At 45.5% G+C, this 144,179-nt stretch overlaps 1 pseudogene; it reads left to right on the forward strand.

Annotated features, from left to right (window-relative positions):
- The first annotated feature begins 136,796 nt into the window (after positions 1-136,796).
- On the forward strand, positions 136,797-136,914 carry LOC147710793 (5S ribosomal RNA; annotated as a pseudogene).
- The last annotated feature ends 7,265 nt before the right edge of the window (positions 136,915-144,179 follow it).

The raw sequence follows: 144,179 nt of genomic DNA on the forward strand, positions 1-144,179 counted from the left end.
ATTGAATGTTATGGGAGAGGCAGCTTGTCACATTTTCGGAAATGAAGAGTCCCACATTTTTGAAGCCTCCCTCAGCCATTGGGAGACTCACCGGTATGGACGCATGTCAACGTGGCCCGCCATCTGGTATAAGACCGACTTCCCCCAGTTAATCTTACATCCTACCTGCCTACCATATTCTTCGGTTACGATCGGAATAGTTGGGAGTGTCTTATCCGTGTTCGTTATCTACAACAGCATATCATATGCATAGAGTGAGATATATCCATCTAGCAGCTGACCCTCGGGATCCCAGAACCCTGCCAGGTCTGGGTGTGTCCTGATCAGACATGCTAGGGGTTCAAGAACAAGTGAAAGAAGGAGGGGGACAGCGGGCAACCCTGTCTAGTCCCCCGCAGAATGGGAAACAGCCGATTTAACGCCATTTACTCATACTCTAGCCCTGGGATTTGTGTACAGGAGACCGACCCAGGCCCGGAAGTTATGTCCAAAGCCCAATTTTAAGAGAAACCGTCTTATGAAGGGCCAGTGTACTGTATGAAATGCCTTTTCGGCGTCGAGTGATAATAGCAGATGGGGAGTTTCACTTCCCTTAGTTACATCTAGCCAGTTTGCCAATCTACGAAGGTTGAAGCGCATAGCACGTTTGGGCATGAAGCGCACCTGGTCCTTGTGTATCAGGGATGCTATGACTGTCAAAAGGCGTCTAGCTAGAATGGAGGCCAATATCTTGGTTTCGACATTAATGATCGAAATTGGGCGATAAGAACCACAGCAATCCGGGGGCTTACCCGGTTTTGGTATGACCCTAACCGTGGCTTGACAGAGGTCTGGGGGAGTGCACCCTCCTCTTTCACCGCTAGGAACAAATTTAGGAGGCGTGGGGCCAGGATACGACTATTTTGTTTGAAGAATTTCCCTGGGAGTCCATTCGGCCCCGGGGTTTTCCCCGACTTCTGCTTGGCAATGGCAGCAGTGACTTCTTCCAGAGTAAACTCCTCATCTAGGGCCTCCGTGTCTTCAGTTCGCAGGGTGGGCATGGCTATCACGGTGAGATAGTTGTACACGAGAGACGACCGCCGGGAACTAACAGAGGAGGGATTGCCTATAGCGGCACACCACCGCAGAGGATACATACTCGTTTCCTCAATTCGGCGCAAAGTAAGAATCCCCTCCCGGCTCCCCGCCTGACAGCATAGCGAGACACAGCGCTATACTTTTCTTGCAAGATTACCAATGGGATACGATAACTCTATTCCTATACTACTACCGATCACTTTATCAACCAGCCTCGTCTGTTCATGAACACACAGAATACCCATTGCTTGAAACTGAGCTTATAAAGACCCAGACTTACTCCAACCACACAGTGGATTGGGAGTGGAAGCCCTGAAGAGTCGTGTTGACTCAACCGCACACGACGAAACACGTGTCGGCGATTGATATCATTCTTAAGTCTGGAGAAAAGTAAACATCTTGCTGTAACAAGAAGTATTACACCAAAGAACCTGCGTCTGCGTTTCCTTTTTACTGTTGGTCATTGTACCTTGTTTGGATGAACACACATGTAGTTGCGAGAGCTTATTTTTTTTTTTTTTTTTTTTTTTATTTTTATTTTATTTTTATTTTTTTAGATAAGTCATTAGGATTTATATTTCGACAACTCTTTTTCCATTATTTTGTATTATTCAGTTGAGCTCTTTTCAGTATCCCCACCACATTGATGAGGAAGGTGATACAGTAATGGTCTGTTCAGTCACAGGGGATAACAGGCTCCAATGTAGTGTTGTCCATTTTAGCAATGATAAGGTGCAATTTCTCTCCTTTGTTGTGAGTAGGGCTGTCACGGATTTGGGGGGATCATTTAGACCGTAATCAACAAATCTGGTCTCTGCCGTCCCGGCAGAGGAAAGTCTGTCCCCTTGGGAATTCTCTCCCTGCCTGGTGTGGATCTCCATACTGTCAAGGTAACAGCTACTGAAGCAGCATCCTTCACAGCACTGAAGTTTTGCTGAGTGGGCCCTGTCAAACTTTTTTGTACTGAGAAAATAAAGTCCCACAATGGGCAGTGGTTTTCACAATAAAAAAATATTAAAGCCCCGATGTTTAAGAACTTTATTCCCTTGTTTGTTGTTTCTTGCCAGTGTCTGCCATGCCTCTCATAGTGGACATGGGCAGGAAAAATGAGCAGCAGTTGAACAGCTGCAATTTGTCCTTGCAGCCCTTTGGTGGACAGGCCGCTAGGTCAGAGGTTTACACTGGAGAAGCCATGAGAGGCTCTGCCAGAGTAACCTTGACACTTCTGCAACTCAAAAGTGAGCGGGGGAGCCTCATGCTTGAAGGGTCAGGAGGACCACAGATTTACAGCTTTTCTACCACTCTGCTAAATGCAAAATCAGGTTCTTAATTATCAGTCTTTCTCTTACAACCACTTACATCAACCCTAATGCTAACTCCAACCTAGTCCCTTTTATATGTTAACCCCATCACTTTTAGTAACACCTACCATGATTAGCACCTATAATCTTATCTTACACTGCTTTTTTGTTCCATATAATGACAAAAGTCATGCATTCAATGTTATTAATATATGTTCATCGTAGTGACCTTAAATAACTTTTGTTGGGTTCTTCATAGTGGTATTTCTTCATAAAAGTTTTTTCCTATTGTCCTATTGACAGAATAAATGGGATTGCACAGGCCAGTGTATGTTCTGGTGATACTTAGAAGTGCCTGTGCATAACCTGAGAGCTCGTGGTGTCAATTTCTCTTTTTGTAGGTAGCTGTAGGTAGCTTTGTGCCAGGCTATTATTGCTGTAAGTTGGTACAGAAATGTGATGTGCAGGTCGATTTTTTTAGTGTTATTAGTCTTTGATCTGATCTCGTCAGGTGGAAAGTACAATTGGGTTGTGCAGGATTCGTTGAATGGCCATCCACATATTTATGTGTTGCTGTAGTTGGTTTTTGCATTGGTGCTATTTTTGATCAGCTTAGTGCTTCTAAGAGGGGGTATTTGATTCGTTTGTTTAATTTAAAATTCTGTAATTTTAATTGGGATGCTTTGGGTGTGGTGCATAAAGCTTTGAAATACAATCTATGAGTGATAGGTAGCCAGTTAAGAGCATATGAGGCTGATAAGTTGTTATCTCTTGGAGGTTGGAAGTTAGGCAATATTCTTGTTGCAATTTTTTGGCATTTTCGAGTCTCCTTGGTCTGTATGATTTAAGTCCTCCGAGCATCTTATTTTTACCATTTATATATGCCCAGTGGCGGCTGCTCTAATTTGGAAGTGGATGAGCAGTGCAAACGCACTGGGTGTGCATAGGCTCTTCTCAGGCTGTGATTAGCCTGAGCGGGCTGACTTGACGATCGCTCAGGACAGGGAGCCTGTGCCATTTCTCCACCTTGCTGTGCAACACAGTGTAAGTGTGCCTATCAGTTTGGCCATCCTAAGACAGGCGGCCAAACCTATATGTGCACTTACAGTGCCCTCCCCGCTCCTCCTCTTTCCTGCTGACACAGTGACGTTCCCAGAATGGCCCCACCCCAAGACTCGGCTGGCAATGACATGGTAAGGAAAAATAAAATTATAATAAAATGGTTTTATTATCATTTTATTTTTCATGTTTGCCTCTGCTGTCTCTCAGCAGTGGGGTGACACTCCTCCGCCATAACGGAGGAGCCGCCCCTGTTTATGCCATTATTAGGTAGAGATTTTAGAAGTGGGTGAAATGGCAAAATAATTTCCATGCGTAATACGCATCATTTTCTTGAAAATTATGTGTATAATGTGCAATACATTTTGACAATCACCTCCCTGAAAAGCAGGTGAGATACTGACAGGAGACTGAAAAATATCTCATGCATGTAGCACATATCAGTTTCACACTCTGAGGCATTTTCAGCTTGAACATTACAGCATGTGGAATTTACGTGAAAAGTGTAACTAAATGGGAAACCCATTAGGCAAATTACGGGAAATCCAACAATAGGGAATTATGTGTGATTTCCTTTGCATAAAAAATTGATGTGCTCAGGTGTAGTTGAGAAACACTTTTGTGGAAATGCGAGGTAGGGAAATACACTCCTTAGTGTGCACAGGCAGAACAAACATGATTTAATCATTTAGCTGAGTTTTGTATCACAATTGGATCTGTGACACTATATGATTAGTGCTGGTAAAACAAGCTGCTTTACTCTCCTTCTGGACTAAGCCTGAAGGCTGCCGTCCACAGCTGCCACTTAGAAAGCTTTATATGGTCGTCTAAGACCACTAAAATCACCAAAAGAGTTGTCCGGATTAGTGCAGGGTGCTTCACTTAAATAAATGCACACCATATACAAAGCTAGCCTCCTACATTCAAGAAGGCAGGCCCACGGTGCAGAGGATGCAGTGAGGATGAAGACCTTGGTATCAAGAGATGCTGGAGCTTCTTGGAGCCCGAAGATCTCTGGAGAAGAAAATCAACAAGCCTTGGCAACAGCAAGTCAACGCGGTGCACAGGGGTACTGCTCCAGCAGTTCCGACGAGGGGTACTGACTTAAAACTTGCTAAGAAGACAGTGCAGGCCTCAAGGGTGCAGAACCACCATATGTGTTGCTGAGCCTTTTGGAGTCAGTGGGATGTCAGGAGCAGCAGACCGGTCAGCTTGGTTGAGGTGCCTGCAGGTGCAGAGGAGTGACTTCTTCAATTCAAAGGAAATTCCTTTAGGTGTCTAGGATGTCCAGAGGCCTGGAGAGTATCCCGAATGGAGCACAGACAGAGACAATGCAGAAGACTGCCAGGACTAAGAGACCAGAAGCAGCAGGAGTCTTCCCTTGTGCAGTCTCGGTAAAGTAAAGTTTAACAAGCTCCAAGGTGCCCAGACGGTTGAAGATGAAGTGGTTTTGAATCTGAATCTCGTCCCATGCTGAATCTGAAGAGCCACCCACAGCTACGCCCTTAAGTACTCTAGGGAAAGTGTTGGAACGATTCAGGGATCCGTCCCAGATGAGGGCTGGACAGAGGGGAGGATACTCCCATCTCCTTTGTCCAGTTTCACACCAGAGCGGGAGCCAGCGGCTTCCTGGACTAGTTAGAACTGGAGTATGCAAGGAGGGCACCAAATGCGCCCTTCAAAGCAGTCTGGTGGTGCTGGCAAGCATCCCGATCCCTGCCCAATACACTAAGTCCTTTCTGGGAGGTGGTTACACCTCCCTGTGACAGGAAAGCTATTGTTCTGCCTTCCTCTGCTCGAGCCTGGCTCAGCAGTAGGAGGGCAGACTTGTGTCTATGGTTGTCAGCAGCACTAGCTGGCTGTTAGACCCTGAAAGTCTGGTACCGGGATTACAGGGAGTACATGGGATCCTACATCCAACACTGGAATCAGTGTTGGGGTAGGAATCCAACATGTTTGATACCAAAAATAACAATTTTCGGTGCAGCCAATCTATAGTTAGACATCTCATAATTGACTTGATGTCCATTATATGTATAAAATGGCTGACCGCACTTACAAAGCCGGGAGAATTAACTCCAAGGTTTGTAGGGGGTGTCCTGCTCATGCAGGGCACATTCACACTTACGAACAAGTACCCTGCCTTCAGGATTCAAAGGCCTACATTAGGGGTGACTTATAGGTTTTAAGTGCAGTGACCTCAGATATAAAGAACCTTAGATCCGTTCTGAGTGGTGCTAGCAGCAGCGCACACAGGCTGCAATGTCAGACCTGCAGTCACGGTTTGAGTGGTCTCTAATGGGTGGAACAATACACGCTGCAGCCCTTGGAAGACCCCTGGTGCGCCTAAGCCCTGGGTTGCTTAGTACCATATCCCAGGGACTTAGAAGGGTACACCAGTAACCAATTAAGAAGGTACAAATAGTACTTATTAGGTCCAATTTAGGGAGGATGCACAGTGGCTAGGGCCCTGATTAACAGGATCCCAGCCAGACTAGTCAAAAAAACACTGACGCTAGGCAAAAAGTGGGGGTAGCCATGCTAGAAGGATCCTACCTTCCTACACAAGGTAAGAAAAAAGGAAATTATAATAGAATGGTTTTATTATCATTTTATTTTTTACGTTTGCCTTTGCTGTCTCTCAGCAGTGGGGCGATGCTCCCTTGCCATTATGGCCCTTGTATATGCCATTATTAGGTAGAGATTTTAGAAGTGGGCGAAATTGCACAAAATTTTCCATGCGTAATACGCATCATTTTCTTGAAAATGATGTGTATTATGTGAAATTCATTTTGACAGTCGGCTCCCTGAAAAGCAGGTTAGATACTGACAGGAGACTGAAAAATAGCGCATGCATGTAGCACACATCAGTTTCACACTCCTCTGAGACATTTTGGGCATTACAGCGTGCGGAAATTACGTGAAAAGTGTAACTAAATGGAAAGCCATTAGGCAAATTACGTGAAATCCAACAATTGGGAATTATGTATGCTTTCCCTGGCAAAAAAAAATGATTTGCTCAGGTGTAGTTGAGAATTACTTTTGTGGTATTGCTAGGTAGGGAAATACGCTACTTAGTGTGCATAGGCAGAACAACCATGGTTTAAACTTTCAGCTGAGTTAGGTATAACAGTTGGATAGTGACAAAAGGCATTGCAGAGTTTTTACTAAGCAGCTGGGAGTACAGGTTCTAAATACTGCAAGACTGCTTGTCACAACAGATGAATAGAATTAAGGGCTTTATTTAGAGTATGGCGGACAGGATACTCTGTCAAAATGTGACGGATATCCCGTTCACCACACTACAAGTTCCATAGGCTACAACGCACTTGTAAATCAGCGAACAGGAAATCCGACATCCGACATCCACCACATTCTAAATAAGGGCCAAAGTCGGGGAGGTGCTTGCTTCTGTCATATACTGATAAAAGAATATGCTTTTTTAAAAAAAAAAATTGTCCTCATTTGTCAACATGCAAAAACCATCAGGAAAAGAGTCCATTTCTACAAGGACAGGGCAACTCAGTCTCTCCGTAAGGAGGAGATGTCATAAGCATCCCGGGTAACTGAAGGGAGATATCCCCCCCCCCCCGCCCGGTCAAAAAGAACTGACTTCACTAAAACAGGCAAAGATTGTGGCACTGACACAGATAAGCCAGATCCTGTGAAGCATATTACTAATCAAAGGACCAGATGTTTAGAGAGAGGGAAGAAACAGAAAACTACAGAAAACATAAGAACCGAAGTCCAATACTGAATTCTAAATAATAGTGAACATGGCTAGGATTTATCTAATTTCTTTATGTTTCTAACCATTTATCTCATATTCCCAGAATCTTGTCTTCTTGCTTAACCTAATCGCTCGATCAAGAGTTGCCACCCTTTGTACTGAAAGGATCCATTCCACCTCTGTAGGGGAACATGGAAGAATCCATTTAATACACAGTTCCCTTCTTGCCAGCAATATTAAAACAAAAATGAGTTTTTGAATGTTAGTGAAATTACCATTATCTGCCGCTCCTGTTAAAACCCCAAAAATGACAATATCCAAGCTCACCTCTAGTTCTTGCTCTAGGACCTCTGATATAATGTTACCCACTTTCTCCCAGAATTAACTGGATCGAGGGACACTGCCAGAACATACGTGCTTCATTCACATTTTCTTCACCGCATTTAAGGCATTTTCTTACTGTCCGGCTTCCCATCTTCGATAACTTCCGGGGTGTCCAGTATGCCTTGTGGACAGTAAAGAGATGATTTTTTTCTTAGTGGGGCAGATCTCACGTAGAGCCATAAATAAGCCATAGATACTTGCCATAGTAATTCATGAACTTTGTCTGGCAGTTCCCTCTTCCAGCTTTCCATCAGTACATTCTGGACCACTTCTTTTGCCTGAATAAACAGCCAGTACCACTCTGCGATTTCGTTCTCTACCTTGGGTCGTAGTTTTATTCTTGATTCAACCTCAACGTTTCCCTTACCCTTTTCTTCTAATGTTTTTGCCCAGCTGGCTAATTGGTAGTATTTGAATTTAGAGACAGAGTTATTAGTTACCTCAGACAATCTCTGCCATGAAATTAAATTGGAGTTTTCCAGGAGTTGACTCCAGTAGTTAATCCCACTCTCTCGTAGCGGGATTGCTGGTGAGCCCAAAAGACAAGCCGGTGTACCCGGGGAGTCCCAAATAGGGGCAGAAACACTGTAGTATGGTATTTGTAGAGTAAGTCTTATGTAGTATCAAATCTTGGCTGCATTCTGAAGAATTTTTTGTTTAACTTTTATTTTTAATTTAGGGTAACCGAATTTAAAAAGGAAATATTCTGGTTGAACTTGGGAATCCTTTACTAGAGTGTTTAAATAGGGGGCTAAGCTGGAGCTATCCTTTAAGAGCTGAGGAAAGGTCTTTAAATGAAAGGCTCGATAGTATTGATATAGTTCAGGAGTGGCTATACCGCCTTGCTCTTTCTTCCTGCGCAGTTTTTTTAAGGCGATTCTGGGACATTTATTTCCCCAGATAAAACTGGTGAACTCTCCTTGTATTTTTTTAAACCATACTTTATTAAACTCTAGAGGGATAGCGTTGAAAAGAAAGGAGAACTTTGGAAGCGCCGACATCATAAAAGAATATGCTTGCTGCTTGTCAAGTTACACCAGTATGAAGCAGGAGCATTGTAATTCATGAAAAGGTGTGGGATGCTGTGAACCCATGGAGTGGAAATCTAGCATGCGGTCCATGGGAACATGGACATTGATATTGTAACTGCATTGATGAAGTGCGTTTATGGTTGCACTGCCACAGAGATTGGCTCTGAAGCAGTGAACAGTGACATACAAACAATGTCTTCTGTCATGTAAGTTGCTATAAAAATAATTACTTGCTCAAAAACAGCATGGTAGCTGTTTATTTTCTCTGTATGCTCAGTCTTTCAGAGCACCCTGGTTTTGAACTGCATAAACTACTTACAATGCTGTTGTTTCAATCAATCAATCAGTCTGGATTTCTGAAGCACGGCTAATCACCTGTGAGGGTACCCAGGTGCTGTGAGTCAAGCTGCTCAGGAGGAATACGTTGAACAACCAAGTCCTCGGCCCCTATCTGAATTCTTGAAGGGAGGGTGAGGTCTGGGGCAGAAGCTGTCCCAGGAATTCGCGGCAAGGTAAGAGAAGGAGCGTCCTTCACTTTTGTTTTGGTGGATTAGGAGGGTGTGAGCGAGGCAGATGGAAGAGGAGCACAGGTATTTGGAGGGTTGGTGGAAGTTCAGGCAGTGGTTGATGTATGCTGGTCCTTGATTGTACAGAGCCTTGTAGGCATGGGTCAGCATCTTGAATTGGCATAGTTTGTGGACAGTGAGCAAGTGAAGTTAGGTGACGGTGTTGTGGGTCCGTCTGGGGAGGTTGAGGATCAGTCTGGCTGCTGAGCTCTGTTAGGTCTGCAGTCTTTTCAATAGGTGTGTGTTGATTCTTGTGTAGAGTGAATTGCTGTATTCCAGGCTGCTAATGACGACGGCTCGAGCCTGGTGCTGACTGAGAGACATTTGAAGATCTTACGGAGCATGCGAAGTGTGAGGGAGCAGGCGGAGGAGACTATGCTGATTTGGTTTTTCATGATGAGCTTGCTGTCCAGGATGATGCTGAGGTTCTGGACATGGTCTGTCAGAGTGGGTGAGGGTCCTAGTTTGGCGGGTCATCAGGAGAAGTTCCATGGGTAGGTGTTGTTCCCGAAGTTCAGTATTTCTGTATTGTCTGTGTTTAGTTTGAGGCAGTTGTTTTGCATCCAGTTGGCGATGCTGGTCATGCACAGGTTGAAGTTGGTCCACATGTTGAATGGGTCTCCAGAAAGGGAGAGAATAAGCAGGGTGTCATCTGTGTAGGATATGATGTTCAGTCCCTGGGTTCTAATGATGTTTGCCAACGGGTCATATAGGAGTTGAACAAAGTCGGGCTGAGGAATGAACCTTGAGGGATGCCTCAGATGATGCTCTTGGGTTCAGAGGTGAAAGGTGGAAGGCAGATTTTCTAGGTTCTTCTGGTGGGAAAGGATGCAATCCATTTGCGGGTGTTCTCTTGGATTCCGATCTGATGAAGCCCCTTGATCTGGGTGTGGTGCATATGGTGTGGAATGCTGCTGAGAGGTCGTGGAGGATCTGGATGGCGTTTCTCCCAGGTCTAAGAGGGTCCTGATGTTATCGGTGGCTGCGATCAGGGCGGTTTTGGTGCTATGGTTTCTGCAGGATTCAGTTTGGGATGGGTCCAGAAGATTGTTGTTCTCAAGGTATTTCATGAGCTGGCAGTTGATGGGATTTTGAGGACCTTCCTGGGGAAGGGGAGCAGAGAGATCGGCCAGTAGTTCTTGAGCTCATTGTGGTTGGTAGACGGTTTCATGAGGAGGGTTTTGACCTCAGCACGTTTCCATTCTTCTGGGAAGTTGGCCGAGGTGATAGATGTGCTGAAGATGGTGGTGAGCTCACTGCTGATGGTCTTGTTTCTGAGGTTGAACATGTGGTGGGGGCAAGGGTCCATGCACGCTTCTGAGTGAACGGAGTGCATGATGGCTGTGGTGCTCTGTGTGGTGAGTTTATCTCAGGTGGTGATTTGAAGATTGGAGTTTGAGCAGGGAGGACGAGGAGGCAAAGGATGTAGGCGGCAGTGGGTTGGGGTTCGAAGTCTTTGTAGATTGTGAGGAGCTTGTCGGTGAAGAAGTTTGCCAATGTATCGCAGAGTTCTTGGGAGGGGTGAGACATTTTTGGTTGCTGAGTGGTGAGAGAATTCCTTGATTATACTGAAGAGTTCCTTGCTGTGGTTGGAAATGCCTTTGATGCGGCTGGCTTGGGAATTTCTTTTCATCTCTTTCAGGAGTTGTGGTAGTGGTTGCACAATGTCTTGAAGGTGGTGCAGTCTGTGGATTTCTTGCTGGAGTGCCATTTCCTTTCTAGTTGCTTGCAGTTACGTTTTGTGTTTCTTAGTTCCAAGGTGTACCAGCTGACATAGTTGATGAATCTCTTGGGCTTGGTGGGTTTGATGGGGCCGACTCTGTTTACGCAGTCCGTGATCCAGGTGGTAAAGTTTTTGACTGTTTGTTCAAGGTTGGTTGTGGTATCAAGGTGAGCGATGTTGAGGGCATCAATCAATTGGCTTTCATATAGTTTGTTTCTTTCTGTGACGGGGAACGGTACCACAACAGTCTATCATACAACATGGAAAGTACCTTCCTTATTACGTCCTGCCAATCTAGAGGTGGTGTAGCTTCTTGCTGTAGTTTGGACGGAAGCCTTGAAGCACCTAGGTTATTCTTTTTCTTGACTATAGCAGATCAATTATATGTTTGTATGGTGCTGATTCCAGATAGGAAATGTGGGTTTTTCTACCCCTTGACAAGGAACGATCCAGACTCCAGTGCCCCAGCGGCAGTGACACTAGCCAGGAGTCCAGTCAGTGAAGGGATCCCTTTTAGACTAGTGAGCCATCAGCTACTGTGTCATTCTGCATTTGACAGTTTTGGACTCCTTTCGCAGGTACTGGGCATAGTACCAATTTAGGTGGCCATTTTAGAGAGGTGCTGCATTGCATTGTTCCAGTTTCATCAGTGTGTTTATTCGGTAGATTGTGGTTCATCCAGATCTTTACTGCAACTAGGATTAAATTAAGCTGTTTTCTTGGTCTCGTTTACCATTTTTTGATGTTTGTGATGATCCGGATGTTATCACAGTAGTTGTAGTTATAAAAGATGAAAGTTCAGTTGGTTAGGGAAGATGGTATTAGAAATCAGGAGGGATGGTGCGCTTCCTGGTTTGACCTTTCATGAGGTTTGCTGTAATTGTTATTGAAGCGAGGAAACTGAAACAGTTTGCTATTTCTTGTTGTGGAAAAACGACCTATTTCAGTGCCACACCCGTCACGCCTTTATCGTGTGGTCTTTTTGTGTATATCAAGAAAGTTACCATGTTAAATGTTGAGGTGACGCTGAGGTGTATCTGAGGACGTTCTAATCCACAAGTAATCTTTCTTGTGGCTCTCCCAAAGTGAGAATAGTACATGTTTGCTTTGTCTCTCTGCTCTCAATCCGTATTTTTCTAGTCTGGCAGTACAATGGGTTCCTTGTAGTCTGATTGCTGGTGGTTGCTTCTTATTTTACTAGAAGTGAAGGATTTGGATAGATCTAATGATCTGGTGAGGGAAAACTGCTGTTATTCACGATTGCCTTTATATGGGCTATTGTGAAAAGTATCTCTTACGCTATTTATGGAATCGCAAAAAAGAAGAATGGCAGTGTGAGTGTTGCTGATGGACCTGAATTGAAAATTATTTTTTGAATTAGTGACACTGAGCATGAATCTTCTGTGGAGCCACTTTTTTCTGATAGGACTAGATTGTGGATTTTGGGGTGAACGAATATATTTTTTGAAGTCGCAAAATTTTAATTACTGTTACCTGATACCACCAGGAAAACTCTAGTTCAGTCGCTTGTGTTGAGCAGACTGGACTATTGTAATGGTTTGCTGTTAGCCGCCAATGAGGGCATCATTAACAAACTCCAAGTCGTGCAGAACACGGCAGCACGCTTGGTTTTGAATGCCCCAGCACGTACACCCTCAAAACCATTGCTGAATCAACTGCATTGGCTTACTGTGAAACAGAGGGTGTTGTTTAAAACATGCTGCATCATCCATAAATGCCTCACTGGTAAAGGTCCTGACTATTTAACTAAAAAATGTGTTCCTTACATCCCCTCGAGAACTCTGAGATCTGGTGATCTAGAGCGGTTATGTGTCCCCAGGTTCTGGAAGACCAGACAAGGAGGAAGGGCTCTGTCCGTAGCAGGACCAAAGCTCTGGAACGATCTTCCTTACGACATTAGAGTCTGTAAGGAACATTTTCCTTTTAGGAAAAAATTACAAACTTTTTTGTTCAACTACTAGTTCCGTTTAGGCATTACTTAACCCTAAGATAGAGCCTGCTTTGGTCTCAGATGCTGCTAAGGGCGCGGAGATACACCTCAGGGAGTCGATTCCCAGCGCGTTATAAGTATGCAAATAATAATACAAATAAATAATTGTAATGTTGTATTTGAAGCTTTGCTGTGTGACTGGCTGTTGTTATTTTCAAGTGTTGTGGTGGTTTTGGTGGTATTAGTGGTGTTGCTGCTTTCCATAGAGGAAAAATTAACTAGGACCAGGTGGTAAGCAAGTGACTCGAGGAAAGCAGTGTTTCCTCTGCACTCTCGAATGCTACCGCAGTTGTCTGGAGGTGCATTGAACTAGCACATAGCAACAGTGCTTCATATTCCCCTGGCAACAGCTGGAGTCTCTCTTCAGCAGCTAATCTCTTACCTTTACACCTTGCCAAATTTAATTAAAACCCCGTCCTTCCTTAAAAGGATTCCTGTTAGATAATGACTTTATGTGTATACAAGGAATGTGATTTTGACAGTATTAGACAGACAGCACAAGACACATTGTTCAAATATCAGTTCTTCATTCAGGACCAAACACGCATGGCCAGTCACAAAATAAACTGATAAGATACCCTTTGCATGTATCGATATTTAGAGTGAAGCGTTCTAATTGTAAAATTATTCAGCTAAAAAGGATTCAGTCATCATTCCAGATAAAATCTAAAATTTATTTGATATAAATTAAAATCCTCAAAATGATTTAGATTTTTCATTGGTTTTTTTGTAGCAGTCAGCACGAATTTTGCAAGAACAACTTGCTTCTACTGGGCAATGGCTTCAAAAAAATATATAGAGAAAGAAAATATAAGTTACAAAAAACATAATATCTTATGCATTATCAGCTATTGTTTATCATCCATGCCACATAAGGAATACACCTTTTTCAGTACTGCCTGGACACTGCTCTTTTCTACAAACTCTTTTTGTGCATACATATATCATGTCGTCATCTTGCAAAGACTGACCAAATCATCAATAAAGTCAAGCCTCGGGGCGAATATAATTATGGCAAATAGTATTATCAATTTGGTGGTTATATACTGCCAAGATGTAGTGCTGAGAAACAGCTCAGTATGTTGATATACTTGGCATGAGCAGCAGTCATATTTCAAGATATTTTGAGTACTCCTGTTTCACAGAGTACATCAAATGATGGTATGAAGTATTATCTACAGTTAACAGTTTTAATGTAGTACAGTTTTCTTTTCCAGCATAAATATATATTTTAGAAATGCCATAACCACCCAGTGTGTTATGGCAGAGACAAGGAAAGACCGTAAGCGGCACTCTTCACTTTCTTGACAACCCCTTGACTTATAAGAGAATCCTCTGGAAGTAGCACACTAGATAAAGGCTACCTTTTCCATCCTTCTCTAGAAAGGTGGAAGGTCTAGTGACTATTGCCATGTATGGAAACACTAGAACTGAGATGTAATGCTAGTTTCGTCCGTTGAGGACAGTCACACGTGGTCTCACTTGGTATAAGCAACCACAGCAACTTTATCAATGCTTGGAAAAACAGATGATGCAGTAAAATTGTCACAATACTTGATCTTTTGGTTCTGTCTTAAAGTACAGACAGAGATATAGATTTCTTAAAAAAGAGTCATCATAACGCACACTGTAGGATGGAGTTATTGAACAGGTCAATAACTCCATCCTACAGTGTGCGTTTTCCTGAAAGTGTGTCAGTGTTGGGAGATTTTGCCTCCGTTGCAAAACTCCCAGTGTGAACCTCACACAATGGTCAATATTGTAGACAGAGGTTCATCAATGTCACTGAACTGGGAAACTTTTGCTCTGGATCTAGAGCCATCTCCTATTTTGCATGATGCATCAAAACCCTCGTAATGAATGGAATTGTGTTTGCAGTTGCTTCAATTAGAACAGGATACAATGATGATTTTGACAAACATTAAACCACGGTGTTCCAGGTGACCATTGACTTTGTCCAGATGGTCATCAGCACATCTCCTCTAGCCTTGTGTCATTAGAATCATTGAGTGCCTACATACATGTCTTTGCCCGACACTTGACATGCGTGATGGCTTTAGTGAAGTTTATTTCCCCAAAACATGTGGTAGGTTGTTACCGCTAACGCTTATCTTGACTAAGGACACCACATGATATGGTTGGACATCCACTTAAGTACAACAAAAACAGGTGCATTCTAATAGGACGTGGACTTTCCATTTTACTGACACTTTAACAGGTGCTGAAACACGAGTGGTGTGCTTCGGAAGCAAATGTATGTAACAAGGGTGAAAGATAGGGAAAACAACTGGATCATGTAGGTTGAGAATTAAAATAATATAGTTTTGGGCGTCCACTTAACATCTCTGCAGCTGGTCTTAAACCTGGCATAATCCAGGTCTGATAGACCAATGAGGAACACTGTCAAATACAGGGGATCAGTCCACTTGCTCTAACACATAGGGGGCAATGTTGTCTCTATGGTGGTCATCCACACATCTCTATCCTGAATTTACAGAGCAACGATTGAGGTGGTTTTAAAACTCAATGCGACATTTCACCAGGACCAGCATAATTCAGCATATTTAGCCAGAATTTCAAATCTGCAATGCTTTCTCCTCTACCCACCACAAGGGCTCATACAGTACCCGGATACTGGTAAGGTCAAGATGCAAGCAGCCTTACACTGCAGACACAGGTGCATGTCATGTTAATGCCAGTGGAAACAGGATTATCGATTGGCAAGCGAGTGCTATATTTAAAGCTCTGCGGGTTTATAAGGTCACGAACCAGTGATGTCTCGTGGTGAAACTACTTATTTGAGGGATGAGCCAGCCAACATATTTTTGCAGCACACCCACATGGGACTCCTGAGAATTACAGTGCAGTGTTGACAGAGGAGCAGATTCCAAGCAGTTCTTAAATTGTGCCTGTGGGTGCCGGTAGTGGGCACCCACACTCACTTTTGGGAGCAGACACTTTTTCATCTTTAGACTTTGACCCAGAGAAAGAGAGGCAAGGGAGGAAGAGAAATATAGCAAGAGACAAAGGAAGAATCTAGAGACGAAAAATAACCTGCAAGAGTGGCATAAAGAGATAGGAAGGGTGGAACCAAAAGAAGTGGCATGAAGTGGAATCAAAACTAAGCAGCCTTTGCATTTGGCAAACCCGGCCTTTGAGGGAGCCTGCAGCAGGCTGCTAAGAAAAACCTTGGCCCTTGCACTGTGTTTTTTCTTACAAATTAAGCACTGGTTCCAGGTCTGTGTCTTGTGCAGAGGCAGAGCTCGGCACTGCTCGTTCAGAAATAAGTGGGGGCTTGGATTAAAAAACCGATCGTGGGTGGACGCGACATGTGGCTGATGGGGGCGCTGTGCCTGTAGTATTTTTACACGCCGTTGTCGGCGTTACGCACTCGGGTCAGAAATGGAAAAGTCGCACGAGCTGAGGGCCTCGGATCTCAGAACGAGGACTCGGATAATTCCCCGCGGTGGAAAAGCGAGTTAAGACAGCTGCACTAGCCCTGATCTAACCTCGGCCCGCAGCCCTTGCATGACGTCAGGAGCAGCTTTGATGGGCCATAAAAAGGGGTGTGTTGCTAGGGCGAGGCGTCGTATATACTATCATTCACACCTGCTAAAGCTGTAGCTTTGCTGCGCAAGTTTTAAGTCTTTCAATTGCATTTGACTTTTTTTTCTCTTTATTTTTAATTGTAAAGAACCGAAGAAAGCCGATGGGGGAGGGATTTTTCTTTTCGCTTTCTTTGCTTCCAACAAGCTCTTTTCAGAACCTGTTATATTTAAATGCAAATGAGATCTGGGACAAACTTAGAAAGCATGGATGAATTCCCTGGCGTTCTGCTGTCAGCCTGCAGCTATTATATCTGCTCGTACTGTATGCGACGGTAGTGTGTCGCCCCTCCAAGCCGGCTGCAGCGCGAGCGCGCTATGATGGCACCCAAGCCTCCGACGCAAAAGGTGCTGACGTCATTTGGCGTGGTAGAGTGAGCAACTGACTTAGCCGTGCTCCAGTTCTGCTGAATCGGAGAACGACACTGATCAATTCTAGGTCATTCTAATTTGCTGGCTGAACTCGGAACTGGACTCGGACAGAGATGACCAGCCTTGGTTCGGGAGGCCTTTGCGGTGTCAGATTTGTAGCACGTGCAGAAAAAAATACGTTAATAAGCAGCAATTCTAAACAGGGAACATTTGCATAATCGTGCTTATCCTGAATATCTAGTATGGATCCAGCCCTCAATAGCAACAGTGGTTACACCTGAATCTCTACCGAAAATTGTCGATTCACCCTCGCAGACACATTGTGTGAGGATTGCTGATTCTGAGGATGGAAGTCACACTTTAGCTTTGGAACTCCTTTCCCAAGGAACTGAGACGGCTAAGAGACGAACTCAGCTTCCGAAAAAAACGAGACATGACTTTTCCATCATGATCCATTTAACCCTTTGCACAATACCTCTTTCTACGCGGAGTTGGGAAGCCCTTGGGCAGCCATGCGCTTTATAAATCCCATAAACAGGACACTGCAGGATTGGACTGTAGTCTCCAGTGCGCTTCCAGTCTCCTAAGAGACTGGAAGCAAAAATACTTACTTTGCGGACTGTGGCACAGACTCTGCAGAAGCATTTCTCAAAATACAAGGGCACTTAATGCAGTGCTGCAGGTCAGTCGATGACCCATTGCCTCGATGGAATGGAATTGATGGTCCTCATCTGAAGACATGATGACAACGCTCGACTCAAGGGCCTCCGTTGAAGGGAGGAGCCCCTATCTTTGGCATTTATTCTGCAGGTTCGATTGCTATGGTACCTCATTTGTGTGCAGGCCTTCGATACCGGTTTGTGTTAGACCTAGCAGTCGCCAGTTTGAGGAGGGTTAACACAGCCTATAAGAATTCTCAGATCTATTGGGTTAGACCCATTGAGACTCACAAGATTCTGATCACCTGTAAATCCTTCTCCTGTCTGAATACTCTGGACCTCAGTGTATCTCTCTCTCCTCAAATACATCTCTCCACCAGTCAAGTTCCCAGCGAATTTTGCAGAATCTAGAGAACACTTTAAAATGAAAGTATTTCCTGGTATATTTCACAACTCAGTGACCTTTACTCACTGCTAAACAGCACAGGCCTTATGTAAGTCCAAGCTAAAAGAACTGACACAACAAGGTCTCACCTCTAGACTCACAAAGTTAGATGGGATACATAAAAGGACGGTATCTACCGAGGCTTGGTAAAAGGTCACAGCCCTTAGGGCACACATTAGGGCTTTAGATTATGACAAGACAGAGTACTCGCTACCCAATATTAGGCAGAAGTATTATGAAGCAGAAGACAAAGCGGGTGGTTTCTCGCATGAAAACTGAGAGCAAATGCAGTGAATGATAGAGTGAACAAAATCATAGACAATTCAGCAATGAAATGGAGAAAGGTTTAGGAGATAGCTCAGATATTTTGTAATCATTAGAAGAACCATTACCCAGCCGATGGGAATTCAGACGCCCAACTTGAATCATATGTGGAGGGATTGTGAATCCAGACCCTCACGCACACCTAGAAACACCAATCATAATCATTAAAGGTATGTTAAATATCTAAACAAATAATGCCCTCTGGACAGAGGTTTTTACAATTAAATTCTATAAATCTTTCTCAGAGATCCTTATCTGTTTCAAAATCAAATGTTGCAGCTCGTTTGCAGATATGGGATCAATTACCAAGCTAATGACTGACGCAATAATTGCTTTCATACATAAACTGGGAAAGGATCTTCAAGTATGGTTTCTACAGCCCCATATGCTTGTTGCATGTTATTGTAAAATGATGTGCTGGAATCCTAGTGGCAAGACAGGTCCTTGCTCTTCCTGGGCCTACAGAAGCCAGATCAATTCAGCTTAATTTCCAGCTGGAGCTTCAGACATAACACTAAAAAGATTCCCCATATTATATATGATGTGCACCGATCCCATAAAAATCAGTTATACTGTCCATAGATGAAGAAAAGGCATTTAACCACGTAGAACAGCAGTTCATGGTATGGACTGTTAGCAAAGTTGACTAGGCCCAGAGTTTGGGAAATGGTTTCTGGCTATGTAGAAGGACCCACACGCATCAGCAAGGGTTCATGGTTGCTCATCATATAGAGAGAAGGAACCCAAAGGAGTGGTCTCTTTCGCATCTCCTGTTCACACTCACTGTGGCGCTGTTCACAGGAGCGGTCTGAGGGAACACTGAGACAGAGGGAGTGCAAATAGGGCAAAACATACCCAAGCTGACTATGAATGTAGATGAAGTACTAATTTCCATTACTAACCTGGCAAAGTCTCTTTCACAGCTACTAGATACAATTCAATGTATTGGGCAGTTTCAGGGTTCAAGTTCAACATCCATAAATCCCAGTTGCTAAATATCACTCTACAAAAAGCAATTTTCCATACTCAGTGGGAGGCACACTCCTTGTAAAACATAAGGCGGGAGCGGTCTAGGCTAATTACTATCCCTTATTGAAAACAATGATCAAATACCTTCAGGATTGCACACATGGGTTTATGTTGGCTGGGACAGCTTAATGCTGTAAAGATGACAGGATTAACTATAATTAAAGTAAGCAAGTAAGTACTTTATAGAGAAAAAGTATATTGGTGCTAGTGGAATTCTCAGACAATTAAATTATTTAGAAGAGGTGACAAAAAGCCATATCTTTAGTGACCTTCTAAAGAGCAGATAGCTGGGTTGGGATCTTAGATACAGGGGCAAAGAGTTACAACGTTTGCTTGCTAGATAGGAGAAACTACTGTCACCCCATGTGACCTTTTCTACTTTTGGGATGACCACCAGTTTGAGTATAGCTGATCTTTGATCTCTCCACAGGAAGTACCATGTAAACATGTTTTGAACATATAAGGGGCCCGAGCCACGGAAGGTCTTGTGAACCATACAGAGCACCTTAAATTTCACTCGGTCCGCCACTGGAAGCGAATGTAGAAATCCTGGATCTTTTTTGAGACAGAATGGAATTTAGGCAGCTTCAGGAGTAACCGGGCTGCAGCGTTCTGCAAAGATTTTAATTGTAATTTAAGCCGTTTGTTCATCCCTAAAGGGCGTTACAGTAATCTATCCTTGACGGGATCAAAGCTACCACCACCATGTTTGCACCATGATCTTGTTGCTATTCTAGGCTCTGCCCTTCCTCATTCAACTGCCTCCACTTGCAAAACTTCAGAGAGCAATACATGACTTCTTAAGGGGAGATACATGCAGACAACTGGCTGAGCATATCAAGACAGCAACACTACAGAACAGAGGTCGTGGTCTCCCAGACTTGACTAAATAATACAAGATGTTCCATCTCACGTATGTGATAGAGTGAGGACAGCAAGATCCAGAGAAACATTGGAGTTTCATCAACCAAACCACTGCAGGGAAATACACACATAAAGAACTGTCCCTCATCAAAATTCACCACACTTGAGGCCTGTAGGTCAAAAGTGCTACACCTCTGTTATACGACAAGGTCACTTCCAAGCTGTGGCTTACCACATTTCCATCGCCCTTCAACTCAGTCATTGGTAACCCTGACTTCTTTCAAGACTTAGACAAAGGTCTATTCAGGGAGTGGACTGCTGGGGGACAAGTATGATTGGATGATCTCTTCACCACCACAGGCATCGAAACCTTTGATGTATTTAAAAAAGAGAATTCAGTCTCACTAAGAAAGCTACAAATAGTATTAAATCCAGTACAACACTGTGTCCTACACCCATCGATTAAGCCATGGATTGAGGTACCTCACGAAATTGGAGAGAAGGCTGTTGATAAAGTTGAAGGACAGGGATAAGAAACATGTCACTACACTCTTAGGTAAACAAGATCAACCCTGAGATTAGAGATGACTATATAGAATGGTAACAGCGCACAATGGAAACATTGACAATGTATAAAGAATGGAGGGGTAGGATCAGGCCCACTGGAATTATGCGGCAGGGGAGGGCCAAATTAGTCGGCAGGGTTGGTTAAATTATGTGGCAAGATAGGGCAAATTATGTTGAATTACCTGGCCCATTTTGTGATTGTATTACTTCATTATTTTGTTGTTTTTACACTTGTTATCACTATCTGCCCATTATTTGCACCTCATTAGTACCAGTTTAACACCCAAATATAGCAATAAGCTACAGACAGGTGACCACGTCAACCTTTCCAAAGGGTCTTTCATTGCGCGGCAACATGTTTTGTTGCTTTTTCACTAACTTTTGAACCGTTTGAGCTAGAAACACTTTCTTGGGTTAAAATTTGCAGTTTATGTGGCAGCGGGTGGATTATGTGGCAAATGTAGCAGCAAATCTCTAATTCTGCGAAAATCGCAGCGGCCACACAATCACATAATTCCAGTGGCTTCGGTATGATTAGGCATGCTATTTGTCTGTCCTTGCAATGGAATTTATAGAATTATCCAACCCTATAAAGTTGCAAGTTCTACACTTTATCCCAGACTGAATGTTCTAGATCCCACTGAAACTCGGAAACTCCAATTCGCCAATAATACTGGCCAAGCCGGAACATGCCGAGGTGACTTATTATGATAAACCAAGAAAAATACCAATATTGCCACGTTATTTGAATACTGGATCTCGAGTGATCTCTCGAATGACTGAATTAAGCAGTAATTCTCAATGAACCATGTTTCAGACTGAATCGGTTTTATTTAATTTTAAACTTAGATGCATGTATCAATTCAATATGCAATTTTTGTTTTTTGATTCAGGGAACATTTCTTCAGTTCCACAATGAGCACAGATTTGAAACAATTAACAATAAGTACAAACAATAATTAGACAGCAAAATCACAACTAACACTCGTCATTCATACCACACAAAACAATCAAGATATAATGCACTTATTTACAATCTATACAATATCACAATTGAAATACAGACACAGCATTGGAAATCAGTAAGTACACAACGTTATTAATTTCTGAAATAATCAAAGGTTCCTAATGCTGAATGGAAGAGGTCTACGCGTTTCGATAACCCCTGGTTATGGGGAAATCTCATCAGGACCGTGTGCCTGTGAATGGAGAACGAGATTCGATCAGAAGGGAGGACAAAAACCAACTTCCTCACAACGCTACAGTGGGAGAAGAGAAAACTAATCATACCTCTTAGTAGCTGGCTTTGCTTTTGTGGGTATCACTGTCGGATAAAAAATGAGGTGGATTTTAAACCTCTAAAGTGAAAATGCCAGAGAGGCAATTATTCAGTCTCAACAAGAACATTCACTCGTGTCTACTTACATCGTGTTACGCCTACTGTGGCCGTTTGTTGAACTGGAAAAGGTCGGGTTGATGGGGGTAGCTGGGGGGTAGAGGAAATGGCTTTAAAACTTTTGTTTAGGGGGGGCGAGCAACTCTGTTTCTTTTTGTTATTGTTTGAAAGGAGGAGACTTACTGTTGTTTGTTAAGCGCAGGGAGTTCATATGTATCACAATTTCAATTGAGCGAATCTTACTGATTCTTACTGATTCGCTCAATTGAAATTGTGATACATATGAACTCCCTGCGCTTAACAAACAACAGTAAGTCTCCTCCTTTCAAACAATAACAAAAAGAAACAGAGTTGCTCGCCCCCCCTAAACAAAAGTTTTAAAGCCATTTCCTCTACCCCCCAGCTACCCCCATCAACCCGACCTTTTCCAGTTCAACAAACGGCCACAGTAGGCGTAACACGATGTAAGTAGACACGAGTGAATGTTCTTGTTGAGACTGAATAATTGCCTCTCTGGCATTTTCACTTTAGAGGTTTAAAATCCACCTCATTTTTTATCCAACAGTGATACCCACAAAAGCAAAGCCAGCTACTAAGAGGTATGATTAGTTTTCTCTTCTCCCACTGTAGCGTTGTGAGGAAGTTGGTTTTTGTCCTCCCTTCTGATCGAATCTCGTTCTCCATTCACAGGCACACGGTCCTGATGAGATTTCCCCATAACCAGGGGTTATCGAAACGCGTAGACCTCTTCCATTCAGCATTAGGAACCTTTGATTATTTCAGAAATTAATAACGTTGTGTACTTACTGATTTCCAATGCTGTGTCTGTATTTCAATTGTGATATTGTATAGATTGTAAATAAGTGCATTATATCTTGATTGTTTTGTGTGGTATGAATGACGAGTGTTAGTTGTGATTTTGCTGTCTAATTATTGTTTGTACTTATTGTTAATTGTTTCAAATCTGTGCTCATTGTGGAACTGAAGAAATGTTCCCTGACTCAAAAAACAAAAATTGCATATTGAATTGATACATGCATCTAAGTTTAAAATTAAATAAAACCGATTCAGTCTGAAACATGGTTCATTGAGAATTACTGCTTAATTCAGTCATTCGAGAGATCACTCGAGATCCAGTATTCAAATAACGTGGCAATATTGGTATTTTTCTTGGTTTATCATTGTTCTGGTGAGGCTTGTCCTTATTGCCAGTAAGCCCAGACCCTGTGTATGGTGTTAGTGACTTATTATAGCATCACATTGCACTGTTTGTTCGGTGAGGTGTCGAATGATGGGATGAATGGCTAGTTGGATATATCATATTATTGTTAGCACGATAACTGATTATGGCTCATTCAGCAAATCATCAGCCATTGAATCGGGTGAACCGAAACTTTGTTTGCCTTGGATCCCAAAAAGCAGATTTCAACCACAAAATCATCATAATAAACCCAATATGCATAACAAAAGTTCTGCAGCTGTTGTACTAATCCATTCATCTATCCTGCAGACTGAAATAAGGTAGTTAGGGGGCTTAAACACATCATTCACAGATATGGTTTAGCAACTGAACATTTTGTATATGGTCCTGCAGGTAGGTAGTCAAGAGACATCTGTATGGCAATCTAATGCTTCATGCTCTGGCTGTAGGTTAGCGACAAAAGGTTTGTGAGGTACTTCTGTGATCGAGAATTGCGATTCTCCTATTAACATGACCAGAGAATATGGATTTCATTAAAGAAACAGAGGCTAACATTATGCATTCATCTTTTAATGCAGTCACAAGCAACCGCACTCACATCATAAATAGAAAGTTCTAGAATGCCGTGACAGCATATGTTCAATAAAAGGCATGAGCAACAACAGAGCTGCCTCTTTTAAATGGAACGAAGCAAGAAGAGAGTTTGTAAGGTCGAGGTGCAACACTGGTCTAGAGAGCGAAGGAAATACGGAATTCTGAAGAGAAGAGGAGTCCAGGAAATGAGGACGATGCATTAGGTTGAGTTATCTGAAAAGAAGAACGAAAAAATTAAAAAGGTTGAAAAACCTTGGCATCAAAGTCAAAATACATACTGTAAACAGTAAAGGAGCGAGAGCAATAATCAACAGCATATGAATGCAAATAACATATAAATAGATACTCCGTCCAAGGGAGGGACGGGTGGGATAATGTTAGCCGCCGTGTCTTTAATGAAATCCAGATTCACAATTTCATTACAAGACAGGAGGCTACATTATGCTTGTTGGTAGCCTTGAAGAACGACATCGGACATGTGTTCAATAGGTTTACAATAATGACAAGAAAAAGTGGAGGCATTGGATCAATCAGCAGCTTTAAGGATATCATCTAACTTACCACCAGGCCAGAAGGACTTGCTAGCCATAGCACCTCTGAGAGAGTGGGCTTGAAATTTAGAAAGGTCAATGCCAGCGAAATACATAGCTAATTTGACCCATCTAGCGATGGAACAGGAAGAGACTGGTTTAAAGGTTTAACAAATTAAATGAGAAGTTGATTAGCATCCTGAGGGCGAAGGTCCCTCATTCTGGAATTGTATTCTTTCATACAATCGGAAATACAAAGTTTTTTGCAGTAATCAAAACGAGGGTAAATGATAAAGTCTGACATGGTTTTAGTTCTCCTAAGGATTTCAAACTTAACTCCATACATGTCATAACATCTATTTGAAATATCAAGAGATTTAACATCAGATACCCTACGACAAGAAATCAAACATAAGAGAGTAACAATCAAGTACAAAAGAATGGTAGATTTGCTATTTTGACTCGCACATCAACAGTAGTTCTCATTAGTCAAACATCAATTCAATTTTACACACAATGAGCAATACGGAGTGCTACTTTGGCGTTGGATGCACATCCACCTAGGGCATCGAAAAATCACCACCTGCCCAAACCTCAATTCAGGCTGTAGGTCAACACAATGTTAATAGAACACCAGTGCACCTCCAAGATAGTCACTTTGATCCCTTCGCTATTATAGCGTCTAACAGATAGTCCATATCCTTGATCAGAAGCCACTTCCACAAAACCAGACGGTGTAGAAAATTCAAGCTTTTATTTTGTAAACGTTATGATCCACAGCCGACACGCGTTTCGCCCCCTTCGGGCTTTCTCAAGGCTGTGTGTCATACATGAAACAGAAAAGAAAAAGTACCTATACTAAATCCTAAATGTTCCAATGAGATTTTCTAAACATATACATTTAATTGATAACTTTTGCATCTTTATCATGCAAAGCAATTTTGAATAGTGACCATCTTAACCCTCACCATATGAATGAAAACATGCAGTTATCACCAATCCCATATTTCATTGGGATTGTCAAGACTGCATATGATGACCCCACGGGGGAAAACCGAGGAAAGCCACGCACTCCAAACAATCCAACCATAGTTGCTACATGACACCATGCTAATTCATCATGCATGATTTCACAAAGTGAGCCAGCCAATTAAAAACCGCGCAAAATCGCTACCACATAATTTAATAGATACCCAGTGTCAGAGAGAGGGGTGACTATCAATGACATGTGTACAATCTCGCACATGCATATAGCCAGAATAAAACATTTCAGCTCACCTTTTTATAGTGTAATCTCAAATCTCAATTCTTGTATCTATGTGAGGTTTATAAAGTCTACTTTTGTGTCTTTGTCCAGTTAATCTATAATGCAATTCACAAACAAGACACAATTTTCAGAAATATCATTTTATATTTTTAATTAAAAATGTAATTGATTTCTTTTTCTAAATTTTAAGACAAATTCATACCTTGGCCTGAACAATCGTTATATTATTGCAGGATCCCTTTATTCATTTCAAACGCGTAGTGTGGCGAATCATTCTTCCCAATAATAGTATTAGTGTGGAGCCATGTAAAGTTCCAAAACCTGTTGGTTAAATCATATGTCACTTCAAAAGAGTGCCTGATTTATACAAATTGTCTAGAAATGTCATATCTGTCAACCAATTAAAACCATTCGCTAGTATGTAGTTATCCCCTCTATAGGCCCTTAATTCACATTTCAGTATTCGTGATAATTCCTCGGTCAGCCTTATATTTAATTAAAGCTCAAGTATATCAGCCTTTATGCACTTGTACCTTGTCCATATTCGTAACCCATATCATCGACCTTAGTTGTTATGCTCCATTGCAACTCGGGTATATGTGCCGTCTTCGACTTAACACACCCGCATACTACCAAGTTAAACCATGAATCTTGTCCTTAGTATTTTAGCGTATTTTTTGATGCCTAACTTAACTTGCTTCATAACGGTCCCATTGTCGAGCAATCTTACCTCAGCGTTAGCAGAGGTCCGTAATGAACACCGACCCTGCAATCCGGCGGCATCAACTTCCGCATTTCCTATCGTGTGTTTTATTTTGCCTGCCACTACGTCCGCCGACATAAACAAAGGACACTTCCTCTTCTTGTCCTTCACAACCCGGCCTACCATGGCGGCCATCTTTCAATATTCAACTTCTAATGTATGTAACGTCATGCTCGCAGATGGCTGGAGCTCTATTTTTTTAGGTTGGACACATTTGGAAAATGCGCGGCGGTCATCGCGACCCCGCGTGTGTACCGTCATTCATCAATCAGTTAAAAAAAAATTATATATCACTTTCAAATACAAAATACTTATGTAGGCTCAATTCAATATTACTCACAATACCATCCATATGAGCCACATGTATACACACACCACATAATTGACTTTTTATTCTATAGTTTTGTATACTAATGTGCATGTATCCTATTCTCTAAAAATAACATTTTACAAACCAAATGCATATATATATATATAGTGTTATTCACATGTTTCCATGTGTATTGAATACATTTGAAAGAACTAGTATCGCATTTATTATAAAAAACGTCGCACACTACATCAATCCATAAAATCACAATGCTCTATCTTTTACACAATTCATTCAGTCATTCACAAACCCCTCATTTTCAGTGAATCGGAACTGCCTCAAACGTTCTTTCTCTTGATATGTCCTTTCTCTGTACCTTTTTAGACTTTTGCATTTAGAGTCTATCAAGGATAACCTTATTTAATTTTCACTTACGATCGTTTGTACAGCAATCAGAGGATACTAGAAAAGTATTTTGATGCTCTCATGGGCTACAGAAATTCCACTAGCTCTTTATCTACATTGATCCCCATTTCTACAGCTCGCAATAAAATGATCCATTTACTTTCCTTTTGTCGTAAGAGAGTAACAAGTTTAATGGAAAGACATTTCCTATTAAGAAGCGAATTATCAGGCCATGAAGAAAAAAGGTCTAGGATAAGTTTAACATCCCACAAGGATTGGTATTTGGGTCTAAGAGGCCTTCTTAGTCTAATACTTTTCAGTACTCTACAAATAATAACATTCTTACCTACCGTCTTACCGTTGACGAGAGAATGTCCGGCAGAGATAGCTGATCTGTAAGAATTAATGGATCTATAGGAGAGGCCATTGTTGAATAATTTGACGAGGAAATTAACAATGTTGACAATAGGAGCCTCCACTGGATCCAAGTTCCTCTCCATGCTCCAACAAAACCATTTTCTCCAAATGTTATTGTACCTGTAATGTGTCCCTGGTGCCCAGGACTCTCCGAGGAGAGTGAGAGCTGATTACGAAAGTCCAGACAACTCGTTAGATTGCCTGACACTTTCCAAGCAAGAAGGTTTAAATTCCCTGAAAGTATTAGGCGGTGATCTTCTCCGTTTGCGTTTGAAACCAGACCTTTCGTTGCAGGAATCAGGAAGGGGATGTCGCACGACAGTTCCAGTGTTGTCGGGAACCACGCTTAAGAAGGCCAGAAGGGAGTTATCAGAACCAGGAAGCACTGGTCTTGTCTCACTTTCTGAAGAACCCTCTGAATCATGGCAAAGAGAGGAAAGGCGTAAGTCCGAAGGTGAGACCAGGGCTGGAGAAAGCCGTTCACCGCAAGAGCGCCTAGGTCCGGCATCCAGCTGAATTATTTCGGCAGTTGGAAGGTCAATCCGCTCGCAAATAGGTCCACATCGAAAGGGCCCCAGAAATGAAAGAGGCTGTTGAAAACGTTCACATTGAGTTTCCAATTGCTGAAGTCTAAAAGGAACCTCGAATTCCAATCTGCAGAAAGATTCAACTTCCTCAGAGAAATTTTGTGTTCTAAACAAAACATCCAGAATTTCTTGGCTAAATCTGAGAGGTCTAATGATCTGGTCCCACCAAGGCGGTTGATATAGGAGTCTGCGGAGATGTTGTCCATTTTCAGGACAACAGATCTGCCCTGAAGTGAGTGTTTGAAGCTCATTAGGGCGTATAAACCGGCCGTCATTTCCAAAAAGTTTATATTTATTTATTTATTTATTTATTTATTTATTTTTAGAGTTTTCTATAGCGCGAACTTGAACCAATTAGGTTATCAGAGCGCTTTACATAGCACCAGTTCCGTTACATGTTATCACAGCAGTTTACATAGAATCAGTTACGTTGCACATTTCAGGATCTTGAACCGATTAGGTTATCAAAGCGCTTTACATAAGACAGCATTCGATGTCCAGTGCCCTCCTCCGCCGTGTAGCGGGGGACCACTTCCAGCCCTCCGAGGTCGTTGAGCTGTCGGGACTAGGCTCCTGGAATTTCAGCTGCCCCTTTACAACTAATTTGTTTGAAGTCATGACAGGAATCTCAATCCCAGCATCTCAATCGGTGCATTACAGGTAAAAACAGGATATAGGACCACTACGTAAGACCAGATAGTGTAAACTGTGGGCACCCCGGAATATATGAGGAAGCAGTCGGTGCGTTACAGGTAAGAAACAATTTCATAACAGGTTATAGGGCCAGTACATAGAGAAACAAATTGTTGTACATTGTAAGCATCCAAGAATATATGTTGTAGCAGTCGGTGCATTATAGGTAAGGACAGTTGCAAAAACAAGTAGATGTAGAAAAGCTGCAATAAAAGGCAGACACTATCACAAGATACAGGCAAGTAAGGAGCGTGGTAGTAGAACTTAGACTATGTGTCTGGTCTCAGCTCTTGCTCCAATAGTGAGATTGAACTAGTCCATGATGGCCGCCACTGCGAAGGAACAGTCTAAAATGGCCGCCAAGAAGGGGAATCATAGTCCTCTGTTTGTTGTTATTGCTTTGGACCTGTGTGGAGGAGATATGCCGAGGAGCCTCGTGGGCCTCTGGAGGTACCGGCAGAGATTTATGGTTTCAGTTAGTGACCCCTGCCCTTGTGAACAATGGCGGTTTAAAAATGTGAAATGAGTGGAGTAAATAAAGTACCTTATGGTTATTTTCAGCTCAGTGGCGCCTTAGAGCTTAGAATGCAGTATTGCCGATATCACATTTTGCAGGGTCTATTCAGGAGGTGAGGTAGGATGCGGTGAATTACTGGCAGGCTGCGTGCTAGCCCCCATGCCAGATCCTCGGTCCCCGCCAGCACCGCAAGAAGGCTGTTGTTCCGCAGGTCTGCTCCGCCGCACTGCTCCTAGAGCCCTTGCAGCAGCATGAGAGGGGGGGGGCGCCTGGAGTCATGCTCGCCGAATGAACCTCGCTGTTGCCTGCACATCGTCCAGAGCTCCTAAGCTGCACCCCCTCCCGTCTCGCTCGGTGATGTCGTGTGTCTCCCGCTATCCTCTCCCCCAGCCTCGGAACTCCCTCCTCACCGCATGCGCCTGGGTACAATCCCCCGAACAACATGAAGGCAGCTCCCCCGCGGATCCTCACGGTGGGCGTCTCTGCTCCCGGTCAGCGGGCAGGCATCCTCCACTGGCTCCGCTCAGCGCCACATCAGCCGGCTCCCGCCGTCCGTTGCAGACAACCCATTCAACCCCACAGACCCCACAGAGCCCATGCGCCTCCTCTCCCATGGGCGCCGCATGTGTCCGGGCAGAACCGCCACGCTGCAAGAGGGCAACTCGCCTGCAACCCCTCACCAGGGGCATCTCTGGTCCCAGCCTCGCAGCTCCCGCCGGCTCCGGTCAGCGCTCCAGCAGGCCCACCGCTGCCGTCACGATCCCGGGCGTCTCTATGGTGGGAGGACTCCGCTTGAGACCAAACACCACCCGTGTTTTGGTCGAGGAGGCCGGAGCCCCAACCATGAAGGCTGGCATCTGACTCCAAGATGAAATTCGGAGTTGAGCCGAAGATGGCGTTCCCCTTCCATGCATCCAAATTGTCCAGCCACCAAGAGAGTTCTGACTTGGCCTGCTGATCTAGTGTTAAAAGGTCTCCGTACCAAAGACCATACCTGAAGGCTTGGGCTTTTACTCTCTGTAGAGCACGGTAATTCAGTGGTCCCGGAAAGATGGCTTGAATAGAGGAAGAAAGTAAGCCCAGAAGTCTGGCTAATTCCCGTAGAGTAAGAGATTGTTGTTTTAGAACAAATCTGATCTCTTTCCGAATCTTGGCGATCTTCTTGTTGGGAAGAAGAAGGAGGCATTTTGAGGTATCAACGGTGAACCAGAGGAATTCTACAGATTTTGTGGGGGTAAGAACGGATTTTTCCCGGTTTATAATGAAACAGAGACTCTCTATGAGATTCATGGTGGTCTTGAGGTCTTCCAAAAGTTGAGAGTGAAATTGGGACAAGATAAGGATATCATCTAGAAAGATAATTAGACGAATGCCTTTTCCTCTCAGGGGAGAGACAATAGTTTTCATGATTTTGGTGAAGCACCAAGGGGCGGATGACAGGCCGAATGGGAGGGCCTGAAATTGAAAGAGGTGATGGTCCCAGATAAATTGAAGGAAGGGCTTATGCTCTTTGGCTCTCAGTCAGTAAACTATCCACACTTACCTTGAAGGCAATGCAAAGTGCCTTGAAGTCAATGCACCTCCTAACAGGAAGCCAATGAAGTTGTGCATTATGCCTTAATCTTTTAATGCAGTCACAAGCAGCCGCACTTACATCCTAAATAGAATGCAGTGACAACATATGTTCAATGAAAGGTATGAGCAACAACAGAGCTGCCTCTTTTAAATGCGGCTCGCAAGCAGATAAGTTACTCTTACTTGCTTTACTCAATCTATATATATTATGCTGAATGCTTTTTGAATGTTATCCATATTGATTCCTTATCATTGCCATTACCATTTATAATCTTGTTCGCCTACTTAACTGTACTTTATTTGCATAACTGCTTATTTTTCTATTTATTCTATGAGGTTTCTGATTCCCTCCTCCTTCCCCTCCCTGGACTTCCAATTTTCGGTTGTCGATCCCGCCCCTACTTCCTCTCCCCTTGACCGGAGATTTATCTCGGGCGGGCCCGCACTCGCTCTGAACCCCGCATTGGCTGCTCGACTTTTCTCCTTCTAGGGGACAAACTTTTTCACTTTCCCCCTTATTCCTACCTTCGTTGCCATTTTAGGGTTATTATTAGACGCGCTCGCTCCCCCGATCCTCTCGAGCGCGTCTTCTGTTGTACGACGAGGAATGGACCTTGGCAGCGATGGCGTTACGTCCAGCGCTAGCCAACGGTCATTCCTCTAATTCTTCGGCAGCGGCTGGCTCGAGCGCGTCAGTTACATCGCGCTGCCCTTCCGCTGCCGGAGATCACCCTTTCCTATCAGCTGTCCTCGCTCATTGAGAAAAATAACTCAATTTCTACATAGAAAGCAGCTCACTGGTGTTAGCAGCAAGCTACCCTCCCACACAATATTAAGACAGAACAACCTGCCTCCCGCTGTAAGGACCAGCTACCCCCCCCTAATTATGAATAAAAGCTAAAAAAAAAAGAAGGAAGAAAGAAATAAATACATTTTAATTGATTAAAAAAAAAATAATTAAGGGGAGCCTGATCATATATTTAATATTTAAATTCAATCAAATAGGATTATCAATACTTACCTACCTCACTCACTTGTTGTCCTGTACTCTGATACCTGTCATGTCTGACATAGAATCAGAAGATGCCATTGCCAGTTTCCCTAATCACAAAAATGTCTCTTTCAAAATCTTCCTACAAAAAGAAATGAGGTCCTGCATGATGGACACGCTCATGTCATCCAAGAGACCCTTTCTTCATGATGATGATGACAACCCTCCTCGTGATCCTCAACTCATACACTCTAAGAGCAAAAAGAAATCAAAACACTGTGAAGGCACTATCAGAGGTCGTGGAAACTCAATTGACATGGGAGGTCCCAGCACCTCATACTTGATGGAAGGCCCTTGAGCCTTAAATATACAGGTGTCCCTCGCGACACAAATAGGATGGGTGTCCGTAGCGGCACAAACTTGGCGGGTGTCACTAGTGACACACATTTTAATAGTGCCCATGATGACGCAGGTACCGATTCTGATGAAGAAGAAGTCTTCAACAAGAACCTTCCCAAAACCCCAGAGGCAGAATCTATAGGGAAGTATGTTTCCACCTTTACTGCCTTAGACAATGCCCAGAGCAATATGAGGCGCATCTTCAATAGTAATATTTTTGGACAGGCTGGAAGAAGGGGCCGTTCTTCCGGCCGTGGCTACTACCGGCTCTTCACCTCCTCCAGAGGCAGAGGACCTTCAGGCAGAGGTTTCTACCCTTCCAACTGCCAGTTCTATCCACAAAGAGGCAGAGGTTCCTGCAACAGAGGTTTCGCCTCCTGTGGAACTCCCGACAGCAACCCTTCAAGTAAGTCTTTCTCTCCCCGCTGCCCCTCCGAAGGTCGGGGGAAGACTCAAACACTTTTACCACGTTTGGAAATCATTAACTTAAGACCCTTGGGTTCTCAAGACTGTTCAGGGTTTCAAAATAGAATTTATAGATCTTCCCTATCAAACACACACACACACACACAAACCTTTGATTCTTTCAGTGAAAATCAAGAGATTGTCAAGGAGGAAATCTCCTGTATGCTTCAAAAAGGCGCTATTATCGAAGTTCCATGTTCTCTAAAGAAATTCGTCAACACTCTTCCTGGTTCAAAAGATGGAAAAAGGCCGGAGACCAGTTATAAACCTACAAGAACTAAACACATATCTGGTCTACAGGCACTTCAAAATGGAGGGCATTCACCTCCTCAGAGACCTACTTCTTCAAGGAGACTGGCTGGTCAAGTTAGATCTATTTTATCTATTTTATATTTTACCATCCCTATGGAGTGTCTTATGCAAGAGGCATAGTGTTGAAGGTCGCTCTTTACTGAGAGTCATGGATTTCGCTGCCAATGTGATGTGGTCTATTGTTTCACACCAAACAACAGGGCAGCTTTTTCATTTTGACCTCTCCTAAGCTTTGCAAGAGATACATTGAGGACCCCATGCGCATAAGCAATTGCAGTAATCCAAGCAAGACATGACCACAACGAGGAATAATGGGATTTTCTGATAGCATTTGAGCAACAACAGAGCCTCTCTTAAACGATGTAGCTAGCAGAGTACAATTTTGCAGTTCACATTAAAATGGAAGGGATAGTTCTCCATTAAAGCATTACTAGGTTGCAGATTTTGTAAATGGAAAGGTCATTGCATTGACAGTGTCTAGAAGCAGGATGTGAGATGAAAACTGTCTGGTGAAAGCATTTTCAAGTGTCGTTGGGACACCAGGTAGGCCAGAAATGGTCCTATATTTCAAAATAATAACTGGGTCCAATGTTATTTAGGATTGGTGTGATGATTTCATTTTTTAGTGCCTGGGGAATAACTCACGTGGAGCAGGAAGAATTCACTGGGCACGTAATGATCGGTGTCAGAGCTCTGAGGCCCAAGCTAATGAATTTGACATTACATATATCTATGGGAGGAAATAATTATTTGAACGAGGTCAGGATTTGCTGATATCGATTCTTTGTCAGGACTGGATGCTAGAATTATGCATTTCTTTCCTCACTTTACTAACCATATCAGCCATTAAAACTACTTTACCCAATAACAACAGGAAAAGAGTATGCACTAAGTTTCAACAGTCAAGAAAACCATGTTCAGTAGTCCCTAGAACGTCCCATGCAGACTGCTTGTCCTCCTCTTTCTTCGCTGCTTCAGCCGGGATACATTTTGTGCAAGCTTATTCTTTTTAGGTATTATTGTGATTATTGGCTACTTATGGTTAATTACTGTGACATTGGTGCAAGACATGAGCGGGATCTTCTGCAGGAAGGCCTTCGTATGTGCTGCGGTGCCTTCTAACTAATGAGCACAGGCTGTGAGAATCGGCATGGCTATGATAGTCCTTAGTTTGATATTGGACTCACTCCGCCTGCTCAGACGCTAAAATCAATGGTTGTCGCTCAAAGCTGGAGAAGTTGCTCTTTTTCCCCGGCTTTCAGGACACTATTCATGCTTTGATTTACCTTCCTTAGAACAAACAATTGCAGGCTTTCCCTCTCTGAATGTTTGGGGTGCATATTGAAATGTGCTACCTCCCCCAATATCCCAGGCGTTTTGGTGTGTCATCTTGATTTCAGTTATGGAGAGTGCACATTCTTCTTTTTGTCAGGTAGCAATGGAGGAGAAATGGCCCCTGAAGAGGACTCTCTCCCCAAAGAATTGGAGCAGTCCCTCTCCATTACATTTAATAAAGCACTGAAGCCCCTGAGTGACCAACTAGTCAAGCTAGTGACTAGATCTCTGGATCATGTGGAGTGGGAGGGCGTTGTTCATGGGCAACTTACGAGCATTGATAGGGAATATCAGGGCATTAGGTCTTCAAAAGACGCAGAAAAAGAGTGACACAGTGCACTTGGAGGAGTCTGACAGATGGAGATAATCCTTTCAGAGAATTGCATGCTAAAAATGCATCCTCCTCTTGGGGGGCTGATAGATCTGGGGAAAAGAACAACTTGGTTGTCCCGGAACCTGACCCAAGCAAGGATCCTCCACTGGAACATTGATTCAAGGATCTGTACCTTTCTGGCAAAGTATAGGAAAGATCTCAAACAGGGAACAGACAGTCATGGAAATCCTGCCATTTAAAGCTTCTAGACCTGAATGGACCAATTACTAAGAAGTGGCAGAAGAATCTAAGGCCTCAAGTTTCCCATGCTGGAAGATATTGTTTCCAGTTGAGAGCAGAGGGCCGTCTGTATGATTAGAAACACCAACTGTGCTGCTCTGACAGAAAGGAGATGTTTGCTCCTACAGAATGTGGACCCAGAGCGAATCAAATTGGCTACCTTGAAAGCTGGGCCTGTCATGCAAGAGTTGCTCTTTGGAGCTGGGGAAGCTTGTGACTACCTTTTCGGCCTTGGACATGCATTAAAATTCATAAAAATTATCTTTGGAGGAAAGGTTTTACCCGGTTGGGAAATGCAGGGGACGCTCCTCTCGCCACTCATTCCAGCAAGGTCCCTGGAGTGAACAAGGTAGAAGGCATAAAGACTGGCAAGACATGAGACAAGCTGGAACTTTCTTTCCGTCAAGAGGAAGAGCCAGAGGTAGAAGAGACAGTGGTTTAAGAGGTGAGGCTAAAGCTCCAGGAGGATCCTCTAGTTAGGATTACTCAGTCTTGCCTGCTAGAATTGGGAAGGCAGATTAAGATCATTTCTGGGACAATGGTTCAATGTCATGGAGGATCCAAGACTCATAGAGATGGCAAAAGGTTTTCATACAGATTTTTATGGGTCTCCTGTGCAGGTAATGGCACCTAAACTGTTGAGATATTCCAACCTGGAGTTCTCCCTGATAGACTCAGTTGTGGCAGAAATGGAATGGAAATGGAAAGGAGCCATTTTGCAGGTCAGTGTTCTACCCCAGAAAGGTTGGTTTAGGGGTGCGGTCTTGGTTTATGGGTGCGTACTATAGGACTTTCCCCTTAATCACCGGGACACCACTTGGAGTAGCTGTATGCTCTATAAATCTCCCAATCCTTCAAAGGCATTTAGCAATATATTTTTGGTCGATAAAAAAGACAAGACTTCAGACTACCTATAAATCTGAGAGAGTTCATCGAGTGGGTCAGTCTACTGCCACTGGAAAATGAATGATGTACATCTTCTGAGAACGTCCTTCTTCAGGGGAAATTGATGATGCATTTAGAACTTAAAGTTGCTTACCTGATGGTCCTTATTTTTGCTTCTCACTCGAGGTTTCTGTGTTCAGATGGAGGAACCGCATTGATGATTCAGTCGGCCTTTCCTTTGGTCTATCCTCTGTCCTGTGGTGCTTTACCAAGCTTCTGCAGCCAGTCTTTGAACCTTGAAAATGGGGTGATCAAGTTAATTGTATACCATATTCTAGTTTTGGGATCAATGCCCTCAGTGATTGAATTGCATTCTGCATTCAATCATTGACTTGCTTCAGGACTGGAAGTTTGTGATCAATGCGGAGGAGTCAGAACTGGTTTCAAAACAATCTGTAGTGTTTCTAGGGTTCATGATAGACTCTTTGACAACAATTTTGAGCCTCTCTGCATAGAAGATGCGACACAGCAAATAGCAACTGAGGAACGTTCTCAGGGGGGACAGGATTTCCCTACATAAGTTGGCCAGGATAGTCGAACTCCTTTTTGCGTCCATTCAAGCCTTCCTTCAAGGCCCCATTAAGGGCCCGTACAGGTTGAAAAAAATGAATGAAGTACTCAGAGTTGGTGGTCTTTCACAAGAGGCCAGGTCAGAGATTCCATGGTGGCCTGGAAGTGAATGACAATTTCCAGTTCTGCCCTGGATCTGGTGATTGAATCAGAAGCTAGTCTTTGGGGCACAGGAGCCAGATGTGGAGACATTTCCATGGGACAAAGGTGGTCAGAGCCAGAGCTTCATCTTCATACCAACTGTAGGATGTTTCTTAATGAAATATTTAACAAACATTTGAGTGTCCTGCTGTGCTGCTCAAGATGGACAATGTGATGGCAGGCATGTACATGAACCACCTAAAAGGAACGAGATTTAGGATAGTGGCGCCGTTGGCGAAGGACATTTGGAAATGGTGCCTAGAAGACAGATTTCAGTGATTGTGGATTACCTTCCAGTTAACTAGAAAGGGACAATAGAGTGTAATTCCAGGTTCATACAGGACTCAAGTGACTAGATAGAGACTGTGGAGTGTTTCTAGCATTGATGAACCATTGGAGCACAGATCCTATTGCATCCAGATTCGGATCTGGGAGGTGAGTGCAGTACAAGCATTTCTGCAGGATTGTGGAGGGGCTCAGGGGTAGGTGTTTCCTCCTTTCACCATGATTGCCACAGTGTCTGTTCAAACAAGTCATCACACCAGGGGTCGGATTGTTTTAACTTCAATCTAGAGGTCGCAGACATGGTTTCAGGCAATGTTGAAGCTGTGTGGGATTTCCCTTGACAACAACTCAATTTCAACCCATGCTGATAGACTGCCTATTTCTTTATCCCCTAATGCCATAAGGCTCTCTGAATCTTATGTCATAGAAGATTATGGGTTACATAGGATGCTCCAAGGCCTCTCAGTGTTCGCTTCAGTATTCATTCAGAAAGCATGGGCACAAGGTACCATCGAGAGGTCCATACTTGCTTGTAGAAGATGGCTGCTTTGGTGTGTGGTGAGACAGTTGGATGCAGTTGAGGCAGAACTTGTTCCTGCCCTGGAATGTTTGTAGGAGTTTGTAGAAATGGGTTTGGTGTAGAAAATAGTGAATTAATTTGGATCTACCAACTCTGTGGAACACACTCCAGTGGATGTTCATCTGTGGGGGAACATATTTGGACATGTAAACTGGTAAGGGGCTTCAGACTCTCCAGACCCCCTGTGCCACAATACTCTTCCTTCTAGGACGTGAATAAGGTTCTTCATCTTTTGATGGTATACCAGAATAAATAATTTCTGTCCAGAAAGGAGATATCAACAAAGTTAGCCGTACTTTTGTGTTCGGTTTTGTGCAGAAGTATGTCTGATCTTAGAGCATTTGATCCTTCTGGTGGGATGTTTTTTACCTGATGGGGGAATGTTTAAAATTACCAGGAAAACTAAGACCAACACAAGATCGATTTCCTAAGCCACTTTAGATGAAAAGCCTAAACTGTGTGTGGTTGGATGCATTAACATCCAAACCAGAAGGAGAAAGGCAGCTTCTAATAGCATGAAAGAAACCTTTCAAGGCAGTATCATCTTCTACTGATAGGAGGGTAAAATTGATTATACAGAAGAAAGGAGTGGGTGTCAATATGGTTGATATGCATTCAGCTAGAAGGGCTATGGAACCTAAGACTTTCTTATTGGGGGTAGATTGAAGGATTTAATGAATGCAGCAGACAGGTTTTCTGCATCATTGTTCAAAAAGTTCTGATTTGAATCAATTGGTAAAATTGCATCTTTGGTGATAAATACGCTTTGGACTCACATAATCCTCACCTCCAGTCCTAAAATACAATGTATCCACACAAGTGGGCTGCCCCTAGAATGTGTTCCTACGAGTATCTACAGAGTTAGGGAGAGATGCGGTACCATTAGGGGCATCTCATAAAAAGTTACGGACTGGCCTCACACACCACCCGGTGTCATGCTTCCTCATCGGCTGTCCTCGCCCTCTAAAAACTTGGTTTGATAGAGGGCGGGCATACACCTTGAGACAGGGATGCACTTCTAAAGCTAAGTGTTGGCCATAGGGGAGTGATAAGTAAATTAAAAACCATTACCTTTGCCCATATACTATGTTTATTCGGGGAGCAAAAGTATAGTGGTTAAAAGAAGTGACCGGTGATGTGGGGCGTTATTCTCCCTTCACTGTGTTATGTAAGGTCGACATATTTCTGCTTCTATGTACCCAAAGGGTACCTAGCATTCTTCAGGACCAAGGGGAGGTTACTATCTGGGGTTTCACCTTCTCACACCTAGTGTCAAAAGGATGAACCTGCCTCTAAAGTGGGAGGGGGCCGTGTATATATAGCTCCCCTCTTTGTGTAGTACCAATGTAAGTAACTCTGTAGAACAAGGAAACAAAAGAAAAAAGAGAAAAACATACAGACCAAAGCGTGTAAGTATGTATACAACTAGCACATTGAACCATCCATCCGGTGACAAACCTATTGCGCGCGTGGTGTGGTCTTTATGAGACACGTGACATGTGAACGTGTACTCATACAGTCAAATAAAAGAAATGGTGTCATACCAGCTCTTACCCTATATTTTATCCTACTTGCTCCTTGGGAGGGCGGAGGTGGAAGGACCTACTTTGACTTTCTGAAAATGAGAGGTACAAGGTGTCACCAATAGTGGACAACATGATTGCCAACACAAACTATACTCTACGACTGGACTTAAAGGGTTAAAGTTCCAGTAGGGTAGTACTCAAGCATACAGGTACCCCAGGGTGTGGAGTCCCCCTTAACTCTCACATTTACATCCATCCATACACACTCTTACTGTCTGACTTCAGTGCTTCCAGCCGTCCTTCTCAGAGGCGTCCTCTCGGTCTTCCCGTCGATGTGGAATGGTGAGAAACCAGAGGGTTTATGTACTCAGGTTAAGAGGCTAATTAGTGCAGTAACGAGTGTTAATTGTGCCCGTCAGGGGTGTTTCCTGTGTCCCTCTTGGGGGCGCCTGACCGCCTGAGTCGAGGCGTGTCTGTGTCTATTTGCATGTATTGGTTAAAAGGCGGCGTTTTATGAAAGTGAACTTTCCTTACGCCTATGGGGTCCGCTGTAGGCGGGAACCTTCAAATGGTTTGCTAAAGATGCTGCTATTGGCGAAGTACACGCCTGTCTATAGGTTAAAGGGCGGCGATTTCTAGAAGTGAATTTTCCTTGCGCCTGTGGGTTCCGCTGTAGGCGGAATCTTTCATATGTTTTGCTTAGTTGCTTTTATTGGTGAAGTACACGCTCCTGTGCGGGAAAAGGTGTCAAGATTATGCGCCTGTGCACTATTCGTTTAACCCTGCGTATACCGGGTACCGTTTTCTGTATTGTTGGTGTTTTGCACATGCGCAGTTATGTATATGTGAAAAAGTTCTGATTCAGGAGGATACCGGCATTTTCCCACTATGTTTTGTAGTGCTGAGTGTAATCTCCTTACGCTCTCAGTAGCAGCAGTGTAAGCTACATACACTGTCAGTAGAAGGACACTCACGGTTGAATATCTGTATTTGGAATGGGTCTGCATGGGAGAAACCAGGTGCTGAGATGCCCCTGTCTCAGTGTACTATCCACGTATGTTATGTTTCAGTGCTGCCCCCTTGGGACCCATCAGTGGCCGTACTGTAAACCCATGCTTCATACAGAGCGGGAGATACTTACTCTAAGGGGTTTCTAAGAAGTTCCTTTATTGTGGGTTTGACTTCCCCAAACGCCAGCAAAGTCACAAAGTCAGTGCTGAATTTAGCATGATCAGTGGTAGTATGTTACCCTCTACATGGTGGTGTTATTTCTGTACTTATGTAAACCTGCGCTACTCAATGTTCAACCTATTCGTAGGATGGTATATGGAAAGACCCCATATAGCAATTTGCAGATCCTCAGGGTGATATTGGTTTATACTGGTGTCGTTATTTTGCAAGTTGCAGCCTTGGTATTTCAATGTTGAGGCCTCTATCCCAGCTGCGGAGCCTGTATACCCAGCGTTGTTCTCGGATGTGTAGCTGTCTGGAAATGTTAGATTTCTGTTTGTTCATAACTTCTAGTACGACCCAGCTGAGATCCAGATCGCTGTGGCATTTGTCAGTGAAATGCTTCCTGAGCTTTGTGTTTGTTTTCTTACACCGGATTGTACTGCGGTGTTCACTGACCCGTCCGTATCTTCACCTTCCTTGTGGTCATGTCGACTGAAATACAATGTAACATTTCCTAACTATCTAGAAAGAAAGTTTAGATTGTGTCAAGGAAGCGGAGACTAGAGTTATCCCTACCAAAGATCTAGGGGAAGATCACCCCACCCAAATGAAGGAAATTGTTTCAGTAATTAATGTTGGTTTATTATTTGAGAAATGTGTAAGGACATGTTATTGTCCTGAAAGCTGGTTCATTTTAATATATGGCATAATTACAGAATATGATCATCATTGTAAGAACTTGCTATGTGGTTACTTGTCTCTTCTTAGGAATAAAACAGAAGAGGGATCAGTGAAGCAATAAGTGCAAATAGAACATGGATGTGTAGAAAGAGGAGGAGGAGGCGTCTGCCTGAGACATTATAGGGGCTGCTGTTCACGGATTAGTGGGCTGTTGAACATTTTGATGTACTTTTCTCTTTTTGTTATTAGGAAATGTGGTTTCTTTGGGCCCGATTCACAGAATGAACTTAAGATTCAATCCTAAACTTACTACTATTTTGGTATTCACAGAATGCACTTACTACTTTTGGCATTCACAGAATGAATTTACTACTTTTGGTATTCACAGAAGTTGGGATTTTGTCTTAAATTATCTTTAAGACAAATTTAAGATAAAATCCTAACTTCTGTGAATACCAGAAGTAGTAAGTTCATTCTGTGAATGCCAAAAGTAGTAAATGCATTCTGTGAATACCAAAATAGTAGTAAGTTTAGGATTGAGTCTTAAATTCATTCTGTGAATCGGGCCCATAGTGTTTAAGTAAGCTTGATATAGCTGCGGTGATTCATTAAGTGAGGAAATATATTCATAATACTCCCCGTTGTGCCCCAATAGGTAGGAGATTTTACATTTCAGAGCCTAATGCTAACTTGCAGAGTGGCCAGTTATAGGAGAGTGGGGGCGGCTACACACTCTGGGGGTGGCAGATGTTAAGCGAGCCCCCAGCGACGTTTTTTTAGTGCTTTAGAAAACACTTTAAATAAATAAATGTGTTGGAGCTGAAGGAAGGAAATCTGGAATTTATCATGTGAAGTCAGAAAAGCAGCCGTGTACAGAGCGCTCATGTTTCTCATATATGGGTGTAGTGCGTCAGTCCTGTTTCTTCTTCGTTGTTCTGTTTTTTTTTTTTTTTAACTTTCTGTGCTTATAGTAAGCTTTTTCCAGCCTAAATGCAGGACTGCAATGGTTATATTAGAAGAAATAAAATCTTGACTGGATGTTCTACTTACACACGACATAGTGGCACAACAGGAGTTCTCTGCAAGCAGGTGGCGTGTCGAGTACAGTATATAAAAGAGTCAAACACCCTATCACATCCAATACGCCGTGTATCCCTCCGCCTCTCCCTCGAGACTCTTAACCACTAATCACATTGGGCGCATTGATTTGTGAATCTGCTCCGGTCAGTCTCTCCAAACGCAGCTGGTGCCCTCCAGGGGCCAGACGTGTGCAGCGTTTAAAATAGATTGTCTCGGCCAATTTGGAGTTACAGCTTCCAGGTCTCACAGATTAACCGAGGGGAGCAGTTTGAAGTAACCTTTTCTTGACAGCGTATAACTCAAAACCACATGGGCAGATTCAGTGCAAATCCACCCTTTCCCCAAACCTCGCAATAACATGTTCTTGTATGGGCCCTGTGGCTAGGCAGGCCAACGGTGTCAGTGTGATATATTTTATTGCTTACAAAACTCAAGGGTGCGCTTTTTATCGACCTCCGACGAATAAAAGGTTGCACTCGCAGGAGTAGCAGGCAGGGGCCTACAAGTTTCACGTAGATTTCTGACCTGCATACCTCCCCCCCCCCCCCGAGCTTTATATAGCTCGACCTTGCTTCACATGAACACCAGTTGCATTACACAAGTACACATTCATTTTTGTTGGGCGCAGGCTGCTGAGCGTCACTGCTGAGACTCGAACCTGGTTCCCCAAATATGAGAGTGATCGCCCAAGCCATTAGGCCAAAGGTCCTCTACCCAAACTTAGTCCACTGAACCATTTTACCAGCATATAGTGCACAACTAGGCCCAGATTTACTAACATTTGATGCAAGGCAGTGCAACAAACAAAGCTGCAGTGCTGCCTTGTGTCAGAGTCAAAGGGAGGTAGAAAAAGGGTGTCATATCTACTAAGAAATGTAGTAATTTTTCTCTCACGCAGCACTGCTGACGCACTTTTTGGCTGCAAAGACCAATGCACATACCCTTGCGGCAACAGTGCAGTGGTATGTGCATTCTCTAAAGCATAGGTTTTGTACTGGAAACTGACTGGTTCAGTACAAAAACTATCCTTTAAGACTATGGTGACCAGATCGTGAGAACCAAAAACCGGGACATTTTGCAAAAAATAGAAGAAGGACTACAAGTTTACATCAATGGAGCGGGGCAGAATGACAGCTCTAATCAACACAGGAAAACAGAAGAGGCCCTAAGAAGAGAAAAAGAACAATTTCTAAAACCAGCATCATACCTGTTTATTACATTGCTTACTTACAACAGCTGCTAACTAGCACAGCTTTAGAAACCTAAAAGGTACCTTTCACTGTTTTCAGTTGACCCCCTCTAAAAACGGGGACATGAGTGAAAATTGCTGAAATCTGCCGCGACAGCTGGTGAAAACCCGGGACTGTCCTGGCAAATCCGGGATGCCTGGTCCCCTATTTAAGACTTTTCTCACTTTGTGTGTTTGCAAAGTAGGACAAATAAAGAGAAATGAAAACATTTCTCCTTGTTATGCCTACCGCTATGAGGTGTATGATTTTGACGCAAACTCCTTTCTATGAATGTTAGTAGATAGGGATTTGAGGAAAAATTCAAGGGTGAGTGTATGGGAATGCCATGTACCATCCAAGGAAAGGCCATTTCACACAAAGTAGCACTAGGTAGTGCATTTCTCAAATGTGCATTATTTTGGGGAACTTTCCAATGCAAACCTGGCTTTGCGTTGACTAGTAACACACAATGTGACCTTCCAAATTAATATTTGTTAGATCTGTCATTTTGCAAGCCCCTGAAAATTTACAATTTGCGCTGAAATCTTTTAGTACATAGCTTGCATCTTAAATTGAAATCCCATTCACAAGTTAGTCATTTCCGAGCAGCACATCAGGCCCCAGGATCACTAATTGCAAAGCCAATTGAGTTTTTATTAAAAACAAACACATAAAAAGCTAAGAATAAAGGATTCTGCTATGCAGCAGTAATCTTCCCAATGCCACAAAGAGCCTGGAACATTAGCCACTTACCTAGTTTTCAGCCAGTTGCGCTTCTTCGTTGCTCGAGTCCTAAATTCCTACCCTGGAATTTTATGGAAAAGGAAACAGATAGGGAAACATATCCCTGCAGCTTGATGTCACATCCTCCATGAGTGAAACAGGCTTGGGTCGAATTTTAACTGTGGCACCTCATTAGTGCTTAATTTGAGCCAGTGGTTTCCGGTACTCAGCACGCCACTTAAATGTAAACACCGAGATGTATGGCAGTCAGCCACATGGTGGCGCTGAATATCTAATTTAGATATGAGGACAACAACAGTTGTTATTTGTTCAGTATACAGTAAAAATAACAAATACCTGTTGTCCAAGCCATTCGAATAACATTGGTGGCATGGAATACACACTTGCAGGTGTGTGACGGTTAGCAGTTGTGTTAGTACAGTCATTGGCAGCGCTGGCAGGGGCAATAGGTGGCACAAGCTGCAGCTGCCTCCTGACGAGGGTCATGGCACTTATCTTTTTTACAAATTAAGCACTGCACCTCAAATGCAAATTCGGTTAGGGTCATACTCCTTTGTGAAGTAGAGAATTCCGTGAATATGCCCGATTACATGGGCATAATGAACAATTCCCTCAGCCCGCCTATGCGTACATGCATGATTGCAACAAACAGGCACAGGGATAGTGAAAGCCTCCAGTGAGAGATTAGGGATATCTGCCTCTGCTGCTTCTTTGCAAAAACTCACTATGTAGATGCCTTTGAACTGCTATTACAATAAATGAATATGTCAGTCAGGCATTCAGTGTTGCTAGTCTTTGTTGACCTCTGCTGATGCAGCTGTGACCTCAAGTCTACTATTTGTTTCTTTCTGATGCGTTTACATGCTTTCTATGCCTGGAAACCTAGGCCAAAATCCACAGATAATTAAAGAAAAAATGAAAGACTCATTTCATAAATGTTCCAAATGCACTGATTTGAGACATTTTCAATTATCCCAAGACAGACATGGGATACGGGCTCATACTGTGACAAACAGTCTTTTACCTCTGGGGTCTCTACTAGTGATTACTAGCAACTGCTGTTCCCTATGCTAAGGCACTTTACAATCTTCTCAGTACAAGCCTGAGCCTATGCTCCATGCAGGAACTGGTGGAGTCAGGCCTTCTGCTGATCCACTGTTTTTTTGTGCCCCAGTTACCCTTCCACTGAAAGATATGGAATTTACAGGCTTTCTAGTTTTTTCAGTTTCTATTTATTGCAACCGATGGTGGTGGTTTTCAGTGTTTTTCAATATATATATTTTTTAACTTATTTTATTAAGCAGTCGCTTGACACACCAATTCAATTTGATACAGATACAGAGGTGTAAAACGTCAATAAAAGGTGTGGATGATTACATAGTGAAGCGTCTTTCCCTGTGAAACATCCCTTCACCTGTTGCCCACTCCTATCCCCATGGTTTAGTCCCATCATAGCACCTGTACTCAGAAGTCTTCTAACTACGTCTATACTTACCCCAATATGCCCAGATCTTTTACCATTTTTTGGGCATCCTCTGCTTTGGTAAACAACCTTTTCTGCCAGCTGGCACCAGTCCATGTCACGCTCCTAGTCCCCCACTGTTGGTGGGGCCACTGCGCCCCATGCCTGAGCAATGTTTCTTTTCACTATCACCGAAGCCAGCATAAGCCAAATTCCGAAGTATTTGGGCCACTGCTCCTCCCCCGTTGTTCCCTGGATATGCCACCTTGGTTCAAGGGGGACCTGAAGAACAGGAGCAGGGTGTCGTCGGCATACGACACCGGGGTGAACCCGTGCGCTCTCACAATGTCAGCTAAGGGGGGCACATACACATTTGAAAGTGTGGGGCTTAGACATGAGCCTTGTGGCACCCCCTTCGTGAGCTCCCTAAAGATGGAGTAGTGGGAGCCCAATCTGACGCCTTGTGAGCGGCCCGAGAGAAAGCTCTCAAGCCAGGACAAAGCCAAACCTCCTATCCCCACCTTTCGCAGATGACCGAGAAGAATATCATGTGACACCATGTCAAAGGCAGCGGATAAATCTAACAGCACCAGAATCATAGAGCCCCCTCCTTCCAGTGCCATCCTGAAGTTATCGGTCACGGAGAGGAGGGCAGATTCTGTGCTGTAGTTCGGTCTAAACCCTGATTGAGTATAGTCTAGACCTTCCGTTGCCTTGATGTATTTAGACAAGTGGGTATTCACATGTTTCTCGGTCATCCTGCTTAAGTATGGCAGAAGAGAGATGGGGCGGAGGTTGGAGAGATCAGACCATGGCAGAGCTGTGTTTTTCCGAATAGGGTTCACCACAGCTTTCTTCCACTCTTGGGGCACTTGTCCCTCCTTAAGGGAAATATTTATTACTAGCTGAATCTCAGGCCAAAGTAAGGTGCATAGAGATGCAACCATTTTAAGGACTATATATGAGGACTGTCTGCGCAGATATTGTTGGGCTGTGGTATTCTTAATCTTATTACCAAGGTCATTGACATTCCACGTCGGGGTTGTTAGGGCCATCACTGGATCTACTGCCAAGTCCTATTTAAAGTGAATAGGGAGCCTTCTTCCCACATTCCCTCCCCGGACGCGGGCTGCCTGAAGTATGGCATCTCTGTTTCTGTAGTTAAGGATTCTGGCTATGATTGTCCGGGGGTGGGGGGGGGGGGGGGGGGGGGGGGGGTCGGTTGCTGCACCGATTTTTCCAATTAGTTTATCGTGGATTGAAGTGCACCAATATTCTTCTCTGCCTCTGAGACCTTCTCAGATATCTTATTTACATCCACGCAGAGGAGGTTGACTTCTACAGTTACCTTGTCCAACTTAAGCTCCAGGGTGTGTTTTTGATCTGTTATAGACGCCATGATGGCTGCTAATGAGGGCTCCGCCACCACCTGTCCTTCTGTGACTGCAACGCCTTCTACAGCCACCTGTCTGGGCACCGTGTACTTATCCATCCCTTTGGATTGGATTGGGGGAGCCCCCTCGGTCTCATCATCGTCCTGCCCAGGTCTCCGCTTTGTGGAGGTGACCGCTTACACCTGTGCCAACCTCCCACTCTTGTCACACCCCGATCTGAGCGCTGGCCACAATACAAGGCACTGTATGTCCACCACTCCTCAGCACCACCGCCATTGCCAGACTGCAAGGTCCGCTCCGTTCTCTTGCTTTTTCATCACCAAGTGGGAGGAGGTCCCTCACCAGCCCACTGAAGGCCCTGCAGAATGCCGGGTTTCAGGAGCATCCACCTGCCATCGTTACACAGTATTCTGTAGTGACTTCCAGTCCTCCACACTCGCCTCAGTCTATTCAGACCACCTTGTAACAGGCTGGGGCACCTCGCTTACTTCTGCAACACCTACAGCCACCGGTGGGAGGAGAAAGACAGAGAAGGGGCCATGCTCCAGGCTTGGTGCCTGTGTCTCCTCTAGGTCCACTGGCCAGATGGCCCTCCTCCTACTCCCCAGCACCTTCCACAATCACACACTTGCTCCCAGGTGCAGGACACTTTCCAAGCTCTCCTGTGGCTGGTCCATTGTGGTGATTTTCTGGGCCCTGGTATATGAAAGCAAAAGGGGGGGAGTTGTTCGACTCCTCCACCCCCTCCACTACTGCTTGCCACACGCTGTGTCACAGGCAGAGACTCTCTCACTGCCATCCCTATGCCCCTGTCTGTGAAACCTCTCAGATGGCAGGGATCTCACTGCCAGCCTGGGCTACCGTTGGATGTTTCTTCAGGATGGCCAGGGAGGCGCCACCAGGCCCCGCCCATCACCACATGTTGCCTCTCCTCCCGGCCAAGGCCGTTCTGCCCGATGTCAGGGGTGCTTCTACGCCCAGCCCTTCGCCTTTTCTCCCGGAGTCGGCCCTGCCTAAGGCCCATTCCGCACTCCCTCACCTGGACTGCGCCCACTCCAGCCGGTCTCCGCAGCCCAGTACTGGGCCGGCCATCACCTTCCTGGCCGGCCGCCTACTCCCACACGCCTCACTTAGCGTGGATGGGGTGGAGGGTCAGGACCCCCAACCAGGCACTCCAGAAGGCTCCTGCGCATCAGGCCTCAGACACCCCTACGATTTGGACGATGTGCAAGGCTTAGCTTCCACAAGTCCACCCTCAGTCAGGCCACACTCTTCCAGCAGACTTCTTTCAGGCAGGCCACCGATGTCGCTGTTGTCTCCATTTTGCCTCCCCTGGCTCCCAAACCACATCCGAGGGAGCAGTAGATAGTCACAAACTACCCGGTATGCTCTGTGACCAGTCAGGTGGATTAAATTCAGATTTACAGGGGCAGGGTTTCCGCCACTGGGCTTGCGCACCATGGCAGCTATGTCCCACACCACTGTTCCCGGAGCACCAGGGCCCGAGTCCTGGGTACACGCGGGTGGACGGCGTCCACCCACTTTTTTCACAGTGTGGACGCCGTCCACCCTGCCAAAAAGTTGGGCCCCACTGAACAAAATGCTGAATTCGTTCTTTTGTATTTTCCAAACACCGGAACACTTTCGGTAGCACCTGCATGTTGTTATCTGCAATGTGCAGGCGGGGACTGGGCACTCTCATTTCTAACTCCTGCTGGCTCTTAACAAAGGCCGAATCTCAGGGGTCATCAGGCCTTCTTTTGTTGAGTCTCTTGGCTGGGAGCAGTCAGGAGCCTCACACCTAGAAGCAAATGCAGCAAAGGGGAAGCAAAGGCTCTCATTTTGTTAGTACTTCACACATACTTAAGAGAGGCAGCTTTTCACTTTGTTCAGGCTCTGTTTAGGAGATATCACTGTAAGAACGTCAGATGTGTTGATCTTTCCCAGTATTTGCACAAAATAAATAGCATTTATATAGAGCTTACTACCCCTGAGGAGGCATTGTAATAATTTAAATAGTACTATTTCTTTTAAAGTACTATGGCTAGAGAAAGCTTAACGCTGACAAAATGGAACATTGCTTTATGTGTAGCGTATAAAAGTGTGAATCTTCTGCCTAAAGCGGGAGGGTTACACCTGATAAACATACATGTGAGGGCTTAAGATCTGATGACATTTCTTATGATGCCAGTTCCTGCGATGTCACGCACTGTGATGTCATATGCTGCGATGTCACTTGCATACTAATTAACTAGGTTAGTCCCGCCACTTCTTTTTTTAGGACTTGAGCCCTGTGCAGCACAATGGGTGGAGGGGTCCTTCTGGTTGGCTGTAGTGGCCAACTGTGCAAGACCACAGCTTTGCAGTGTGAGTTGATGCCACAACCCTGTTTGTTGATCAATATTGCTAGACCTAAGAAATGCAAGACGTCATATTGCTTTCTACAATTGGCTTTGTTACTGAATGGGAGTGGAAGTGCCTGGTGAGGCTCAGTGGGTCCGGTATGCCTCAAAGTATTCCCTGTCTGAGGAGGTGCCATCCCATATGGGTGAAAACTGATGACAAATTCTAGGCGGACCTGGAGGCTTGGGGGACAGCGCTTCATAGAGGATACGGGGAATGGGTCAGATGCAGCTGGTTCTGAGAGTGAGAGTGAGGCTTCTATATCGGACGGGGGAGTGGGGTGTAGTTGTATGGAGTGTGTACACAGCTTTGGGGGTCTCTGTTTAACGCTAAGTAAGGCATCACCATTATGGACTTCATTGTATGGCTCATATCTGGTATTAAGCCGTACACCTGGAGAGCGCCATATGTTTAAATGACCTAATATGGAATAATGTACACAGTTGTATGTTCTGTGTTGGGAGAAAATGATAAATAAAGATTTTTTAAAAAAGGATTTAATTGCAGCACATATAAGGTTAATGGTGAATTTTTAGTTTTTAATTTCAGACGACTGACTGAATGAAGATGTTCTAGTTAGGACATGGGATGGGTATAATGGGTGCTCTTTGCGCTGTCATTCCAATCCTGTATCATAGTACTGTATTCTTTGTCTTGAGAGACCAAGAAACAAGTGAGATAATAAATGTGATATTAGTGTCTATTCTGGGGATATTCCTGATCTACTTGGTCATAGAAGTGATATCAGCTAAGGAATGAATATGCATAATTTTAGCTATAGGGTCTTAGGTGCCAGCAAACTGAAGTAGTAAAGAGATTTCACTTGAGGGATAACATGTAACATAACATCACATAACATAATATAACATAACATAACATAATCCTTGGGTCATTTGCCAGTGCAGCTCATATACTCTCTTGTATATTGACTGACTTAATGTATGCTGTGTACATAGCACATTACAGTACAAACATCACCTGCACCATTTTTGGGGCTGTGAACTGTTGCTGAAGAGTTTCATGATGTGTTTCTTGCAGTGGCGTAGCAAGGAGGGAGGGGCCGGGGTGGTCTGCCCTGGGCAACACGAGTTTTGGGGATGAAGGCAGTCCCTTCCTCACCTGCGCCATCGCGGGCGGCAGAGGCGGGGACTTTTGCCACCCACCCTCCAGCCTCACCTGCGGCTGTCACAGGGCGGCAAACGCCCCGACCACCGCGGGCAGCAAAAAGGCTAGCTATGCCACTAGTTTCTTGCTTTCTGTATCAGGGGATGCGGGTCCTATGGGCATCCTTTTCAGATCACCAACATGTAAAACTAAGACCAGGGGTGTTGGGTACAACGCTAAATTAGGAGAATATGATCTAAGGGGCGTCCACAGGCAAAGCGATTTTTGCTGCCACAATTATGAACCATGAACTGTACAAAAATAGAGTTCAATCTCATTCTCAGTGAAGAAAAGTGACATCAAAGTGGTAAACTTTGCCCTGGACTGAGACCCTGCTCAAAGTTCAGCTACAAACCTGCTAGTCAATACACAGTAATGTGCAGTGATCAATGACCAGAATCAACACCAGGTGAGCCAGGCAGGAGTGGAAGTAGGTTCAATAATACAGGGGATCAAGGGACTTTGTAGATGGTCAAAGGGCCATATTAAGTGACTTACCATTGCCTGAGTGGGTCATAATAGAAGCATCACTAGCAGAAAAGTGTTGGAAGTCAGAGATAGCACTTATACAACTTTGACACCAGAGGAGACTAAAGCAGTAAAGGTGCAGCAAAATCCAGTTTTTTCCAGTTTATGCTTAAAAGGAAATATTCTTTTTGGTGGGGTTTTATCAGGGATAATCAATTTTAATTGAAATCCGGAAACCCTGTGTATGTATCAATTGCATTAATAAACACAACACAGTTCTCGTTAGGCTGTTCCCTTGCACTATGTCTTAGTCTCTGTCTCCCTCAGTGATTCAATTTGCTATGCAGGATGCAGAAGGAGCAGTTCCTAGTGGTGTGCAAGGCCTACCAAGTGCGAGTGTGCTGGCTCAGACACAGCCCAGCTGACACAGTTGAGGCCTCTAACTTTGTGACAAGGGTGCAGGTGTGTGCTCTGGAGAAGAATGTGGACCAGCATGCATCCAGACGAGATGAAGGTCATGTTCTCCTGAATTGCCCCTGTCCAAATTGGTCCTCGCTGATGGTTCTTCCTTTGGGCCAAACATGACCCCCCCCCCCTCACCACCAAAATAAAATGAAGAGCCCACACCTGTTGCAATGGTACTCCAACAGAGGTTGGTAGAAAACTGATTAATGCAGTATATGATCTGGCTGTAGCGCCCCCTTTCTAGAGGCGCTATGCTTCAATTGAGGTGACCATCGACCTGCTGTCTTAATTCTTCCGATGCCCCCACAGTCACAGGTGCTTTAGTTCTTGCCACACCACAGGGTCTCAAGGCATCACAATAGGCCTGGTAGTACAGACTCTTCTCAGGGTTGCAGGGAGCATTGTTCCACTCCCAGCACCTCAGCTCCTTACAGTGCTCCTTTCCAAGGCAGCGTCTTCCTTGTGTGCGGATTTGTCTTATATCAGTCCTCCGCAGGCAATCACTTCCTTCTCTTAAGGCAGGCCTCATGCAGTTCCTCCTGGCCAATGCGCAGAGCATTCAGGTTCCTTTTCCTGAACCTGAGGTGGGGAGATGGCAGCCAGTGACCACAAATCTGGCAGGCAAAGTGGTTCTCAGCCTCTACCGCTGTGGGACCCAACAAAACTGGTAGATACATTTTGATACCCAGGCTGGTAGTTTCTGGCCCATCTTCATACTAAGGTTGCAGACAGAGTTGGTGTATTCCAAAGGTCCAGGTCTGGGATCAGTTTCAGACAGTCCTTGCCCTATCCTTAATCCTTTCGGTCTGGTCCAGCATGAATGTGGGGTGGAGATGGAAGCCGCCCAGGGCTTTAAGTGGGCCGGGTCACGCTGGTGTTGAGCACCAGCACTTTTTTAAAGGGGGCCTTGAAACAGGTCTCTATTGGGCTCTGTTTTGTGCCCTGGGACAGGCGGTCCATGTTTTTTCCGGACTGCAGGGACAGCCGGCACATCAATGTGCGTGTACTCACACTGCTCACTTCTCACTAGTGGAGAAGTTGGCATGACGTCATGCCAGGTGAGCCTTGTAGGGGAATGGAAATCCTTTAAAGAGAGTCATTTTCTCTCTGGATTGCCCTTCTCTTTTTGAAACTCAGGAGCAGCAGCATTGTGGTGGTGTTAGCTGGGCTTTAAGTGGAAGCTTTTTCAATATTATATACAACAAGCCATAGTTGCTGCTTATTTATCTTATGCATCTAACAACCATTGGCAAAGCCAACAGTCCTGACTTGTTGTAGGTATGATGTTACTTGTTGTATCATATATCTGGATGCAATGACAGAAGCAGCAAAATACAAGTTGGGCGGCGCACTATGCTAAGCACAGGTGTTTAGCCTACGTGTTTTTAAGCCACACCCTTAATTACATTGGCCACACCCCTTTGAGAGACCCCCCCCAGTTTGGTTTTTTCATCCCACTTAAAGCCCTGGAGCCGCCTGTCAGAAAAGATCCAAAACAAGAGCGTAAAAGGCAGAGAGGCTGTTCCACGTAATTACCGGTGAACAGCTTAGGAGGAAAGGGATGGGGCATTAACCTGATCTTCAAATCAACCCTCTGTCTTCGCCGCTCCACATTCTAGCCTCTGCTCCACTACTAAGGACATCTGGAATGATCTGGAGGAGCCCTTCAGTTCACATTGTCTGAGACTGTCTCCACCATCCATCGTAGGGATCACATGGGTTCAGGAAATCAAAATAGATTCTGTTGTAGCCACAGCCATAAGTAACAGGTACACTGCATGCCCAGCCTCTCTCTACAGACAGAAGTAGCACTTACAAATGCATTATCCACACCCCCATGGATGAAGTAAAGGACTCGGTTCCAGGGGGCTAGTAGACCAATTAAAAAAAATAAAGCGGAGGCCAGTAGTAGTTGACCTTGGCAGAAGCTGGATAGAAGGTCCTATGCTTGCGCAATAATCTTATTGCCACCACCATCAGTCCTCAGCAGTAGTGCTGGCTGACGGTACTCATGCTCAGTTAAATGGAGGGCAAACATGGTGTGCCTCGCAATTCATAATAAAAGAAGCTCTCAGCGCACGATTGTTGTTTATTTTTTTGAGGCAAAAGTACAAAAACCTACAGAACTTGCTATGGAACTTGCTATTAAACCCAGATCTTTTGACTGGGTGTGAGTGTTTGATTGATTCAGATGCTCCGTCCATCACCACCCCCTTTTGTACCGCTTTTGGCCACCATAAGTGTGGCAGGGTATGCTCAGACGTGAGTCCCTTGCTCGCTTTGCCACTGGATTCAAACAAGCCGGGCTGAAGACGGCTGGAATGCCAGAAACCGGTCCTCGGAAACTTGTTTCCGGTCCAGGGAAGACATGGCTTGGCAGTTCGGGTTGGACTGTTCCCATGAGGCACAGGGTCAGACTGATTTGCATATAGCCATGTCTGAACTGGGGTGGCAGAGTGGGCTAAAGAACGGTGATAGATTAAACCCAGATCTTTTGACTGGGTGTGAGTGTTTGATTGATTCAGATGCTCCGTCCATCACCACCCCCTTTTGTACCGCTTTTGGCTGCCATAAGTGTGGCAGGGTATGCTCAGACGTGAGTCCCTTGCTCACTTTGCCACTGGATTCAAGGAAGCCGGGTTGAAGACGGCTGGAATGCCAGAAACCGGTCCTCGGAAGCTTGTTTCCGGTCCAGGGAAGACATGGCTTGGCAGTTCGGGCTGGACTGTTGCCATGAGGCACAGGGTCAGACTGATTTGCATATAGCCATGTCTGAACTGGGGTGGCAGAGTGGGCTAAAGAACGGTGATGGATTAAACCCAGATCTTTTGACTGGGTGTGAGTGTTTGATTGATTCAGATGCTCCGTCCATCACCACCCCCTTTTGTACCGCTTTTGGCCGCCATAAGTGTGGCAGGGTATGCTCAGACGTGAGTCCCTTGCTCACTTTGCCACTGGATTCAAGCAAGCCGGGCTGAAGACGGCTGGAATGCCAGAAACCGGTCCTCGGAAGCTTGTTTCCGGTCCAGGTAAGACATGGCTTGGCAGTTCGGGCTGGACTGTTCCCATGAGGCACAGGGTCAGACTGATTTGCATATAGCCATGTCTGAACTGGGGTGGCAGAGTGGGCTAACGAACGGTGATGGATTAAACCCAGATCTTTTGACTGGGTGTGAGTGTTTGATTGATTCAGATGCTCCGTCCATCACCACCCCCTTTTGCACCCCCTTTTGTACCGCTTTTGGCGCCATAAGTGTGGCAGGGTATGCTCAGACGTGAGTCCCTTGCTCACTTTGCCATTGGATTTAAGCAAGCCGGGCTGAAGACGGCTGGAATGCCAGAAACCGGTCCTCGGAAGCTTGTTTCCGGTCCAGGGAAAACATGGTTTGGCAGTTCGGGCTGGACTGTTCCCATGAGGCACAGGGTCAGACTGATTTGCATATAGCCATGTCTGAACTTGGGTGGCAGAGTGGGCTAAAGAACGGTGATGGATTAAACCCAGATCTTTTGACTGGGTGTGAGTGTTTGATTGATTCAGATACTCCGTCCATCACCACCCCCTTTTGTACCGCTTTTGGCCGCCATAAGTGTGGCAGGGTATGCTCAGACGTGAGTCCCTTGCTCACTTTGCCACTGGATTCAAGCAAGCCGGGCTGAAGACGGCTGGAATGCCAGAAACCTGTCCTCGGAAGCTTGTTTCCGGACCAGGGAAGACATGGCATGGCAGTTCGGGCTGGACTGTTCCCATGAGGCACAGGGTCAGACTGATTTGCATATAGCCATGTCTGAACTGGGGTGGCAGAGTGGGCTAAAGAACTGTGATGGATTAAACCCAGATCTTTTGACTGGATGTGAGTGTTTGATTGATTCAGATGCTCCGTCCATCACCACCCCCTTTTGTACCACTTTTGGCCGCCATAAGTGTGGCAGGGTATGCTCAGACGTGAGTCCCTTGCTCACTTTGCCACTGGATTCAAGCAAGCCGGGCTGAAGACGGCTGGAATGCCAGAAACCAGTCCTCGGAAGCTTGCTTCTGGTCCAGGGAAGACATGGCTTGGCAGTTCGGGCTGGACTGTTCCCATGAGGCACAGGGTCAGACTGATTTGCATATAGCCATGTCTGAACTGGGGTGGCAGAGTGGGCTAAAGAACGATGCTGGATTAAACCCAGATCTTTTGACTGGGTGTGAGTGCTTGATTGATTCAGATGCTCCGTCCATCACCACCCCCTTTTGTACCGCTTATGGAGAACCAAAGGCAGAGACACAGGGATCATGCATGGAAAACCTTTTCCGTCTCAACAATTTGTTAATGGTGTGTTGTAAAGGGTAGTACGCTGTTAAGTTGCCTGTGGGGCCATGTGCATGTTTCAGATGTTTTTCATCTTCTTGGAATGTCGTTTCCCATTGACTGCATCAGAGTACAGCATCATTACAGGTGTGTCTAGCTCCGAGTATTGGCTTCCAGGTGGGATGACAGCCAGACAAATACTTTCGACGTGTTAAAGCTAGCACCTGCCACCTACGCTATTATTCTCAGGTACTTTTCCACAGCTTGAGGCATGCCTGTAAGAACAGGAAATCCCCCTCCTGCCAAGGCATTCCCTCTAAACGTAACTGGCACTCCTGTGCCCTTTTCACCAGCAAGCCCTGTTTTTACACAGACAAGTCATCTCAGGTTAACACACAAAGGGAGCTGCACCCGTTTGACTGCAACGAACGGGGCCACTTCAACACATGGGTTTTGCGTGCCCTATCATTTCAAGACTGAAATGTACAGCACCTCGAAATGGCATAAGTGCGGTATGAAGCGCTATATCGAAACACGTTGTTAATGTTTGCTGTTTGCGTGCCATGTTTTGTTGTGGCATGTTGTGTAAGACTTGTCACGCGCCAAGCGGATATGGGAATACACACTGCCCACAGGACACATTCATGGAAACCATGGAATGAGTAAGTCGCCCAAAAACACTCATCCTGCCGTGCAGGTCAAGAGGATGTGGCTTAACGGCTAGAGCCATCGACCTCGGAACTGGGGAACCGGGTTTGAGTATCGGCAGGGACGCTCAACATCCTGTGATTCTGGGCAAATCACTAGGGGCCATATTATCAAGAAAGGGCGCTACATTATCACCGCTTTTATCGGCAGGAAACTGCCGCTAAAGCGGTGATAATGGGTTTGATAATATGCCCTTGTGAATTCCCATAGAATCCCAGGTTCTGGTGTTAACCTGGGCTTCTATGGGAATTCACAAGGGCATATTATCAATCCAATTATCGCCGCTTTAGCAGCAGTTTCCTGCCGATAAAAGCGGCGATAATGTAGCGCCTTTTCTTGATAATATGGCCCTTAATTCCCCCGTGCCTAACAAAAATGAATGTGTCTGCCTGTAACGCAACTGGTGCTCATGTAAAGCGCTCTGATGATACATTCGGGTCTAGTCCCCCCCAGCCCCCCCCCCCCCCCCTCCCCAGTAAAGACGTCGTGGTTCCAGTTGCCCAGCAGCAAAGGTTCGTCACAAATATCAGCTGCAGTTCTGTGAAATAAAACAAAGATGTTTCAAAAGTGGAGAGATTAATTCTGCAACTTCAAAGCCGCGCTGATGCAAAGCTTGGCTAAGGTTACTTTCTCAAGTAGCATCCCCCGGGGCCGCCATTTCATGAAAACGCCCTGTTTCAGAGTTGGCATATTACTGCAGCTGCAGATCGGCAAGGATTTCTCATCCTCTCTAATAACCCCTCCCCGCCCCCATCTTCACAGACCTACCCCACCTCCTTTGCTCCTCACCCCTCAATGATGGAAACCATATCCTACAATTAAACCACAAGCCCAGAAACAATGAAAACATCTGGTTTGCGGGCATCGCCCCGCTGACGTCAACCCTTTCAGTGCTGGAGGGCTTTTGATACATTTTGGTGCTCAGTGGAAGGTGAATACAAGAAAGGGGCGTCTTGTGCATGGTCTAAGATGTGTAACGTATATAGTCCTAATGCTCATTTTCGGTTAATTATAATATAAATGTTTATTTTGGGCCTGGCCTACAGACAACTGCAGTTGTTTTGCCTGTCTTGTTTACCCCCAACATTTATAATAAACTCACACACACATACCAATGTAATTCATATTTTTCTTCCGCCCACCACAGCATAAAGCATGGGGCTGGGGGTCAGCCCACTTCACTCATTGGCTCTCTTGCCCAATGAGCAGAGCACTGGAATTATTCGGCTGTGGTGTGATTTTCACATAATTATAGATTTGCCACATTTGCCACATAATCCATCATCTGCCACATAATCTGCAGATTTGAACAAAAAAAATAGTTTCTTGCTCGAGCGGTTCAAAAGTTACTAAAAATGCAGCAACTCGTGTTGCCATGCAGTGGAAAGCCTTTTGCAAAGCTGGACTGGTCACCTTTCTCTTGCTTATTGCTACATTTGGGTGTTAAACTGGTACTACTGAGGTACAACCAATGCCCATACAGCGTTATCAAGTTTAATAATGACAAAATAATGACGTAATATTATAAAAAAAATGTGCACATTATGCCGCAAAATTTACTTTTGTTGCCGCATGATTTACTTCACCCTGCCACATAATTTGGCCCTCTCTTGCTGCATCATTTCAGTGCCGCTGACTATATATGAGGTCAAACTTACTGAGTTTGTCATTGATTGCTTAACATTATTTTCAGTAGTAGTTGTATTATGATCTTTATATTTTATCATTATATTTCAATGCTAACTGTTACAGTTATTCTTATTCTTATTGTTCAGAAACGTATGAAGAGCATTGTGACTCCTTTGATTTCACATACTCCTCCACCCTGCATCCTACTCTCTCCGTCTGTTTTTAAGATGACTTCTAAAGGAACGAGAAGGAAGTGCATCAGTATACTGATACCTATCAGGCTGTTTAAGTTTTTCACGATCGCACAAATTATAGCGCTTTTCAGATGACTCATGTGGTGGAGATCCACCCGTATTTTGATTTTTTACTTTATTATTTTTATTATCCCAGCATTCTATAGAAGACTCAGGTGCCTGTTAGGAGTTATCCTTTTCAGAGTTACCTTTAATTTGTGGTTTATTAGGTTTAGCTCCCAAACTATCTTGACCTATAGATGTATAGGTTCTGCAGTAATCTTTGGTAGTTCCTGCTCCTGATCCACTACTGGAACTTGTGTGAGACATTGGCGTACTGCCGGTGCTGCTGCTTATTACTTCACCTATCTCCATTCCCCAAAAAAGGCTGAAAGGTCTTGATTTTCAATATTTCCAGAGCAGAACAATTTCTGAGTCAGCAGAGGTTACCAGTTGCAGATACCTCAAAAAAATCTTATGGATTCTTTACCTCATCGGGCCACTTCTTTATCCCCTTTATCTCATTTTTTTTTTTTGAAGACGTTTATTATTGTGAAAAAAGTGCAGTACATATAGCAAAGCCTACAACCCTGCGGGCCGGCTGCGAGAAGTCCGTGTATTGTTGGGACATAGGGTTACAGGGGAAGGCTTTATGCATCGTCTCGTTCGTTGTCTGGCGTGCCTTGTCACTAGTAAATTATGCATATTCTTCTCATTTTGCACACGATCATTTCTATAATTGACGTCTCATTTTACATTTTTCTATAATTCAACCATTAACTCTTCAACATAGAACAGGGCTGTTCACATCTGTATGTCCCAGTGTGTCCGTGGTGCCAGTGCTGCACCACGTACCATCGGTGCGCACGGCACCAATGTCCCATCAACTAGTTAGGCATGCGCTGGTGGCGCGTCAGTGAAATGTGGGATCTATGGCTCGCTTGTATGGTTAGCTGTAAAGCTGGTGGGGAACAGGTTCGGGGAGCGGTGGTGTCCCCCCTACTGTCGGTTCAGTGTACAGCGTGTGCGGCAGACATATGTGTCGCCCCTGTTGCACTTTCGGTGGGTGTCACCCGCTCCCGTGTTCCCTGCCGAGTATTCAGTCAGCGGCACCTGTCCGTCGCTGTGTGATGGTGGGTATACACGCAGCTAGTAAGAACAGGAGTGCGAAACCTTTAACAGGGGAGTGTGTAGGGGGCATCAGAAATAGGGGGGGGAGTGTACTCGTGAGGGCTGTGTCAAGGCTATGGTGCTAAGGGCAGTGGTCGGGCCATTGTGAGGTGGAGAGCCCTCGTGTGCGTGGCTGATTGTGGTCGCGGCTTTTGCGTCGGGGGTCGGTGTTGCTCTCGTGGAGGGAGGTGGGGGGGGTGAGCGCAGTGCGCAGCCCTGTCTACGGTGTCGCCGCCCGCGGGGCGCCTACTCTTCTCAGCTGTCTCTGCGTGAGCCCCCTGGCCTCGCCCTCCCCCCGCAGGGACCCCAGGATGTCATCCCAGACGTGTGCGATCGGGAACTGCCTCAGACCTGCTATCTCCTCTCCGCGTAGTGCCGTGACCTCCGCTCTGGCCCAGTTGATAAAGGATGTGTACCAGTGTGCGGGAGTTGGTGGTTCTCTTCTTTTCCAGTGCCTAGTAAGCAGGCGCTTGGCCGTGATAAGGCCTAGGTCCCAGAACCGGGCTTGTGTTTTATTCTGTTTAGTCCTCTTGTATAGCCCAAGAACGCATGCCTCCCACGTGTTAGGTAGCCCCGGGCCTGTGCTGTGTGTCAGGAGCGATGTCACCTCCCCCCAGTATGTGGACAGAGTCGGGCAGCTCCAGAGCATATGCAGGATGTCAGCATCCAGCAGGTCGCATCTGGGACAGGCTGCGGTATCAGTCGCGAAGTATTTATTTATTCTGTCTGGCGACAGATATGCCTGGTGTAGTATGTACAGCTGAATAGTGCGGAAGCGGGAGTTACGTGGGACGTTCACAGGGCTGGCTAGGACCAGTTTCCATTCTTTGTCTGTCCAATCCCTCCCTCGGTGGGTCGCCCATTTGTCCCTAATCGGTTGTGTGGTCCTCTGGGTGTATATGAGGAGCGCCTGTGCCAGCCAGTGTGTAATGTGTGAGCCTCTGCCCATAACATGTAGGTATTGGATCAAGTGATGGAGCGGTGGCTCCTCCCGGATATCCCCCCAGTGCTCCGTGTACGTCCTCACCACTGACGCGTGGAGCAGGAATTGCCCCGCCGGCAGGCCAGTGCTCTCCGATAGTTCCGCGAAAGGAAGCAGGCCCCCGTTCGTGTAGAGGTCTCCCATTGTCTCCACTCCGGCGGCAACCCAGGGTTCCATGTTGCGTAGCGACACCATCCCATTCCTCCGGGGGGTACCCAGCAGGGGAAGGGCGGTGGCATACGGCCTGACATTCTTTGTCAGCTTCAAGCAGCGAAGGAAGCATTTGCGGACTACGGCCATGTGCAGGGGCAGAGGACGAGGTCCCTTGGTCAGTGGGTGAAACAGGGCACACACCTGCGGGTGCGTCCATTGGTAGTCCGCGTTGGCGGTGTCGTTGAGGTGTGAGTCGCTGAGCCAGTACGTAACCCATTGCAGCTGTGCTGCCAGGTAGTACAACTCCATATTGGGGACCGCCAGCCCTCCCTCCGCCGTCGGGGAGTACAACTTCGCCAGGGCTACTCGTGGGCGCCCCGTGTTCCAGATTAAGCCGCGGAGCAACGACTCCAGTTCGCGGAAGATCCTCGTGGGGACATACAGTGGGACATTTGCAAAGTGGTAGAGTAGTCTCGGTAGCGCAATCATTTTGGACAGAGCGATCCGGCTGGGCACATTCAATGGCAAGGTCTTCCAGAAATTCATCTGGGCCCTCAGCGAGGACACGGCGCGCACCAAGTTGCCCTCCAGTATATTCTGTGGGTCTCTGTAAATGTGTAGCCCGAGGTACTTGAACGTAGTCGGGTACCAGGTAAGCCGGGCGCCACCAAGGTGGACCTCGCATTCCTCCAGGTCCGGGCTGAAGGCGTATACTCCGGACTTGGTCCAATTGACCCTGAGGCCCGACACCCCTTCAAAGGTCCGGAATATGTCCGACAGTGTTGCAGGCACTGCAGTGAGGTCTCGCACATAGAGTAATAGGTCGTCCGCGTATAGCGAGACCGTGTGCACCCCGTCAGCCAGCGGGATCCCCCATTCCACTCCCTTGTCCCGCAGTAGAGCTGCCAAGGGTTCGATGGCCAGGGAGAAGAGAAGGGGCGACAGGGGGCAGCCTTGTCTGGTACCCCTGCGTACCCGCACTGTCTCCGACAGCAGCTTGCCCGTCCGCACGCGGACGTTAGGTCTCTGGTATAGTAGCCCGACCATGTCCATGAAGGCATCCCCTACACCAAGTTTGTCCAGCACCGCTCCTAAGAACGGCCACTCCACCGAGTCGAAGGCCTTCTCCAGGTCTAAGACGTGGCATCCCGACCTCGGCCAGTGTATTGTAGCCGCTTCCTGGACTCGGAAGAGGCGTCGCAAGTTACGGGAAGTGCTCCTCGCCGGCATGAACCCGTTCTGGTCTGTATGTACCAGTGCCGGGACCTCCAGGGTCAGGCGGCGGGCCAGCAGGGAGGTGAATACTTTGTAGTCCGTGTTCAACATGGCCAAAGGCCTGTAGGACCCCATGCACGTGCCATCCCTACCTGGCTTCAACAGCGAAACCAGGTTCGCCTCGTTCAGTGAGTTTGGGAGCGCCGAGTCCTCGATCGCGTGTGTGTATAGCTTGAGCATCTCCGGGACCAGCACGTCCGAGCAGGCCTTGAAGAACTCGGCAGGCAGGCCATCGGGGCCGGGAGACTTGCCGTTGGACAATGCGAAGATGGCCTCTCGCATTTCCTCTTGGGTGAATGGGCCCCCTAAGTCTTCCTGTTGCGCGCTCGTCAGGGAAGGCAGTTGGATGTCAGCCAGGAAATCCGCAATGGCGACCGTGGAGACCCTCAGCTGTGACTTGTATAGGGCCTGGTAGTGCCCCACAAATGCCTGGTGTATCTTGCTTTGTGTGTACACGATCTCCCCTCCAGCTGTCCGAATAGCGGATACCGGTTCCGTGCGGGACTCCTGTTTGACCAGCCAAGCCAGCAATCTCCCCGGCTTGTCGCCATGTTGGTGAACCCGCGCGGAGTGGGCCGCGAAGTTGACGTGCCTCAGTCTTTCTAGTAGCGCCGCATGTTCCTCGCGGGCCTCCCGTAGCCGGTCACCCGCGCCTATCACCGCCTCCCGCTCCCAGCGGAGTAAGTCCGCCTCCACCCTGCATAGGTCCGCTTCTAACTTCTTCTGTATGCTCCCTTGTGTGCCCAGGCAGTGACCCCGTATCACCACTTTGAAGGCGTCCCATTCCACACTCGGGGAGGACGCCGTGCCCGAGTTGTCGGTGAAGTACTGTGCTACTCGGGCCTGTAGGGCATCTCTGAAGGGGGCGTCAAGTAGCAGAGCGGGTTGCAGCCGCCACGTGGGGATGGGTGGGTGTGGGCGTTCCCATGCTATTGCCATCGTGTGTGGGTTGTGGTCTGAATGTGTCCGGCCGAGGTATTGTGACTCAGTAATGTGCGGCAGCATTTCCGTTGTCACCATGAATCTGTCCAGGCGGACATGTAGCGTGTGTGCCCCCGAGTAATATGAGTATACCCTGGTGTCTGGGTTGTGCGCGCGCCATGCATCCTTGAGGTCCCACTGTGTCGCCCATCTTGTGAACGCCTTCGCAGCCCCTAAAGATGTAGCATCTGGTCTGGGCGGGGTCGAGCGGTCCAGTACAGGGTCTAGCACTGTGTTGTAGTCACCTCCCAGTACCCAGGGGACTCCATGCCAGGGCGCCAATTTTTCCGATAGGTGTGTCAGGAAGCTTCCCTGGTCTGTGTTCGGAGAGTAAACGGACGCCAGGACTACTGGCTGCCCGTCCATCCGACCCTTCACTAGTACATATCTCCCCCCCTGGTCCGTGAGCACTTCCGACATTGTGAAGGGGGTGCCCGGCCTAACCCACAGTAGTGTCCCACGGGCAAACGAGGAGTATTCTGTGGCGTACAATTGACCCCTCCAGCTGCGCCGTAGTGCAGCCACTTCCGCCCCGCATAGGTGTGTCTCCTGCAGGAGTGCGATCTGTACTTGCTGCCTTTTCAGGTAGGAATATATCTGGTATCTGCGCGCGGGTGTGTGCATTCCCCTAATGTTCCAGGTGCATATCTTGATCGAAGTCATATTAGTGGTGCGTACTCCTCCCCATCCCTCGTACAAACAGCAGCTCCACCAGGGGCTCTCCCATTGCCATCCTCAGCATGCCCATCTCCACCCCCCGTAGTACACTTGTCATTGTTCAGGTAGACATTAGGTAGGGGAAAAACAATAAACAACATTAACCAACTGTGGGTGAGACCCACTGAAATACCAAAGGGGCAGTGGCGAAACGGGCCACCGTCCATAATCTCAATTGAGAGGGACAACAGTTCCAGTCTAAGGGGCAGTGCGCATAAGCACGGTTGAGGCTAAGAGGAAGTTAAGTCAGTTAAAGGGATTCCAGTTCCATCCCCGAGCCTCAAGTTGCAGGCCGTTTGCTGGCCACCGGCTGTGGACTGGCACACGGCGTCGCTCTGGTCCCATGGGGCCCCGCTTGTGTGGACCCCGGCCATTGGGGGGGAAGGGTCGCGGTTCTGCACGAGCTTTCGGCCCCAGTCAGGGAGGGCACCCCTCCCCTTCTAGGCCGCATCCGCAGACATCCAAGGATGAGCACGGGTCAAGGGGCAACCCCACCATCACCAACCCCGTCAACCACCAACGCCATTTAGGCAGTACTCACTGTTTCTGTGGTCCGCTGTCCTTTCGGTAGGCAGGGGGGGAGAGGAGCGCACCCCCGGTTGCACCTGGCGCCGGCTGTGCCTCAGCATCCCGTCGGCCATTGCCGCTTCCCCCCCGCCTGGACGGCCATTTTCCAGACTTCTCCCGTGGGGCTAGTGGATCAGGTCTGAGGTTTGCGGCGTGACCACCGGCAATTCCACAGAGATCTGTGAGTTCGGGATCCCGTAGATGGCTTCGTCGTCGTCGCTGGGCGCTGTCTGCTGTCCGTCCTCGAGGTGTGATTCCTGGGAGGGTGGGTTGCTGAGCTGGGAAACTTTCTGCATCGCATCGCGTTGTTCCTGGAGCATCTGATCCAACGGGGGAGAGTGTCGCGACCCTTCCTCTGCCCGCTGGGACTGTTGAGTTCCGTGTCTCCGGCGGTGCCGTGGGCCGCGCCGCCTGGGCCTTGCCTCGCCCCCACGATGGTGCTTGGGTGCCGCATCTGTGCCTCCGTCCAGCCACTCGCTGACCTCCCCGGGGGTCCCGAAGAAGTACGTGTTGTCCCCCGCCACCACTCTCAACTTTGCGGGGAAGAGCAGGGAGTATTTGAGGCCTGCAGTGCGTAGCCTCCTCTTAACTTCCAGGAAGTCGTGTCTCTGGCGTTGCACCTGGATGGTGTAGTCGGGGAAAAACATGATCGACGCATTGTCTATGCGGATTTCACCCATTCGCCTCGTTTCCCGCAGCACTGTGTCCCGGTCCCTGTAGTTCAGTATCCTAAAGAGTAGTGGTCTTGGGTTGGCGCCGGTCCCATAGGGCCTGGTCGGTACTCGGTGCGCGCGTTCCACGACAAAGTGGGGCGATAGCGTGCCCTCAGGCAGCAGGGTCCGTAGCCAGTCTTCCACATGTTGTGCGGGGTGGTTCCCTTCCCATTTTTCCGGGACACCTACGAGCCTGATGTTGTTGCGTCTCGCCCTCCCTTCCGCATCTTCGGCCCTGTCTTCCAGGAACTCTACTCGGTTCAGGAGGTCCTGCACGTGCCTGTCCGTTTGAGTGACTTTGGGCTCGATCTCCTTCACCGCGCCCTCCAGGACCTTGGTTCGGTCGGACAATTTCCTGTGGTCGTCCCGCAGGAGGGTCAGGTCCACAGCCACGCCGTCAATCTTGGACTCTAGGGAGGTCCTGGTCTGCTGGAGCGATTGTTCCATTCGCTCGACGGCCGCCAGCACGCTGTCTAGTCTCGTGGCCAATTGTTCGGCAGCCATTTTGTCGAGCTGCTTGTTCGTTTTCCTTTTCTGCGGGGCCCCGCCAGTCCCGGTGCGGGTCTGCACCCCTCCTGACATGTGCGGGGGTGCACGTCTAGCAGAGTTGTTGTCTCCGCCACTCTGGTGGCACCTCTGGGATCACCCCCCGCCTGGGTTGGGGGTCCGTTGGTCCGAGGTTCCCCCCTCGACCGTGGCCGGCGCCTTCGCAGGGGGGGGTGTGGGGAGTCCGGCGGGTCTCCTCCCTTCCGCGGCCCAACTCCGCCACGCAGCCCCTAGTGCAGTGGATGTCCCAAGGGTCCGGGTGCCTCGTGTGTGGTCGGCCACTCCTTCCTGGCCATTTTTCCCCTGCACGTGTGCCTGTGCGGAGGGGGGGGGGATCCGCAAGTGTCTCTTCAGGCGTCCTCACTGCGGGGGGGGGGGGATGTCCGCTGTGCCACCAGCCGTTGATTGCAGGCCTGACCGGGGGCACCGGCCCGTGGTGGTGAGTTGTAGGTGGCCTCTCCGCCCCGGTCCCTCTGTATCTGCACTCGTGTCCGTGACTCCCCGGGTGGCGCCTGGTGTTGTGCGGCGCCCCAGGGGCCGCCCGACTCTCCCCCTCCTCACCGGGTCAGTTCGCGCTCCTTGGTCGCCTCAGGCGCGCCTGTGGCAGTCGTACTGGGGCTGCGACGTGGGTGCTGGGCCCTCGTCGTCCTCTGGTCAGGGCAGTAGTGGCAGGGCTGGGCCTCCGCCGAGCCCTTGGCGGTCGCCATCTGAGCGGTAGCAGTCTGCTGGCGGCCCTCAGGGAGTGCGGGCCGGGCGCGGTGGCGAGTTGTGGGCGGCCTCTCCGCCCCGGTCCCTCCGTGCCTGCCTGCGTGTCCGTGACTCCCCGGGTAGCGCCTGGTGTTGTGCGGTGCCCCAGGGGCCGCCCGACTCTCCCCCTCCTCACCGGTTCAGGTCGCGCTCCTAGGTTGCCTCAGGCTCGCCGGTAGCAGTCTTACAGGGGCTGCGGCGTGGATGCTGGGCCGTCGTGGTCCGCTGGTCGGGGCAGTGGTGGCGAGGCCGGCCTCCGCCGAATCCCCGGTGGTCGCTCCCAGTGTGGCAGCAGTCCGCTGGCGGCCCTCGGAGAGTGTGGGCCGGGGCCTATATGCTGGGCCCAAGCCCCGGTCTCTCGTGGCTGCACTGCCGGCCGGGAGGCCTCCGGGTCCGCAGGAGGGTCGTAGGACAGGCCGGGGTCCGGCCCGGTGGAGCCTCGGGTCAAAAGTCGGCCAGGCTGCCGAGATGACCTCCGCGGGTGTCCGCCTGCAATTTCCGGCGGCCTCGGTGTATTTTCGGCGGATAATTGGCTCGGGGAAGGGGAGCTTTTCACAGAGCTCTACCCGAGCACGTCCTCCGCCATTGCGTGCTTAGCCACGCCCCTTTATCCCCTTTATCTCATTATGACATGCTCCATAAGCTTCTTCCTAAACTGACACCCTTTAACTTTAATGCAGGGAAAACTCAGCCCTTAGTATTCAACTCCTCCATTCGGCCCCAGGGTTTGTACTACAAAGGGTTTAAAGCCACTTGGAGGACCTCAGAAGTAACAAAGTCCACCTATAAGTAATCAAACCCTTTGAGTATGTTGTCTAACTGTACTCCACGCTCCACAAGAAGACACAGACCTAGATGTCTTCTCCATGAACATCTCTTCCAAAGATGCGCTATAACGCACAGCACACCGTTTATGCAAATGAGGCATTTAAAGCATCTTTATCTTAAACCCTTGGAATCTAGATGCACTTATTACATTACTTGAAGACCAGCGACGTATATCCTTGACTACATAAACCTCGAACCTCTTTCTCCACCAACAGTCCTTGGATGAGCCAAGGGCGATTGATGTGGGAGGAGCGTGCAGCAGGAGATTCGACTCCTTCTGTCAATTGTCCAGTCATAGAGGTATGTCTTCCAACCAGGCCTTGTTGGAACTGTCTTTCTTGTGGAAGTTAAAGGCAAATGTCTTGCATTTTGAACAATTGCAATCCACATCTACCATAGTTTAATGACTATCCCTCTAACCCATTTCAATAATTAACTTCAGCAGTCAGGTTTACCTGCAAGGTAATTTGTTTAACACCCACTTGTTTTTGTAGAGCACTTAATACCACGTTTTGCAGTTCTCTATGCTCCAAGGGGCAGATTTACTAACAGTTGATGCAGCGCAAAGGAGCAAGAAAACTTGCTGTGCTGAGTCAAATAGAAAGCGCAGAAATGTGTGATATTTACTATAATATAGCTCATTCCTGCTCTCTCTCTGCGCTGGCGCACTAGCCACTGCCAAGATCTAACGCAGGCACACATGCCATCATGCAAGGGTGTCTGTGTTGCAGGCAGGATTGTTTTTGTGCAGGAAGGGACACTTTCCTGCATAAAAGCAATCCTCTGAGACTTTGACCTCTTTCTACATGTGCATAGAAAGAGGAAAAGCAAGGAGATATATACATATTTCTGCTTGTTACAACTCTCCTGGAAAGGCGTAGCATTTTGGCACATACCCAGGTTTGCTATTGTTGGTAAATCTGGGAATACGGCAAAGACAATAGATGGATGCATGGTAACACCAATGCTCTATACAACAAAAAGAAATTAGGGAGGTCTCAGGGACAATTTTAAAGACCTGCAAGGTGTATTTCCCCTAGAAATATACAACTTTCACAAAACACCTTGGGTCTAAGAAATAAGGCAAGCAGTGAGAAAAGCAAGGGTCGATATGTGTCACAGCTAAGACAACAGCCTCCTCGATCAGAGAAGAGAGCCTCTTCTGCCCGAACCCATCATTTACAAGATGTGACTTTTCATCATTTTGATCTGTTTAGTTTAGTTTAGTTTATGGCATTTATTAAGCGCTTGGTTGCACAGAGAACAGTGCGTCCCCGCGCTGACAACCCTACCTACAACTCTTCGGTCGGGCTCAAGAGGCGGACACAGGGGCAAGAATACACTATGCTGAGTTTAGCCTGGGAAAGAGATGGGTTTTCAACCTCTGTCTGAACCTGGTTTCAGAGGGCTCCATCCTCAGTTCGATAGGAAGGTTGTTCCAGTTGTTGCTGGCGTGGAGTCTGAAAGAGCGTCCTCCCATCCTTGCTCTGTGTATCCGAGGTACCACTAATTGCATGCTACCCATCGACCTCAGGGGACGTGTAGGGCGATATACTGGAAGCAAGTCCTGGAGATATGGAGGTGCTTTTTTGTGGGCTATACGGTGGGTGATGCACATGGTTTTGAAAATGATTCTTTCCTTTATTGGGAGCCAATGAAGGGTGCGTAATGCATGTTTCCCCGAGGCTCTCCTAGGGAGGTTGAGGACCAGCCTCGCTGCAGCGTTCTGGACGCGTTGAAGCTGTGTTAAGCCCTTTTTGCTAAGTCCACATAGGAGGGAGTTCCCATAATCTAACTGGGAAGTGACCAAGGCGTGTACCATGGTTTTTCTGGAGCTAGGGGGCAATAGGTCCAGGATTTTCCTTAGGACCTTCAAAAGTCCGTAGCATTTTCCCGCAACCTTACCCACATGATTGTTGTAGGCAAGATTAGAGTCCAGATGAAAGCCAAGGTTCTTAACTGTGTCCACTGGGACCGGGACAGAGCCCAGTTCGGTGGGCCACCAGGCAGAGGTCCAGATGGAAGGACGTGGACCTACAATAAGAACTTCCGTCTTGTTACCATTAAGGCGGAGACAGTTTTGTTTCATCCAGCCGTCTAGAGCCACAAGGCAAGCCGAGAAATTCTCAGCATCCACAACTGGATCACGGGACAAATTGATCACCAGTTGTGTGTCATCTGCATAGGAGACTATTGCCACACCATATGACTCCACCAGTTTGGCAAGGGGTTCCATGTACAGGTTGAATAATGTAGGGCTCAAAATAGAGCCCTGAGGAACCCCTTGCCTGAGACATCTTACACTGGATTTGCATGGTGGGCAATGCACTTGAAATCTTCTGTTTTTCAGAAAGGATACCAGCCACTCATGAGCGGGACCGGTTATTCCCTTTTCCCTCAGTCGGTTCAGTAGTACGGGATGTGATACGGTGTCAAACGCCGCACTTAAGTCTAATAAGACTAGTGCGGCCGTGTGACCTTCGTCCGCCTTGCTCCGCAGCAGCTCTGTTGATAGGAGGAGGGCAGTCTCAGTCGAGTGTTTCGCTCTGAAACCCGATTGAGACGTGTGTAGGAGCAAGTTTTCCTCCCAAAAAACTTACCAGCTGTCGATTGGCCAGTTTTTCTACTACCTTCGCGCAGTAGGGGAGAAGGGAGATAGGCCTTAGATTGTCGAGTTGCGCTATGCTTAAGTGGGCTTTCTTTTTTATTGGGACGACTTGGGCCAGTTTCCAGCTGTCCGGCACTCGACATTCATCGAAGGAAAGCGTGGCCATATTACCTATCTGCTTCGCCACCTGGGGAAGGTGATTACGGAGAAATCTCGCTGGTACCACGTCAAGGGGAGAGCCCGAGTGGATGTCCGATAGGATGTTGATAAACTCCTCAGTTTGGGGAACCGTAAATTTCCTGAGTTCTTTTTTGACCATATTACCGCGGTTATGGTCGGGCAAGATAGTAGCCTCTAAATTAGTCTGGAAAGAAGCATAGATCTTTTCTACCTTCCCTATAAAAAAGTCTGCAATCTCGTTGCATGACTCGGTCGTGGGTGGACCTTCCCTTGAGCTCGCGGGAGTAGTGGAGAGTTCCTTTAGAATCATAAAGAGTTCTTTCGAAGTATTCTCTGCACCACCTATCCTGTTGTTATAGTACTCTCTTTTAGAGTTCCTGATCTGGCTGTGGTAGACTCTGAGCTCGCTCTTATAAGCTTCGCGTAGTGAGGGGGCGTAATCCACTCTCCATCTACGCTCCAAGGTTTTGCATTTAGTTTTAGCAGAGCGTAGCTCAGCGGTGAACCACGGAGCGGATTTGGTGCTCCTTGCCATGGGTTTATGAGTCCAAGGGGCTACATTGTCCAGCGCACCTTGAACCCATTCTTCATACATCTTGTATGCCTCCTCCAAATTATCACTATGTTTTGGGGGGTCCTGTTGTAGGGCTTGACGGAAGGCCTCGTGACTGAATTTCCTCCAGTCCCTGCGTCTAATAGCGGGAGGTTTCCGTAAGGGCCCCCTGTTGGGCAGTTTTCTGAATTGGAATGGTATCAGATAATGGTCTGACCATAGGATCTTAATCGGAGCAGAGACCCTTATATCGTCCCAGTTAGTAAAAATAGGGTCTAATAGATGTCCTGCTTGATGGGTGGCACTATTGTCAGCTAACTCAAACATAAGAGCCCTGAGTTCTTTAATTAAGGAAACGGCCTCTCTGCAGTAGACATCCTCTAAGTGCACGTTGAGGTCTCCTACAATCATAAATTTATTATGGCGTAAGGCCGATTGCGTTAAAACATCCAGGAGGCTTTCAATGAACGCAGTTGCCACACCCGGGGGGCGGTATATAAGGAAGCCCTTAATGGTACAGTTAGGGCTGACCGTGATAGAGAAGAGTCCTGATTCACATTTACTAATGGGAGTTGGTTCAAGGGAGACTGATAGGTCGCTTTTGTGAATAATAGCTATCCCTCCCCCTCTTTGGTCCCCTCTATTGATGTGAAGAATATCGAAGCCGGGAGGAAGGGCCTCTACTATATCAGGGATGGATTGTTCATCCAGCCATGTCTCGGTCAAGAAGACCAAGTCGGGTCTGTCGTCAGTCAGTAGGTCATAGATATTCAAGCTATGTTTTTTCATTGAGCGGCAGTTCAGTAATAGGGCAGAAAGTTCCTTACCCTCATTACTCGTTGCTTGGTCTCTGTGTATAGTATGGCCACAGCCCGCACATTTCAGGGGCCATTGTTCCACCTGCAGCTTGTGGTAGCATTCCGTCGGCAGCCTCCTGCGCAGCTGCAGTAATGCCTGCCTCGTATATGTTATATTCCCATATTGGTCTGATATGGTTTGGACAGGGGGACAGGGCCTGGGCCGCAGATGGACGCGGACGGGCTTGCCCCTGGCGCGCCTTCGGCGCGCAAACGGCACTCCCGCTGCGCTCGTCCGCTGCGCTTGCGATGCTGGCACATTTGAGGAGAGAGTGGGCGTGGCCAGAGAGATGGGCGTGGCCTCGCGAAGCAGCGATGGCGGCCCTTTCCCTGTCAAACCCGCGATGCAGCGCTGGCTCCGCTGCTCGTGGGGTGCCCTGAATTAGGTTAAAAGGTGCTATTATCCTCAAGAGAGGAGAAGTAAGTTTTAAAGCATGTCAAACACAATATGCAAATTTTATAAAAAACACGAGTGCAGCTAGCCTCCGGCTTCCGCCTCAGAGGTGTAGGGAGAAGTCACTAGCGCTTTCAGTCGGCGCTTAATTATAGGCGGGGGAGTGGGCGTGGCCAGAGAGATGGGCGTGGCCTCGCGAAGCAGCGATGGCGGCCCTTTCCCTGTCAAACCCGCGATGCAGCGCTGGCTCCGCTGCTCGTGGGGTGCCCTGAATTAGGTTAAAAGGTGCTATTATCCTCAAGAGAGGAGAAGTAAGTTTTAAAGCATGTCAAACACAATATGCAAATTTTATAAAAAACACGAGTGCAGCTAGCCTCCGGCTTCCGCCTCAGAGGTGTAGGGAGAAGTCACTAGCGCTTTCAGTCGGCGCTTAATTATAGGCGGGGGAGTGGGCGTGGCCAGAGAGATGGGCGTGGCCTCGCGAAGCAGCGATGGCGGCCCTTTCCCTGTCAAACCCGCGATGCAGCGCTGGCTCCGCTGCTCGTGCGGTGCCCTGAATTAGGTTAAAAGGTGCTATTATCCTCAAGAGAGGAGAAGTAAGTTTTAAAGCATGTCAAACACAATATGCAAATTTTATAAAAAACACGAGTGCAGCTAGCCTCCGGCTTCCGCCTCAGAGGTCTCCTCTCTCAAGGTAACCCAGTCTGAGAAATTAACTGGGATAACCTTAGTCGATGGAAGGACTAAAGGATGGCTGATGGCTCCGCATAGTACAGTGTGGAACCCAAAGACATATCTGAATATTATGTGAAGAGGGTTGCAAAAGAGAAAAGTGCAGCGCAAAATAATAAAAAAGTGTCTTAAAAATGACTAATGGAACTCTCCTCCAATTTTATTCTTAGAGTGCCCTTGTCATGGTTAAAAAGCAGTATGTAGACACTTGAAATTTTCAAGATGTCAAACAAAGTGGTAGGTCGACATGTTTTTGCCCTCATAAAGATCAGCTAGTATCGGGGCATTCCTCAGGACCAAGTAAACAAATAAAGGTGCTGCTAGATATCAAATGTGAAAGAAATTATATATATATAGTGATGAAAGTGATATTAAACATTTCATATACTCCACCGGTAATCTCCGACTAGACAGGAGTGGAAGTAATTACCGGACACCCATAACAATTGGGTGTCACCCTCACCTCAACCTGGTCACTACTCAGGGAAGGGGTGCCCCGCTCTATCCGTCGGTACCCCAGGACGGTCAAAAAGTAATGCTCTACCTATATAACGCCTTCCCAGGGCAGAGTAACGTAAGTCAGCAACTTGTGCTTCCTTGCGTTACTCTGTATTTATTATCCCATGCAGAGCCATACAAGGTGGCTCTGAGTAACATAGTTAATCTCACTTAAGGGCTTGTGTTGCACTTTCCTCACCTTGTGTGAAGCAAGGGTAATGCAAGCCCTTAGTATATCTGGGCAGAAGTATCTTCCCATCTGTTTAGCAATACCTAAATTATTAACCTCAAACAGATGGAAGTCTGAATTGACTCTTCTGAGATGAGTACTCGTGACCAGCAGGTCACACACAGATATCAGTGGCAGATTTAGCGGCATGGAACCAATTTTGCAGGGCCCATGCAGACAAGCCCCATTCACTCCCAGCCCGCCTCGCCCTACCCTCCCACCCTCATGGGCTGCCGAGGGAAGTGTGTGCTTCCGCATCACCCATGTATGAGTTTTGATGCAACAGTAAGTGCAGATTCGGTACTGGAGGGGTAGTGTGTGCTGACAGTGATGTGCTTGTTGCCTTTGACTGTCCTCCCGGTGGCCATGTTTTTGAAAAGATATGGTGTGACACAGGGATCTGTATATCTGTTATTTCAAAGCCGTATTGGCAGTGGGCTGGGCAGTGCAATGAATACCAACAAAATAAACACTTCACATAGTTCCGGTTCACATTTTTTCATAGGGCACAGTATAACAGATATGCACCGTTCAGTGGTGGCCGGCACAGATAAGAGCAGTGAGGCATGGGCGGGGCTGGGGGGGAGGGGGGGGGGGGGAGTCAACCGATGCAGCAAGCGCAAGGTAAGTGGTTTTAATAATTTTTTTGTTTAATTTTACCTACCTGTCATCTGTCGACTCCCACTCCCCCCCCCCACTAACCCCCCCCACCACGCTCCAGTCACCTCTCTAGCCTGTGCCGGCCACCCACTGGCACTGTTTCTAGGTGGCACAAAGATATTTTCCTGCTGTGCGCTCAGTGTTTGGCAAAAATGACACAGCAATCCAAAGGTTAGTTATATCCAACTTTTAATTCCTCATTTCATGCTATGACACGTTTCGGCAGGATCCCCTGCCTTGATCACACATTGAGCCAGAATACAACATTTTTTTAATATCCCACTTGCTACCATCACGTGATAGCAAACATAGACAACATGCTACCATTGTGTTTCTTTCATAAGGTTTCAGTTACATAACCATTTTCTTTTGCTATTTTTCATACAATTTTACAATTTTCCTACTTGGTTTTCCTCTTTTTATGTTTGTTTTCTTTACTTATTTTCAATGGCTTTCTGGAAATGTATATGCATTTCAACAAACTTTATTGTACCACAGTGATTCACTCAGATACACAGGATGATTGGGTTCATTTGACCCATTATTCGCATGATGTGAGAACCTGGCTTAAAACGCGTTAGTTACCATGCTGCCAAAGATAGCACAGACTCAAAGGTATTATTAAAGGTGCAAGGGCTTTTGCCACATACATTCCATTTCTACGCAGTGATTGTCATCAATTGCCAATACAATATTTGGACAAAAACGTGCAAAATGTGCGCATTGCAAACGTTACACTCTGAAATGCTAAAGCCTGATTGTGCAAACAAAACAGGCGATGGACCGAATGTGGATCAATGTCACACATTCACCCCGTCCAAAGATCTGGGCCCAAATCCATCGTTTTTTTGCACTCCACACCACCCTGGGTTAGACAATGGCGATATGCAAATCAGCTCTGACCCTGTGCCCCATGGGAACAGTCCAGTCCGAACTACAAAAGCCATGTCCTTCCCAGAACGGAATCAAGCATCCGAGGACCGGACCGATTTCGAGGTAACACCTCTCATCAGCCCGGCTAGCTTGACTCCAGTGGTGTGGAGTGCCTGGGACCCACGTCTGAGAATCTCCAGCGCACTTAGGGCGGAATTTGCAAACAAAACAGGTGATGGACCGAATGTGGATCAATGTCACACATTCACCCCAGTCCAAAGATCTGGGCCCAAATCCATCGTTTTTTTGCACTCCACACCACCCTGGGTTAGACAATGGCGATATGCAAATCAGCTCTGACCCTCTGCCCCATGGGAACAGTCCAGTCCGAACTACAAAAGCCATGTCCTTCCCAGAACGGAATCAAGCATCCGAGGACCGGACCGGTTTCGAGGTAACACCTCTCATCAGCCCGGCTAGCTTGACTCCAGTGGTGTGGAGTGCCTGGGACCCACGTCTGAGCATCCCCAGCGCACTTAGGGCGGAATTTGCAAACAAAACAGGTGATGGACCGAATGTGGATCAATGTCACACATTCACCCCAGTCCAAAGATCTGGGCCCAAATCCATCGTTTTTTTGCACTCCACACCACCCTGGGTTAGTGCGCTGGGGATGCTCAGACGTGGGTCCCAGGCACTCCACACCACTGGAGTCAAGCTAGCCGGGCTGATGAGAGGTGTTACCTCGAAACCGGTCCGGTCCTCGGATGCTTGATTCCGTTCTGGGAAGGACATGGCTTTTGTAGTTCGGACTGGACTGTTCCCATGGGGCACAGGGTCAGAGCTGATTTGCATATCGCCATTGTCTAACCCAGGGTGGTGTGGAGTGCAAAAAAACGATGGATTTGGGCCCAGATCTTTGGACTGGGGTGAATGTGTGACATTGATCCACATTCTGTCCATCACCTGTTTTGTTTGCAAAGCCTGATTGTGGACACTTTCAGCCACATGCATCAAAGGAAATTGCATTCGCAAACGGTGCAAATCGTAAAATTCGGCACTTTGTGAATGCAATTCCCATTTTTGGGATGCATTAACATTTTTGTAATTTTGGCAATTTAAGAAATCGCAAAATTGCGATTTCTTAAATTGCGATTGCATTTAAGGAATCTCAAATTGAGATTCCTTAAATGAAATGCATCAAACTCTAAAAATTTGCGAATTCGCAAACAAGGGGAGCAAATTACCATGAAGTTGACCTTCATGGTAATTTGCGAAAACTTTGAAAAATGCACTAAAGTGCATTTTTCAAAGTTCCATTTTACACACACACGTGCCCTTGGAACATGTGAGTGTGCAAAATGTACTCCTAAGCAGATTTCAGGGATGCAACAGGGTGTCCTTTGGACACCCCTGCACCCTTGAAATTGCATTCTTAATTTGCGAATTTTTAATGGTGAATTGCAAATTAAGAATGTCTTTCCATTCATTCCTATGGGCCTCTAGGCCCATAGGAATGGATGGGGAAGTATTCCTTAATTGCGATTCTCAATTAGAGAATCGTAATTAAGGAATTTTAAGAAATCGCTATTTTTATAGCGATTTCTTGATGCATTGCAGTTTGCAATTCCTTAATTGCGATTCCATATTTTTCGCAATTAAGGAATCGCAAAATGCAATATTGATGCATGTACTTGCTAGTTGTTTCTATAGTCTTTTGGCAGAAATAATCTTACATGGTAATCAGTATACATTATTATTTCTCAACATTTTAGACGACATTCTCTATCATTCTTTTTTGTAGGGGCAAACAAAAGTGCTAATGCCTAGTGCAAATTACTTATGCCCAAAGGGCCAGTGCACATGTGGGAAAGTATCCACATTCTTAGGAGCATATTTTCGATTCCTTAAATTGATAATATGTAGCTAATGGTGCAAATCACACAGTATGTATCATTTGATGAAATAAAGTGCAAATGCAATATAGGATACTGTCCTCGTCATTAGCAGCTTATACTTCCTTGAGTTAATGGCTCAACGATAATTGTGCAAATTACGCAATATACATATTCTCATGTATATATATAACTATCTTTGGTGCCTTTTGACAAATCTTCACAACATTTTCCAACAAAAGTGCATCCATCACAGCTCCTGGAAAGTTTTGGGATGATCCATGAATCAAGGGACAAGAAAAAAGGAGGTAACAAAACAGGTGTTCCCATTTAAATTTTCTAAAAGAAAATTAGACACAGCTGCAGCCAAAATGGCTGAACAGAATCATACCAAATTTGGCAGAAAGCTAGATTTTCGCCCAGAGAGCATGATTTTGTAAGTTGGTGTAAGTCTGTTGAGTAGGTTTTGAGAAATTAAGGTTTCAAATGTGTGTAAATATATCATGCTGCAGAGGATCAGTGGAGTCGACAGAGCTAAAGATAAGATGTAATTGTCTGCGACCATTTCAACAAACATGTGGGGACATCATTTTTGGACTGGGGGACCCAATCCCCTGCTCTAAAAAGAGGTTTTAACAACATATAGTAGTGTAAGGCAGGGATACCCTAGCCCATTAGGCCTGTTCTTGCACCCCTTTGCCAGGGGCCTCATTTTTTTTAAAATCGGGGCAACGGGTCCACAAAGGATCTGAGCAAAAGAAAATAGTGGTCTCACACCCACTCTAAATAAGCCCCCTAGGGTGGGCCAGTGAACAGGGTGTTGGCCCACCTTTTTTTTCAGGTGAGGGGCATATGGCCCCCCCATCTCCTGACGCCTTTTTTTTTAGTACTAGGAGGCTTCTATGAGGACTGAGGGACCCCATCCCTACAGCCATATAACATTTAGGGGAGGTTGGCATGCAGCTACAGTCTCCAAGCCTTTATGAGGCCCCAGGGACCCCATCCTCCAAGGCTATGATCATTTTGGGTGAAGAGGGATGCTGGCTTTTTAACCCGCAAGAATATCAGGGGCCTTGGGCTCCCACCACAGCCACCAATGGTGATGCTGTTGAGGGTGCCCCAGGTGGGAACAGGGGCCCTCAAAGTAAAGTAGGAGGTATCTCTTGCTGGCACCCACGATGGGCGCTGACTGGAGAGCCAGCAGGGGCCATGTGGGGAGCCTCAACTATTGACAAGTTGTAGTTGTACTGGGTATGCACCAGGGAACCAGCAGTAAAACAATCGCCAGCCCCCGCCAGCAGGGTTGGGGAGCCTATATGAGCTGCATGGGTCTTGGTCACCCCCGCATTCCCCAACATCAAAAAAAGGTTTGGGTGTCCCAGGTGGGCATCAGGGCAACCAAAAAAAATGAAAAAAAGATATTTAATAATACATGAGTGACAAGTGCCACTCATTTATTATTCACAGTTCCAAAAAGGTGCAACACATAATGGCCTAGAAAGGGTATTGGGTGCAGTCCATGCCGTTGGGCCAAACACCAGGTCGCACATGGTCAAAGGCCAAGAGATGCTGGGAAAAGGGTGTCTGCGGGGGTGGGGTGCAGGGCCTGCCCTGTGGCCAGGTCCTGCGACTAACTTAACAGCACGCACAGCCAAGGCTGTGTGAGGCATGATGGTTGGGTGAAGGAGGCCCTGCATGTAATATTTGTAAATCACTCTAACAGGAAGCCTTTGAGTCCTAAGACACGGTGCATTATATTACATTTGAGGGCATATAATCTTAAGCAGCTATGCCCCTGTGCAACAGATTGTCTAGTTCAATTACTAGATGTCACAAATGAACAGGGAAGCCATCTTAAGTACATGTCCTGGGCACTGGTCATTAAGAGTTCCCCAGTTACATGATGACTTTACCGAAACCTATGGTGTTTGGTATCAAACACCTTGCCTTAATAAATCTTTATTGTTGCCAGTGACATGCACCCAGAGTGCCCCTGAAAAAACCTACCAGTGTCTAGTGTGCTGGCTGACCGGTATCGTCCATCCTGCCACCATACGCAAGTTTCTGACCCCCTGCAAGTGAGAGCCCACGTTCTGAGGCAAGAAACGATGCCTGCTCCAGAGGAAGGTGTTCACACCTTCTTCAGCAGAATTACAAATAATTTTGTAGATCAAGGCCACGGCTTCAAAGATGCGGTCTCCTTTGATATGCGACCCTGGCTTCCCCCAGACCTAGGATATGCCACCTCCTTCCCTGAGGCCCATTTGGCATCGGGGCAGGCAGGAAATTAGTTATACAAGGAGGTGTGTTGCACCATCAGGCTAGTTGCACCCACTAAGGTTGGCTACCTGATATGCTCCACGAAAGAAGGGTTTAACTGTCTTGTTTTTGGTGGAATTAACTCTGGGACAGTGTTACGCCGCCTCCTCACAGGAGGTGGTCATATAGGGGGTGTAGTGACCCCAGGGGTCAGAAGCCTACACTCCCCTTAACAACCTTAATTAAGTATTTAGGTGGCTCCCTGAAACAAGGAACTCGAATTCGACTTCCTGGGAACTAAAGAGGACAAAAGAACAGTCACAGCGAGAATTGAGGACTGACTGCAAACTTGGCACAAAACCCTGCCTAACTGCTGGAACCTTGACAGTTGCAAAGGCTTGTCTGACTCAAAAGCTGTGCACCCTCTCCAACACTTGGAAGACTGCCCAGCACTTAACAATCAGTTAGCGTCTCCCTGGGGCGGAGGAACCACACCCCTGCAGCTGCAGGCTCTGAAGCATCTGCCAGGTCCACTGTGTTGCTGGCCCTTGTGCCCACAGGGGGAGCAGCACTCCAGAAAGGTCTTTGTGGTTCTGGGAGGCCAGATCTGTCTCCATGCCAAGTTTGGATGCTCCAGGAGCTGCCCAACCCCAATATCCTGAGTACCACAGTCCCAATATCCTGGGTACCAGAGCATTTGCAGCATCCAAGGCTTATTGTGTGTACAGTCGAGACACCGACATACAGACAAGAGACTTCAGGATCCACAAGGCCTTCATCGAGAGGGGCCCTGTTGCCTTCCTCTTTCCAGGTCACCCTGGAACCATGAGACCCTCTAACTCCTGCGACATGCTGGACAAAACACCACTGTGTCCAGGCTCATCAGCCCAGGTGTTTCTGTGGTCCCGAGACACCCAAGAGCAGAGCCCCCATTTGGGTTCTGTCAGACTGCCCGCCCCATGCCCCCCCCCCTCCCCAACCCCCCGTTCTTACAGGTACTTGTCCCATTGACTTGGAAGGGTAGTGTTTGAGGCTACCTCTGCACCTGGACACCCCAAGGCAGGACAACTTGAACTTTCGGTGCTTTCTTGGACCTTGGCCCCTACTTACCTTAAGTCCAGAAGAACAGTCCTGCAAGTCGTTTGCAAGGGACCCTACGCAGTGTATGTTTCTCCCTTAAGATATTACCTCTTTCGAAGCTCATGCCTCAAATCTGACAGCTGTTTTTTAAAATCGCGTATAGAAAGTACTTACCTGATCCCCCAAAGATCTTGGTGTCTAAAATTATATAAAAATGGCTTTATTTTTGCAAATTGGTGTTGGATGTCCTTTTGAGTCTATTATTATTGGCTGTGTGCAACAAATGCCTAAGACTGCTCGACCACACTACCACAAATGGAACACTGTGTGATTGTTAAAGCAAGCCCCCTATACATTAGCCAGGGATACCGCTACACAGTGCACCTAATTTTTGAATACAATATAAAGAGCCAGCTTCCTACAGTGAGTACAATGTCCATCAACCGGTGGCATGGTGGGGGTTGTGAAACCCTGCAAGATTATATCCTTATGATAAATTTGTTACACTTCCCGATGCTGTGGAAACCTTTAATTTGGCACAGGGCAATTTTCGCAGTTTGCTAAGATTGCAGCTACAGCGAGAGGATTCTGGCCAGACTTCCCGACGCACCCTCTAGGTCCCAGACTCTAATGACTCTGCTCAATATGACTGGGGGATGGAAGTTTGTTTCCCATGTTTACAGGGCACTGCGAGAGGACCTTCTGTTGTGCACCCTAACAACTCAGGGTAGATAGCAGGAGATACTGGGTGACGCACTTACAGATTAGGAGTAGAACCCTTTCTAGACTCTCTCCTACTCTACCCCGCCTGGCATCATCTGACACCTCTTTTACTATACCGATCCCCTAAAACCTTTCTAAACTCTTCCCTCTGACTCCTCCCGTACAAAACTCCTTCTACTCATCCAAAAGCCTCCTACTACTGCTAAAACCTAAAAAAAATCCTTTACTCTTTTATCCCTCCACTATCCGTTTTCAATCAAAATAACAGGCTAACATGTCCAATTCTTAAATTCCATATTGAACTATACTAATTCACCATTAATCCATTATGGGTTCCAGAGTAGCGTGCTACTCGCCAATAAAGCGTCTCAACGCCCCATCAGGGTTACAAGCGCTATATAAATGCAAACCTTTTCCCTTTTCTACCCCTCCCCGACCCTTCTCAATCCAAATAACTGACTAACCTATCCACCACTAAAATTACTTTCATGTTTCATCATACTAATTCAACATTAATCCTTATGGGTTCCAGAGTAGGCTGCTACTTGCGCTTCAAAACCCCATCAGGGGTAGCAAGCGCTATATAAATACAAACCTCTTTCCCTCTTCTATCCTGCCACCTGCCCTTCTCTACCCAAATAACTGAATAGCATATCCACCACTCAAATTACTTCATACTTCACTATACTAATTTTCAACACCAATCCTTTACGGGTTCCAGAGTAGCGTGCTACTCGCCAGAAAATTGCTTCAAGTGCTACATAAATACAAACCTTTCGTCTCCTTTTATCCCTTCACTATCCTTCTCACTCCAAATAACTGACTAATATCCACCACTGAAATTACTTTTATATTCACCATATTAATTTACCACTAATCCTTTATGGGCTTCCGAAATAGCATGCTTCAACACCCCATCCGGGGTAACAAGCGCTATATAAATACAAACCTTTTTTCCTCCTGTATCCATTTGCTATCATTCCAAATCCAAATAACTGACTGACCTATCCAACCTCTTAAAATGTTCTTGCATGTTTCAATATACTAATTCAACACTAATCCTGTATGGGTCCCGGAGTAGCATGCTCGTCAGGGGTAGTAAGCGCTATTTAAATGCAATTACAATACAGTACAATATAGCCCAGTGGTGCTAAATTCAGTTTGTATTGGAGGAAGGGTTGTTACAGTGCTGTTTGTTAATTTATAAAATAGGCAAGTCTGATGGTTCTGGGGCTTGCATCTGAGTACATTGTGCTGCACACCCGCTGCTCACTGCCTCGTCAACATCACTCCATGGCCACATATTGTTGTGATTGTCAACATTTTAGAAATGGCGCTCTCATGTTAGCAGTTCTGGAACCTTGCAGTGTCTCAAATTTGTTTTATAAAACTGATATGCTAGTGCAATATTTCTCACTTAAAGTAATAAATAATCAAGCATGGAGGCCTAAAAATACATGCACATCAGACTTTGACCAGCGTCATGCTCTGTACAGGTGACCCAGGAACAGCAATGTTGACAGAGAAGCTCACTCTATCCGTGTTACCTCTTTTTTGTTTTGGAATGACTGCCATGGATGTCAGTTAGGAGTGGCATGGGCTAACAACCTCTATCCCACCTTGCCCTTTGGTACCGGTGTCACTGGCCTTGTTAACTCCTAGTCTCAGGGGCCATAAAGCAGGAAGAGAAAGCAAGTAGCATACAGAGAGCCATTTTAACCTTTTTCTGTTTCTACACTTTGCTCTTTCCCCAGCCTCTTAGTAGCAAATACAAAGCTGGGACAACGGATACACACTTCCATTAGCTCTGACATTTTAGTGAGTCAACCTCCATAACACCTGCATAGCTACCATTGTTAATTTCATATACGGTTGGTTTGATAGTGGCAGTAATTTTACACTGCTTCCAAGCTCCAAATTAAATATTTCTAAAAGTTGCAATTAAAGAGAGCAGTTTTGCTTATCTGCATAAGGCAGCTTGCAATGAAAATAGCCATGTGTCTGTGGGGAAAAGGATGGATGGGGTCTAAAGGAACAGAAAAAAGAAGTCAGTTGGGTTTTCTTTCAGAATAAGCAAAACAGCAAAATAAGAAACGCTGTTCCTGTGGAAAATAGGTCCTAGCTATAGCTAGCGACTGGCGACTGCCAGTAGGTATTTTATATATATATATATATATATATATATATATATATATATATATATATATATATATATATATATATTCACTGAAAAAAACATAGGTTTCACACACGTTATAGTTAGGAATTAGCATTTTAAAAAGCTTTGAAATTCACTGAAAAAACCATAGGTTTCACACCAGTTATAGTTAGCTGGTCATTTTACTCATAAAAAACCTATGAAATTCCCCTGTTATAGTTAGTTCAGCTAACCATAACTCGCGCGCCCGCAATGCACTGCTGATGACGTCACATATTACATCACTCATGACATGGTCAGTGACATCACTCATGACATCACTGATGACATCTCAAATGACATCCCTGATGACATCACAGATGACATCATCCAGTGAATGTGTCTCTTTCTGAAAAAGAAATACATTTTTTTATATATGTATATCTAAAGGTCGATGGAAGATTGAATGGGTAAATAAGTCTCTAAATGGATGTTTTTTTTTGTAAAATTGATTGTATAACTGACTTATTAAGTATATCTTAGTGAATAGGTGTATTAGCGAGTAATCTTTAAATATTTAAATATCTGTATCGGTGTCTCACTTTGTATACAAGTGGCTGCATGGGGTGGTGAGTAGCGACATTTATTTATTTATTTATTTCCGGTATTTGTAGAGCGCGACACTCATCCCATGGGATATCACGGCGCTGTAAAACAAAGGAGACTGCTGAGGGCTGTGCTGGGGAATTAGTTTTTGGGAAAGAGGTGAGTTTTTAATTTTTGGCGGAATTGCAGGTAATTTATGGTGTGTCTGAGGTCTACAGGTAACTCATTCCACCTTTTGGCAGCCAAGTATGAGAAGGCACGTCCGCCTGTCCTTGCCTTGTAAATGCGCTTGGATTTGGCCAGAGCCAGGTGATTCGATCTTAGATTCCTGTTGGGGATATAGAATTTGATTTTCTCGCGGAGGATCGTGGGACCCGTTTTATAAAGAGCTCTGTGCACGTGGCAGAGTATTTTGAAAGTAGCCCTCTGGCGCATCGGTAGCCAGTGAAGTTTTTTGAGGCATGCGGACGCTGAGTCTCGCTTGCCTTTGTTACAGACCAGTTTAGCCGCCTGGTTTTGTAGGACCTGTAGGCGGGAGAACAGTTGTTCGTTCATCCCTTCGAATAGGGCATTGCCATAATCCAGGCGGCTGACTAAAAGGGCCTGAGTGACTGTACGTCGACAGTCCAGAGGTATCCAGGGGAAGATTTTTGCCAGGAGTTTGAGTATTGCGAAGCCTTTGCCCCAGAGTGATCGAATATGGTCCTTCATGGACAGGGCGTCGTCCATAATGATACCTAGATTTCTGGCGTGCTGTTTCGGGGTGGGGGCTGACCCTAGTGATGGTGGCCACCACGTGGCGTTCCATGTAAGTTTGGCTCCTCCGAACAGTAGTATCTCCGATTTGCCGGCATTTAGTTTCAAGCAGTGGTTGCGCATCCATTCCGCCATTTCGGAGAGACAGCTATGTAGCTTTTTCTTTGTTGATTCCGACCCTTCATCCATTGTCACCATCAGCTGTGTGTCGTCGGCATAGGAACATATGCCGATGCCCCACTTTCTTCCAATGTCAGCCAGAGATGAAACGTAGACATTGAAGAGAGTGTGTATATGGGTTATTAGTTGTTTTTTTAAGTATCAGAATGACTGTCTGTATGGTTCGGTTGTGAGTATTACTTAGCGCACAGATGCATGAGTGACTGACTCACTGTTCGTATGTGTTTTGAAGACAGCATGTGTGCAGGACTTTATAGGTGGATGAGTGTGTGTATGGGTGAGTTAGTGAGTGTGTTAGTGAGTGAATGACTGTCTCAAAAGTATCTTTATGAGTAACTACATATGTTTTAAACTAGTATTGTGAGTATTGATGTGTATAAATGAGTATATGTGAGAGCGAAAGATTGTAAGAGTTCCTGTATAAATAAGTATGTGTTTCTATAAGTGATTGTTTTAGAGAGTAAGTATGTGTACGATTCTGTAGAAATTAGTGTAGTGGTGGGTGTATAGCTGTATATGCAAGTAAATGCATGTTTGATAGTTTATTTGCATGTGTGAGTAACTCTATAGATGAGTGTCGGTGTGTAATAAGATGTATAGGTGTCTGAGTAAATATGATGAGTGAGTACATGTATGAGTGCCTATATAGAAGTGTTAGTGAATGACTGGATATGCATGTAGATTTTTGAAATACGGAATAGGTTGTTCTAACTGGAATTGGTATCTCCATTTTTTTTGAAAATGTTACTTTCTATTTTTGATCGTGTGTATCAAAGGAGAGGAGGTCTGCCACAAGGATGATGTCATCAGTGATGTCATCAGGGATGTCATTTGAGATGTCATGAGTGATGTCATGAGTGATGTCACTGACTATGTCATGAGTGATGTAATATGTGACGTCATCAGCAGTGCATTGCGGGCGCGCGAGTTATAGTTAGCTGAACTCACTATAACAGGGGAATTTCATAGGTTTTGTATGAGTAAAATGACCAGCTAACTATAACTGGTGTGAAACCTATGGTTTTTTCAGCGAATTTCAAAGGTTTTTAAAATGCTAATTCCTAACTATAACGTGTGTGAAACCTATGGTTTTTTCAGTGAATTTGCAAGGTTTTTTAAATGCTAATTCCTAACTATAACGTGGCTGTAACCTATGGTTTTTTAAGTGAATTTCAAAGGTTTTTTAAATGGTAATTCCTAACTATAACGTGGCTGAAACCTATGGTTTTTTCAGTGAATTTCAATGGCTTTGTAAATGAAAAAAATTTTCATGTAATAATTGTTATATTTTTTGTACTGATTTACTACATTATTATACATTTTTTATTTTTAGATATATTATTTTTTAAATTACATTACATATTTTTAATATAAATTGATAAAAAATGTTTGTACACCTCTCTGCAACGCAGCCCCCTGGCGTGCTTGCAGAGGGGGAAATAATTCCCCTTGCATACTGGGGGTCCCTGGGGGCCAACTAGCCCACCTAGAACCTCCAGTATGCGCCAGGGGGCTGCATTGCAGAGAGGTGTAATGAGGCTATGCCCCTTTTTACACCTCTCTGCAACGCAGCCCCCGGGCCTGTTTGCAGAGGGGGAACAAATCCCCTTGCATACTGGGGGTCCCTGGGAGGCAACTAGCCCACCAGGACCCTCTAGTATGCGCCAGGGGTCTGCGTTGCATTGCCCCGGAGGGCGGCGGTCCCTGGGGCAGTGTGGGGGGGGATTGGGCACCCCCCACACTTCTTTATCACTATGTCCCCACAATTTGGTCCCCCTGGGGGGTAATTTTTAAATAAACATACCGGGTTTTAAAAAAAACATTTTTGGCCTTGGGGGTCCTTGTGGGACCCAATGAGCAGGCCTAGGGGGTCAGGGTGCTTCTACCCTGCCCCCTTTTTGTGTTCTACATGTTTGTTTTTCTGCTTTCTTGTGCCTCGGTCTACCGAGCACAAGATGGCTGCCAACACTTCCTGGTTTGAAGTGTTGAAAGCCAATGAGCATGCAGCTCGTGTTTTAGAACTCAAAAAGGGGGCAGGGTAGAAGCACCCTGACCCCCTAGGTCTGCTCAGGGGTTCCCACAAGGACCCCCAAGGCAAAAAAAAAAGTTTGGGGGGGAATCTCGGCCCCGCGATTTTTCAAATTTTTTTTTTGCCTTGGGGGTCCCTGTTGGACCCCCTGAGCAGGCCTACGGGGTCAGGATGCTTCTACCCTGACCCTTTTTTGAGTTCTACGTGTTTGTTTTTCTGCTTTCTTGTGCCTCAGTCTACTGAGGCACAAGATGACTGCCATTAATTTCGCTTTTGGAGTGTTGACAGACAGTAGCAGCCAATCAGCATGAAGCTCGTGCACGGCAAGGAGCGCGCACGGTGCGCGCTTATAGATATATAATTGATTTCAACTTTAATTTTCTTAGCAGCTACTGGAGGGATTTACACCATTTAAACAAAAGCGTGATCTGCGTACCAGACCCTACTATTTTCCTAAATTTGGTCTAATTCCGTTCAGCGGTTTGGGCTGTAGCCGTGTCTAATCGTCCTATGGAAATTAACATGGGGAAAACATGTTTTGGGCCCCCCCTTTTTTCTCGGCCCCCGCTTGACGAATCTTCCCGAGACTTTCAGGGAAGGAGCGGAGCGGAGCGGGCCATCTTCTTTGAGAAATTTGCGGAGATTCATCAACCGGTGCCAAAGTTATTCCCAATAGAATGTTGCGGATTTCCTATGGAAACTAGGTCCTAACTATAACTACCTACTGGCGACCGCCAGTAGGTCATACATATATATAAATATATATATATAACATCTAGATCTCACCTACTCTAATTTTTAAGAATTTTATTGACACAGTTCACATAATTTCTTTTCAAACAACAGCCATAACATTTTTTACTCACCTTTGATAAGTAGCCCACATATGGTCACTACGATCAAATCATCTAAGTGCGCTTCTACAACCAAAACCACAAGTCTATGGCAATTACATCATAGGTAGTCCCCAACCCACTTGGGTTTGACCTAGTAACCTTCCGCCTTCTACATAATGAGGACATTCAACGTAGAAAAATCTGCAACACTCTTCATAAGAGATAGTACAGCACTGGCTAAGAATGTACTGAAATGTCTAAGGGTGGTTACATAAAAGCAAGGCACATCTCTGACGACACACGGAGATGCTAATGGAAAGGGGAGACCACTCGGTTACCCCGAACGTATGGATGGGTGCCCCGATCCCCCGGGAAACCGTTGCGGGCGGGGGGCGTGTCCCGGCCGGTATGTACCATAGCGGCGTGGCGGGAGCATGCCCCCACCGCCCAAAAAGGGTTGTCCTAAACACCCGCCCGGAAGTCCGTGTACCGATGGGCATGATGGGGGCGCGGCCCCGCCTTCCCGCTGCTGGATAAAAGGCGCAGGATATCCAAGGAAGCGTCCTCTTGTTCCTGCGCTCTGAAGGCTGCACCACTCGTGAGCCCTCAAGGGAACAAGCTGCAATTTTTTGAACTTGTAATCGTTGTTTTTCTGTTTCAGTCATCAAGGCGTAGCTGGAGTTCGAGTCACTACGGGAAGACAGGCTGAGCTAACGTTGAACGCGGACATGCCTGGCAAGAAGTCTGGAAAGAGCTCCGAGATGGAACGTATGCTGCGTACATTGTGAACCAGGTTTCGGCGATGGACCGAAAGTTCGGTAAAGTAGACAGCTTGGTCGCGGCTTAGCGGCCCTCAGGAAACAAGTTGAGGCTCAAGCTGGCCCCTCAGGGCGACCTAAAAGAGTCATGGGGCCGGCTTTGCCAAACATTACCCCAGGGAAAAAGAGGAGGGTGAAAGCGGGTCCTAGCGAGGCCCCAGTCCCGATGGAGGTACCACCAATCCCAGTAGCGCCAGCGGCCAGCCCGGTACCCACACCGGATGGGGGTTTGCCAATCCCTGTGGTTATCACACCGCTGGAGGACAATCAAATGGCTCCTGACTTGCGCTTCAGTTAGCAGCTGTGTTGCCCTGGTTGAAAAAGGGAGCGGGGGGATCCGCGGCTGTGGAAGACCCGGCCGAGGAAGCTAGAATGATTATTGAACAGTTACGACAGACAAGGGATGCTGGGGCAGCGAACGTGCCTTCTATTTCCCCACAGGTGGCGAAGGTGGTCCCGGTAGATAACCAGGATAAGGCGACGGACACGGCTGGAAGTGCGGCGGGAGCCGGTAAGAGATCGCTACCGATGATGGGGGAGGGCGCAGTACCCTCAAGGCGGGAAAGCTTGGCGCAACATGTTCCCATGGTTACTAAAGAGATGGTGTGGGCCAACGAATACATTAATATGTTTTCTCTGTTGACTGATCATCGAGAGTTAGAATATGCCAAGACCCAGAAAGATTTATGGCACCCCAGTGTATGGCGGGCAAAAATGGCGGAATTCAGGGTCGAGGAGTCGATGATGAACTGGATCAGGGCCTTTTCTATCTTTGTGGCAATTATCACTGAACGTACACCAGAACTGTTGAGTGACTTGGCTTGTTATCAGAGCAGGATCACAAACCTCCATGAGAAGTATGGAGGTGAGGAGTGGAAAGGGTATGACGTGGCTTTTAGAAAAGCAAAAGAGTTTAACGAAGCATTGACTTGGGATTGTTTGGATATGGTATCATGGCATGCGCAGCTCTTGCCAGTATCAGCGGGGGGTTCGGGGTCAAGCACGAATGGCTCCAGGGCATTTCCACAGAGGCAGTCACAGCCCTTTCGTCAGAACTACAGGGGGGAGTCTCAGCCTAGATCGGGCGGGAACGGAAATAAGCGAGGGGTGTGTTGGGGTTTCAATAAGGGAACGTGTAGCAGGCCGCAAGGAACGTGTAGGTTCAGGCACGCGTGCTCCGGTTGTGGTAACACCTCACACCCTGAAACTAGCTGCCAGTCCAAGGCCAATGGCACCGGAGGCAAAGGGGGTACCAAGCAGGATTGATACGGTGTCCCGGAAGTCCACATCTTCGCCCGTAGATATCTTGGCTTTGACCCCTTGGCTGAACAGATACCCTGATCATGCGTCCGCCGGGATTCTGTGAGATGGCTTCTCATATGGCTTCAGGATCCCGGCGGGTGATTTTCGAGGGACCCCCTCTTGTAAGAACCAACTGTCCGTTCAGCACAACCCGGCGGTTGCTGCCAAAAAGATCGCCAAGGAGGTTAGCTTGGGGCGAGTGGCAGGGCCTTTTTGTGACCCATCAACGGCTGATTTTGTATGCTCCCCATTAGGGGTGGTGCCAAAAAGGGACCCGGGGGAGTACAGGCTCGTTCATAATTTGTCGGCACCAAATGGGGCTTCTGTCAATGAGGCGATCGACCCGGAGATTTGCAGTGTAAAGTATGCATCTTTCGATGACGCAGTGGTGCTGTTGAATCGCTTAGGCCCCGGTGCATTGTTAGCAACGTCAGACATTGAATCTGCATTCAGGTTGCTTCCGGTGCATCCCCAAGATCAGCGCTTGTTGGGTTTTACGTTTCAGGGGAAATACTACATGGATATGTGCATGCCAATGGGTTGTTCAATTTCGTGTGCCTATTTTGAAATGTGTAGCTCATTTCTGGAGTGGGTGTTCGCAAAGGCCACAGGGCACCAACATGTGATGCATTATCTTGATGATTTCCTCTTTCTCGGCCCAGCGGGCACTCAGGACTGTGCACTGGCATTGCAGGACTTCTGCGTGCTCATGCGGGGTTTCGGGGTTCTATCGGCGCCAGGTAAGACAGTGGGGCCGACTACCTCCCTGGAGTTTTTGGGCATAGAACTAGACTCCGTGGAGGGGTGCTTCCGCCTCCCGGCGGAAAAGAACGCCAAATTCAGGGCTTCCTTGTTGCAGTGTCTCCGGACCGAGAAACAATCCCTGAAAGCCTGCATTTTGAAACGAGAGAGCGCGTCAGCTGCATTATTCAGTACCCCCGGCACATGTTTTGCCCTGAACTGTACGTTTAATCTCAAGCATCGTAACACAATTTCTTTCAACAATCGCAATATCCATTTGCAGCGTGCTGCCTGCTGATTAATGCACTCAAACACAGTCATGTTATCGGACCAAAATACCACCGAGCGGTCTCTGAAATCCTCCGGCCATGCCGACAGAGCCACCCGGATGGGGGAAGAGTTCTAGAAAGCCATGACCTATAGGAGGTGTGGGGGGGCCAGATAGTCAGTCAACTATCTGGCCTGTGGCGGTAAGGTCATGATCGGTGAGCAGTGATTTCAAGGTCCCTAGGGGGGGCGCCACCCACTATGGATGGGAGCGCCCGGGGGGAAGCGGCCATTGGCCCCTCCCACGGGGGGCGGCACCCATTACGGATGGGTCGCCCAGGGCGAGTCGGCCATAGGCCCCTCCAGGGGGAGACGGCTATATGCCCCTCCCCAGAATTTACCGGGGGCCGGATATCCGCTCCGGCGGAAGAGAGTGCGGGGAAAGGGGGAGTCCAAGCTGTCCTTCTTACAGATACCTCGCATGGGAACTCGGACGACCTTAAGATGGCGTCGAGTGAAAGGGGGCCCCCACGACAAGGGAAGTTACAGTTGGCTGCGAGGGTAAAGTCCTCTGAGCATGCGCCACTCACACGTGAGGGCAGGAATTTGGTGATAGGGATCTGACACCTTGCCGTTGGCCCTTAATGTTAGGATGTACAAATTTGAATGTAATGTATTTGTCATGATGTTAGACTCGGCTAGGAAATCTTTGTATTAGAGATTTGTTAAGGTTAGCCTGAATACCTGTCTTCATCAAATGTAATTGAAGTTGAATTTGTACATGATACATGAAACGTTTTAAGTTAAAGTTTTAAATTTTGTTTCATATTTAATAAATAAGGCCGGTGGGGGTCGTGAGGCCCCCCTGCCTTCCAAAAGTTCAAAACTGTGTCTGTCTCCTCCCATGGGGATTGGTGTTGGAAGGGGTGGCGGGCATCCCGGCCCATATGAGAACTACTTGCACTCTAATGCGCAAGTACGCTTTTCACCAAGTAGAAACACGTTGATTAGTGTAACGCGAAACAAGTATCCCCCCGTAGTGATTGGGTCATAGGATGATATGAGTAACACACCTTTATATGTAATTAATTTGCACTTGTTTTGACATCACCCGAATTGGTCTCTCTATTTACAGCAGCACAACAGGGCATATCCCCTTTATCGTGGCAAGAATCAACAATTACGGTCTTTGTAAAAAAGGTTAAACCTCCTCTTCTTCCATCTTCCTTTCGTCCTTTTTCTTTAATAAATGCAGACAGTAAAAAATTTTCTAAAATATTGGCTTCCCGACTCTCTGCAGTTATAACTCCATTAGTTTCTAGATTTCAACATGGCTTCATCCCCGCACGTGACACAACTGACCATATTCGGCGAATTATAACTTTTCTAGACTGGGCCCAGGCAACCCTATCGTATATTGGAATAATTTTGCTAGATGCTGAAAAAGCATTCGATAGGGTTGCCTGGGATTATCTGTGGGATATCTTGGGCAGAAAGGGGTTTGGCAAGGGTTTTATAACTGCACTTAAAACTATGTATGTCACCCCCAAAGCACGTATTCGAATAAATTCACATGTGTCCTCTATTTTTTCAATCACCAGGGGTACCCGACAGGGATGTCCTTGTTCTCCTTTATTATTTGCACTTTATATCGACCCTTTGCTTAATTATCTTAATTTGGAAGAGAGGATTAAATCAGTTTGTCTGGCCAATGTAAATTATCGAGCACTAGCTTATGCTGATGATATTGTTGTCATCACAACTGATGTTCAGAATGCGGTCCCAGCTGTTAATGACTTGGCGTCCGAGTTCGGCATTTTTTCTGGGTATAAATTAAACCTGTCAAAAACTCAGATCTTATGTGCAGGGCATAACATGCAGACTAATTTCCCGACCGTCTCTGAGGTTACATATCTTGGGATTAAAATTTCGCTACCCGTATCCTGCATTCCGGATCTAAATATGAATCCAGTGCTTGCTAAGATTAATTCCACATTGCAACGGCTAGACCATTTACATTTATCTTTGCATGGCAGGGCCAATGTTTTAAAAATGCTGATTTTACCCAAGGTCTTATATCTTTTTCGTTCTATACCCCTGGAATTTTCTTCTATCTGTATCAGAAATTTGGAAAGTGCAACATCTAGATTTTTATGGGGGTATAGAAGACCTCGAAAGGCCCTCAAAAAAATGATTCTTAGCAAAGAGTGTGGAGGATGGAATGTTCCCTATTTTTTGTTTTACTACCTCGCGGCAACTTTACAATTCATTAGTCCATTGATATTGGGGGAGCGAGCTCGAATACCTGCTTGCAGCTCTCCCTCTATATATGAGCTGATGTTAGGAGAAGGAGCAAAATCCCATTTTCTTAAAATGACAGAGCCCAGTTACTATAAGAAGACGAAATTTAAGGTATTGAAAGCAGCTTTTTTGGTATGGCAAAAAATTCGGAAACATGTGGGGTTAACTAAACTGAATGCATATACACCTTTTGAAACATCTGGCCTATTACCATCTACAATCTTTTGTGACTTAGCGGCGATTAGATGGAATCTGAAAGGTGTGCGCTATTTGGGTGACTTGTTCTGTGGAGATCAGCTGGCTTCTTTTCAAGAATTACAGAGCAAATATTCATTAAGTAAAAATGATTTTTTTAAGTTTCTTCAAATCCGTAGCTTTTTTCAAAATCCATCACTTGTTTCAGTAACTAAAATGAATAAAATTCCCCCTTTGGATTTACTGCAGAAAAAAACACCAATAGGTCTTTTGTATTCTTGTTTATTACAAGAATTTGGGGAGGATTTAACGGAATGTCAGGGGAGGTGGGTTGGCAAATTGGGGATACCCGATATTAGGGTCTTTGATTCAGTTAAATTTGCCTCCGAATGCTTAATAACTGGGATGATGAAATCTCAACATTTTCTGTGTTTACATGATCTTTATTATACTCCTAGCAAAGTTACAAAATGGAGCACGACAACCGGGACAAAATGTAATCGCTGTGAGTTGTACGCTGCAGATGCTGAACATATGTTTTTTGGTTGTTCTAAACTGGGAGAGTTTTTCAAACAAATTGAGAATTTTTTAAGTGCCGTGGTAAAGCTTAATATCAAAATATCATCTGAGATGGTTTTAATTGGTTTAGAGGCTGGAATGTCAAGACCTAAATCTTTAACTTGTTTTCTTTTTATTTGCATGGCAGTAGTTCGAGCATGTATTACCAGGGAATGGATTAATGCAGACCCCCCTTCTTTCTTTAGTTGGAGGGAAAGATTGTTATACATGTATAATATTGAATCTGCCATATATAAACTTAAAGGGGTTAGAAGAAGAGCTTTTGGTGAAAAAATTTGGGAGTTTATAACTGATTGGATTTAGACATTGCTTGATGCTGCTTATAATAGAAGCGATATGATGATGTGGTTTTTACTTTACTTCGGCTGTTCTTTGTTTTCTTCTTATCGCTTTATTTTTTTTGCTTTGTTGTATTGATATGTGATTGACCATTGCTGTATATCCTTGCATAAAACAATAAAATTAATTTAAAAAAAAAAAGTGTTTTGACATCACCCATAAGCTTTATAATTTATGAACACGATGATTCATGCGAAGTCATACAACAATATTGCTGTGTATTGTGTAGTTGTGGAGTAACAATTGCCAATACTGGGCTATTTTTGTCTTTTGTTTATCTCTGCTCGTTGATCTTAACGCATTATGTTAGGAAAATCGACAAAATGTGATTTTTGAGATTACTCTTCTATGATGTTTGATGTGGTGTATCACGGTTGCCATGACAACCAGCCAGTTTCACCTTGTCAACCTTGAAAGTATATAGTTGACAGCATTGTGAGACCAGATGTAGTGAGCAAGGCGGTGAATACCATTGAAATGCGTCTGGGTCGTTCGGAATAAAGGAATCTTACTTTGGAGCATATTCACGGAGTCAGCGCCTTCTTTTGAATGAGAGTTTGGACTGGTTTTGGATATTAGAGATTTGCCTTCCTGGAAATCTCCACGCTGACCCTCCTCGATTTGGTGCTCTGTGTTGCCAGGAAATTCATGTGGTACTGCTTTTGAACAGAGAGAAACACAGCGCCCCCCAAAGCAGTCTATCTGGACCTTGATCTGCTGCCACCGTACATGGAACCGCTCAGCCTGACCTCAGTGATCGCTGGATGGCAAACTGAGTCTCAGGTAAGAGTGCGAGTGTACTGTGTGGTGGTGTGGTGTAGGAGTACCCCAGTGGCTTATGGGAGAGGTAGTCCCGTCGAAAAGTGAATACGGGCAGTGAATACCAAAGTGAAATCAAAAATTCCAATAATGGCCGAGGAGTGGGTTAAAGAGCGGGAAGAGGCGGCTTTGGACATTTTTAGCGATGTTGATCCAACTGCATCCACCGCGTCAAAATCTACAAACCAAAGTGCTGAACCTGCACAAAGTAATGTGAAAAAACTTACACAAGAACTAGAAAAACTGCGCAAAAATGAGGTCTCAAAATGGTGGGAGTGCAAATCGCTAAAACGGTATCTTGATGTGGCTCGTGTGCCAAGGGGATCAAGAGTTCTAGTGGCACCAACGTATGAATCCAGACCCCACGATGCTGCAAGACTGGGCAGACAACAGCGCTCAGTCCTCCCAGAATATACTAAACATCCTAATAAAGTATGCCGCAAGTGACAGAGAAAGAATGTTAGTAAGAATAGCAGATTTCTGCAAGGAACTGGAATTACGTGAGAAGCAAGAAGAAATACAGAAAAACATGAAAGAAATACAAACGCGGTTAATAACATACGAAGAAGGCATTAAGGAGAGAAAAGCAATAAAATTCCAGAGGGATAGGAATGACTACCTCAATGGAAGGATCTACACGTTCTCTAAGAAATCTGAAAACATAAGACGCCAACAGCTGTCTGCAACTGCAGGTAACCCAACAAAACGACGGAACAAAGCGAATCCGAATGGAGTTCTGAGATTGAATCAGATTTAGAAAGTAATGCCAGTGGAAACCCAATGCGCAAAGCACCAACACCGGTACAAGAATTTGCTTTTTTATGCATTGAGCGGATGATGAGCCGACGCCTGCGGCCACCACGCCAGGAATGGGCAAAAGGCAAACAGCAGAAGCAAAATAAAAAAACAGACGCCGAAAGGACAGATGCTGGGGAAAACTCGGCGCCAAAATCAACAAAAGCGCAATACAGACGAAACAAGCGCAGATGAAGCAAAATATGGACATAGACAACACAGTTATTAATCTAACAAACATGGAGCTAAATACTAAAGAACAGGAAATGTTATCTCTTGGACTCACGTATTGTACAGAGACTAACTTTGATTACGAACAAACAAGAATCGATCTGTTCCAATTTGTGCGCAAGTTAAAACTACAAAAACACTTCATCAATACAAATAAAAGGAGTGTTGAACCATCAACAAACACCGCGCAGAATGGCTTTCTAACTGTAACACACATGAGCTTACTAAGAGACCTCACAGCTTTGGACCATGAAGATGCACTCAGCCAGATATCGCCTATGGTAGCAGCTGCCAGATCGGAGTAGATATATCAAACAGTCCGCACACCTTTCTGGCCCAATCAATCTTCATGCCATTATTACCCAAAGATGGTCTCGACATGTTCGCTGAGAACGTCATTAAAGATTTAAAAAACTTGTCACTACAAAGTACTAAGGAGTTTATCACTAAAATCACAACCAAAGACTTGAGTATAACAACTTAATCAAGAAAATCCAAGAAAGACCAGACATTGTTGTAAGATGGTCGGACAAGGGAGGGAACATAGTCCTGTGGCCACTGACTATGTATAATGAGGAAGCACTAAGTCAATTGCAGGACCATGAGTGCTACAACTGGATCAGTCCAACTAACATGGTGGGTATAAAAGAAAAATACCACAATGAACTTTACCGATGGAGAGGAACAGGGCTCATAACCAAACCTAAATTAGAATTTTTGAAAAATGACTACCTCATAACGTCTCAATTGTACCTAATACCAAAGGTGCACAAAAACGCACAACAGCTCCCTGGTAGACCGATTGTCTCCGCCAGAGGAAGCCTATTTGAAAATACGAGCATATTCATTAACTTTTTCTTACAACCATATGTTCGTGAATTACCTGCGTTCATCAAAGATACAGGAGACTTTCTAACTAAAATATATGACTGTGATTGGAATGAAAATTATATGTTTATGACCCTTGATTTTCAAACATTGTACACAAGCATCAGACACACCAATGGTCTGAGGGCCTTGCAATATTACTTAGGCAAGAGACCAATAACACTACACCAACACACATGTATGCTTCTAGAGATGGCAGAATGGTGTCTAACTAACAACACCATCATTTTTGATAGACTGCATTACAAGCAGATACAGGGTTCAGCCATGGGTACTTGCTGAACCGTGCAGAACCGCCGCACGACCGCCGCCTCAATATTCATGCTCCAAGCTTGGTGTTGTCGTGCGAGATGCACTCAAGCAGAGATGAAGAGCTCCAAGCCACCGTCCTATGAAGCAGGGGGCCACAGGGGTGAGTATCCCAGGAGCCTTTGATATGGAGCAGAGATGCTGGATTTAGAAGGCACACGCTGACTGGGGATCAGTCCATGAGCTTTATTGAACCAACTGTGCATGCTCCGAAAGATCTGTCGATGGATCCCCACCGAAACCAGGAAGACGGTCACCCAGGCCCTCATCACCAGCCGTCTTGACTACGGGAACAACCTCTACCCTGGAACCACAGCCAAACTCCAGAAAAGACTCCAGCGCATTCAGAACGCCTCAGCATGACTCATCCTGGACATCCCTTGCCGCACCACATCTCCGCCCACCTGAAAGACCTGCACTGACTCCCCGTAGTGTGCAATTTAAACATTTCTAATCATTGCTCACACTTTATAATGTCAAAATTCGACAGAAGGAACACTTGTACTTTAACAGGGTTTAGACAATTATGCGACAAACCCCGAGAGAGGCAGGTCGCCGAAACGCGTTTGTTTGCATCACGGTAGCGGGCTCAGTGTTGAAATGAAATGTGGCGCTCCACATGTATCAAGGAGGCGCAAAGCCACAGGCAGTGTCCACAATCAATAAAGTTTTATTGGCAACGCGTTCCAACCTGAAAAGGCCTTCATCACAGCCAATTACCAAACGTACTCCACCAACCTTAGAAATAACCTCTAGGATCATAAACAGTGAAATAATACTACCACCATGTCGTCCAATTCATATGAAACAGACTGAAATTACAATGTTGTATACAGTTAGTAAGAAATGATGCACATGAAATTTACATATTCCATCACTTGATTAAACAATCAATGACATAGAAGAAAATAATAATAATCATGGCTTGGCACGTCACAGAAAAATAAAATACGGAACATATATATATTTCTCATATTTGCAACATTGCTTATCCAAGTGGAAAACAGCAAATAAAATTGCACTACCCAGTAATTAGAATGACATTCACAATGGTCATATCCTAGCAGTCAGACTGTGTCCCACCTAAAAGCCAATTGGCTGCTCATCAAATGGTATGCCACGGCTTGTCAAAATTGTGGACAAGTGACCACTTGAAGACCAAAACAAAACATTCCAAAACCCAACCAAGCCAAATGTCGGACAAGTGGCCTGGTGCTCTCATTTGCATCTAAGTGTCTGGTATGTAAGTAGATGAGTAGCATTGTAAATGCAACTATGTATGCCAGTCTCCTATTTCACAAATCATAGGCAGATCGACAAAAATTGCATTACGTGATTTCCTACTCAAGCTAAGCAGTCAATAAAGGTGAGAAATACAAAATAAAACAAGATTATACAATGAAAGAACACAATTAATCATAATAATAGGCAATCCGGTGAACAGGGAGAGTAATAGCAAAGTATCAGAGTTATTCATATAGATACATAATTTGTACAATAATCACCCAATTCCAGTAATACTGTAGCAATTGTATGTGAAAAATATAGTAAACATGAGCAGGAAAATAGTTAGAAAAGAAGAGGAAGAGAAAAAAGAGAGAAGAGCAAAAGAATAGAGAGAAGAAAAACAGAAAAAAGAGAGAGAAGGAAGGGAAAAAAGAGAGAGAGAATAAAGGAAAAAAGGGGAGGAAGACAGTAAAGAGAAAGAGGTAAAGGATGAAAAGGCAAAACTGAAAGTAAATGCCATATGGAAAAATCACAAATAGGTTACTGCGATGAAGAACAGAGTGAGAAAGACTTAAGTAAAATACCACATCAGCCGATGTGTATGTTAAGCTCCTCACTCTCATTAAGACCTCCAGGGTACTTGCTGCCTAATAGAATAATATATTCCGACTCTTTTTGCCGTAAACGTCTCTCCTTGTTTACACCTCTGACTGTTTTCTCAATCCTGTCAATTGTAAAGAAACAAGAAGGTCAGCATTTTGTTGATGTTGACTGGCCCAATGTCACGCTACAGGATAAGTTTGATCAACATTCTTGATTGCTCTGTGGTGTTCTAGAATGCGCTTATTGACCGGGCCAATCGTGCTACCCACATACCTGAGCCCACATTGACAGATCAGGAAATAAATGCAAAAGTCACTCGTGCAAGTCATGAATTTATTGATGCGCCTTTGTTTGCCTGTGGTGATAGTGAATGCTCTAACGTTACTGCTCTTTCTACAGGCTTTACACCTGCCACATTTGTAAGGGTCGCTTCAAAGAAACAGACATTGGGGCCGTCAGAGCCAAGAAGGGTTAGTAGCATCACCGGCATGTCGGCGGATGCGCAGGCAGTGCATATTTACCTTTCCGCTGACCTAAATCAAACCCCCCCTCTTTGCTTTCAGTCCATATCAACAATACGGCAAGGGCGCTGTGCAGCTGATGATAGTTATAGTTAGGACCTATTTTCCATGGGAAATCCGCAACATTCTATTTGGAATAACTTTGACAAATCTTCGCGAAATTTTGAAAACTAATGGCCAGCTCTGGTCCGCTCCTATCCTGATAGTCTCGGGCGAGAAAAAAGGGGGTCCCAAAACGTGTTTTCCCCATGCAATTTTCCATAGGAACCGTTCATCGCGGCTTTAGCCCAAACGGCTGAACAGAATCCCACCAAATTTGGCAAAGAGGTAGTCCTTAGTTCAGACTCATGCCTTTTGCACAGTGGTGAAGGTAGGGGGTGGGGCCTGAGGTGATATTTGTTTCAAATATTGTACTCCATATTTTATAATGAGTGTTGAAAGGTTATGCTAGTGTATGATGAGATGTATCAGATTGTCACGTAGATGATGTCATCAGTGATGTCATTTGAGATGTCATCAGTGATGTCATCAGTGATGTCACTGACCATGTCATGAATGATGTAATATGTGACATCATCAGCAGTGGATTACGGGCGAGCGAGTTAAAGTTATTACAACTAACTATAACGGAGGAATTTCAATGGTTTTGTACGAGTGAAATGCCCAGCTAACTATAACACCCCTAAAACCTAGGTTTTTTTCAGTGAATTTCTAAGGTTTTTTTAAATGCTAATTCCCAACTATAACATGTCTGAAACCTATGGTTTTTTCAGTGAATTTCAAAGGTTTTTTAAATGCTAATTCCTAACTATAACATGTCTGAAACCTATGGTTTTTTCAGTGAATTTCGAAGGTTTTTTAAATGCTAATTCCTAACTATAACATGTCTGAAACCTATGGTTTTTTCTGTGAATTTATATATATATTCACTGAAAAAAACATAGGTTTCAGGGACGTTATAGTTAGAAATTAGCATTTAAAAAACCTTAGAAATGCTATGGTTTAGTATGAGTGAAATGTTCAACTAACTATAACGTCCCTGAAATGTATGTTTTTTTCAGTGAATTTCAAAGGTTTTTTAACTGCTAATTTCTAATTATAATGTTCATAAAACCTATGTTTTTCTCAGTAATTTTGAAAAAAGTGATATTTTGTAACTTTAATATCCTAAATAGTTTTTCAATTTTTTTTATTTGTTATTTAAACTATATAATGTCTTCTTTTTAAAAAAATATTACACAACTACATAGAGTATGAAAGGGAGCCGAGCCCAGAACCACATCTGAAGTCCAACACATGTCATAGACCTTCTGATCGAGCAGCTCCGACACCCAAGAACGCCACAACACCCACCACCACCCCCAGGATCCCCCCTCTACCACAGAGGCAGCGCATAACAAGACAGCGAACTTTCTGAAAACCGCATGGCCCCTCAACCACACAATAGCTGAATAATGGGACAGGTGTGAACAAACTATATGTGAAGGAAGCAATTCACCCATGAATAACACTGCACACAATGCAAAGTGTAGCGGTGATGTGCTGGACACATCTCAGTATGCAGAACACACACCTCTCCATGTGCCCAAATACTACTGATGCTTGTAGTGTTGTGGACAGTGGACCCAGCCATGTTACGTCAAACACTAGGGAAGATCTCAGTCATGTATCTGTGTTGTACCCCCTGTAAGTATAAGCGTAATCGGAGTGGGTTAGTCCGACGTACGCAACTTCTGCATAGGAGTGTGAATAAGTAGGCCGGAGCTCTGGGCGTGGTTCACTTTTGGGAAGGCCAAAGCGTCTACCAGGGCGGCGCCCCTCACCCTGCCACGAGGGCGCCGACGTGACTGTCAGCCTCCTCAGCTGATCGCTGGCTTCTGCCACAAAGGCCCCCAGCGGCACATCACCACTGACATATATCTGTACAAACTACTGCCTTCGATATACACTGCAGACAGCAAGGCTCACAATTCAGATCGAGTCGCGATTTCAGATGACGCAGTCCAGTAGGCAAGAGACATTGCTCAAGTCAACAACACGTAGCTGTGGGCCCTTCCTGACCGCTGCCTCCGTCCTACACTGCTGTCAGTAGGGCTCACAATTCAGATGGAGTCGAGATTGCAGATGACGCAGTCCAGTAGGCAACAGACATTGCTCAAGTCAACAACACGTGGCTGTGGGCCCTTCTTGATCGCTGCCTCCGGCCTACAATGTGGAAGACCGGCGGCACGTTCTGAAAGGAACTACCTCAGTCTCTTATGGGCAGGATTTCGATAGTGAAAATGATAATAATACTGCCCTGTATCTATGCCCTACAGAGTACTTTTTATCTGAACCCCGGGCATTATTGTCAAATGCTGGACAGCTTAATAGTGGACTTCCTTTGGTGGCTCCAAGAGCAAAAGGGTCAGACTTGCCACGCTACAGGGAACATGGAGACAGGGAGGATTCGAGCTTCCGTGGCTGAAATGTTACTACATTGTAGCTCAGCTGCTGCATGCGGTTCATTGGCTGGATGATGATGATGATGATGATAACTGGGAGAAATAGCTCTTTTTGGCCACTCACAATGGGAGACCTCTGCAGGCCCTTTTGATGTCTAGCTGTGTCTCCTCATTGTTTCCTTATATTATTGAAAATGCGGTGGCTGTTTGGGAGAGTGCTACCAGGTGGGTTGTCCAACGGTCTCCATATTCACAGGACATGCCACAGTGGATGGTATGGCCCTTCTTATGCATTACCAAGTCCAAGTCGATGTAGCATTGAAGAGATGGGGCTGTAATGTAATGGGAGACCTGTATGTTGACCAATGTTTTTATCACGTGGGAGGAGGTGGTTTATTTTTTGGAGGGGGCAACGGGCAATATCTCCAATATATGAAAATCTCGAACACAGCTTGGGAAATGTGGCTGTCCTTTCTTGAGGAGCCTCCCAAATCTAGACATGTTGGATATGGCCCATTGATTGATATCCCATCTCTATCGGGCTCTTCAAGACGACTTTTCACGGGGATGCTTTCTACACAAGTGAAGTGGGATACACTGTTAGGGGAACGCCTGTCTGCTACGGATTGAGTGAAAGTCTATGAGGGAGTGCAAATGGTCAGGACTAATGCGCGCTTTAAACTCACACAATATAACTTAGTGCATTAGACTTATCTCACTCCAGGGACGTTACATGTTATTTACCATACCTGCCCAGAGAAGTGCACACGTTGCAGGGCCCCAATGGCAGACTTTATTCACATGGTGTGGACCTGTCCATCCCCGACTTCTTACTGGCAGGATATACTTGCTCACCTTAATGGAGCTTTGGTCTGGGAAGTGCCAATAGCGATCCGACAGGTATTGCTGGGATTGCTTCCATCACCTGAGAAAAATAAATTAAGTAGGAAATTTGTTCTTCTGGGTTTGGTTTGGTGAAGAGGCGAATTGCCATAGCGTGGCTTAGTCCTACGCCCCAACCTATATGGCATGCTTGAGGGATGTCTGTGAGTGGGTGACTGCAGAGGAGGTACAGACGTGACATGTACGAAGGGATGATAAACTTGAAGGTGATCTGACATCCTGGTAAGGGGGCCGCCGGAGCTGTCCACACCTGGGGGAGCGGCTGCAGAATTACCGCCTCTCACCCCAGAAGTATGAATGCGGGGAGAAAACAGATGTGGGAGATGGCTATAAAATCCGAGGGTAACCAGAGAATAATTGCAGCATTTTACTATTTTCTTTGTTGTGCTGGCCTAACACAAAATCAGGTTGGGGGAGGGGGATTAAATTGTTATATATCGGCTCGGGAATTAGATAGACAGTGAAAAGTGCTTTCGCTCTTGCATTGCTAGATTTTAGGTGAGGTCGAGTTTATGATCTTCTGGGATATTCATGTGTGCTTTAGATCTTATACAAGAGAAAGTTGCATGGTTTTAGCATTTTCTCTTATTTGGATACATCTGTAGTTCCCGAATACGCAGTATATTTTGAGACGTTAATATATTTGTTTGCGGGGAGGGCAAGACATCAGAATCTTTTAGATGGACTCTTTATGGTATATATTGTCTATGTGTAGCCCTATATGCCAATAAAGTTTATTACAAAAAAAGGACTGATGCAGTCACTTAGATATGTACTCAAAAACAGATACATCCAATTAACCCGTCCACACAAGTAGCCCTTTAAACATATCTCGCCCCTGGTAGCCTAAAGTGTGCCTTAACAGTTTTAGTGCCAGGTCGACTCGGCAGTTAATACTATTTGGTAAGCCTTAAACTCCTCTTTTTGTATATATACGTCACCCCTAATGTAGGGTGTAGGTAGCCTATAGAACAGGGTTATTTGTGCTGAAATACCAAGACATGTATTCTGAAGTTTCAGTTACTTGCACACACACACTTACAAAGACATATGCTCAGTTATACATGTAATTTCCCACATATACTGCGACTGAAATACTTATTTGCAAAAGAGCCACTAACAAACAGTCAGACAGTGACAGAGCCATTTCACATTCACTAACACACCCATGCATTACTTATGTATCCTGTAGTAACTGAGTCAGTTGCACACACAGTTACATACCCCAACATGCACTTACACAGTCAGGAAGCAATCCATACAGGTACTTTCATACACATTTATACACCCATAGAGTTACTAAGAAAGCCAGTCACACAGCGACATAGTTACTTGCATATCCAGTGACACCCTCACATAGGGAATGACGCACACAATCAGATATTTACTCAAGTACTGACACAATGAAGTCACCCATGCAGACAAGTATCCCTACAAGCATGTGTCAGCACACACAGTCTGTGTGTGCTGTTTTGCTGCCTGGTCAAGTAGGCATTTAAAATCCCTTGAAAAGCTTTATACTTTCTTTTTTCTACATATAAGAGACACTAGGGTACACCACAGGTAGTCGTACACTGATGCATGCAATGTCACATCCATGCACACTCTAAAGTGTACAGTAGCACACCCAGGCAGCCATGGGTACACCACAGGTAGTCGTATACAAATGCATTCACTGACACATCCAGGCTCACACTGATGCATACACTGACACACCTAGATACACACTATTGCTTACAGTAACACATACAAATACATGTTTATGCATACAGTGATAGATGTGGGCATGCACTGATAAATACACTGGAACCCCATGAGACACACTTATGTATTCACTAACACACTAAGGCACTCACTGATGCATATACTGACATGTCCACAGATGCACTAATGCATACGCTGACACACTAAGGCACAGATTGACACACACACACTAACATATCCAGTCACACACAGATCCATACACTACAACACTCAGGCACACACAGGCATACAGTAAAACTCCCAGGCATACATTGATTCATACACTGACACATGTAGGCAAACGTGATGCATACACTGACACACCCAGATACACTCTGAGGCATACAGTAGCACCTGCAGGCATGCACTGATATATGCAGTAACACACCCAAGCAGACACTGATGGATACGCTAAAACACTTAGGTGCACACTCATGCATACACTAACATACCTAGATACACACTTATGCATGCATTGACACATCCAGTAACACACTGATCAATATACTATCACACCCAGGCACACACTTATAGATACACTGTAACACTCAGGCAAACACTAAGACATATGCTGACCCACCATGCACACAGTGATATATACGGAAATGCACCCAGGTAAACACCGAAGCATATGCTGACATACCCAGGTACACATGGATTTAAACATGATACGTAACAGACTTTCAGTGGCTATAACATAGTGTTATAACTTTTTATATAGAAAGATAAATGGTTAAATTATGTAATTTAATAATGTATAATGAAAAGCTAAATATATTGATTTGTTTTTAGTTTGCAGAGTTCTACTTGTACTTAAAATCAGAGACTTAAAATGCAAAATAAAACACAAAGAAGAAAGAAACAGAGGAAAGGATACTGTCTCCTTACAATGCAGAAAGAAAAGGGATAACATGCATTGAATGTGATTAAAGAGAAAATAAATGCTGGTAAGAAAACTAGCAAGTTTCTTAAAATCATATGTGGCAAAATACAAAGCAAGCAAAACTATGGAAATAACAGCAAGGTTTCATAACATCTAAGAAAGGAGCAAAATTAAGTAATATTAAGAGTAATACATGTTATAACAAATCAGAGAGGTAATTTAGGGAAATAAGAGTCCGAATGTTTCATAGTAGAGTTATTAAGAAGTTGGCACAAACTATGAGGCTGTATAAAAGGAGAAGAGAAGAAGTCAAACAAAAACAACTTATTAAGTCTGTAGTTGATAAGGCATTTGCCCTGAAGAGGAAGCTATTTATTTTGATACTGAACAGGATGAGAACACTGGATATTAAAACACTGTTGTGTAAGAAGAGAAGAAGTCAAAAAAAGACTTGTGAATAGAACTAGTTTTTGTAAATTTTTCAGACATGAATGAAAGCATACATCCAGTACTGAGCCTTTCTCAATTGTAGAAAGTTACTTCCAACAGAACACATTAGTACATGCAGTTGAAACAACTTGTCGATGTTAGGAAGTGAAAGAAGGTACAGAGGTACAGATGGTAAAGAGGAGATTTTTCCTAGGAATGTAGTGGAAGTAATAGCTGAATCAGTAAAGTGAAGAAGTAGACAGGCCCCTATATACACTGGAATTGTAGCAGTATTTGCAGTGTTTAGCAGCAGGAATCAATTGATATATTGAGAGCTTTCTTACGTCAGTTTCCGTGCAAAAGTCTGAAACAGAAAAGTGGGATTTTGCAATGGTTACATCCATGCAAAGTAAGGAACTATCCTATTTTACAGGGAAATTCACTGGCATGTCTATCACAAAAAGTGTGCAGAGGCACCTTTCATTACTTTAGAATGTTAGATGTTCATCACTCTAAAATGGAAAATGTAGTTAGGGGATGTTACTATGTGAAAACTCCTTCCTTATGTGTAGGAGAAATGAATAGAGTTATTTTGCATGGTACAGTAGCAGAGGTCAAAAATATTTGTGAAGATGTACAGTTTTGTTTCATTGGTCCTTGAGAGGACTCTAGGGGAAATGGGAAGTTGGTATGTGCATGTGTAGAAAACAGAACACAGGTATTACTATTGATAACTTTATACCAGAGATGACTAAGTTTAACACAGTTCCTTATGAGAAACTAAACTGTGTTTGTATTTGTTGTCAACGCGCTCACTACAAGAACCAAACTTACAATATAGTTGTATCCTCAAAAACTGAACAGGAGAACATAGATAAGTGGCAAGAATTTGGTGTATTTTTTTATTGAGGAACACTTTGATTTGTCAACACTGTAAATCATATTGAAGTATTGGTATGATAAGTTAGAGGAAAACAAAATGACTGCAAGAGCAATACATAAAAACTTAGAATTTGTATCAATTCCGGAAGAATTTCGAGAATTAAATGTTTATGAATCAATTCTTATATTTTTTCTTTACTCTAAATAAACTTTATACGGATAAAACAATAATCCATAAAAGCATACAAACCAATCAAACATTACTTCCATCAAATACAATAAATAAAACAAATACAATTAATCAATTTCCCCCAAAACACTGTCTCTACAATAAAATCATAAAAACTATATAAACATCGATCTTAAACACATTCTAGAAAACAGATAAAATGATCCTAAACACAATACCAATATACCTGGGCACTACTCGAAGTCTACATAAATACATTGATATACTATGGTTAACCACTCAATATGTATTCGTAGGACTGGGTCCAGGAATACTTGAAACTAAACGTCTAGAGGCACATAGCACGTTATAATCCCTGACCTTTCCAAGATGGCCACCAGAGGTTTCCTACCAGAAGCAAGGATCCCGCTCTAACACCTTAGCCAGGACCGTGAAAAGGAAGTCACAGGATTGCGACTGCTGGCCACAGAAGACTATTGAAGGCACGCCGACCTAGTAGGAACAGCATCAGAGGACTCACAGTGGCTCGAACGGAGATGCCGCACCTTCAAGTAGTAAGTGGGGCGTAGGTGATTGGAGTCTTGGAGTGTCACGCAAAAACGTTAGTTAGAGAATCTCGGACCATGGTGAACATTTGTAATTATATTAAGTTCTAAACCTCAGGGCACATGAATCAGCTAGGTGGAGTAAGGGGTACCACATTTATTTTACTCCATAAGCTACAAGCAGGAGGTATGACATATTACTCTCAGAGACTGGCAAACTTTAGCGATCATTTAGATTACCATAGAGAGGCATACAAACGAGCCAGGTGGAGCATGGGACGTTAACGTTACATCATTCCCGAAGCTCCGAACCTCTGAACCTCCGTTAAAGACATGATGCTCCCAGAGATCAGTGAACTAGAGCGACCATTTGAATTGTACATGTTTAGGTTTGCAGACGCAAAATATAAGAAGTTTAAGGGGTTGACAAAAGACAGGAGTTACACAGAATGAATCTATGCTAAGCACATGTCATAGGATTAATTAACATTCACATACAAAAGAAGTTCCTCTCTTTTAAATGCCTTTGTTTGCAGAGTTTGACTATAGGCGACGATCCCACTCTAGCCTCAGGTCTGGGACAGCAATAATGAGACTTGGATAAGGAAGTTAACTTTTGATTTGTTATATTTATGATTGTGGATGCTTTAATTGTACTCAAGATGAGTGACTCACTATTCACAGTGTGTCGGTGCTGCATTATGGTAAAAGGTTTATGTAAATAAGGTTTTTTCTATTGAAATGTGAAGATCATTAGTTTTATAAAAGGAGGAGATCCTGACAGAAAGAATGGTTAATTAATATTGGAATTTATATTCTTTATCTTTGTAAGTACGCTTCAAGAGTGTGTCTACCAAAGGAAAGTATGCTGTATATATATCCCTACCACTCAGTTTAGTTAGGAGGGGTCTGCATCCTGAAGAAGGCCGATGGCCCATTTGGGCAACAAGAACAGGCCGAAACATGTTGATACTAGCGGACACGGTGAAGGAGATATAGTCTCTCTGAAACACCTGCTAAATAATATTTTTTAATCCTGCCAAGGGTGGCCCTGAATAATAAAGAAGAAGAGGTGCAACCACGTAGACAGTTTTAATGCCCTTTTCTTTCTGCAATTGGGATCCCTTTCACAAAAAATTATTTCCCCCAAAATATATGCCCTCCACCCTGAGCGTTGGTCTGCGCTGGTGTGTATAAGCGGCACTATGATGAAGTATGTCACTATTTAGTGGGTGAGGGCAATTTTAACAACCCCATAGGTTTTCCAGTTGGTTTTCTTTCCTCATAGACTTTTTTTATGTCATACATTCCCAGGTCCTGACTAGGATTACTGGGCATCTATTAATCTTTTGTCCTTACCGTTTGGTGAGATCTGTAGTCTAGTTTGGAGAGCGAGGAAAGGCTCACTCTCTAGTCCCTCTAGTGTTTTGCACTTCTCCAAGTCAACATTATGGTAAGTTTTATTGTGCTAAAATATTACTGCTCTAAAAGAAACCCTTCACTACGGTACACAAAGTGAATAAACAAATATTTTCCTGGCTTTATCACCAATTACAGATTAAAACCAGCCAGGGCATCTCTGCCTTCAAAGGGACAAGCATTATTTTCTCAATCTCAACACACCTGACAAAAACAGGCCACACTAAAATGAACTACAGTAGTCTACAGCATTTTTAAGTAAATCAGAGTGGGTTTGACCAGGAAAAGCCCTTTGCCTCTGAGTAATGATAGGATATAATGCTGGACGGGATCACCTCCTTCCTCACCGGCAGAACCCAGAAAGCCCGCCTCCCCTGTACCGATCCGTAGCCACCACGATCACCTGCGGCGTAGCCCAAGGATCATCCCTCAGCCCAACCCTTTTTAACATTTACATGGCACCGCTCGCCAACATCGTCTGACAACACCACCTCAACATCGTCTCGTACGCTGATGACACGCAGCTGATCCTCTCCCTCACCAAAGACCCGGCCATGGTCAAATCCAACCTCCACGTGGGAATGAAGGCTTTCGCAGAATGGATGAAGACCAGTCGCCTGCAACTGAACTCGGACAACACGGAGGTCCTTATTATCGGGTCCACCCCCTCCACTTGGGATGACTCCTGGTGGCCGACAGAGCTGGGAGCTGCCCCGACAAAAACAATCCACGCACGCAATCTGGGGTTCATCCTGGACTCAACGCTCACCATGACCCAGCAATTCAACGCCGTCTCCTCCTCCTGCTTCAACACCCTCCGAATGCTCCGTAAATTCTACAGATGGACCCCATCGAAACCAGGAGAACGGTCCCCCAGGCACTCGTCAGCAGCAGTCTGGACTACAGCAACGCACTCTACGCAGGAACCATGACTACACTCCAGAAGATATTCCAGCGCATACAGAATGCCTCTGCACACCTCATCCTCTGACTCCCCCGCCACAGCCACATCACCACCCAACTACGAGACCTGCATTGGCTCCTAACCCGCGTGCACAAAGCACTCCACAATGCCGGACCAGCATACCTCAGCGAACGACTGTCCTTCTACGCCCGAACTGCCAACTGAGCTCTGCTGACCTCGCCCTCGCCACCGTCCCACACATCCGCTGAATGACCACCGGCAGCAGATCCTTCTCCCACTTCGCCGCAGGGACATGGAATACCCTCCCCGCCCATCTCCGTAAGACCCAGGACCTTCTGACCTTCAGCAGGTCAAACGCGATGCAGCACGCGTAACGAAATCCATTTTATTTATTTGTTTATATACTTACCTCTGTGCAGCCGTATCCGGAGTTTACTACCCCCCGCCCCACATCAGGGCCCGGCCGCACTCCCACCACGGGCCGCTACTGCTGGAAACTGGAGATGTCTTTTTTCGTTCTAGCCAATCAGCTAGCCTAGCCAGGATCACCAGCCCCAGTTTTTTAAATGAGGAATTTATCAGAAAAATTGGCATGTAACATCTAGGATCTGACCTTTCTCCCTTCTTGAATACAGGTATAATGAATGATCTTCGTCATGATATAGGAGGCCCCAAACTCCAGGCAGTTGGTAGGGAAGGACCATGGTCTGTGGAGTGGACTTTGGTGGCCGGAAAGCCTTAGTAGCGCCCCCCCAAGCAGGCCGTAAAGAACCTGGGGGAATGACGGGCCTCAGCCCTCGGCTACTGAGTTCAAACCAAAAAGGTGGCAGGGACCTGCTTCGGGCTTTTGCGGGGGCTCAGACCTATAATGGGCCTCTATGACCCACCTACACGTCAGATTATCATTCAGGCTTCTATAATGTCCAGATTGGGCTACGCCTGCTCTCTGTACCTAGGGTCAAATAAGCCCGAAATCGCGAGACTACAAAGGGCCCAGAACACAGCAGCAAGAACTCTGCTCGGCCTGCGTAGGTCCTGCCCGGTGTCAAACACCATTCGCCCGCTGCATTGGCTGCCGATGGCTAGAAGAATTGAATTCAAGGCACTTTGTAACACCTTCAAGGCCCTGAAATATTACCACCCCTAGCATCCTGGCCAACCTAGTTTCTCCTTATCTCCTCGCACGTCACCTTTGCTCACTAGGACAACACCTGGTGAGTGTCCCCAAGCCTCGGAGAGTACGGACGGCAGGCCGCTCCTTCCATTGCAGGGCGGCTTACCTTTGGAACCCACTGCCTTCAGGAAGGCCATTAAAACACATCTGTTTCCCGCCATGTAGTCTGTGCCCTACTCCACCCTTTCGTGATAGTTGCTCTGCTGTCACCGCTGGGACGCCCCTTTGCTGGGGCTGCTGTTGCGCTATATAAATAGTGGTAGCAATATAAGTGGTAACATCAATACAGAGTCAAAATTTCAACCCAGGCTTCCTTATCATTATTAAATACATTGGCAGGAATCCCATCGGGCCAGGAGCCTTGTTTCTGGACATAGGGGAAATTATGAGCTCAATCTCCTCCACTGGAAAGTAGACCACAATGTACTGTCTAGAGGTAACTACTAACTTGGTCTGAGCTACATCCCCCTATCCTTCATAAAGTATTTTACCCATAATTCCTCTGTAATAGTACAATCTACAGGCTACAGCCTCTCTTGTAAAAAAAAGCAATTAATAATTTCCCAGAATAGAGTACTATTACTTAGGGTGAGAGGATTAACAAGGTCCTCCCAATCTTTCTCCCTGATCTCTTTCTTACACACTTTCTTTGCTAGCTTGTAGTCCTTGCGTCTCTGTGCCAGCCACGGCCCATGGAGGGAGTTTCGGTGGGGCGGAGAGGCGGGGCGGGGGAAGGGCAGGGTGGGGGGTGCTAAAAACTGGAGTATGGATAAATGAAGGTAAGTAAACAATTTATTTAATAAAACGAATTTCGTAGCACACCCTGCATCGCATTTTGCGATGCAAAATTAAGCAGTTAAAATCGAACCATCACTCCCCTGTTTGATGTCCACAGCTACTGGACAAATTATCCTTCATTTGCAGGAAACTTTTACCATATGGTCCAGAAGGGCCTCATTTTTCCCTGCTTCATTCAGACAAAATTGAAAATCAGCATTACAGTTATTGTAAAGAGAATTAAAAAATAAATCATGTGAACCATTGCCCCATTTTAAATGTCACCCCTGATCCTGAGGAACAATCTCTGTAATAGTGGGTCCCTAGATTGATGTCTTGACCTTTGGGTTTTCCTAGACCAAGGAGAAAGTAAGAGGGTTGTGGTCACTAAATTCAGACCACTGCACAGCAAAGCTGTGCACAAACTGAACTAAAACAGCTAAGACCAGCACATAATCAATAATTGTGTTGACCCCTCTGCCTTTATAGGTGGGAACTATTTGCTCCTTCCAGTCCTCTCCAGAATTAACCTAGTTGAAATCAGCCAACAAATCATCTAGACCACTACCCTCCACAGAATGTTCATAATGCCTACCTTGTTTAAAATCTCCCTCAAAAGTAGCTTCAGCATTGTAGTAACCCAAAGTGCATGGGCGAATATTAAAGTCACCCAATAAGACTAAATGGGTATCTTTAAATTTCCCCTCAGTAAGCTCGAACAAAACAAATACTTGGTGACCCCACAAAATCTAATTTGACAACAAATACATTTCCCAAACCAGAGCAATATGCGTAGGTGAACACCCAATCCCCAGAGAAATCAATGTAAGCAGACCGCCTTTTGCTCTCCCTGCCAGCTAAGATTCGGCTGGCAGAAAGAAAGAGGAGTATCCATCTACATAAAAATGTTGTTCAGTTTCACAGAATTCTTGGAAGCCTACTATATCAAATTCTTTAATTTGATTTAAGCATGTGACGTTTTCCCTTTTGCAACTTGACCCCGCAATGTTCCAGCAACAAATATTAAGATAAGGGGGAGTCTTAACCTGAACCATATCAGAGGGCAGGGCATTATTCTGCTCTGTTGACTCATTTCTTCTCTGAGTCAGTCATTACCCTCTATGCCTCTCAACATCTGAAATATATCCCTCAACTCCAAAGTGGCACTTGGCCTATATGTTGAGGGACTGGCCTACCCATGTTTCTTGGGACTATATTCCTGCACCCAGCTAGCATATGCTTCAAAACTGGAGGTTAGGAAAAACCTACTGGAACTTCTTGAATACCTGAACTTGACCCCTCCTTCACAGAGCTACCAAAAATCAATCATCTCACCATATCCTTAAGTCTAAAATGTAACACAATGCAATCCCCTTCACAGAATTTCTGGCCAAAACCTAACCAGGCCTCATACAATATATGCACCCATTTCAGGCTATTGTTCATAAGGAGTCAAAGAAAGGGAAGCTGCCACCAACTGAGCTTCAGAAAGGACTTAAAGGAAGAGTTGTCTACTTACCTTTATTTTTTAAATGGAATGTTGAGACTGTTGATGTAGACAAAGATGTTGATGAACCATTTATCATTCTTGTAAATGAAGTCCCTACCAAAAACCCAAAAATATGGAAAGAGATAGTGAATGTTAATAAAGTAAAAAAGCTACATTCTACTTCAAACTAAATAATATTTATTATCAAGATGGCAATATTTTTGGAGATGTAAGTTGTATAGAGGATGAAACATTACCATCAAGTGGACAGATTGAAAAAGTGGACCGATCAAGAACAGAAGAAATTTATGAACACTACAAAATCCATCTCCTGCATTCTAAAGAAGTTATTGGTGATGCTATTGACCTCTTTTAAATGAAATAAGCAAAAGGAGCTCCCCTGAATGTGAAGGAGAAACGTTTAGAGGCTCGCTGTTTTTCACAACTGTTTACCACTGGAGCAGGTGGCCGCTATGATGACCGCCCTGAACAAATACTAGCAGCTGAATACCGGTCTACCAGATTATAGTCAGAGGTTCCTAGATTTCGCCAGTGTATTCCATATATATTCCAACTTCTGTTTGAGAGTGATTTGTCTTGGCTATCAGATGCTGTAAACCACATACAGAAGACAGGAGTTAATCTTCAAAATCATTCTGCAGAGGAATACATTGACAAAGTTCATGGAAAGGATGAAACCTTGGAATACAACTTGATCAACTTGATAGCGTGCCAACGTGGCACCAACAAGAATTGGTATTGTTGTCATGGAGAACTGAAATGTATGTTGAGAAACCTAAGCGCACCTACTTTGTTTCTGACACTCAGTTGTGCTGAGTACGCGTGAGATGACCTGCTTGAATTATTGAGAAAAGCAAACTCAAACATTAAGGATATCAGTGTGAAGACAGCGGGAGAACGTTGCCCTCTGGATCCTCCTAATGTTTGTTGATGTTTTAACCACAGGTATCAAGCCATGCTGTCTTTCATCTGCAACAAAACCAATCCTTCTCTAGGTGAAGTAACTGATTTCTTTAGGCATAAAGAATACCAAGCAAGACGTGCTCCTCATATTCACATGCTGCTATGGAAAACAGATGCACTGAAATTTAAAGCAGACAGTAATGAGTCTGTACTTGCTTATAGACCAGTATGTGACATGCGCCATCCTAAAAGACAGTAGTGAAATAGCCTGAGACAAACTGCGCTTTCAAGCACATAGATGTGGAAAATACTGTAGTTGAAGATATATGGCTAAAGGAACATTGTTGTTTTGGATTTCAAAGACCTACCATTTCCAATGGAAGAGTGAACAGCTTTTTATCTGCAGTTAGACATACACTGACATGAAAATCACAGAAAAATGCATTCAACAGAGGCCTCAGAGTACATTAATGACTATAATCCTGTAATTCTGAAAATGTAAAACACAAATATGGATACACAATTTGCTGCAGATAACTCTATTGCTGTTGCTCAATATGTCACTTCGTACATTACAAAATCAGAGAAGACAGAGATCAAGGAGATGTTGGAGGAGATTTCTGCAGAAAAAGACTCTAACCAAGAAATTGTACAGGTTCAGCTCGAAAATGCTTTCCAATAGGGAGATAGGCTTCTATGAGTGATATGATCAGTTGAGCTCAGCTACTTTGTTCTCAAAGTCAAGGGGCACTGTTTGGGTAAGTCTAGGCATTGCAAGCGTGCAAAATAGAGTGTTGAAGTCTTTCACAAAACAGAGTTCGACATGGAAAGTACAGTCATTATGAGCAGCACAGCACTTACCTGGGCACCAGAGGACACAAGCCGACACCGCCGAGAGTCCAGGGTATAGCGCAGAGGCGCACAGGCACGGACACCCGCCAGTAGCCGCCACCACCGAGAGTCAGCTGGGTAGACATCCGCTCCGCCGTTCCGGGACTCCAACTCCCGGCAGCCAACGCGGCGGCGCGCACCGCTGACGCTGCTGACCCGCGCCTGCACCAGGAGGTGCTTCAAAACGGCGTTGAGGTCGGCAGAGCGGCGAGGAGCAGCACAGCACTTACCTGGGCACCAGAGGACACAAGTCGACACCGCCGAGAGTCCAGGGTATAGCGCAGAGGCGCACAGGCACGGACACCAGCCAGTAGCCGCCACCGCCGAGAGTCAACTGGGTAGACATCCGCGCCGCCGTTCCGGGACTCCAACTCCCGGCAGCCAACGCGGCGGCGCGCACCGCTGACGCTGCTGACCCGCACCTGCACCAGGAGGTGCTTCAAAACGGCGTTGAGGTCCGCGTCGCGGGAGCGCGGGAGCGCCCGGGGCTAAGCCCGGGCAAAGGGCGGGCCCTCTACGGCCCTCATTGGCATGAGAAGGCCAGGCTAGGCCACCCCCCTAAAAATTCATCACTGAGCACCAGGGATCAGTTCCAGCCAGCTCACTGACAGTGGAAGTGTTATTGCTTTTGGTTGACCGCCTCCCAAGTCCTAGTTACCAGATGGGGGTCGGTAAGTAGTCTGTATAGCTGCCACCGAATCGCCCAGGAGCTTGGAAAGAGGAGGGGGCCTTCGATGAGAAGTTTATAGCAGATACAACACCACTACGAAGCAGGAAATTAGTTCGCTGGATACCTGTATAAGGCGCTGAAGTAAGACATTTGCTTTTAAACCTTGAGAGTTACACTTTGTCATTTTATTGAGTTGTGGGTACAAGACTATCACACCCTTTTGTATAATTATGCCTAAAAGAAATAATCACATGGCATCTGAAACACCAAATAACACCATGGATAACTACCTTGTTCAAGTGGTCAACAAGATAAACAGTGAGCGCAGACAGTCGTTGGGACTGAGTCAGTCACCTATTTTCCCTCCCATGAGCCCACCCACTTCCTCACAAATAAATGAGTCTCTGCTATTAGACTCTAATAATGATGCTCATGAAACAAACTCCCCAGTAAATGTCAGTATCGATACCAGTGCAGCAAATGTGGCGGATACTGAGCCACATGTGGACAATGATTTAGATGCACATGCTGTCATTGTGGTTGAAGAAAAAGAAGAAGTGGAGGACGAACCACCTGTAAAGTGGGCCACGAGGGCAGTTAGAGCCTGTCGTAGATTACAAAACAAACGTGAGGGGCACGCTCTGGAAAAAATAAGGTTACGTCACCACCAAAGACAAAAAGCACTCGCCAGAACCATGAGGAGGACAATTCGAGGGAGATATCGGATGAGGACCTAATGTCAAGAATAGCAGAGCTGTTAGAAATAAAAATTCAGACACTCATCAAGCCACTTATTAGCAAGATTGATAAACTTTCTGCGGACATAAAGAAATTGGGAGGTACACAAAATGTATTAGTAGATGTGATAGGAAATGTCTTAAGTAATGTTAACAAGGGCCAGGATTGTCCAAAGGAAGATAACGAATCTGGGTCAACATCAGATGTTACCCCACCAGGGCCAACTCTTCCGGAATGCCCGCAAACTGGCCCCAATATCAATGATTTGCCACTAGAAGCCCCAATTGCTCAATTAACTGATCCACCACATGTTACAGTGCCCCCTAGTTCTGAAGAAGACTCAATACAATTTGTAGTTGAAGCATCGCCATTGGTGTTAGTTCTAGCTAATACACCAACCCTACCACCGGGTCAAACCGAGTCAACACCGTCACTAATAAGTAAGGCACTATACTGGCTGTCAAATAATATGCGGATAGCACAGGGGGGTGAACAGCGGCTGGCTGACGAAATCAAAATGGCAAGGAGGGTTAGATGGATAGGAAATAATAAAAAAAAATGGAAGGGCGACTGTGTGGTACTAAATCTTTTAAATCCAGCTGCTCTTCCCGATATTCTATCCAATATTTTTCCACCACAAAGAAGAAGTAGTTCTATCATCCCCCTTACATTAGAATTCTTTTACAATGAGTCGCAAAAAGCCAACAATCATAAGTCCCTGAAGCCAGCTTGGTTAGCGAGAAATAATGGATGGGGTGGGGGACCTACAATGTTTGACACGAACTATGCTTCTAAAAATAGGGCTGGCCCATGGCAAGTTAATCAACATAACATTCCTTGTTTCACCACTCCAGGGCAAAATTGGAATTTAATGGGCAGACGAGGGCCGGGCACATCTGCTAACAATTGTGGGGCCTTAGGTAATGGCAACTACAACGGAGGATGGCCAGGTGTGCAGAAGAATTCATTATATCCCATTACCCCTGCACCCATAGACAATGGCAACCATAATGGAGGATGGCTAAGTGCTCACCAGAATCCAGCATATCCTATTACCCCTGCACCTAGATGGAATGTACCAGCAAATGGTTGGGGTCTTGGGGCCCCATCTTATAATTGGGGAGTTAGCACCTCAAATAGGTTTGGGGCCCTAGCTGGTCTAGCTGATTGCGATTGACTTGATGGAAGGGCTTTGGCAATGTCATGTGGTATAGAATATACACATCCTAGTTTGCATCCTGAAGCTGTACCAAAGCAGATCGCACTTGTTAAAAATTTTCAACAGCCACTGCACTATGTTGACACAATGGCACAAACACCACACTTAGATGTAAATGGGTCTATTATACAACAGCAGGTAACAGGGAAACCAGGTGTTTTAGAAATAGCAAAAATAATCTGTTGGAATATTTCAGGTTTGAAAAAAAACCTCTCAGATCCGGCCTGGCATGACTATCTGGCTAGGGGGGATCTAATCATGTTCCTGGAAACCTGGGGGCTCGAGAATTATTTCAAGGTTGACTATAGATCTTTTTTTATCCCCGCAGTTAACACAAATGGGGGAAGACCTTCTGGCGGCCTAACAATATGGGTGAAAATCACAGGCGGCCTGTCCTTTAAGCAAATTGATACAAATAATCCCGACATTCTATTACTTGAGTTAAAAAACACTAAGGGTTGTAGCATTTACGTGATCAATATTTACAGCAGACCACACCGATCGTGTAAAGAATCACCAGTTGTAACCCATTTGAGTAATATTGTGGCGGGATTTGATCAAAATGCAATAATGATTATAGGTGGTGACTTCAATAGAGGTTTAGAACCTATAATAGGCCTAGAAGACATTCACAAGGACGAGGACAGCGTCAACAATATCCCCTTGGTTGACACAAATTATAAAGCACCTTGTACAGTGAGTGCCCTACAACTATTGAACTTGACTCTCGAGCTAGGCCTACGTGCCTGCAATGGGCGGTTGCCCTCAGACTGCCCCAGTAAACCAACATTTACCAGAGGGGCGAATCCCAGCCATTTAGATTATTTTATAGTTTCTCTGAATTCATGGCCCATGATCATCGACCTAATGGTGGATGACCGCACGGAAAGTGACCACTATCCATTGATTTTATCTGTCCAGACTCAGATCTTTAAAACCCTTGATAAAAGTGCTAAAAGTACTGTTTCCTTACCACAGGACGCTTTAGTGGCAAACAACCGTAGATCCCTGAAGTGGCCAGTGGTTTTAGGTAACACAACAATCATTAGTCAAATCTATAATGTATTTGTGAGGCACATGTCCCCTCTCTTAGGAAATAGTACTGTCACCCAAAATCCTTGTCTGATAGAATCTCATGATCATTTAATTGACCAGCTTGGCGAGATCCTAACCAGGGCGGTAAAAAGATCACATAACGCCCAAAAGAGTAAACAAGCAGGGATCACCTGGTACAACCAGGAATGCCGGAGAGCTAAAGCAGACCTAATTACAGCGGTCAGGGGGGATTCAGCGGACATTGTGAGAATTAAGAGAGCTCAGTACAAAAGAACCCTATTAATGGCCAAAAAAGAGTGGGACGAAAGGGTTTGGTCAGATTTGTTGGACGCATGTAAGTGTAAAGACCAGACCTCCTTTTGGAGCCTCATCGCTAGAGGCACCAGGAGGGTGACTGAATGCAAAGATAAATTCTTAGAGGAGGAAATTTGGGTCAAGCATTTCACCTTGTTATATGCTTGTGAAGGTTCTGGCGAGATTGAAGGTTGGGACAGCTTGCAGCCTCTTTTGGCTGCGCATGACACACCTCTTGTCTTCTCCTTGACAGAAACAATTCTAGCAATCAAGGCAGTTAAGCCATGAAAAGCGCCAGGCCCTGACAGAATACCAGGTGATCTTTGGAAGCACGAGAACTATATTTGGGCTCCTTATATCAATCTACTATCTAATGATATTGCTAGAGGAGCTCCTGTCCCAGAAACCTGGAAGGGGGCGGAGATTGTAACACTGTTCAAGAAGGGTGATAGGTCAAATCCCTCGCATTATCGGCCTATCAGCTTAATTGACGTGTTGCAAAAAATGTTTGCCCGTCAAGTCCTTAGCCGGCTTTCCACTTGGATTGAAGAACACTCTATCTATATAAAATACCAGGCAGGTTTTAGATCAAAGATAAGCACTGTAGACCAGGTTTTTAGATTTTTATGTTTAGTCTGGAAATATACGATTATAAGAAGTTCCCATATATACGTGGCTTTTGTTGATTTGAAGGCAGCTTTCGATATGGTTCCAAGGGTAGCCCTATGGAAGACATTAAACAAGATGGGCGTCCCCGGGAACATCCTTCAAATTTTAATTAGACTTCACGAGAATAACTATGCACGAGTTAGATGGGGACCAAACGGAGAAGTCAGTGAGAAGATAAAAATAGTGAAAGGGGTAAGGCAAGGGTGCGTAATGGCACCTACCTTATTCTCCTTATACGTCAATGACATCCCCGACACTCTTTTGGGCTGCGAGCATGACTCTCCCAAATTGAGTGGGCAAGCCGTTCCGGCATTGTTGTTTGCAGACAACACCATTTTAATCTCTCAGACACCCAGGGGGCTTCAAAACCTTTTAAATAAATTTAGCTTGTATTGCCATGACAAGGAACTAGAAATCAATTCCTCAAAAACAAAAGTTATGACAATCAACCCTCATAAAGGTTTTAGTAAAGTTTTTAAGATAAATAACGAACCCATTGAAGAAGTCCCCAATTTTAAATACCTGGGTATCATTTTAGACAGTAACGTTACATGGAAAACACAATTGGAGAACTCAAAATTAAGGCTGACTCAAAATCAGTGTCCGATTTTAAAGAGGCATAAGAATAGACATTTTAAAGCAGTCTCACCAGCCATTGAACTATTCAAGTACAAAGTGCAATCATCTTCACTTTATGGCGCGGATCTCTGGGCTTATGCTTTAAAGGATACTTTCAGAGTGAGGGAAAATTCCTTTATTAGGCAACTCTTAGGGATACCTGGGTCAACACCACTGACACCCGTATTATGGGACCTCAACTTTCGACGTACAGATGACTATGCTTCTCTTCGTCCGCTGCTCTATTGGGTCCGCTTATGGTCCACTGAGGAGCTGACTGATTACAGAGAAGCATTGAAAGAGATACTGGCTATAAGGAATATCACGCATTTGCCATGGTTAGAGTACGTCAAAAAATGGTTTGAAAAACTAGGGTTAAGTGATTTTTGGTTTGACCCTGATTCTCTTACAAATAGCTCAAAAAGGATCTTGAAACAAAGGTACTGGGACTGTATTAGAGACTCAGTGCTATCAAACCCCAGAACAGGGACTCTAACCTCGAAATCTTTTGAATTAAAAGTGACCATGCAATTAGAGCCCCTTATGGACGAAATTTACCCTCCATTGGCAAAAAGCCTATACTTAAAGTTCCGGTATGGTATTTTGCAATTAAAAGAAAGGACAACTAGCTGGAACTGCAATAAGGGGTTGGCCGGGGCCGCTGGCTCCGATATATGTGAGTTTTGTGAGATGGGGCTGAAAGAGGATGTGTCCCATGTTTTATTTATATGCCCAGCATACCTTAAAGCCAGGAAAAAATGGCTAAAGCCAATCTGTAAAAAGCTAGGCCTCCGACAAATTAAGGTTGGGCTCAGAATTTTTAAGGGAGACACTGCCCAACCGATTGTGTTCAGCCTGAGCCGTTTCCTCTTATGCGTAGCCTTGATTAGGAAGATGAAAGACCAAAAAACTTAAGGAAATAGGCTAGTTTACCATGTTACTGTGTCAACTATTAGCTGCTAAAGTGCTGCTTGCTTTACTGTTCTGGTGTACACTTTTAACAAAAACAGATGTTTAATTTATTGTTTTATTCTGTATATTTATTCAGTGTTCTTGTACATTAGAGGGGCCGACTAGGACCAAGTTACCCCCAAGTGGACAATCTGGGAAATGAATTGAATTCTATGTATTATATGCAAAGGAAGTGTGTCGATATTTTTATCCACCCGCTATTTTTATGTATTCAAACAAATTTTCTTTTTTTTTATTGTGATATGATGTATTATGATCAATTGTATTGTATCTTACAAGGTTTTTTAAACCGAATAAAGATTGAATGAATGAAATCAAATGTGTTGGACACAAGCTATCCAAGAAGAAGTCCACTTCTAGAAAATGTGTGCCTTTATGAAGTACTTCAACACTACAGATATATGAGAGATTTGTGTACTTAACACTACCTGATTCCATATCTGTGCCTTTTTTTTACAGATTGATCAAAGCAGCGTTCCAAAATATGACCCGCCCAAACAGTAGATCAGCTGTTGTGTCTACACTGCATATAGAAAGAAGTGTAAAATACCTCATATTATTGCTACAATGATGCAGAGCAGATGGATCTAAATTGAAAACTAAAATTACAAACTTCATAGTAGGACAAATGTCGATTGCTGGTAGAAGTCTTACTATTATGGCTATCATCTTTCACAAAGGACTTAATGTAACATCTGGACACCAAACTGTCTATTTAAAGAGTGAAACTGGATGGACGGGATGCAATGACAGTAACCTTACTTTCAAACAAAAACTACCTTTCAAAATTCTAAATTCGTACCTCTTGTTTCTTCAAGCACAGTTCCAAGGAGGATATCTGAAAAAGAAATTGGTCAAAGGTTTGTTTTCTACATGGATCATCAGTGTTTAAGACATCATTTGGCCTACATGGGTGATGCTTTCAAAATGATCTCCAAAATTTAGTGTGCTTCATGTCTTTTAATAGTATTGTACCAGTTCTAATAATAAATTAGTTATTTTAACATATGTTTGTTTAGATTAGTTCAGTAAATGTAGGCAAAACATTTCATCAAGTAATTGTAGTGAGTGCAATGCATAGTGTCACTTATTTGTAGAGATATACTGTGCAGTTTTGGATTTTTTTTCTGCAATCTATCTGATTGTTTTTTCCTCAGTTTCAGGTCAGGTCAAATCTTTATACAGTACATTGTTTATCATGTAAAAGTATGAGAGCTGAGAACTGCAAAAAAGGGAAAATTATATGCATTAATGAAATGTCAAATACTATAACAGCATAACAAATGTCCATTGTTTTGATAATAATATGAACCTTTGCTTTGCAAATAATAAAAGTTAAATTTTGGGAAATGCAATACTAATTTCTGTTTCTGTTTCTTTTCTTTTTATAGAGATGAATGGCACCATCTACTGAAGTAATATAATATCCTAATTAGTTCTTTCTTTGTTGTTCAACTAACTTTTATTGGCAAGGTACACACTGAGGCAGAGAGTAAAACAGCCACTAACGCATCAACACACACACCGATACAGCCATTCACACACACAGTCACACACTAGTCAATGCACTCACATCCACCTACTCACACAGACAGTCACTAACACACCCATACAACTACTTACACACTCACTCACTCAACCATAGAGGCACTGACAGAGTCACTCACACAACCATAGAGCCACTGACACAGCCACTCACTCAACCATATACCCACTGACACATCCACCCACTCACTCGAGTACAGCCAGTAACACATCCACTCACTCACCCATACAGCCACTAGCACATCCACCAACCCACACATGCAGTCACTCACACACCCACTTACTTGACAGTATACCCACTAACACACCCACGCATGCACCCATATAGCCACTCACACACCCACTCACTTACCAATACAGCCACTAGATAGCACTCGCGCGCAATCACACAACCTTTCCCACACTCACACAGCCACTCACACACCCACTCACTCACTCATTTAGCCACTTACACAATGACTGACTCACTCATACTTGGAGGTGGTGAGCAGCAGTGGCACTAGCACAAAATAAGGCAAAACAAGGATTTGGAGACAACATTTTGGGTCATACTTACTAAAAATATAAAACATTGCACACAGGAAAGATATTACTTTTCAATCCACAAAATGAAGAACTCAACATTTATATATGAAAATTAATTAAAAAAAATCTTATGCAAGGGTAGTGTTACAAGTTCAGAATAATCATAAAATTCAACAACACATGGAAAAAAGTATTTCCATCTGCCTTACACGGATATTTAAGCCTTTCATGTGTTTGCACTCAGAAGCAGCAATTGCTGCGTGGGTACCATATGTTTTGATCCCGCTTGCGTTTTTTGATTTTTGAGGGAAAATCTACCAAATAGGGATACTGATTCCGAAAAAAATACACTGACCTTCCCGGACATGCAGGGAGTTTTTTCCACATCCCTCGTATAAGGGGCTCTGGCAGTGAGAATCACAGGCCACTGTGAACTTGTGGTCTGGTGGTGTGTCGGAAACCCACCATTTCCTCCACATCTAAACGAGCCTGATACCCACAAGGTGGTGAATGAGGCATCCACCAATCTCTAAATGACTCGCCAATTCCTCATCAAAACTAGGGTAAAGGCATCGTCTTTCCAGATTTTCTTAGGTGAAAGGCTTACATTCTGCCATCTTGGAATGAGGCTAAACTTTATTTGTCTCGAGGAATGTGTTTTTCTCTAAACAAGATGTTATTCTTCAGACACACCATAAGCAGTCTTTTTAGCATCCTGAGTCCCTTTAGAAATTAAAGACAGCTGTAGGCCTGGAAGAGCTGAGCATTGCTGCGGTCTAGCCTTGTGCTCTTGGGTGAAGTTATGAAACATTTTTCTTCGAAGTACAACATCAGCTTCAAAGGAACTTGAGGTCATTCACGTCTGGAGTTGCAAGGTAGTCTGTCATGTCCCCCAAGCCACAATTTCAATTTCCATGGCTGTGGGTCAGTCTGACTCACAGTTACACAGAAGAGATACGCATACAAAGAACATTTTTAATGAATCCCACAAAACACCATATGTTTGAACTACAGTACAGTTTATTACGTGTACCAGGGCATTGCCACAAAGCCCGCATTAGGATTTGCCAAATGTTTTGTTTCATAATAGTGCAATAAACGACAATAATTACATTTTTGTAGAAGACAAGACAAACTGAATTGTCCCTCGGCGCCTATAGGTGGCGCCAACCTTCTTTCCAAATGTTTTTGTTATTTGCCATTGATATATGAGCTGCTAAATTTTTAAACCGAAATATCTCATTCTATCTTATTTTTAACCTACTGGAAATAATTGCACCTACCCAGGCAGACCTCCTTATTGTGAAGAAACATCTGGTGATCTGAGATGCTATGTTTTAAATGTATTATTGCAGGTGGAAAGTAAAAGATTACATTGCATTTTATTTCAGTGGGAAGGAAGGGGAAATGTAACTCTTTACCTGGAACGTGCTTCTGGACTGGAAACCCTAACTAGGCTTTCTATTTAATACAGAAACTATTCTGCACCAATTGAGATTATGTCTTCATTATGAGGCTTGGGTGGTTCTCCTCTAAAGTTTTTATTAAAAATAAACAGGGCTCGATATTGCATTTTACAGTTTGAATGTCAAAGTATTCTGGCCTAAAGCTATACGTTTTACATATATGTCTAAAGAGAAACTTGTGTAATATTCCAAAATGTTGATGGTAGGCCAAATGCCTGTCTAAGGGATTTATGAGGTTACATCAGAGCCTTCAATAAGGAGGAATACAACATTATTGGGTGCCCATCAAAGCATAAGAAAGTGCAAGAATTCACAAAACGAAACAGATCTTAAATAGTGTTTTGTATAAACATCAGCGCCCTGTATATATTAATATTATTTTTTTTTCAACAAGGCAAAGCCAATTGAAAGAAAGGTAAATTAAGGTACGGTCCCGCCTGTCTTTAAAAAAAATGTGAATCATGACAGCCAAACATCTAAAAGTGAAATAGAAAAAAGTCCACAACTATTAAGTACTACTTAAAATTATCGTGTGTAATACAATCCCTGTTTTTTATTTTATTTTAAAGTGGTCCACATCGTCAGTCTTTCTTGTATCTTCTGCAAATGTTTGCGATTCTTTATTTTGAGATTTTTTAATGCATCTCAAAACATGCAAAAAGACCGTTTACGATTCGCAAAGGCCGAAATTCGGCGAATTTCGGCCTTTGCGAATCGCAAAAGGCTTGATACATCTAGGCCAAAGAGAGAAAGCAGGAACCAGCAGTTCAGAAGTGAGATAAAGGGGAAGGGAGGTTTTGGTAGTGGATTAAAGAGGCCTGAGGTGGATTTAGGACTACCCAGCCTCAGTTTTCAGAGCATTCACATACATAGCGCTGTCCGTGAGCATCTGAGTAGCGCCTTGGGCACAACACTCATTATTTTACAAATTAAACCCTGCTCGAACAGGGAGTTTTATTCGTTGTGAAGGATCCATGAGAAATTGTCCCTTTCACATCTGAGATGAGTAGGCAGGTCAGTGTGATATTGCTCGAATGATCTGTCACTGGCAGGTTTTGTTGTATACTTTCATCCATCCTTTGATCTCTTTTTATGGTAGTGGGTGTCAGTCGTGGCTTAATCACAGGAACTAACACACAAAAGTTCTAGTTAATATCCTAATATCCTGACGTAGATCACCACAAATTACCTCCAGGTTAAGAGTACTAACAGGAAGTTCACATTATGAAGGGCGTTGCACACTGGTAAACCTCAAACCGCCCAAGATCTTTGTCTTTAGATCTGTATTATGCAGAGAAAGTCTAAGGACTTAGAGGTGTACTCTTGCATGTCGAGGCATCTTTATCAGTTCTTGTTAACTCATCAAATAAACGAATTAAACTTAAACTCATCAAATAAGCTTTAATTCTGCAGGGAGCCATAAAAGCAAAGAGAAACACACATTACAGCCTAAAAGGAATAAAAAGCAACTTCAGTAAAACATACATAAAATATAAGGAATAGATTAATCACAATTCTTACACCCCTGTTCCATATAATAAACAAATAAAATCTCCCAAACACTTTATAGCAGCTTAACAAGTTAAACGACATTGTAAGCAGATCCAATCTCATTGCAAATACTTCTCTAAGGGGGATATTAATTTGGCCATCCTTATTTTTAGAGAGCCATGATATTATGGTTTTACGTCCCTATTACATCGTAAAGTGACCTGTGCTTAATTGACAATCCCTGTCTTTTTCTCTCAGGGCCTACTACGGAGGAGATTCATCACTAATCACAGAAATTGCCTGTTTTCGCAAAACGGGACCGCCCGCCATAAGGGTGGGGGATCCAGTGGGGGCCATTAGGATGCGCCCGCCGCACTGGCGGGCGCATTCCTCAATTTTTGCATTGCCACCTCTCAGTGCCTGCCACGTTGTATTTTGAAATGCCCATAGGTACCCCCCATGTGCACCCCCACCCCCCAGAATTACTGGGGGCCGCAATGGGCCCCACAAGTGATTTCTGCCTGCCTTTCCCCGCCATTATGCTAATATGGATGGCGGTGTCTGGGAGACACAGCCACCATGTTAGCAGCTTTTCCGCCTGGTCGACTCTCCGATTGGGTTGAAAGCCGGCGGACGGTCTTTCTGTCCGCTGGGCTCCCCCCCGCCATGTTAATGTGGAGGGGGAGATTACAGTGCGGGTGGAGGTTTTCTGCGGGCGGATCGCAACCGCCATACGGGCGGTGGCCATCCGCCCGCAATCATAATGGGGCCCCTAGGGTCCAGCAAAGTGGAATAATCTATATTTTCCTGCAATTAGTATACAGGGGGCAAAAACACAAGGCCTGTTCAATCGTTTTCTTTGTACACCACACATTAGGAACTGTACATCGTGGGCCTTCATGGGATGAGCCCACTTAGCTGTAAACAAGCCAAGAGGCAAGGTTTCATACTAGAACTGTAAAGGTGTACTTACAGGGAGCCTATCAGGCTACTGCTAAGAGGGAATCCATTCTAAGGAGCCCCAAAATGGGGCTCCCTAGCAGGCTGTCCCTAGCTCTTGAGAGTTATACTTTTCTAGGGCAGGGCTAATCGGTCGGAACTGAGATCTTAGTAGCTCCTTAACAATTACTCCTGCACCTTGTTCCAATTTAAGCCTGCGATGTAAAAGATGTGTATGCCACCCCAGATCCTCTGTCAGTGTCACACCCAGGTAATCAAATGTGGATACAAGCTCTAGTGTATTTCCTTCTTACTTGGGGTTTGACCTGTTGTATGCCCCTGTGTTCCGAATCATACATTTCATCTTGTTCACATTGATCTCCAAGTCCCTCTCTTTGCAGAAACTGTTGAAGTGATCCAGCAGCCTCTGAAGCCCCATTGGTCAACATGAGTACAGGGACCCTCATATTTGCCAGCCTCAGGCATCATTATCACCCCCCCCCCCCCCCCCCCCCCAAGGTAATCATTCCATCGTCGAACACAAACATTTTCGGAAAGATTTAAAAACATGGATATTTGATCAGAAATAATAATGAACAGACATGACCATCAGCCTACTGGTAGTCCCGCAAGCGCCAAGAGACCTTAAGGTGATTTTTGCGCTCTACAAGCTTCTTTGACTTTGACTAATCAACAAGGCCATTGATAAACAATGAGAATAGTGTGGGAGCCAGAACACACCCCTGCCTAACCCTTCTGTTGACTGGAAAGGATTCTGTTAGTTCACCTGCACTAGCACATCCTGCTTGTGCGTACTTTTTCAGTGTGCAGCCTTACCAAGATGTCAAGCAAGTAGGCAGGAACCCCCATTTTAGCAAGGACCTTCCACAGGATCTTTCTAGGAACTAAATCAAAAGCCGAGCATAGGTCCACAAGCACAAAGTATATTCGACCATTGCCAAGGGTAATAACTTTCCAATACAGCATTTGGAGTCGAAACACCTGGTCTGTAGTGCTAACAGACTCCCTAAATCCTGCCTGCAAAGGGGTTAGGACAATGTTAGAAGCCATCCATTCCTGCAGTTTGGTCAGAATTGTTTTGATTAAACATTGCAGTGCACTGTCGATAAGATATATGGATTTATAAATAAGTGGGGATTCCTGGGGTCCTTTTTTTATGAGTTGGTAAAATTTCAGCCCACGCCCACTTGGAGGGAGTTGTAGCCCCTTTCATGAAAGTAAAAAATATTACTGAAAAATCGTCACACCAAATACTTGGTTCACTCAGAAACAAGTCACCAGGGATTTTATCAAGACCTGGGGCTTCATTTGGGACAATCCCTCTGATATTGTTTAGTACTTTTGGTGCTGGAATCTCAAGGGGGTCACAGCCTTGTGAGAAAACAGTAGCATATAAAGGACCAGCTGCAGAGCTTGTGATCTTTTTCCCACTGTCACTACAGGCCATTCCTAGAGCCCTGCATGCTGCCGCGCTGGCTGGAGCGGGGACCCTGTAAAGAGTAGAAAAATTATTGACCCAATCACTGGCTGCAATATAACTATCAATGACGCCAGACCCCTACTTGATTCCAGTTGTCACCAAATTCCAAAAGGAGCGATGGTCTTTGGTTCTCACAGCCTCAAGAAGGCCCTCACAATTTTCCCTCTCCCCATCTTTTTTAGCATCCTAAAGGTTTTTTTTATACGCACACCTCGCAGTCTTAATCTCTAACCAATCCCGCACCTTCACTGCCTTGACCACGCTAACTCTAGCTTCCCTGCATGCTAAATTGTACCATGAGCAGGGCCTCCCAACTCCCCTCCTCACCCTTGGCCCATCCAACCTCTTTGTAGAAGTACATGTCCCTTATATTCGAAAACAGCTGACAGTCTGCTACCACTGCAGCCTTCAAAGGCGCCCCAGGCACCTCAGCTAAAGCTATGGTAGACAGTTCTTCTTCCAGGCAGTCAGCAACCAGACCATATATCCCGCTAATAGACTCCTGGGAGTAGGGCACCCTGCTCCACTTTACCCTACATCTATTACTGGCAGCTAGTAGTCTCCTATCTAGATTTGCATCAAGAACTGTGGCATTAGCTGTAGCAAACACATTACATTTTTAGGACAGAGCATTGAGATTACTGTCATAGCGTGGGACCATTACCATGTCAACTAAAGTGGACCAGAGTCTGACATCTATCAATATATAATCAATCAGACTTGTATGGCCTGCTTTGTTAAATGTATGTGTCCCAGATCTATTAGAGTTGGTTCTGCCATTGCACGTATTCGGCCCCTTATTGAGAGTAAGGGCATTAATTTGTATTAATTATCAGTTAATGACGCCAATTAGCTGTAACATAACTAGCGATGCCTGGGTGGACCACTTCTCAACTATTCATTCTATCCCATCTCCACCCAATTTAATCCCTACTATTGGTAACCTAACACCTATAGACATTGGCATCTCAGAAGTAATCAAAGCAATCAATCAAAGCCTAGGCAACAAAGCGCCAGGCCCCGATAGGCTGCCCATAGATCTAATTAAATGGACCCCGACTTTTTGGGCCCACCTACTTCTGAATATTTTTAATAACCTGACTCTGGCAAACATTCCTGATACATGGGCCAGAAGTATAATAGTTCCGATCTTTAAGAAAGGCGATAGGTCGCTTCCGTGTAACTATCGCCCTATCTCCCTAACAGATAATACTCTTAAAATTTTAGGGAGAGTTCTTTATAATAAAATCGTAGACTGGACAGAAACAGCTAACATCTTATACCCTTGTCAGCTGGGTTTCAGGAGTAAAGTAGGAACCAGGGAACAATGCCTTAACCTGAACCTAATCATTAGTAAATATGCCATCGCCAAGAAATCCCCGGTTTATATGGCCTTCATGGATTTGTCCACAGCTTTTGACCTAGTAAATAGGTCTAAGCTGTGGGCAATCCTTCTGGCCAAAGGTCTGGATGAAACCCTGGTTAACTTTCTGGCCTATTTGCATAGAGACCTTAAGGCCCAAGTTAGAATTGGGGTGGGAGGTGAGGTATCAGGACCCTTTAACATCGGCAGGGGATGTATGACGGTACAACGCGTACCGTTACACCGCGTACCTTTACCACGCAGGTTTTACAATGCAATTCGTTACAACGACTTGCGTTGGGGGGCGCTGGATAGTGAATAGTTCAATGTACTATTCCAACTCCAGTCGCCGTGGATAGTAGGGAAGGTGTTGGATAGTAAATTAAACTATCCCCTATCCTAGAGCGCCCTCCAGCGAAAGTCGTTGTAACGACTTTCGTTGTAAATCCAGCGTTGTATTGGTACCGCGTTGTAACGGTTCCGTTGTAAAGGATGTTTCCCTCGGCAGGGGGGTCAGACAAGGTTGTGTTGGCCCCTCTGCTTTTTATTATATACATTAATGACCTGAATGCCTCACTGAAATTGGCCACCCAAGATGTCCCTTATATTAATAAAGCACCCATCCCCGCGCTGCTCTATGCTGATGATGCAGTTTTAATAGGTCGCACATCAAATTCACTACGCCTCCTTGTCCAAGATTTTAACATTTTTATGAAAAATTTAGACTTGTAAGTTAATTTAAAAAAAATCCTTTTTAATGAGCAGTGGCCCGGGTAAACATGCTATATGCCCGATTATAATAGATGGCCATAAGATGACCGCAGTAAAATCTTTTGTATATTTGGGTTTGGCCTTTCCTGCGAACAGCTCCTGGTGTGAGCACTTAGCTCACGCCAAGAGCAAGTTCTCAAAGGCCACCAATTCGATCTTAAGCATACCTCGCCCTAAGACCATGGGCGCTGTATTAGCCATACAAAAGATTTACAAACTCCAGTGTATCCCGGTAGCCACATATGGCGCCGAGATATGGGGGATGGCCAACTGTTCTGGTATACAGCAGGAGGAGAATAGGTTCTGCAGGAAATTATTGAATGTTCCAATCTAAACCTCTCACTACATATCCCATAAAGAGCTTAATATTAATTTTATTACTGATTTTATTAGGACCCGCCCGGCACTCATGTGAATTGCAGTATGGAAGAATGAAGCAGCCTCCTTGACACAGACAATTATCAAGGACTGTCTAGGCTGTGCTAAGTGTCTAGAAATCCCGTGGTTGATCGGTGTGTTGAGTAGTTTGCGCAGTATAAACACGGAAAGTATTTTTTGGGACCCTTCACTCGCTACTTTAGTCGTAAAAAAGGAAATGCAGAATGCTCTTTACTCCCTATATAAGACCAAGCGGGAGGTAGCAGAGGCCAGAAAAATTACTGTACGCAACTACATGGACATTGAACGGTAGAGTTATCCACTCCATATGCAGTTGTCCTTACCAATGAGCCGATGGGAGATGAGCCTATTGTTCCATTTAAGAGCTGGCACAATTCGCTTCTCACTCTGCTTCCCACTTGGTTATAGTCCTAACTCAAATTCAAACCGGTGCCCTTGTGATGGGAGGAGTGAGCAAACTATCAAGCACTTTATATTTCTCTGTAAATACTATAATAAATATTTTAAACAGTTTTTATATTCGTATTTTAACAAAAGAAGACCAATTAGGTTAGAGGCAGCATTTGGTTCTATGTAAGCACTAGACGATGTGGACCTCATTTTTCGCACCATTAATTTTCTAAAATCGGCAGTAAGGGCGCGCAGAACTATGGCTGATGCCTGACATTGTTATAAATAGTTTTGTCTTGTTTCTTTATTGTTCTTCTATTTCAACAATCTATTTGCACTGTCATCATGATGTATAGTGTTGCACAAAGTCACTTTGGATTTGTATAATGAATATTTTTAATTATTTTATTGGTCATTTTCTCAACATGTATTTGTTTTTGTGCTTTTATGGGTACTGTTGTATCAGAATCAAGTTGAACTGAACTGAACTGAAAAAAAAACTTTGTATTACAAATGTTGACCATTTCTTGATAGGTGCAATTTCGTTTTTTTTTTGTTGTTGTCAAAAACCTTTTTTGAAAAATTGCAAAGACAGGTTACATACTTGCACCAAATTAAAGCACCATATACTTGTACAGAATAGAAGATGACAAGGTTAACCTAGTATATAAAACATCAAATGGCGACAGCATGATATGTGCAATCTTCAGTTCCAATCAATATCCTCCTTAGAGAAGAGGGACCGACTTTCTACACTGAGGGGTTCAAATTGACAGTTAAAATCACCACCTATTACCTTCCTAGCTAAGGGCAGAATAGTAGACAGATGGACATTAAGGGTATCTAGTACTGTTGATTCTTTTTTTAAGCCCATAGACGTCAAGTAGACGTTATAAAAATAGGTTGTCGCGCCACCTGGCAGGGTTAAACATACACATTGTAAATCCTCAGAGTACACCATCACTGCTTGCACCTGGCTCAAAATTGAGGTTTTACGCCCTAGTTGTTATACCCCTGGAGAGCATACCCTGCCCAATAGAGGTTGCCAACTTTGAGAAGTTTTCAAACCCAGGAAGCAACAGGGGCGACATGGCCCAGGTCTCTAGAAAGAAACAAATATCATAATAACTTATGAATGTACACCATTTTTGGTCACTCAATTTAGAGCCTAAGCCAGCCACATTCAAAGAGATTAACTTGAGGTACATATCTTGAGCAGGTAAAGGTAGAGCACTGCCTACTCTGGAAGATAACATACTATAAACAGCATTAGACGGGCAGCTATTTCAGATCTAGGGGATATTACATTTTCTACAGAGAAGGTACAGGAGCCAATAGTGCTAAGAAGAGTGCTTGGTCCCCATGCTTTAGATCATTGCAATTTAGGGGGCAATGATTGCGGATTTATTTTTAATAGTCAATCAACTCCATCTAACGATTTGAATCAATGATGTGTTGGAATTGCATAGGTGTTTCACCCTCTGCACTGTACACTGCATGGACGGGTAGTGCATGATGTGGGTTGGAATAACTGCTGGTTATGAAGGAGTGTCCGGAGGCCTATAAAAATTCCCACAAGGGGAGTGGGTTAATACAACTATTTTGGTCATGGATATTTCTCGCCCACCTAGGTAGTACCTGGTGAACTAAGTGAGGAAACTGAAAGTTAATAATAATACAGTCCCCTTCATGATCCACCTGTTGGGTAAATAAGATGTTGCAGGGCTGTTCCATTGGAAAATCTCTATTTTTTACGAGCCAATCTAGTGTTTTATTAAATAACGTTTAATAAGACTCACTGTATTCATCATGCAGCTTTGGTACTCCAGTTAGAATTGCAGCATATGGGCATGATGCTGATGGGAAGTTCAGCCTTGCTAGACTTGTTTCCCTTGTGCAGCTCCTTGCACCATGTTTTCCCAAAGTGAGGGTGTCCTTCCAATTTGCCCTTGCCTAATTGTGAGGTGTCCTGGTTAGAAGGGATCGTAGGTAGAGGATGAGCAGTTTCCGCAATAGCATGACGTCGATATGAGTTGGCTACAAAAGCTGCCCCTACAGTCTGTTGAAGGCTAGTTGAAGGTCTAGTCCTATTAACACTTTGCTGTTCCCCTGCAGTATCACTTAAAGCAGGCGTTGTGCCTCTGGGGTCCCTTACGCTTCCAGAAACTAGATGGACACCAACACCCTTGAAAAGGGCCAGTTCTTTTTCCATTGAATTAAGACGGGCAAAATGAGGACTAAGTTCAGCTCTGATTAGGTATGTTAAGTTAGTCATACAGTCAGTAATAAGTTGATCTACTCAGGCTGGTTTGTTTACATTAGTTCTGCTAACACTAGCCACGGCTGTGGGATCGTCACTACTCTTGGACCTACTAGGACTGGCGGTCAGGATAGATTGTTTCAATTACGGCCTAGCCCGGTTTGATTTCCCAATCTGCTTTTTGGCTGGACTATTAGATGGAGGCCCAGGGATAAATGCAACAATGGGCAAGGAATCCTGACAAGTACAACTATAAGAAGAGGATACTGTATTGTGCTGGGAATTGCAGAGTAGTGGCATTGAACTTGACCCCAATGTGCACCCTTCCTGAAGGGATAGTATTTGTTCTGTAAGCTCAGTCACTATGCTAAGTACCCCCAGTGCCCTATGGAGCATCCAACGTACAGAAGTTTTCTTGGCTGGGGGTGCAGGAGTGGTTATCTAGGGCTTACCTATCTTATCTGTTGAATGAGGAAAGGAGATTACTTAGAGGGTATCTAAGCAAAACCTCAATTACCTCCACGTTAGTCTTCCTCGCCACAAGACTAACAAAGTGAGCTTCAGTTCCACACCAGAACCATCCAAAGTAAAACAAGTCAGCCTCCCATGCCTCCCATCCCTTTCCAATATGGCCGACCCATTACACTCTGACCTCTATAAGAGGCGGTCCGGCCCAACCCTTCAGCCTGTTTTTTTAGTTCTGCGTGGAGATTCTCCAGAGCATCAGGTAAGTCTGGGCGAGGTCCCGCTCCAGAAGGTCCCCGTGCCCTGGAGAGGAGGCCCTGCTCCAGCGGGCTCACACACTGGTTCCCCCCCTCCCCTTTTCTGGCCTCGCTCTACCCCTTGTGGGTTTTGCAGCTCTGCTCTAGCGGGCTCTGGTGGTGATGGGCTCGTGGGGGTTTGTTCTACCCTGCGCACCCTCCCTTTTAACTTTATGCCCTGCATTAGCGGGCTCTGGGGTTTGGGCCCTGCTGCTTGCAGGCCAAGCCCGGGTGGCTGCGGTCTTCACCTGTCTTAGAGCTTCCCTGGGAGGAGCAAATGTGGGTTTGTTGGCTGCTGGTTATGTCCACGGTCCCTTTCGCTGCCTGCTGTTGCTTTTCTGTTCGGGTGTTCTTTTCTTGACAGTTGAGGGGTAGGCATTTTTTCAATGCTATGGACTCATGCCTTGCATTTCTGGGGTCCCGGGTTCTCTTCCCGGTGTCTCCTGTAGTCTCGGTTCCCTTGCAGGGCCGACTCGGCCTGCGGCGGCTTCTGCTGTTTCGTGTTGCCAGGCGCTTGCGTAGGCGTCTCATTCCCTGTGGCTACTGTAGGTCTCCTGGGATTCCCTCCCGCTCCCTCGATCGTTCCGGCCCTGCTTTAGTGGGCTCTGGGGTTTGGGATTTTTCCTCACTTGTTGCCATGCACGGGGTCTGCTGGGGGGTTTACCGGCTCCTGTTGTGGGCTGCTGCCATTCACTCATTCAGCTTCTGGTCCGTAGTTGCTGTGTTCTCGCCTGTTCCGCTACCGCCGGCGTACGGCTTGTGTCTTTAATCCTTGGGTGGCATCGGTCCTTGGTGGGATTCTTCCCGGCGCTTTGCGGTTCTTTTGGGGGGCTGTCGCCTTCAAGCATGTTGCTGCTGAGCTTCCTGTTTGTTGATGGTGTCCTACGTTCCCGCATGCGCTCCTCATTATTCTCCCTCAGCTTAATGGTCGCCATGGTTTGCTGCTGACATTGGGCGTGTGGCGTGTTCAGCTTCTGTGTCTTGTGGGTCGTGTATCAGACCGTCTTCATTCTGTATCTTGGTGTACTTTCGTGTTGGCGTTCTGGTCAGGTCAGTACGGGGTTTCCTTTGTATTGGCATGTTTGCGGTTTCAAAGTTTTACAGTTTTCTCCGGTCTGTGCACTGGGGTTCAGATCCTGCCATCACCCTCTTGTTTCCCATTGGGTGTATGCTCATGTTTAGCTTTTCAGGACATTGACTCCAGGTCTCAGTGCTGGCACTGGGTCTGCGACTACCCCCCACTGTATTACTTCCCAGTGAGGTGGGGTGTGTCGGTGGGGCCTGTTCTTGGATCTTGTTTTTCTCTTGGGGGCTTTCTTCTGTTGACTGCCCCTCTGCTGCACTGTTGTCGCAGACGCCCTCCTCTCCGGCGGTGCGTGCAGCAGCTTGAGCCTGTTCCTCCTTCCAGGGTGCATGCCCGTGGGATCCTGGGGTCCTGCTTGTGGGTTCTTGGTGCCCTGGGGTTCCGGGTGGCGGGAAGATTTGGTTCTTCCAAGGGGCTGGGGTGCGCAATTCCTCTTTCCGGCTCCTGTCTTCTGCCCCGCGTGCTTGAGTGGCCCTGTTGGGTATTTATTCGAGCACTTCTTGGGCTTGGCAGTTCATCCCCTCCTGTTCCTGTTGGCATGGCTAGCTGGTTTGGATCTTGTCTGCTCTCGTCTCCCGCTTGTGCTTTCGGGGTGTCGCATGGTGGTTTTGGTTCTTGCTGTCCTTTTGGGGGCTCTGTTGTGGGGTCATCTTTTACCTCTCCTCGCGCCCTGGGTAGCCTCTATCTCAGGATCATGGATTGCCGCCATGCTGTCCTCTGTTTCAATTTGGGTCTCACCTGCTCGTGCCCGGTCGCGGTTGATCATTGGGTAGGCCGCTGCCTTTTGTTGGCGTTTGCTGTGTCAGGCCAGTGTTTCGGCTCGCCCCTCGGCAGTGGATGTTCGTTGGCCAGTGCTTGATCGTGGTTTGCTGTTTTTCGGGTCCTCCCATCTTTCGGCTGGGACCTATCCCCCTTCCTCTCATGTTCTTGGCCTGTTTCCGTGTGGTGGCATAGGGTTCTGTTGCCGGGCGCTCCTCCTGGGTTTGTCCTCTGCCCCACAGGTTTCTGGTCCCGTATGGGTCCCATGGTTGGGGGTTCTGGTGTTGCTTTCCACTTCTACCTGCAGATCCTCTGGGCTACCGGGTCCTGTGGTCTTCTGGTTAGTCTTATGCTTCTGTGGCGCAGGCTCACACAGGACTAGGGTTAGGCTCCCGCCTACGTCTTCCTCTGTTTCCTTGTGGGTGCCTTTGGTTGTCCCGGTGGGCCCCTTGTCCCTCGGTTTCCGTTTGACCGTTGGTTGCGCCCCGCGGAGTTGGTCCGGTCTGGGTTAGTGGTTGGTGGTGCCCACTTCTTCCCCCTTCTTCTGGGTTGCTGGCCGGGTACTCACTTCCCGTCCCTCCCTGTCGGCAGTTCATCCTGCGGTCTTTTTTTTCTGGTGTCCCTTTCCCAGGTGTTTGTGGCCTTTTCGGCCTCTGGGGCTGGGGCTTTGGTTTCCGATTTGGGCATGGTCGGTGTCTACCTGGCCTATGGCCATACCACCCTGAAAGCACCTGATCTCGTCTGATCTTAGAAGTTAAGCAGGGTCAGGGCTGGTTAGTACCTGGATGGGAGACCGCCTGGGAATACCAGGTGTGTAGGCTAACAAAGGACTTCCTGGTGCTGTGGGCTATTTCTCCTGTGTTGCCCATATCTTGTGTGTGTTGTGGCTCCTCGTCTTCGGACGCTTCCTTATTGGGCCAGTGCTCTGCCTTCTGTCACCCGTTCCTTGGCTTGTCTGGGGTTTGCCCCGGTTTTGCCCTGGCTCTGCTGGAGCTTCTTGTTACTCTCCTGGGCTGTTTCTCCCCTGCTTCATGCTCCGGGGGTTTGCGGGTTTCGCCACTGTTGCCTTTTTTTTGCACAGTGGTGCTATCCTTGCCTGGTCTCTTTTATTCTGTTTGTGCCCACGATGTTGGCTCTTCGGCCTTCTCGTCCGGGTTGCCAGCTTTTGCGCTTTCCTTGGGTCCTTTTGCTTCCAGGGGTTCTGGGCTTGTTTGGCCTGGACAGGGCATTTCTCCTGTTGGTGGTGCTCGCCTGGGGGCTACTCCAGTGGTGTTTGCTGCTGCGGTTGGTGGACTTGGGAGCTGTTGCTCAGTGGTCCGTGTTTTGCCTCTGTGGGCGCAGGTTTTGTGTCCTGTCCCTGCTTTCTAGTTTTCCCTTGGTGGTTTTGGTTCCCGACGGTGCTTCTGGGTGTCCGTGGGGTGCTGGGACTCCCAGTTCTCCTCTCCCAGGCGTAGCCCTGCACTTCCGATGTGGATTTGTTTCCTCTACTGCTTTGTCACTGGTTTTGGGGTCCTGGGGCCTGCTGGCTCGGGTGGCTCCCTGATAGTGTTGACATGGCTCGGGCTCGTTTCGCCCGGCTCCTCTGTCCTTCTCTCCTTGGGTGTGTTTCTGCCTGTGGCTTTTCCTCCCGGGGCGCTCCTGGTCCTGTTGGCTTTGGCGGCTCGCTTCCTTCTTGTGGTACATTGCTGGGTCCATTTTTGGCTGTGCGGGCGATCTCGCTCCTCCGTGCTGCGTTCCTTTCCCTGCCGGGCTCTATGTGCTTCTTCTGCGTAGTGGCCTCTGGTGGATATTCGCTTCCTTAGGGGTGGCTTGGCCTTGGGCCTGGTCCCTCCCACCCTTCGGGCTCCATCGGCGGCCTTGTGGGCTTTCCGCTTTTCGCTGTTGGCCGGTTGGGTTCCCTTGGTGTCCGGGTCTCTTCGGTGTTGTTTCTGCCGATTTCCTGGGTCTATTTTGCTTTGTGCCTACCTGGTTCCTATCCTTGGAGTCACGCTTCTTTCCGGGGGGTCCTTTGTGCGACTGGGGTCCGTGTCCTGCCTGTTTATTTCCTTGCGGGTGGGGTTGTGGTGCCCTGGTTTTTCATGGGTTGTTCGGTTGGCGTGCTGGTTTCCTTTGCACCCCTATCCGTTCTTGCGGCTCCTGCCTGTCTGTTTGATTGCACCTGGTTCTGCTCCCTCATTCCTCTCGTGGTTTCAGCTCTTTCGAGGATAGTGGTCCACCGTGCTTTGTTCCTGTGTTTCTATCGGACTATGTCTCTTTTCTGCTGTGGCTTTTGTTGGGTCACTGTGGTGGGGATGCCCTCGGTTCCTCTGTATGGGCTTTCGCTTCCCTCTCGTTTTTGGTTGTCCCTTGGGCGATCTTGGTGCATTTGTACCGGCTTGCTGCTTTCTGTTCGGGGGCAAGTTTTGCTGTTGCTTTTGGCTCTGTGCGGTCTGGTGCCGTGCCTTCTCTGCCCTCCTTTGTTCTTTGGTTGGGGCGCATTTTTGGGCGGCACTCCCGGTGTCTTTCTGTCCTGGGCTGGTTCTTCCTGCTCGTAGTTGTCTCTCTTTGGTGGTTCTTCCACTCTTTGTCACGACTACACAGATTGAGATCTATTAACTCTTCGCAAGTGGTGGGCAAAGTTACCACTTGAGCCAGAACGTCCTTCAACTCTCCTATTAATCCTTGGTAGAACAAGGAGACTCTCTTTTTGGACGGCCAATCAGGTTTGACAACAAGACAGTTAAAAGTAGTTATGTAAGACAACAAGTCTTGGGATGCCTGCTTCAACGTAATCAGTTCTCTGTCTAAAGACAGCATGTGTGCTTTGCGATCGAAGAGTTTACGCATTTCCTCGCAAAATTCTTCGAAGTCATTCAATACTGGATCATTCCTTTCAATGAGCGGAAATGACCAACTCGCTGCATTACCCCCTAAATAAGATAACATAAACGCCGTTTTGGAATGATCGTCAGGAAAGACAGTAGGCTTGCACATGAAATGTAATCTACACTGACCTTGGAATGTACTGAATTTCTTAGGATCCCCCAAGAACCTTTATGGGGGTGCCAGGGGTAATTGGATTGGCTGTACAACTTGAATGGTAGAAGGACCTTGCCCTCCCTGAGTAATGGGGGACTGAGTCTGCATCGGAGGAGGTAATGTGGCTTCCCTGATATAATGGGCTCCTCTAGAACCAGTGGGACTGGATCGCGTTATTCCCGCTACTTCATGTTGAAGAGTACCCATTTCCTTCCTCATCTCATGATTTTCCCCTCTAACAGCATCTACCTCCACTCGCAATGCGTTGAGGGCTTCTAACATAGATGACAAGATAGTTTCGGTCTCCATCGCTCAGGCCGTAGTTGAACGTGGGCTTGTCACTCTGTCACGACTACACAGATTGACTAACCTTTGATATCCGGTACAGCAGGAGCGATGCAGTAGCTAGTTTCACTCCTCCCGAGATATAGTATCCTAAGCGAGTCTAAGGCAAACACTCGCCTATGAGGACCTCACCCAGGGAAGGGGAAAAAGTGGATAAATAAAACATAAAGGAGTGGCAGCCATAAACCATCTACAGGGCTCGACAACAGGAGAACGCCAATTGTTGGATCTGTAAGTAGGTACATCATATGGCTTCCACAGTCATCCTGATAGAAAAAGGCAAAATAGAAAAAATAAAGTAAAAGAAAAAGAAAACAGGGATCTGCACAAGAACCCTAAATCCAGAAAGAGATAGAAGCTTCTCAGTAAGCTAACTACAGTCAGATCGAGAAAGCCTCAGCTCTATGAGTAGTTAAATGTTCCTCCTTGACTTATGTTTGTCCATGTAACCAAGTTTTAACGGAACACTCAACCTGAGCCTCGCAACGGCTCCCACGAAAACAAAATGTTCGGCAACTCCCAAGTGCCAAGAAAAATCCACAAAGGCAGGTTGTTGAACAGAACAAGAAGAGTAACAAAAAACACTCTTCTGATGCTAGCACTCCGCTAGCCCCAGGTCCGCTATGAGAAATATAGTTATTAAGGAGCACTAGGAATGATTCAAGGGCCGCGGGCTCCGTGTACCTCTGTGTCTTTGTTCAAGCGGGGCTCTCTCCCCAGCTGCTAGCGCGGCTCCCAGTGCGGCTCCTCCTCATCTGCTAGCGCAGCTCCCATCGCGGCTCCTGCTCGGTACACAGCACAGCTGCCAGGCGGCATTCAACAGTCAGAAAACGCCCAGGGAGAACGGCCAGGAATAGTAGCTCCCTAGCTCCGTTCTCACAGACTAGAAACGCTAAACTTCGCACTAAATCCAGGATCGATAGAACTCAAGGATGCGGCTAAACCACAGGTGTCAAGCACCGCGGAAGGCACACAGAAGACTGATATAGAATGCGAGTGGAGGAAGGTAGTGGACAGTGAAGACAGACTAAAACAAGCATTCTGGGACCTGTAGTCACCCACTAAGTGTCTGAATCGTGACAGAACCCCCTCTCAAAGACCGACGTCCCAGCAGTCCACCAGGTTTCAATGGGTATCTAGTGTGGAAACGCCTCAACAACCCAGGACAATGCAAATTACTGTGAGGTTCCCAAGAGCACTCCTCAGGGCCATACCCCTTCCAATCAATCAGATATTGCAAAGCCCCCCTCACCCTTCTGGAGTCCAGCACTGCTCTTACTTCATACTCAACCTCCCCTTCTACCTCCAAAGGCTGGGGCCTTGCTACAACTCTCGTCCCCTGCATATATGGTTTCAGCAAGGATACATGGAATATGGGATGAATGTGCCAGGAGGACGGCAACTTCAGTTTCATGGCTACTGGATTGACAACAGCCAGGATGGAATAAGGACCCACAAACTTGGGTTGCAATTGTGTGTTACCCTTCAATTTCAAATGTTTGCTACTCAACCACGCCTTATCACCCACTGAATAGACTGGCTCTGGAGTTCTCTTCCTGTCGGCCTGTGTTTTGTCACGATTTCTGGCTGACTCCAGATGCTCTTAGGCATCATGTAAAACAGACTGGAGATGCGCATGATGTTGTTGTATGGTGGGATGGGAGGAGGGGCATAGTTGGTCAAATGGCAAAGAGTTGGGGTGATACCCAGTAAGACAAAAGAAAGGCGAGCATCCTAACGAAGAATGAGTCGTGTTATTGTAGGCGAGCGCTGCCATCCACAATAACGTTCTCCATTCCTCCTCATGTTGAAGAGTAAAGCATCGCAAATACTGCTCTAAAGTCTGATTTAGTCTTTCCGTTTTACCATCCGTCTGCGGATGATAGCTCGTTGATAACCGAGCATCGATTTTCATCACCTCACATAGGGCCTTCCAGAATTTTGAAGTAAACTGTGTTCCTCTGTCCGTAATGAGAACAGAAGGAATCCCATGCAAACGTACCACATTCTGTAAAAAGACCATGGCCAATTCTCCTGACGTGGGTAACTTGGTTAGTGCAATAAAATGACCCATTTTGGTGAGATGATCTACCACCACCAGAATAGTGTTGTTGCCGAAACTGAGAGGCATTTCGACTATGAAGTCCATTGATACTGTATGCCATGGAGAGGGAGGTATTGGTATGGGACGTAGCAGTCCACTTCTTCTTTGGTGCTGTGATTTAGCTTGAATACATATAGGACACTTGGCTACATATTCATCAACGTCTTTCCGCATCGTTTCCCACCAAAAGTACCTGGAGGTAGTCTGTAAAGTTTTGAGCATCCCTGGATGTCCACTCAAAGAGGAATCATGAGTCCATTGAAGAACCAGGCTCTGTACTTCCTGTTCTGGAAGGTACAACTGTTTATTTCTGAAGAGGAGTTTGTCTCTCTTCTGTCTCTGCAATGGTTTTTTAGCTAACCAAAATTGCACGTCTACTTGGTTACTCTTTTCCTCCACTAGTTTCAAGAAATCCGCAGGACATGTAATGACTGATACAGACTGACTGAAAGATGCATTGTGAAGAAGAAAGGAGGGATCCTCCGTCTCTGAAGTTTGTTCCCGTAATACCGATTCCGGTCTTGATAAGGCGTCTGCCTTGCCGTTTTCGGTGCCGGGATGGTACTTGATTACAAAGTCGAAATCCGAGAAAAATAATGACCACCGTAACTGACGAGGTGTTAACGCCTTCGCACTCTTCAAGAAGAGGAGATTTCGATGGTCAGTAAAGATTTCAACGGTGTGTCTGGCCCCCAAAAGATGATGTCTCCATTCTTCGCAGGCTCGCTTGATGGCCAACAACTCCTTGTCTATGCTGTAATTAATCTCACTGGAGGACAATTTTCTGGAGAATTAGGCTACCGGATGGAGTTGGCCTGTATCCGGATTCCTTTGCGATAATATGCCTCCTATGGCAAAATGAGAGGCATCAGTCTGTAGCACGAATGGCTCCCTGGCATCTGGATGGCGTAAAATGGGTGCAGAAATGAAACGGGTTTTCAAAGCCTGGAAAGCCTGCTCCGCTGTATCCGTCCACCTGAATGTAGCTCCTTTCTTCAATAGATATGTTAAGGGCTGGATGATTCTTGAAAAACCTTGTATGAATCGGCGATAAAAGTTTGCAAAGCCTATAAAACTCTGCAACGCCTTTACGCTAGCTGGCGATTCCCATTGTGTAATGGCTTGGATCTTCTTGTGGTCCATCCGTAACCCATTTGGACCGATAACGTATCCAAGAAACTCCACTTCTGTGGTATGGAAGAGGCATTTCTCCAGCTTGGCATATAATTTGTGTCTTTGCATCCTTTCCAATACTTCCATCACATGCTTAACGTGGTCTTCTTGCGTGGCAGAGTAGATGAGAATGTCATCTATATAGACTATACATGACACATCCAGTAAGCCCCTTAACACTTCGTCCATAAAAAATTTAAATGCCGCCGGGGCATTACACAGGCCAAATGGCATTACCTGGTACTCGTAGAGCCCGTATTTAGTGCGGAAAGCAGTCTTCCATTCGTCTCCACGACTAACACTCACCAAATGATACGCTCCCCGCAAATCAAGTTTGGTAAAAATTGTTGCGTCTTTCAACTGGTCCAAAAGTACGGGTATTAGAGGAAGAGGGTACCTGTTCTTTCTAGCTACCCTATTGATGGCTCTGTAATCCATACATGTTCGCAAACCCCCTTCTTTTTTCGGGATGAAGAACAGAGGAGACGAGGCCGGAGACGCAGAGGGACGTATGAATCCTGAGGCTAGGAGCTTCTTCAAGTACTCCTGAAGGTAGACGTTTTCTGCCTCTGTGTGGGCATATATTCTGCTACAGGGAATACTGGCCCCAGGTTCCAGCTCTATCACACAGTCATACTCCCTGTGTGGGGGTAGCTTGCTGGCTTCTTTCTCATCAAAGACATCCTGGTACTTTTGATATACCTCAGGAAGGGTGGAGATGGCGTTCACTTCCAGAAGTCTTCCTGCTCTTGCCAGAGAGCTTGCTGGGGTTTCCATCCGTATCGTCTCATGACTGCAAGGACGGGTACAATGATCAGCGCAGTAATCCGAGTTTAAAGTGATGGTACGAGCAGCCCATTTCACTACAGGGTCATGTAACGTTAACCAAGGCATTCCCAATATTAACATGAATTGAGGGGCGTCTATTAAGTCAAAGGAAATATATTCGTGATGATTTTGTCCAACTTGCATATCCAACTGGCTTGTATGATAGCACACGGGCCCAGATGTTAAATCAGACCCATCCACCGCCTTCACCGCTTCAGGAGTTTCTGAATACTTGGGACTCCCAATCTTTTGGCGTATTGCAGATCTATGAAATTGCCCGCTGCTCCACTATCCAGCATTGCATGTACCATGACAGGTTGTTCCCCTGGCCATTTTATGGTAACACATAAGTTCATGTGGGGCACAGCTGGTTGCATCGTGTTGGCTACAGCATGGTATACCTCTTTTTCCGTCTCTGAGCTCAAGCAAGGGGTCTTGGACTCACTTGAGCATTCTCGTTTCCCGAGGCGTTGAGAGGATAATCCACCGCAGAAAGAGTTCTTGCGCCTTTGGTTTTTGCTCTGCACTCTCTGATGAAGAGTCCAGATTTACCACAATACATGCAGAGTTTTTGATTGCGTCTGCGGGTACGCTCCTCCGGAGATAAGGGGCCCCTTA

Source organism: Lissotriton vulgaris, chromosome 5 (genome assembly GCF_964263255.1).
Source record: "Lissotriton vulgaris chromosome 5, aLisVul1.2, whole genome shotgun sequence".
In the NCBI taxonomy this organism is placed as follows: Eukaryota; Metazoa; Chordata; class Amphibia; order Caudata; family Salamandridae; genus Lissotriton; species Lissotriton vulgaris.